At 41.6% G+C, this 111,246-nt stretch overlaps 2 protein-coding genes across 2 annotated transcripts in view; both read right to left on the reverse strand.

Annotated features, from left to right (window-relative positions):
* Window positions 1-1,930: 1,930 nt before the first annotated feature.
* Window positions 1,931-60,288, reverse strand: RAPGEFL1 (Rap guanine nucleotide exchange factor like 1). The gene is made up of 16 exons (XM_063459078.1): window positions 59,540-60,288; window positions 58,634-59,153; window positions 43,545-43,623; window positions 26,779-26,929; window positions 26,262-26,359; window positions 25,821-25,936; window positions 24,643-24,810; window positions 23,966-24,063; window positions 23,259-23,381; window positions 12,664-12,842; window positions 11,939-12,029; window positions 9,932-9,982; window positions 6,463-6,550; window positions 5,708-5,772; window positions 5,073-5,127; window positions 1,931-3,305 (listed from the first exon to the last, which is right to left on the reverse strand). Exons 2-16 carry the CDS (start codon window positions 59,025-59,027, stop codon window positions 3,181-3,183), a joined length of 1,881 nt encoding a protein of 626 aa, XP_063315148.1. The 5' UTR covers window positions 59,028-59,153; window positions 59,540-60,288; the 3' UTR covers window positions 1,931-3,180.
* A 41,852-nt stretch (window positions 60,289-102,140) lies between these two features.
* Window positions 102,141-111,246, reverse strand: part of CASC3 (CASC3 exon junction complex subunit) — a 29,034-nt gene continuing 19,928 nt past the window's right edge. Inside the window, exons 7-13 of the mRNA XM_063459079.1 lie at window positions 109,983-110,647; window positions 107,259-107,320; window positions 105,945-106,053; window positions 105,701-105,799; window positions 104,325-104,542; window positions 103,926-104,048; window positions 102,141-102,738 (exon numbers count right to left, since the gene is read on the reverse strand). Of these exons, the coding sequence (XP_063315149.1) occupies window positions 102,697-102,738; window positions 103,926-104,048; window positions 104,325-104,542; window positions 105,701-105,799; window positions 105,945-106,053; window positions 107,259-107,320; window positions 109,983-110,647 (1,318 nt within the window). The 3' untranslated portion in view covers window positions 102,141-102,696. The remainder of the gene's footprint in view (window positions 102,739-103,925; window positions 104,049-104,324; window positions 104,543-105,700; window positions 105,800-105,944; window positions 106,054-107,258; window positions 107,321-109,982; window positions 110,648-111,246) is intronic.

Genomic DNA, 111,246 nt, shown 5'->3' on the forward strand with positions numbered 1-111,246 from the left:
TTACTTTTTCAGTGCGTTACATACCCACGTTGGGGTTATGTGTGTTTGCGGGTGGAGTACCTATGTATGTCCCGGGTCTGTCCCCCTCTTGAGGGACTGCAGTGAACTTATCAGCAATGTGACCCTGCCCTATCACCGCAAGCCGTGGAGCTATATGTTTCCAGCCAACCTGCCCCCAATAGTTGTGAACCAACTACTAAGTGAACTAAGAATTGAAGATGCAGGTGGTGGTCATAAAATATAAATAGATGCTGTAGGCTCTTGTGGAATGAATAGTTTCCTGGACAGATACCCAAATTGCCCGTGTCAAAGTCGGCCATGATCAGTTAGAAAAATAACAATTTTTACTATAGCTTTTTATGTAGATCTGTACAGAACTCCAGGTGGCTACATTACGTTTTCTTGATGTGCGGGTTGTGCTTATGTGTGCAATGATGGTGAATGCTACCTCATGATGATGATGTCATGGCTCATCAAGTACCTTTATCTTGAATTCCGAGACTTAATGACTGCCTTGTAAGAAGACTACATCATAGGCCATTGAGTGCCAGTGGTGGGACCAAAAGCATAGCATTGCCATCACTGACATCGTATTATAATCTAGAAGCTGAACCTATCTATAATGTGCATTTAACTAAATGAGGCCGCACTCAATGAGCCGGATGGCTGAGAGCTTAATTAACAGGAAGATTGCCTGATGCGTTGACTATATTCAGGGTACACTAGTTGCTATGTTAATGCACCCTTATCAGTTTCCATTGGTTTAGTAAACAACTGATTTCTATTTTGTAATGTAATAAAACCTGATAGGATCTCACAATTGATGAGTTTGTACCTCACACATGTCTAGAGCTTAATAAGTTCATAATTCAATTTTAAATTTGGGACTCTGTGTTGAATATCTTTCTTCTTTGAAACACAGGCAAAAAAAAAAAATCAAGAAGAATTGCCTAATCAGTGTCTGGTATTCAGTGTTATCACAGGTGACAACGCCAGGTAGACTGATGCAATCTGTCAAGAGGCCACAGGCCCTAGAATTCTGTGCCAATTATTACGAAAGGTAGGGAAGTCCATCTGAGTTCTTAAAGAGTTTTACTATACTAAGTTTCCACTATACCCAGTGGAGAATGAATAGGATACGACTCATAGCTTGGCCTACAAAATGTGTTTTTTTAACGTGGATATCTGAGCTACAATCACAGAACCAGCTTTAAAAAAAATTCACTGCCCTAGATGTATGAATCCATGTACATTTGTGAATTAGAACTTAAAAATGTTGGTGCTTTATGAATAAACTCTAAGAATGAAACACATCATAGTTTGTAAACGCTTTTTAATGGCTGAGTGCATCTCCTATTATTGCCTCTCCATATTATGTCCCCAGGCCTGGCTGCCTACTTAAGTGCTGAAAGTCCCCCCCCCTGCCATATAAACCCCAAAATATTCACAGATATAAAACATTTACACAGTTCCTCATAGTACAAAACCTTTGCACACACTCAGACTTATTTATCTTCTTTATACCCGTCCAGACGGGCAGAGTCCTTGCCACAGACCACAAGTTAGCAACCTTGTAGCTATATACATATGCAAACACACATAGAACTAAATATAAATGTGTATGTTTGTACACATATATACATAGACCTATACAAAAATGTGTCATGTGCCTGTATGGGCATATGTGTGTATACAAATAGAGGCACACACACATATACACACACCACACATTACTTTGTTCACAGGGCAGTAAAAGCAGAAGCATTTTTGTACTATTATTTAAATATTTAGACAATACACACACATGTTTATGTACATCACATATCTTGTACAGCAAAAAAAAAAATCTATTGTATAGAAATATTTTATATATATATATATATATATATATATATATATATATATATATATATATATCTCAAGAAAGTTATGGTGGGATAAAATTGTGATTGAAAACCCCTTCCACCTGAAGTCAGTGGATAATCAATACAATGTTAAACATATATTTGCACATAATCAAGCCATAAGACTTGCTTTTCCCACAGAAATCACACATTTGCAATGGTGTTACTACTGCAAAGGATTCTGGGTGGGCATATGCAAATTAGTTCAACAAAGAATCACATTTTTGCCTCATTATTCCATTTATAACATGGATTCCTTGGAGTTTGTGTTTGCTGTACACAACAGCTTTGAAACACAACTCAGGAAGAGATGTAAAGCAAGTGAAATATATATATATATATATATAAAATGTTATGTTTGCACGTGAACGGGTGTGTTTGTGTGTGTGTGTAGAAAATCATGTAAATATTCACCAATGAGGGAGAACATTGCAAAGAAGAAAAAAAAGATACAAGTAAAAAAAAAGTTATAGATATTGAAAACCCGCATTTCTTACAAGGCCATTTATTTTAAAAACTAGTTGTAGGGCTGTGGACACACGTTGGGTATTTTAAAAGTCCATACTCTATGATAAACATTTAGAAATCTGTTTTATTTTTAAAAAAATAATAACAATTAAAAAAAAAATGTTTGATTTTGAGAATGGACTTTTGAAAAACCCTGTACGTGTGGGAATGTGTGTATGTATATAGTTTTACGTCTGATGTAGCCATATATATATGTACATTTATTCCAGTCTGTATCACGACAATATAGTTATGCAAGCTAATATATATATATATCTATATATATATATATATATATATATATACTTATTTTCTGCCCAAATTTCCCCTTAATAAGAAATCAAACTGTACAGGTAATCTACTTACAAAAATACCACACTACCTGACCCCTTTTAATGTCACCCAGCCTTTTCCCTTTAACTACGTAAGTCCCAGCTGACGTGACATGTGCATGGGTTGGCAGTGTGAGATAATTAGCTTTTGAGGCCAGCCCCACCCCCTTCTTCTTAAAATTCCTTTAACAGAGGCTTAAATCCATCATTGAGTGTATGAATTCCTCACTGACGCCACACCACACTACACAAACAACAATCTCTACTGTATTGCTGGAGTAATTTCTCCACACCATATTCAATGTATCCTGCTTTCTGCTGGTACGGAGGTTTCCAGTTCAGCTTGCAGAACCTTGTTGGCTGTACAGTTTGTTCTGTACTGTGCACACTGTCTGCTATTCCTCTGCTCCTGTCATTGTGAGCACTCTAGGCTCCTGTCACTGTGCATTGGGCTCCAGTTTGTAGGACAGCTCAAAGAGCAGATTCTGGTTGTCTATGACCTGGAACTGCCGCACGTAGGCCTTATTTTGCAGGTGGTTGGGGGATACATCTGTTTCAAGTCCTGCCGGAAGGTGGAGAATTGGGAAAGATAGTTAAATGATGAACAACCAGAGCACAACATAAAAGAGAGAACTACAAGAGTAATACAGTCAAAATGACAATAATTTAATTTCGCAATTAAACGCGAGCTTTGAATCCTGCCATCTTTAAAAAAAAAAAAAAAAAAGATTTTGTATAGAGTTGAGCGGTCACCTGGATGTTCGGGTTCATCGGGTTCGGCAGAACTTCGGCAAAAGGTTCGAGTTCGGGACTCGAACTTGACCCGAACTTGACCCCGAACCACATTGAAGTCAATGGGGACCCGAACTTTTGGGCACTTAAATGGCTCTAAAAAAGTCCTGGAAAGGGCTAGAGGGCTGCAAAAGGAAGTAAAATGTATTGCCTAAGTACTAATATACTTACCCAGTGGAAGAAGAAGAATGTTACACTGTATACAATTTTAAATAAAAAGTACAACCATAGCCAGGATTCCGCTGTAAGCATTTGCAAAACTTACAACAATCAAGTAACACACATTCATATAAAATGTAAGTTACTTGGCCAGTCAATGTAATGACAGGAATGAATAAGTAGATAACTCTCTAATTCCCACGGTATTAGAGAACTATCTACTAAAAGGCTGAAAGACCAAATTTACTAATACTAAGTAAAGATTACTTAGTATTAGTAAATTATTTCCCTACTCGCTATACCGCGAGTAGAGGCATGTCTATTAAACAGTGAGCCTCCTGAACGGCGTGTGGTTCAGGGGTGGAGGCCAGGGGGGAGGACATTAGGTCCTCCCCCTTATTCTAATTTGTTAGGACGCAATTCGGCAGTTTTGTCAAACGCTTGTTGATTGGCTGCCCTGCAGCTTTTCAAACGCGCCATTAAATCGCCGAACACCGAACTCGAACTGTTACTGAAATGTCTGGGTTCGGGGTCAAAAAATCGTAATGTTTGGTACGTGTTCGGGTTTGCTCAACTCTAATTTTGTATTGTACTCTAAGGCTTCGGAGCAAAGCTAGAGAAAGGATACAGGTACAACCCACCTATGCTTTGTAGATCAGGACTGAACATTTAAAGGGTAACTCCAAGGACTGTGACCACAAAGTGGTTTGAAGTGGTTGTGGTGCTTGATGTCTGCATGTACAACGTTTTATTGAGAAGCGCTACACCTACAGAGTTAAAGCACCACGCTGCTGGAGATGTAACTTTACCTCCAGCAGGGTCATTAGCCAGCGGAATTAGAGGCTGTCTAATGTTAATTTTGTGCTTGCATATTGTGTTTCTGAGGTCAACACACACAGCATGCACCTCTCCGTGCTAGAAAAGTCCTCTTCTCTGCCCATCCTCCGGGAAGAGCCCTACCCTTGGAGTGAAGGGCTAGAATGTCACCGAAGGAAGCCCAGTACGCAGGAAGAACTTAGCCTTGGCTATAATTTCGAAGGTGGGCTTATCCTTTATTTCTTTACTAATTTTGTTTAATGTTACAAGAGGGACCATGCCAGCTGGGGTTGCCACAACAAAAAAACAATGTTATAGTAAAACAAGGCTTTTGGTTGGAGAAAATATTTTTTTCCCCATTGAAATGGAAAAATTGAATAAATCAAATTATGCAGTACGCTTAGAATTTATTCTACAGGACTGTGAATAATCTGTTAATAGGGAAGCCACTATTCTTCACACAATCAAGACTGCATGACTTTAAACCACTATCCGACTACCTACAGATTAAATGACCTACAAACATGTGCACGCATACACACGGTGAACATTTATCACTCACGTAACTGGCTGCTTCGGTACTTCCGAACAGTCCTCACTTTCTCTGCGATGGCATGCTGTAAAAACAGGGGAGAGTGTTGGTCACAACATGTTATTGAGATACTCGGGGTAGATCATAATATAACTCCTGAACTGAATACAAGTAAGGGATCTTAAATTTTTTTTGTTTTTGTTTTTTAACCAGAGAGTGCTCTCCTTCAAATTCACAACTGAATTGCAAAATTGCGAAAACAGAATTCCACTGTTAAACCATATTTAATGCATAGGAAATGAGAGGTACACGGCAAGATGTCAAAAGTGAGGGCCGAAATGATGGCATTCCAAAACAGCAACCATGCCTGGTACCGCCCTGACATGGTATGTTGAATCCCCTTTCTATTACAATTTATGGAGCAAGGTAATGTTTTTTTTTTTTTTTCTTGCACTAAAGGCCTGGGAGAACAGTGTAGGTGATGACAATCAGGTGAGTTTGAAAACCTAAAGGAGAACTTGAAGAACTTTTGGTCACATTAAGGAGCTAAATGGAGAAACAAGACTCGGGATGTATTATTATTTTGTATTATGTTATTTTTGGTTTTCTGTTGGAGAGTAAAATGTTAGTATATAATGAATTGGCTTACTCTATCCAAAACTTACCATTTTCTCCACGTTCACAAGACCATCGAGGAACGTTTTACTGCCCTCATGTAAGAACGTGAGATCTGGGAGAAGAAAAGAAAGAGGTGGATTGAGACGGGGAAAGTAAAGGATGGATAAGTGAAAAATAAATTCAGATGAAAAGAGAAGAGAACCAGGTAGAGATCAGAGTAAGCTAACCTCTAGCAATCCAACACCAATGGGCTATGAGGGGGATTTATACATTTTCAGCAATCTACTTTTCTACCCATACTTTTGTTCCACTTTACCCCACTCCCTCTAGAATGTAAGCTCATTGAGCAGGGCCCTCAACCCCTCTGTTACTGTGCGTCCAATTTGTCTGGTTACAATTACGTGTCTGTTAGTCCACCAACTGTACAGCGCTAAGGAATTTGCCAGCGCTTTATAAATAATAAAATAATAACCAATATGTTGTGTTCTCTAAAATGATGCAAGGTACTAAAAATGGGGCACTCACCATGAAAATGAGTGGAACCAGTAGGCATAATATTCCCACTTTTACATATTTATAACTGTTAACAACACTAGGCTTTGCTAAATCTACCCCAATGAATCGCCATGATGGTCCGTCAACCCTCTGACCATTGTTCACGCACCAAAGTAGTTTGGGTGCCAAATAATTAGAGAGAGGGAAAACTAAATAACTGTAGAAGGATAATGCAAAAGTAATGAAAGAGTTTTTAGATGGGCGGGACCAATGAAAAAGCTCAAGACTACATCTTGCTTGTGTTCACCTTTCAGAATGAGCGGAATAAATGGGATCACTGGGGGACGCATTCGTGTCACCATTTCACGATATGACTTGTGATTCCTGCATGGGTCCTGTGAACGGTTAAAAAGATGTGAGAAGACTTTCATATTAATAAAATATCTCCAAATAAACAAGTGAACAGATTCTTACAACAGGAATGTTTACTGATTACATTTATGATAATGCTTATCCTTTTCGAAAATATGCACAGAAAAAAATGGAAAATATGAGCAACCAAGAATGGACAAATGTAACAGGTCAAGTAAGAAGATACCTTTCCATAGGGCAAATTATGAAGCTGTGTCTGTTCATTTTAAACCTCTTAGGACTCTAAATGAAAGCATCGAGCCTTTAAAGGGACACTATAGACATTCAGACTACTTCAGCTCATTGAAGATGTCTGGGTGCAGTGTTCCTGCTCCCCATAGCCCTTCAATGTAAACATTGCCGTTTTAGAGCCGCACTTCCTTTTATTTCATAGAATTTTACTCTGTGAAACAATGCTGGATGTCTTTACGCGTTACATGAGAACATCCAGTATCCTCAAAATCTCCATAGGAAAGCATTGATTCAATGCTTTCGTATGAGGAAGGCCTAATGCGCGTACATGCGCACTATGTCCCCACTCAGTGCAGACGTCGGAGGAAGAGGAGCCAGAGCCAGCGCAGAGTGACATCGGCACTGGAACAGGTTATTTAACCCTTTCAGTTCATGGGGGTGGGGGGAAGAAGCCCAAGGGGGAGCAGCAGAACTCATTAGTGTTAAGAATACCATTTTTTATTACTGACACTATTGTGCTCCTTTAAATTATTTCAGAATAACCTCAAAATCTCCCAGCAAAGCTATGATTCAGCATCCATATCCACATCACAGCCACAGCTTGTTCTGCCAAACATATAAATTGCTGACAGCAACAAAGGCCTTCTCCTCATTCATTGCCGCAACCACCACACGTCTTTTAATTGGATAAAAGTGGAGCCAAGTAAGCAACATTTTATGGTGGAATACTTTGGGCTCATTTCCATACTATTTAAAGCATAAGTAAGTACCAATAGCTGGTAGATCATTGCAGCTAAATAAACACAGCAACAGGTTTCATGGTCCACTCCTGATAACACCCGTACACTACCCCCATCCGCCTACACGCATCACGCAGTTAATACATATAATTTTTCAAACTGGACAAAATGATGCGTTTTCTAATTAAAGAGACACTCCAGATTAATGGAAATCCTCCTATGTCCCAAGTGTCAATTTCATAATTCTGCACTTTTACGAATTAATATGGGAACACTGTCCTGGCCGTCTAGCTTAGTGGACTTCCTAGTCCATTCTGCTTGAATGATTGTAAAACTGGGAGCTTTCACGGAGAAGCATGAGACAATGCTTCCCTATTAGAAGTATCCTATTGGGCGATTGCCACACTTGATTAACGCATTTCCTGCAATGGCCACACATGCTCCAATTCCATCAGGACAGGAATGCGAGAGGAAACTACTTTCACTGACTCACCACTGGATAAAAAAAGGTAATACAGGGGGCGGAGCCAAGCAACCAAGCAGCCCAGACGTGTTGGGCAAGAGCTCCCACGCCTGGGAACAAAAAACGGGGCATCTCGCCCAGCCATCGAGACCCACGAGCCGCAGACCACGAGAATCGGAACCGGGTTGGGCTACCGCATCAAACGGTGCCTCTCTCGAGCTTCAAATCAGCCTGACAGATAAGCCGAGGTTTGCGGCCTACCAGACTCTGAGCCGCGGAGAGACGGACGCTCTCCGGGCACGAAAGCAACAAGTGGGACCCCAGTAAATCACCTTCCCCCGCCCCCAGGACCGGTGGGGGTTATCCCGGTCCGTAAAACCAGACTGAGACCAACCAGCTATAAGGTACCCCAGGGAGCACAGCAGGCAAGCGGAGACCACGAGGCCTACTCAAAATGGCCGACGGTGGCTTTACTCACCCAGGCCGGCGAAATCCCAGTGACTGGGAAGCAGACTTCAACGCCAGGTTCGAGGCCGTCTGCAGACAGTTCTGGACACGCCTGGAAAAGAGACACAGACCCATTCTACCAATCAGGGTATGTGTGGAACCCAGGCCGCACAAGGAACGACGCCTTAACAGAGGGGAGGGCTCCAAACAGCGCAAATCCGAAGTGCTGCATACGGGGACCCACTCAGGTACAACTCCCGAAATGGGCCCACCCAATATCAGAGCTGCAAGGGGTGCAACATACCCACATCGACAAGGACACCAACGCCAGCGGAGGTGCCCGTGGAGGGTCGGGAATGCGGCCCGACGCAACTACACGCCAAGATACCAGCCACAGACACGACAAGCCAGGGGCAAGCGGGAGAACCGGTGTAGCAACAGCCCAGACACGTCACTGGTGAGTCCCCTGGGAATGGAGCTCCACTCCAAACGCGCAGTCCCGGCCTCCAGAGTAGGCTGTGTGGCCCTCAGTACTGTGTGGGTTAAAGATCGGAGTAACGCCCGGCGGCGCAGATCGCAACAGCATAACACTGGAGCAGCTGCACAAGGGCCTACGCTGACATATACCGCAGTGAGACCCGAATTTCATGACCAAGAAGCTGAGGGACAAGATGAACATGGACTTCTGCATCAACCTATGGGCCTCATACAGGGCTACACCGCCATGGGGAACAACAATGTGCCAGCTGCAGGCGTGGGCTAAGTGACTTTTGACATCCCTACTAGGCACCCAGCTTGCTGGAATAGTTAAAAGACTAACTGTTGTACGTTTTTGGCTTAACTTAGCGAACACCACGCATCCACACATGTACTGACACCTTGTCACCCGCGAACTCTGTGCCGCCATACATGTTTACCTAGCATTGTATGAGCCTACTCCCACATATATCTTACCCTCCCACTCAAGCACCTAGCACGCTTGTCTCAAGCTTTAATCTCATGTAGCTACTCGCATGTCCAAAAAATACATACCGACCACATAGTTTACACTACTTCATATAAGGACATGTATGATAACACTATGACCCAAATACTCAACTTAAGTTTCAGCATGTTCAAATCTAAGTATAATCTTGAATTGTCTAAGCCTGTTTAAATTCTACCAAGTTGTTGACCCTGATTGTCAAACCTCTTACTAATTTAACATACAAAACTGTGCAAGTACTAACACATACCCTATTGTTACAACTACTATTTGAAAAGCATGAGGAATGCGGTCGGGGTACCACATGCTCATTTGTTATGTCTCACTGCACTACAAAATTAAAGAATTAAAAAAAAAAAAAAAAAAGGTAATACAGGTATTTTTTCTCATTTGGGGGAGAGCCTGACAGATCAATTAGTTTGGATGTAGATTAAAAAGTATTTGATTTGTTTGAACCAGCTGAAACACATCTATAATAAGTATTTGAATAGGCAGGTGCCTAGTTTAGCAATCATTGATTTGTTAAAATCCTTCTTACCGTTAAATTCTCAAACTTTCGAAACAAGTTCTTGAACTTTCCTGGTAATTTCTAGGGAAAGAAAGAAAAATATATTCAACTTAGAGTTTATGGATAAATCTGCTTTTTTTTTTCTTTTAACCCCTTAAGAACCAAACATCTGGAATAAAAGGGAATCATGACATGTCACACATGTCATGTGTCCTTAAGGGGTTAAAAACTATTACCAATAAATCCTGGTAAACCATTTTCAAGTCTTCCAAAGCCCCAATTCACATCAGCAATGGTAGGCAGCAATAGTCTGAAAGCAGTTAGTGCAGCATAGACGGGATGGACTGCTGGGGACTCTTGTTTAACATTAAACCATTAGTATAACACTGTACATAAAGAAGGCACCAGAAGACTCCAAACAGTGTAAACAACAGCCAACAGTGGCCCTTTAATGATTAACTACATACAGTTGCAAGAAAAAGTATGTAAACCCTTTGGCATGATATGGATTTCTGCACAAATTGGTCATAAAATGTGATCTGTGAATGTTTACATGGTGTGTTCAATAAAAACATGGCAACATTTCATTCTTTGTGTGTTATTAGTTTAAGCAGACTGTGATTGTCTATTGTTGTGACTTAGATGATGATCAGATCACATTTTATGACCAATTTGTGCAGAAATACATATCATTCCAAAGGGTTCACATACTTTTTCTTGCAACTGTATATCATGTGCTTGTCTCTGGTTCCAGGTACCGTCGCACCCTCAAAGTTCTAAAATATGCTCTCATCTTGGTTATCTTTTTTTTTTAATTCTTATTTTTGTTATACTGAAAATTACAAGTTGCCTGCAAAGCCACGACAGCATATGCATGCACAAACATTGCAATACAGAGTCATGACAGTGGAAAATCAGCACATTTTTAAAATATAGTATTAAGGAGATAAGAAACACAGTGAATGAGAGGTTGAACGTTAGGTACTTGAAAGGTAAACTCTATGCACTAAGAGAGATCAACAGTGAAAAAACCCTCCAGGAGGCCCCAGGTAAGCTAGCCGTAAGTCCCACATAAGAACGAAAACTAGAAGGCATAGACAAGCTACACTTGTAGTGTTAATAAAATGTGGGAAGAAAGTAGAGGCATCATGCCAGAGATAAAGAGCCCCCAAGTCCATCTTTGTGTACACCCTATGCCCCGTTGGGGACGCACAATGTCCCGCCTAGAGAAGCCTGGTATCCCAAATGAGGTAAAATAGGTGGTCACAGTGTGGTGTTCGGTCAGGCATATCATGGCTTGCGAGGATCTTCCTGATTGCTTAGTGACCCTGTGAGCAACCCCACTTGTGCAAAGGTAAGTAGCACTGTTGATGGGGTTTAATTACCCGATTATTTACCTGAATATTGCTTAATTTAGGGGGTCAAGTGACAGAGCTCCCTCGAGAGCGTCCGCCCGGCTCAACAGTTAGCCCCCCCCCCCTCCATCTTAGTTATCGTGATGCTCTGCCATACAATAAACCTTTTCAAGTAAAGCTTATACATTGGAAAGTTGCAATATATTTATGATACACATACTGGCAGAATATTATTATAAAGGACCTTTGCCTTTTTAGGACCCTCCACAAACGTGGGAATTACTAGTGTTAAGGAATAAGGTATATTATTAAAACATACTTTTAGTCAAGGTTTACAGAATTCCCTGCAACATCTGTATTGGTATTACTGCATCCTGGAAACTTAATGAAATTGATGAATTGGGCATAGCTGTGCCTGTCGAGTTTTAATTAACCCTCTCTAAAAGTGAGGGTACAGCAAGGGCAACTTATCAAGCACTCTTTTGCATAACAGAATGGAGAGGGGTAGTACTGGAGAGTAGAAAACATTGAAGGTATGAATTGAAGGTATGAAGTGAACTGTTTGAGAAAGGGAAGAAAAATTTGGGAAAACGAGCTGAAATAATTGACAGGAAATAGTAATGAGAGAATAACGGCACTGTATGAGTGTAAAGGTAAATTAATGATAATAGATGACACTTACCTCCCAGGTGACCCGCAAACGGCTCACAGCCCCATTATCCAAACCCATCACTATTGCAAAAAATGACAGGAGGTCTTGATTCTGTTTACAACTATAAAGAAATGAAAGACAGACACCGATGTGAGTAAATGGGGACCAGGAAGAATAAAATGAAAATAATTTAAAGGGTTACACTAAGCGTCATGATCTCTTCAGTGATTTGAAGTGGTCATGGTGTCTGGAGTCTGTATATGCAATGTTTCACTTTTAAACTGCACATACGGAGATAAACCTGTCCCTTCTGCTGGAGGTGTAACTTCACAATGGGGTGTCATTAGCCAGCCCGAAAGTAGAGATATTCCTGGGCACAGAAATGCATTCATTGGCTGAAAGTGGTCATGTGTTGATCCTGGCCAATGAATGGCTGTCAGGATTCACACGCGGCACTGCAGGTCTGCAGAAGCCATATGTACATTACAGCTAGCCTTAAATGAGACCAGATTCTTGGTAGGATCAGGTAAGAGGGCAAACCATTTCAAAATGGTTTGCTCCATTACTGGGAAACGGGGCTAGGGAAATCCTGGAGGCCTGCAGTGGTTATGGTGCTTTGAGTTACTCTTTAGGACTGAAAAGGGGGGACTTCTATCAATGTAATTCATAGTTTACTAAATACCTGAATGTGTTGTTTTTTTGTTGTTTTTTAGGAGTAAACATGATATAAAATACATATTGCGTTAAACACTCACATGGCAGCCGTCTTAATGAACTTTTTGAGGAGTTGTGTCCTTCTCGCTGGACCTTCACAGAGCAGAGTTTGTGTACTGACCCAGTGTTGCACCTCACTGCATCGCTGCAAAAGTAGCTCGAGATTTGCCGTCTCTCTGCGTCCTCTCTCTGCATGGAATACGTAATCTACAAACTCCAACTTTGGGAAAAGAAGGATATGAGTACAGTATATGCAAATGGTGTTACAAATGTTTGCATTGGTCCTAAAAAAATTACCTAAACACATGTACATGTGAATTATATATTAAAATAGCATTATGCACTTTGGAATATACCCGATTCACTTAACTCCACATTATAGTGGATTGAAATCTGATATGCAAAACTGGGGCTAAAATAGCAGCTTTTGAAAAATTCTCCAACTCAGCTATAGCCACACATTGGCTATTTTGGCCTTAATTTTGCCAATCCGAGTTTACAGAATAATCATGCAAGACTCCTAGAATAACATTGACACCAGAAAACATTTCCTCATTACAGTAATTGCTTGTTAACACAGTGCACAAAAACGTGGGCGGCATTCCATGCTTGTCGTTATCGGCGCATTCCCTCTTACTCGGTACACAGTGCATATCTCGATTTGTCCCCACCATCCTTCCATATGCTGCTAGTGCCACTATACTTCCAAATGATCTTAGTCATCAATGCTTCTATTTTGACTAATTTGTCATAAAATTTTAAATTTATTTTGAATTCACTTTGTCCACACCATATAAATCCCACCATATTTAAACATCATACCAAACCCAAACAAGCTTCATCATGTTAATGTTAATATAATTCCACATCATGCCAATACCACTGTATGTCCATATAATGCCAATACCACCTCACTGCAACACTGTGCAAATTCCACTAATCCTCCACATTATACAAATTCCACTACACTATACTCTCACTACATGTCCACATAATGACAATCCCAACAAAAGTATCCACATGATGAAAATCCCATTATACATCCACCTTATGACAATCCAACTACAATGTCCACATCGTGCCAACTCAATTATGTTTATACATCGTGCCAGTCGTACTATACTTCCACCTTATGCCAGTCCCAACCAGTGTACTTCCACTATAGGCCTATAATATCTCAGGATAACACGCAAACAACTGCCCCATTCAATATCACAAGAAGTACCCAAGAAGTATATTGGGGGTATAGCTCAGTTGGAGAGCATTTGACTGCAGATCAAGAGGTCTCAGGTTCAAATCCTGGTGCCACCTTTAAGAATCATGAATGTTAACTTATTTTCAGAATCCTGACTTGACTCCTCAATTAGAACATTTTTATTGATACCTTAGAGAGAGTTCAGAGAAGGGCTACTAAACTGGTTCATGGATTGCAGGATGAAACTTACAAGGAAAGGTTAAAGGAACTTAACATGTGATGTGGAATTATTAAAAATTATTATTGTACTTGTATTGAATTATTGTACTAACTCCATTTTAACCTTATATTGTGACAATCCTCCATTTTGTCCTCCTAACCTGACTTCTTCAAATCCTCCATTTTGTCCTCATGACTTAACTTGTTCATTTTAAAACTACCTTACGTGACTGAACTTCTCAACCCAATTAATACAGTAGACAAAGACCGTGTTTCCTACAAGGACAAGTACCAGGAGGTGCTGGCTACTCCTTAAGACTTGCCGGCTACTCCTTAGGACTTGTAAGATAGTATAGTTTGAAGGCCACGAGAACACAGTAGTAATGAAATGTTCTATTCATAAGAGACCTTGCACCTGGACATGAGGCCTGATATCACTGACTGTGTAAAATGACGCTCAAGCCCCCCTTTCCACCGAGTAAACCTCATGCTGGGAAAGATGGCGCCTGAGCCTTCTGTCCACACCCTTGTCCAGAACAATACCACCTCCCGGTGGGAGGACACCTAGCTGGTCACTCAAACCCCTGAGCCAATTAATAATATTGGTGGGTGGACACGAAGTTAGTCACATAATGTTTAATCCAATCAATGATGTTTATTTGTTATTATCTGATATTCAATGATGATGTCATTTTGCTTTTAAAAAGATCTGCACAACTGTTTTCCAACCAGATTGTATTAAATTTTCTGAAGTGCTTTTAACCTGAACTCCATGTGTCAGTGTGAGCTTACTTCTGCGTATACGCAATTTAATCATCTCAGATTTGGACAGGAACAGATAGACTGTGAACATTTTGGTTTACTTTCAAAAAGTACCATAACACATGTATAGCTTGGAGGAAAGACAAGACAGGGGGGATATGATAGAAACATCTAAATACATAAAGGGAATCAACACAGTAAAGGAGGAGATTATATTTAAAAGAAGAAAAACTACCACAACAAGAGGACATAGTCTTAAATTAGAGGGACAAAGGTTTAAAAATAATATCAGGAAGTATTACTTTACTGAGAGGGTAGTGGATGCATGGAATAGCCTTCCAGCTGAAGTGGTAGAGGTTAACACAGTAAAAGAGTTTAAGCATGCATGGGATAGAGTTAAGACTATCCTAACTAAGATAAGGCCAGCGACTAAGGAAAGTATTTAGAAAATTGGGCAGACTAGATGGGCCAAATGGTTCTTATCTGGCATCACATTCTATGTTTCTATGTTTCCAAGCACATGTTTGTTGCTAAAAAAAATAGCATATAAAGCAACATATAGCAGAAACAATCATCTCACAGACCCTACATTGTACAGGTAACTTAGGTAAATCCAATAACATAAAAATTCCATAAAATGCAAATAGAAAAATAGCCACCAGTACCTGTATCTGTGAGAGAGAGAGAGAAGGGAAAAGATCAAACAAAATGCTGATACGCTGGATGGAAAGACCCCCTACGGGGATGAACGCGTTTCACGTCTGTGACGACACTTTATCAACATAACATTAACTAGGGAAAGGGAGGTAATTTTGTGACTGCCTCTTTCCTTTATATTCCCATAATTTCCCTAGTTAATGTTATGTTGATAATACGTTGTTACAGACGTGAAACGTGTTCATCCCCTTAGGGGGTCTTTCCATTCAGCTTATCAAAATTTTGTTTGGTCTTCCCCCTCACAGATACAGGTACTGGTGGCATTTTTTTTGTTTTTGCATTGTATGCCACTTGTATGTTATTGGATATACCAAAGTTACCTGTACAATGTGGGGTCTGTTATGTGTTGCTTTATATACTATTTTTGAGTAATAAACTCGTACTTTTATGGGTACTTCTTGTGATATTGAATGGGACAGTTGTTTGTGCGGCACCTTCTCCTAATGGAAACACAGAGAGTAACTAGGGCCATTGGCTCATTATTTTCTACAAGTTATCCCCTGTTTTGTTGGAATTACGGCAATCAGGTTACACAAGGGGTTTAACTATTCCTTGCACTCTGGACATTTTACTCCCACTATACTATAAAATCTAGCCAGCTCTAATATGTTTCCAAAGCCTCTTAGTGCTAATGCTGAATGCCCTACTACATATCCAAATCTTGCCAGCCCCGCAGTTTTTCCACATGCTGCCTCTTCCAATGTGGTGGATATCATGTTTGTCTTATTCGTGGTTTGTCTTTTTTCTTTTTGAGAAATCCCAGCCTCTGATTTTGTCACTCTTCACTGGTTCGGCTTTTTTCTTAGTTTAAATTGTTATTTTTTTTTCGAGGACAAATCTTCAGCGCATCCAGGAATAAATTAGCAAATGGCCGTGATTAATTATTAATGCCATCTCTCCACTTCCTGTAACAGTTTCAAGCAGCGACGTGGTGTTTTGTTTTTAGATCCCATCTTCTTTCTGTTGTAATACGAGTTACTCGTTCCTTGTAATTACTGTAATCAAACGCCCACCCGAGAATATAAAACATTTTCCCATAAGTATTGATTTTACTTTGTGGCTTCAAAGTAATCTGTCTCCAATGATTTTCCTTCTAAGTGGCGGACCAGCACACTTGCTCCCATTGGATATCTAATAGAATGCTACACTTAATCTGCATCTATCGGTTTGTACTTAACATCTTTACATGTCTGCCTGCATCATGTAGACCAGTGATTCGCAAACCAGGACTGCTCTTACCTAGTGCCAGAAAACGATGCCCTATTTAAGTCTTCTTTTACCCTTTGCGTGATTCCCAACTCTCTCCCATATTTAGACCTCTTTCTCCCAGTCATCAGTTTCTCTTCTCCTTAGTCTCATAGCCAACCTCAATATTATCAATAAACCCTTATAAGCATCACCTATACATCTCATCTCCATGTGCCAGTCAAGGGAGTTTAAGTTCCTTTTTCCACTCATGGTCCATCTCCCATGACCCTCTTCCACCCATTGAGCCAATCTTGCAGTTGTGCAGTCCTTGATAAGCATGTCAACAAGCCAGAGGACTCATCCGAAGGTCCATGCAGAAATTTGCAGAACAGTAAATGCATAGTTTACTGCTGCTTGACCTGTCATGAACACATAAATAAGGGGTCTTGCTGCTGACAATATGCCACTAATGCAGACCACTTAACTCTGGGATTGGGATAGAGACCATTAATTATTGGTGGCACAGAAGTCCACCTAGTATAATAATAAGGAAGCAGAGACTGGTGGATTGGTGCATCCCAAACACTCACACCAGTTATATGTAACAGGTGTGAGTGTTTGGGATGGGTAAGGTCCTAAAAAGCATCACTGATAGCAATGGCGGAAAATTAGCCAAATGTATATATTTTTTGTATTATAAAAACATAGAAACATAGAATGTGACGGCAGATAAGAACCATTCGGCCCATCTAGTCTGCCCAGTTTTCTAAATACTTTCATTAGTCCCTGGCATTATTTTATAGTTAGGATAGCCTTATGCCTATCCCACTCATGCTTAATCTCCTTTACTGTGTTAACCTCTCATTCATTAAACATTAAATGGTAGATAGTGTGACCAAGTACCACGCTGACTTTTCATTCCAGAGAACATTTGCTCATTTATTGATATAGCTACCACTCTAGTGATATTACATGTCCCCTAGGTTTTGTGGTGAATAACATGTGACGTTCAATAGTAAAAGGAATATTGAAAAATAATACAGATTTCACAGTGACTATCTGGGTCCCTAACTCCTGGGGTCCAGCAAACGTCGCCTTCTTCCATCCCTTGCTCTGTAGGGTGAAGGATAATCTTACATATGGTGAGCTAGGAGGTAATACAATCTAGCACCGACTGAGGCACCAATGAGGATACCTGAGCCAACATCACTGGTGACATCATCTGGCAAGTCTCATTATAGCTAGCAGTAAATAACTCAGGATTATTTTAATTTAGATAATTTTTTTTAAAATTATGTTTGTGTGCGTGCGTGCGTGTGTCTACATGTTGCTTATTTTAACGCTTACAAGAAATGGAAAATACGGTTACATTTTTTGTTTTTGTTTTTTTAAACTAGGACATAAATCGTAATAGATTTACGGGTTCACGTAGAATCGGACATAGATTTATGTATAAAAGGACACAGATCCGAAGTTTGTTTGAGCAGGGCCTTCTTCAACTCCTTGTCTCTGCTAATATATTTTATATGTCAATTGCTTGCTGTCAATTATCCCATCCCATAATTATAAAGTGATTTTGGTACTATATAAATAGTAATAATAAGGAAGCAGAGACTAGTGAATGGATGCATGCCACACAAGTACTCATTTGCTCAAACAGTTTCCTCCTCTACTAAGAAAATGTCTCCAAAATAAAACAAAATAAGCAAACGGAGCAGAACTCCACATGCCAACCGGAGCTCCATGATTAGAGTAGCCTACTGCATATGCAGATAAGATAGAATGTGATTGGGCACTCAGGAGGTAGAGGGCATGGAAAAACTTATTCTAACAAGCTTACATTATTCACAGGAGATGGTGCTCTGCTCATAGAGCAGATTAGAAACATTTGTTTACATTGCACAATTATTGCAATGTAATTAAATAATATAATCATGCAACACTGTAAAACAACACTGTAGGCACTGTTACAATTTCATCTCATTGAATTCATTATAATGCCTGGAGTCCCCTGGCAGTGTTGCTCCATTCAGTGTTAAATCATTGTCAAGCAGTTTAACACTAGATCGGGGTCTCTGGCCATACACAGCCCGGCCCTACTGGAGGCGTGGCTAAGCCAGAGACTATACACTTCCTTCAAGTCATACTGAATCATACCAGCAATGATAACTGAATTAAAGTAATTAAACTATGTATTTCATCGTTATTATCGCCCTATTTTGGTGAATATGCTCTAGACCAGTGATGGCGAACGTTTTTGAGAGTGCCCAAACCGCAATACATACACAACTTTTTTTTCCTCAAAGTGCCAACACAGCAATTAAACCTGAATACTGAGGTTTAAGTTTAGAAAAAACAACTCGTACAGTTGTCCGAACTAATTAACAACTTTGGTTTTAAAAGAAGAACACAACAGACTTCAATGATGCAGATTTTAAATAATGAAATAAATAGATAAAATTAAGCTTATATTTATTAGTACCTCCAACAAATGCAATACATACACGCAGGCTGCTGACACATTCACACACCGACTGCTTCATAGATACACACACTGACACGCACACAGACTGCTAAATACACACACACACAAACACACAAAGATACACACAGTCTGCTGAATATACACACACACAGTCCGCTGAATACACACACAGACTGACTGCTGAATACATACAAACTGCAGAATACATAAAGAGTGCTGAGTGTGTGGGAGGGTTGCTGTGCGGGGGGTTGCAGGTGCTGTGAGGGGGGGTAGGGGTGCTGTGTGTGGTGGGGTAGGTGAGCTGTGTGGGGGGGCGTGCTGTGTGTGTGAGGGTAGGGTTGCTGTGTGGGGGGGTAGGAGTGCTGTGTGGGGGTAAAGGTGCTGTGTGTGGGGGGGGGGGGGGTAGGGGTGCTGTGTGTGTGTGGGAGTGGTGCTGTGCTGTGTGGGGGAGCTGCTGTGTGGGGGGGCTGCTGTGTGTGGGGGTAGGAGTGCTGTGTTGTGTGTGTGTGTGTGTGGTGGGGGGTAGTAAAGGTACATAAAACAAAAAAAACAAAAAGCATATTAAATCTGTATCCCCCCTTGTGGTCCAGTGGTAGTAAGTATATGTCTTGGAAGCAGCTCTTCTCCTGCGCAATGCTGTGTGGAGCGTTGCCATGGTAATGCGCGGCAACGCTACACACAGATTGCTCGCGGGAGTACAGGAGAGCTGCTTCCTAGATCCCTCCCCCTGCTTCCAGGTCCTCCCGGAAAGCAGAGTAGGCCCCTGCCGTTTTGGGCGGGCAGGTGCCCTCTCTGCATTGCTGCAGACAGCCAGCGGCCCCCTCCCCCTCCCCGGCGACCTATGGCCACGTGCCCACAGAGAGGGCCCGGCGTGCCACCTGTGGCACGCGTACCATAGGTTAACCATCACTGCTCTAGACAGTAAACAAATAACTGAACACATTTACAGCGGTCTGAAAATCAGATTAGAAATATATTTCCCACACCCTAGCCTTGTTTAACAAAGCTTGTATTTGCAAGTGATAGTATGACTAGGTGAGAGAGAAAGGCTTGCTTTGCTGAGATTGGATTTGTGGCTGCTCTGTTGCAATCAATACAGGTGCTGAAGTGTAAAAAGAGGACGCGGGAGCACATCATGTTTCCAGACACTATTCTGCATGGATGGTGATGTCATATGTGCAGTTATTCACCATAAAGAATGGGATAACTGCAGAGATCACCAACATGCAGTCTGCGGGCCTTAATGTTGGGCAGTACTGGTACATACATCTCGCTCTGCCTGAGATCATTCGGAGCTAAACTCTCCAGTGGCACCTGTCACCATTTTAATGACATCAACTGAAATAGCTGTTGCTCAGTACTGTAACCCCCAGTACTACCCATACAGTAGTACTTGCCCTCTTCTATACCCTAACACACCATTCTACACATTCACCACTACACTACATTTTAATATCACTAAGCAATAGCCCCCACTCTACACTCCACGAAACGTTAACCACTGTTACACTACAATATCATTAAACTTGAACCCCGACACTATACATACATACATAACATTAACTCTTACACCACAAAAAATCTACACATTAACTCCTACATTACCATAACACTTGCACTAACCCTAATTAAAAATATTATGCAATATAAGTAATACATAGCAAAGTATGTATTATGGTAAGGTAAGGCCATCTCTTAGCTCTGGTGACCCTTGAAGCTAATTCTTGTTTATTATGCTGTCTGCATAAACCCCCAAAAGCAAAATATCACCCAACAGGGTCACAAGTGAGCATTCAAAGTGAAAAATGTAAAATGAAAGGTCAATCTAGACATCTAAAATTTTAAAATCACCATGAATTCCCACTTTTGTAAATAACCCTGTTAGGCTGCCAGGAGCCGACATCACTGCTGCACTCTCGCGCATGCACGAGAGTACAGCATTGAGGTCTACGGTTGATCCTGTGAGACCACAGGATTCTTCATAAACAGAGCCAATTCCCTGCAGCCGTCACTGGTGACGGTTGTCTGGATTGACTCTGAAGCTCTGCCGAGAGTCTTAGAAAGTCTGACGGGGGGGCGGGGCCGGACCGCCGAGCTGGACGGTCGCAAGTGAGATCAGCTCCTGCAACTCACCAACTTTAAAAGCATATAAACATGAAAAACAAACTAACCATAGACCGACAGCAAAGGGCCTCAGTGCCAAGGGGACGCTGGATCCAGGGCGAGGCCGGCTCCACGAGTTTCAGTCCCCTGGAGGTGAGGTCGTCGACAACCCGGTTGAGGCCTTCACAGGCGGTGAGAGGGGCGGACGGCCGCTGCCCCACTATCCTGCCTGACAGCACTCAGCCAGAGGTCCAACACCGGACTGAACCGGCCCTGTTCCCCCCCCTATGGACCGATGGGGGTGATCCCGGTCCTCACCCAGTGGCTAAGCAATCCAGGCTCAGCGACACCACCACTGCGTTTCGAGACCCGGGCGCAGCACACAAGATGGCGGACGCCACGTAGGCCGAGCCAAAAGAGAAAGGTTGCTCTCTCAACGCGCCCTCAGCAACCGGTTGGGCCTCTGGACAGAGTCTCAGGGGGTCAGAGAAGCCCGCGACCTCCATACCCTACACCACAAACCATAATGAGAGCGCTCAATTGCCCCATCAACGAGCAACACCAACGGCAAGCAGAGAGGGGAACATGGAAGAGCCACTGGCAGCGGCGGCGATGGAGGGCTGCGACGCCGTAAAGCGACTACCCACAACAGGGAACAGGGACTTTGCCTCCAAACAAAATGCACCCACAGTGAGTCTGCCCACATACCACCGTACTCACAACCTGCAAAGCGGCAGCTCCAGAGAGGGGACACACGTGGCACCCAGCGACAGGCTTTCCTGGACTCTCTACTAACTACCCCGGCAGATTCTGCCCTCCTGTTGCCCAGACTAGGTGTTCTTGGTCCGACACGGCTATGGCCCACAGGACACCAGCTAACAAACTCTGCCCGGATCCCTACCCTGGTGGACAATCATACCCAGCCACACCGACATGACAAACGGGGCATCGGCTAACCGCAAGTCAGCTCATACAGGCGAGGCACCATGCCCATCACACAGACGACTCCCAGAGCCTGTACCAGATCATGCAAGTTAGACCAGCCAGGGTGAAATAATACAAGTAGCTATTTGAATTTGTCTAAATTGTGGAAATGTATGCTTCTAAATGTCTCTAAGCAGCTTACACTAGCAACTGTTGATTACTATTGTCATCAATGTATGCGAGACTTAATGTTTGACTAGCTTGTTTACCCATATCAGCTTAGCATTTTTCATTGAGGTCACATACCTGAATAGACTCACATTAAGAAATAAGATTGTTATTAAACGTTAGGTCATAAGCGTCTGACTTACCTAGGAGAGAGGTCTCTATGCCTCACCTAAACACTACTGCTACAAAGCTTAACCGCACTAGCCAGAATTCTTACCTAGCATTGTATATCTATATTACTCATGTTGACACTAGACTAACATACGAACTGACCAAGCCTGTTTGCAACATAACTCACACTCCAAGCCGATGTTTTCGAACGTTATAACTAATTAAGCCAGACTATATTACAAAATTGTGCCTACTAAGCAAATGCCCCGCATGTTACGCAAGGGAAATGCCTGAGGACTGCTATTGGGGCACCTCACGCCTGCTTGTACTGTTTATATGCACTGCAAAAAAAAAAAAATATAGAAAGTCAGACGGAGGAGAAATACAGAGAGAAAGTAGTCCCTACTTCGTCTCATTATATCTCTTGTCTGGGTTGGAATGTCAGTGAAATTCCAATACAGTTAAAATTAGTATTTCATAAAGATTCTATCTTTATAAAATACTAATTTTTCAGCGGAGGGGTGACCGTGCCCCTTTAAGTCCAAATAATACTGAATAACGTTCTGTAAGTCATATTGAGTCACCATGAAGCTGATAAAAGACACGAAAATATGTTTTTAAATAGCTAATGCCATGCAGGGGATGTGACTGGCTGTTCAGCTTTGCTACTTGTTGGGCACAAAAATGTGACCATATTTGCTCACCTCATGTATACAGCTGAAAAGTTCCCAATGGAAAGCGCTAAGGTGATTGGCCAAATCCTCAGCCTCGATCCGGTGGATATGAGAGTCCTCCGGCGGTAACTGGACCTCCTCTGGAAGTGGTACCTGTTCAGGCATCGGTGAGGTATGAATGAAAGGTTACACACATGTATTTATATCATAAGACATCTTCTACTACAACCGGCATCTTAAACACAGGACCCTAGATGTTGCTGGACTACAACTCCCATGATTATCCGGTCATCTGCTGCCTTCTTGGAATTCTGGTTGTAGGCCATGAACACATGGAGAGCCAGAGTTTGAGATCCCTGGCAATAATCTTCAACTATATAGTCAACTATTGTTTCCTAATTTTTAAGAGTTGGGTATTAATTCTGTGCCATTTTGAGTCTAGTGAACAAATACTACAATGTGTCTCATAATACTCCACGATACAAAACTCCAGCAACATGCCCTCTTAACTAAACAAAAGAAAACAAAAACCTAACCCTGCACACAAAATAAAAAATGTAAACAACAATGTCCAGAGCCAAGGATTCTTCAGCATCTCTTCTACAACCATCATAAAATGAGCCTGCAAAACCTCCCTGACACCTCATTTGAGTCAAATCTACTTATATATGTATATATATCTATTTGTATCATTCCTATAAAAAAATTAACTTTCAGCAGTGCTGGTTGGTTCTTACCAAAGAGCGCAGTTCCTCTCGGTTGCAGGCAAAAAGATGACTGTTTATCCCCAGGGTAGTGAAGATACAGCCATCATCTGGCTTTAACAGGACCTTGTCTGAGGAGAGAGGGGGTTAAATTAGAACTATGCCTTTTGTTCTTTTCTCCAACCAAGCAACTTTAAGGTTTTTGGGCTGGTGTCCTTTTTTTGGGTACCTCAAAGAAAAGTCCCAAAAAAAGAACTAGGCTCCATCTCCGCCTCCTCCAACGTCAGCGCCGAGGAATTATGTAAGTGGGAAAAAAAGGGATATTTATCACTTTTAGTGCCACCAGTGGGAGGAGGTGCAGAGGAACACTTTAGCGTTAAGAATACAGTTTTGTATTCCTAACATTCTAGTGTTCTTTTAAGTGTGCAATATCTCTCGACCAAAAATGATGCAAAAGTAGAAATAAATACTACATATTCCTAACCTTAAAACAAAATAGTGGAGATTTTGTCATCTGAATATTATTGAAAAGCACTGTATTAGCAAAACGCGTCATTGTGCAGGTATTCTGAATGCCACATACGAAGACTCTACGACTTTCACAAATGGTTGCTGGTAGCTTCTCTTGAAGGCTTAGCTGTAAATCTGTTCTCAATTTTCGTACTATCAATAATAATATTGACACAAGGTATAAGGCCAATGATTCTCACCCCCAGCACTGGTAACAGCCACCAAGACGAGTGGTTCCTCTCTCTGTACTTGCTCTTCAGAATACTGCAGTTTTTCAGACACGGATGTGAGAATGTCAGACACAGAAGCAGAGAGGCGGCTCCGGATCGTAACATAGGAATGATCAGGCATGTATACCCTGCAGAAAACTGCCACAAAGCAAGTTAGGTGACACAATGAAAGGAGAAGGTCTCTACCGAGAGACAGCAACACAGGTAAAATGATGCAACACCAGGGATTTTTAATTGTTGGCACAGCAGTAGTTGTTTACAATGTGTCACTAATTGACAGACTACAACTGGTGGGGAGTTCAAAGTTGCTATCACTGTTCTACGGAGACTGAGAGATAAAATAATGCTGTATGATATTACCCTGGTTATTCACAAAACTACTAAATGTAGTGAATTGAAATCCGACTCGCAAAATCAAGGCTAAATCAGCCAAGCTCTGACTATACCTGGGTTGGAGAAAGTGTTTAGATTTTTGCAATTTGAAATTTTATTTGCTAAAAACAAAGGTAAGAATGTGTTACTGGCGTAGAAAACAAACTAATGTACCAGGACACAAAACACATAAAGGAATTTGTCATATCAAACATGCTAATATATATATATATATATATATATATATATATATATTTTATTTTTTTTTGTTAAATCAGGTTTCTATGGTAAAAACTAATTAAAATTACACATACATTAGTTATATAAATTTGAAGAACCACCCCATTCCATTAAGTGAATATTGCACTCTAAGAGAAGCCCTGAAATTTAATCTCACAAGAAACGGCATTTTTTTTTGTTTTTGTTTTTAAATATAAAATATTGAAGGTTTAATTTTAAGGCATTGATCCTGCAAACCTTTCACCCATCGGTTAGTGAGTAGAACACGAATTTCACAACTCAGGGGTTTATTCATGAAGCAGTGAATTGAAAACGGAATTGCAACATTCAGGATAAAATAGCAAATACGGAAATATTTTTCAGCTCATTTGCAGTAACAGCTTCACTAGTTTAGCTTAAATTTAGCAATTTGGTTTCCAATTCACTAAAATACAGAAAGGTATTTCCATTGTTTTTAATTCACAACAGGTCACTGTTTAACAATGTGGTGCAATACAAAGAAAAAGGCGATGTTTAGAGAGACTGGAGGTACTTACTCTCATCCGATCCCCTGAATGCTACCCGAGGCTGGAGGCAGGAGTCAATCCTTCGGAAATGGCGGAATAGAGGCTTGACTTGCTTTGAGCAAGGAGCAGCGGTGCCATCGGTGAGTCTGGAAATAGGAAAGACATAGCAATACATGGGTTGTGATATTAGTTTCCCATCTGGATGCCCGTAAATGATGTACTGTGTGTGTAGGTGCAGGACCATCATGCTGTGTACTTAAACCACCGGTGTCCAAGTGGTAGAACCCCAGCTGTTGTGGAAGTACGCCTCCACCGAGGTTGGCAAAGAATTATGGTACTTGTAGTTCTACAACAGCTGGAAAGCTCCCTTTTGACCATACATAGCTTACACTGTGACCCATTGCATGCATGTGTGACAATGAGTGCATGTGATATACCCCCGTCAGCATATGCAATCATGTGACATGTCACCTGAGCTCGGCCGTCTCCACCAGTCGATGCAGGCGGATGACATTCCCCTCCAGTTGTGGGAAATTAGGAGCATCACGCATCACCAGGACATAGAAATCCTAAGGGGGACAAAAGGTGTATGTGACAACCAGACGTCTCCTATGGAGGCATCGAACAGTGAATCTGATTCGGCAACATGCAATGTTGTGCAGGGCAAGGCAAAACATGCAGCAACTGTGGACAAACAGCCTGTTGCCTTCTCCTCTTCTTGGTCTACAACACGGATAGGCAACCTTCAGCACTCCAGATGTTGTGGACTACATTTTCACAATGAGACATTATGCTGGCAAAGCACCAAGGGAGATGTGGTCCAAAACATCTGGAGTGTCGAGGGCTGCCTACCCCTGGCCTACAGAATCCATCATCCAACAAGAGCCAGCGCTTAGGATGATAGGAGCTGTAGGACAACCACAGCTGGAAAGCCACAGGCTGCCTGGTCGTTTTAAGTTAGCTTTCTCATAACGCAGAGCTTTCTAACCTTGATTAACTGGAACGTTCTCTCCTCCTCTTGCAGCGAGTCCTTGTAGGTGTCCAGAAGATGCAGAAGAGCGCAGAGGACAGCCTGCTTCTTCTGCACAGTATCGCTACCCTCCCAGGCTGGAGAGGATTGACGACTACAGTCACAGAAAGTGCCCACGTTAAGGAGAGTAACACAAAGTCGGGGAAAGATTAACCTCGTTCATGGAGTTACTAAAGATGGATTTATTATTCGTATCAATATTGCATGTAAACCAGAAACCTAGGAGAATGTAACCTCACAGTGACGCTCAGAATTCTGATTATCGGATGGTATACATAGAATTCTGGATAAAGTAAAAAATAAAAACAGCAAATAAAATTAATTTGTACTTCAAGAGTTGCCATGAATCGTATTTGCTGATTTATTTTAATTTTATTATTATTTTATCTTTTATTCTTCATTATTAATGATTTATAACAGATTCGTTTTACTTGTTGTACTACAATTTATGGCACCTTATTTCTCATGTCGACATTTTTGTTTTTAATAAAATGGTATAATTACTTTATATACACTTTACATCTCTGCTATTTGTTCTTTTTTTTTTTTTTTTTTTCCTGCTGAGGATCTCAATATACAAATCTAAAATTCTTCATAAAATTCACAGAACAGCTTCTAATTCATTATGCAGTTGAGATCCGCTGGTTAAAAAAAACGTAGTAACAGTTCTCAGAATCTCTTTACCTATATTTTTAACGCCTGATCTTTCCAATGAAGCGGGGGTCGACAAACCCCAGGTTGCCATAGTGACTAGCAATTATGTCCTGGAGCACGGTTATTGACCTTCCTAAATGGTGTGTAGCCGCAACATGAGTGGGCTGATTTCTTAAATAAAAAATTTAAAAAATGCTGCACACAGCAGAGTATCATCATCCATGGGGGATGCCATATTATATGATGTTCCAAAACACCTCCACACATGCACACGCAACTACTGGGATAATTATTTGGCTGTCAGTATCACACAGGCAAAAGAAGTATACAAACTGCACCGCCACTACAGGGTCTCATTTAATAAATGCATGGGGGGAAAAAAAAATGTTTACTATTTTATAAGTCTGCAGCAAATAAAAAATAAAAAACAAATAATAATAATTAGAAAAAGTAATAATTTATATTTATCACCCATTGTACAGTACTACGTAATTTGCTTGCTATAAAAATAATAAAATAATAATATAATAAATATATATATATATTTGTACGTATATCTTCGGCTCAAAAGAAATGTGTCATGCTCTGATTTGTACAGCATTAATTGCCTGGAACTCCCTTTATCAACCCACACAGTAATTTTCTTTTCATTTAAAAAAAAAAAGACAAAAATAAGAAATCTGGGTTATTCACTAAATTCAGAATTGTATTAAGGGAATCCAAATATTTTTTTTTTGTAACAGATTCTCCAACTCGGTTCTAGTCGTGGCTATTTTATGCTTGGCTGTTTTTGCAATTTGATGTTTTTGTAATCTCTACAGTTAAGCAAATAACAGAGCAACTACAATAAAGTACTGTGTGGAAGGAGCCAGGAACACAAACATGTATTTATAAAATAATTGTTTAGGTGACCGGCCCCCCTTCCCCTTTCTTTGAAAAGGTAACTTTATTTTACTCACATTTTTCCTGTGCTGGTCTTGTCAGGGCGGGCTCCACCTCGCTCCGTCTCCATCAAATTTGACAATCTCAGTCAATCTAATGCTTTCCCATAAGAAAGCATAGGGAGGCTATTGTGCATGCGCAGCAAAACCCTGCACTGCGCTTATCAGCATCTCTTCAAAGAGATGCAGTGAATCAATGCATCCCTATAAGGAACGTTCAGCCCTACATGCAGAACTGACACAGGAATCACCTCTAGTGGCTGTCTGAGTGACTGCCTGTAGAGGTGTTCCTAGGCAGCAATGTAAAACACTTCCCTTTCTCTAAAAAGGCAGTGTTTACATTAAAAAGCCTGAATGCTGTGTTCTGGAGACTATAATGTCCCTTGACTGAAAGATTACCAGGTTCAGCAGGACTGTCCCAAATTTAATAAATTGAGAATTGTCAGGAATTCAAACGGAATTTCAAAATTTATATTCTTTATTTTTGTTGTGCATAAGATTGACATACATGCGTTTACGTTGCCACAGTATAAGACATAAGCAATTCAAGTTGTAAAGCATTATGGCACATGAGGGTACTGCACAGGTATTTTATATTAAACATGCTTAAGTTGATCTTGCCCGTGGTTGTGTTAACAAGGGTAGAAAAGCATATTATATACACACTGATTGAGATATAGCAAGGTAGATTAAAGTAGACTATGAGTGTAAATCAAGATGTGGAACTATAAGCTTAGGATAACTAATAGGTAGCATTTATATATGTTTGGTTTGCAGCAAGCCTTTTTCAATAACCAGTAGTCCGCAGGTAAGATTTAAAAGATGCCCAAAGGTAGAGAGACCCAGCTTTCCCTGCAATTAGTTTCTTCGATTAGGCATATGAGACGGGGACTGCGTGTAAGCTGCTGCGGCAGCCTCCAAGGCTGCATTGCCTTATCTGTCCCTGATGGGCCTGGGTAGGCGCCCGCCTGTGTTGTAACCCGCTTCATCCTTTGAGGTCGCGATCCCCCTCCATGCTGCTATGCCATGCGGTGGTCGGGATCTCTCCCAGTGCATGAGTTGCGTCGACGTTGGAGGCTTACAGCTGGACCATGATGGCAGTCTCTGGCCTCCCCCCTCTGTTTCTTAACTATCTGTGGTGTGGTAAGGTTCCGCCTAGCAGGCTGTGACTTGGCCTTACTCCGCTTCGTGTGAGCTTGGGTACTAAGGCTCTGTGGCCTGCGGGGGGCCTTCCGGCTGCTGGAGTGGCCTCTCCCCGCTGTCCATGGCACTCTCGGGGGCCATGCTGGCGCTGAGGGCTTCTGTGCGGAGCTCAATGGGATTGTCGTCGGTCGGGTCCCCTCCGGAGTGCCCCTGCGTTGGAGGATCTTTGCCCAGAAGTCCGCGAATAGGCGGTCCAGCCGCTCTGAGAGTGGGGGCAGACAGGGCTGGGGTGCCTTGGTCCACGTGGGGGGGGGGGGGGGAGGATGATCTGGGGAAATCCGTAGCAGAGTAGGCTGCAGTCGGCTGAGGGATCGGCCGCCTCCCCCTGCCTCTGAGTATGCCGCAAGTAGGCCTCCGGTCCATCTCCTGGATGCGGTCGCCTGTTTTGGTCGTGGACTCTGTTTTGCATCTTCTCCCAGTCGAGCCCCTGTCTCTGGGGCTAAAATGCTGGCAGAATGCAATTTGTTGCTGTTAATTTGGCTGATTTTGGACTGTTTTGCCCGGAGCTCTTCTGCAGTGCGACCGCTCCGCTCGGCAAAATAGCTGAATTACAAACTTTCTATTTTCATTTTGGCCTTAAACTTGAAATTCACTTTGAATACTTACCTTAGTAAATAACCCAGCTTAATAAATAATAATAATAATAAATAAAATAAACGTACTGCATTAATAATAAATGCGCAGGATCTGCAGTTTCTACAGTAAGCTCTCACCAAAGCATAAGATGACAGAATCCTCTCCAGCCAATCCTGGTGCTTCCATAGCTATCGATGGGACCATTTGTGCATAGCATGTATGTCTGCAAGCAGGAGCTTATGAGAAATACAGTTTATAAAAACGGTATATCCGTATACATAAACAACACGTATTAAAGGGACACTAAAGCGTAGCCACCAGAACAACTACAGCGTAATGTATTTGTTCTGGTGAGTATAATTATTCCCTTCAGGCATTTTCATGCAAACACTGCCTTTTCAGAGAAAATGCAGTGTTTACATTGCCCTCTAGGGACACCTCCTTGGCCACTCCTCAGATGGCCAGTGGAGGTGCTTCCTGGGGCAGTGCTGCACAGTAGGCAGCACTGTTGTTCAGCTGAATCTTTCCTCATACAGATGCATTGATTCAATCCATCTCTATCCGGAGGTACTGATTGGCCAAAACAGCGTTTGGCCCTGCCCCATCCTGATTTAACCCTATGGAACAGCAGTGGATTGGCTAAAAAGCGTAAATCCTGATGATGTCACCAAGGAGGCGGGTTGAGAGCGGACATGCACTGCGCTGGAAATAAAGTGAATTTTAACCCCTTCTACGGGGGGAGGCAAGCCACCTAAATGGTGGTTTTAACACTATTGGATCAGGAATACATGTTTGTGTTCCTTACCCTATAGTGTTCCTTTAAGCTATTAGCAGGAGGTAATATTAGCTGCTCACAGATATCTATCATCAAATTATCTCTTAACGATACATTTCAAGATAATTCATTTTGTAACTTCTTCCCTTGTGATGTATATTTTATGAAAGAAACTGCGAGCTTGCTTTTTAGAATGTTCAACGATTCACTCATTTTTTTTTATTTCCTGAATAAAATAATTGTGGCAAAATTTTAACTTTTGAATATGGTTATAATAACCGAATGGCGTCTTCTTTCAATTTGTCATTTAACTTCAGTCAATTTTTCTTAATTAATTAAGTAACTGCAGTCACACATGCATGTGGCAGATGTATCCACTCACGGCAAGCTACGAGACAATTAACCCATACGGCCTCTTAAAATACTATACCCATGAGTATAACATTATTATTCTATCAGAGTTTTTTTTACTAAAGTGAGAATTCAAAGTGAATTTCAAATTTAAGGTGAAAATAGCTGAACAGGAAAAAATCTCTAATTCAGTTGTGCTTTCAGTGCGACTACTCACGCCTTCAATTTGAAATCCAATTTGAATTAATTTAGAATTTTCACTTTAGTGTATAAAAACATATATATTTATTAATTGTCCATGTCCAGTGTAAGAACCTACGATATCCCTTAAAAAAAGACAATGCATCTAAAAATTGCCCTACGTTAAATATATTTATAAAATACATTAAATGTATATGAATATTTACTATTTACTAAATAAAAATAAAAATATAAATAAAAAGGAGCATTTTAAACATGCTAATTACAAATAACAGTATTTAGCATCATAAAATCTCTTCCTCGGAGACTCTACTGTAACAGGGAATATAAGCAGAGCGTACGCTGCTTTCATTGGGTGTTTAAAGCAAAGGCTGTTATGACAACAAAGATGGCGGCCTTATTGAGAGGCCAGTAAACATGCACGCAGTGTGAATCTGGTTGGTACAGTGACAATTATAGTTACAGCACTGCCTCATTTCTGAGCAAATCACATGATGTGTCATTGAACTAGACTGTCATACTGTCATTTATTGCAATTGATTATTAACCCTCATCAAATAATTTCTCTTGGTAAGAGACATGGTGCTGTTAATTTCTTTACTATGATTTAAACAGGAAATGGGTCTTGTATTTAAAGTATGCAGTAGCCAAGTTTATTTGTTTTTCATTATACTTTTTTGCATGGAAAAATCTCTAATTAACATTAAAAAAAACAATAATATCACTGGGCTTTGTATTAATTCCTTTAACCCCTTAAGGACCAAACTTCTGGAATAAAATGGAATCATAACGTGTCACACACGTCATGTGTCCTTAAGGGGTTAAATATGCATTTTTTCCATTGGGGGTATATTGTAAAAACAGCTTACAAAAGATGCAAATCTCTTGTCTGCTGCCTTTGCAAACCCTACCCTGCTAACCCCGCCCAGACTTTCTGTGGCTGTCCAATCACAGACTTTCCAATGCAGCTCAATGAGACGTCTTTGCAAGGCAGGTGTACTGAGCCCTTGCTGCCTCCTTAGTTTAGCTCTACTGAGCTAACCAAACCAGGAAGTAACAAGACCTGCTGTCTGATAGACAGTCAGGGGGGTGTAACAAGGATAATTTATAAAAGTTCCAAATTTTATTGAAATTTACACTTTTGTAATAGTGCTTCAGGGGTCTGGAGTGTCCCTTTAATGCAGTCTGCTCTCTCCTCAGAATATGCTTCTGTAGAGCATGGGTGTCTATGGTTTTGGCACTCCAGCATGCTACCTTATTTACTCAAGTAAAATAACATTCTCGTGTATGTCTCCCTCAAATCTGCACAATTTCTACAAATTTGGTCTGCTTTCTACTTCATACAACCAATCCTTACCCATCATCTATTAGACAGTAACTCAGTCTCCACCCTAATAAGTCACAAATCCCCTGGGGCCCAGCTTTTCTAAAAATCTCTCCAAATTAAAACGGTAGATGACTTCTGGTGGAAAACAAACATTGCTCTGAATTATTCCACCTCACATCTACTAGCCAACACATGTTGCAACACAAGAGATGTTTTTCAAAAAAACATTTCTCCAAATAAATATAAAGAGAAGGGCGGGAAATCTTACAACTAAGCATTACGAGGGTGTTGTAATTCCTTCAATAAGGCTATTCATGCTTAATTGTATGTGAAAGAAATGATGCCTAAAGAACACAAGATGTGTGGGAGTAGACAAACAACAGTGAATTGATGACTATATGTAATCAATGTGTAATTATGTTGCCGGTGACATTATTTAGGGTTTTCCTACAGCTAGCCACTTAGGAAGATAAACTGCTAAGCAGCAATTTTTTTGCAAAATGAAATAAATAAAAATCAAGGGGATGGGGGGTGGGGGGCGGAGCTTGCAAGCCTGACAAGCGGACGCCATCTCTGCGAGCTCCCAATCAACCGACTGAATCCGACCAAATATCAAAGCAACTAAAGCCCATCCGACCCTCTTACCGCCACAGCTGGGTCCCCAGAGCCATAACGCATCGATAGATGCCTTTCTTTCTCACGACAAGGCACTCCAAACCATGACGCAAATCTGCGGCCTACAACACACCCCTGAGCCTGGGACTGGAAGCACTCCTCCGCGGCAGCACCATACAACCCCCGCAGGGAAGGGAGCCCATGACCTACCTGCCGCAACCGGAACACCGGACCGCAATGGGGAGACGCTCCCAAAAGCCAAACACAGTGGCTGACGGCAGAGACATTGGGGACATGCTGAGACAGCCCATGCAGCCTAAGCTGACCCCTGCTGGAGACCGGAATGAGGAGAACCGGGCGCAGGACAGACAAGAGGCTACACCGACCACCCAGGCAAGTCTCCTACACATAATTGACAACCCGGACGGGTCTGCACCCTCAACAAAGCAGGATTTGAAACTTCTGCTTAATGACATCCAACAAGTGTGGGCTGCTGACCTCAGGGCTCTGAGAACTGACATACAGGCCATAACTGACAGAGTACCAACCTCTGAAAAGGACATATGACTGCCAGAACTGACATCGTTGCCCTTAAAGAGACAGTACAACAATTGCAAACCACTCAAGTCACACTGTCACACCAAATCTCAGCCCTGGAGGACAAACAGCGCAGGAACCACATAAAAATCCGTGGCTTCTCTGCTGCGGTGAAGCAGAGGAACTCCCTCATTACGTACGTAGATTAATCACGTCCATACTGCCCCACACAACAGCCAAAAAGATGGTTATGGCCGGAGTATATCGCATATCGGGCACACCTAAAACACCAACTGGAACAGCACGAGACGTTATCCTCCGCTGCTTATCCTCACAAGATAGGAACCAGATCATGATGGCACTGAAGATTAGAGAAACAACAAAGGCATGTGACCACGCCGAAACGCGCGTCGAGCGTTTGCCGAACTTAGTTTTAATACTGGGGGATGCAGTTGACTGACTTTCAATAACGTGGGGAATTTGTATCTTATATAGACTAGTACCTTGTGCTTCGATCAGTAACTACTAGACTGTCTCTCTAGCAGTAGTAACAGTATTTATTCCTGGTATTACTAGGGAATAGGGACTCAGCAGTTAAGGAGTACACTTTAAACTCTGCTTAGACATATAGACTGTGTAACTGTTTCCTCAGTAGTAGCAGTAGTCTCTGGCGATTATAGTGGACATATCTACATATTCTTCTAGCCAGCTTAACAGTTTACGTGTCATATATAGAGATAGGCTACCTTGAGGCAGCTATTTATTTTTATATATATATTTTTTCTAGTCAGCTGGACAGTTTGTTTGGAATATACAACGTTAGGCTGCCTCGAAGCAGCAGTATATTTAAACATATCTACGAGTCAGATCGGGTGGGAAATCACTCTTTCTAGTCAGCTGGACTATTTGTTTGTACTACACAGCGTTAGGCTGCCTCGAAGCAGCAGTGTAATTAAGTGTACATAGGAGCTAGACTTGATGGAAAACATACTCTCATCTGATTTAAGTTTGCCCTAGTGGCTGATATTCTTGGGAGATTTTTTGGCTTATGGGCGGGTATTTACCTGTACATGAGGTCTGTGCCGTTACCCACTTATTTTTGGGATATTTATGGACTGACCCGCATGTATACCCTGCGCAATCAGTCGTCTAGCCACATCTACAAAATTGCACTCTTACTAATCTATTAAGACTGTTTTATCGCTACCTCTAAATACTGACTATATAAGTACAAAGTTTGTCTCTAAGGCACTTTAACCCTGTAAGGCGATATCTGGATAATTGAAATCAACTCTATACACTATCCATTATGATGTATATAGATACACGGATGCTGATATCTGTTCTCTATTAACTGAGCAGCTCCCTATGTATCACCATTCTGTTTTAAACACAGAGTGGCATCATAAATACACACTCTCCTCTAGCTCATTCTAGACTCTGTATGACTTATAACAATTTGGACGAACACCATATGACTACACATGGATAACTTGTATTTGTTCCAAATTGTCTAATTCTACCAAAAATATACCAGAGTCTGTAGAAAGGAGCTGTAGATCCACGTCTAAAGCCGGGATATCTACAAAGCCCTCCATTCTTGTAGGGTTAGGGTGTATAAGATATCTGACTGAACATAGATTGTACTATATATTGTACTCTTTACTTTATACTTCATTTCAGATATTTTTTGCCACCCTCATTACCTGTGTAGAATATCCATACTGCATCCACCCAGTTTTTAATTCACCTGTATTTTCACGAGTGTTTCACTATTATTACACTTTGTCTGTAAGCGGCTTAATAAAGGGTATACCCCATAATTATTCTAAACATTTTAGAGATATCATCTTGTGGAATGGATGCCCAATTTTTTCATCTCTAGTGGAGCAACCATTTCACTTTAGTCTTTTTCCGGCACTGAAGAATAAAGCACCTCTGCCCTTTGAAGGCTCCTCGTTAACATTTTATCAAGACCTCACCAAAAATACCCTAGTCTGGAGGAAGTCATTGGGTACAGTTACCTCTCAACTACGATCTGCAGCCATACCCTACCGCTGGGGAGCCCCAGGAACGCTTGTGGTAACCCACAATGGAAATACTCACACACTCACGTCAATAGAAGGGGCATCGGCCTTCTTCCAAGCACTGGGACTAACGGACAGCCATCAGGACCCACTGGCGACCACCCCTGGGGGCACATGGGACCCTGCCCACATCACCCCCTTCGTCCCAAGAGCCGGAAGCTCACAGGAAACCGACGGTTGACAGCTAATGGGGACTGGGCCAATGATTATGGCTATGGCACCTGCACAAAAAACATCTGGGGCAAAATCGGCACAAGCCGTTATACCTGTTTGATTTAAGTTGCATATGTATATTTGGGTTTTTTTTTTATTACTGTTTCTCTCTCATACACACGTTCCAGACCACTGCTCTACCAGAGCTCTAGAACCTGCAGAGACAAGCACCTTGAGGCACACTGATGCTACAACCTCCTCCCCCCCCCCCCTGGGTTAGGGGCAACACATAAAGAGGAGGTCCCACATCTCCCCTCAGGCACCTTGGCAGTGCGCCTAGCGACACCCAGCCACATACCTTAATATGACAGCCACTAGGCAAAAGACACCCCACACCTGGGGACCTCCCGCAGAATACCACGGACATACGCATGGGAGGCCACTACGAGCCTCCACATAGAATCCCATACGACTATCTCACACATCACAAGGGCACACCTAAGAGCCCCCCTTTTTCTCGAGATACCCAACACCCATCACACCTCTCAGATGCGCTCACAAGAAAGCCATCTCCTGTTATAACGCACACAAAAGAAAATGTTGACAAGCATGTTTTATATCTTGTTATTAACCCTGTTAAAAAAGAAAAAAAGTGCAGCACACCATGACTATGCTATACGGAACACTGTTAATATCTCTCTAAAGCCCTGTAATATTGCTGAATCGTATATTTACCTCTGCACACAAAAATAAAGAATTTAAAAAAAAATAAATCAAGGGGATATCTTTGAAAAGTAAATGGAATGGATTGTGTAAATATCAAGTACGGGCCTGGTTAAAAAAAAATGTAATAAAAATGTCTAAAAAAAAAATAAAAAAATTCAAAACAAACAAAAACGTACAGAATACGTTTCAGTGGTTCCTTTCATCTCCAGCAACTGTGTCTTAAATTATTAGTCTTAAACATATTACTAAGAAATACTTTTTAGAATTTGTGAACCTTAAAAAACGCTATAGGGCTATTCATTGAAGTCTAAATTTCAAGTGGATTTCAAATTTAAGGCATTCTCCAAGTCAGTTGTGCTTCTGTATAAGCTATTCTGGCCTCAAACTTGAAATTCATTATGGTTTTTCTTGGATTTCCCAGCTATTGTCATTTTGATGAATAACCCTCTATGGGCGCTCTGTTACATTTAATTATTTAACAGTAAACACTCTGAATTTTACATATTTTGTTTTTGTTGGTTTCTATTGCCAATTTTTGCTTTGCGAATGCAATTACTACATTGCGATATTGACCTCTCTTCCTCATAGCAATCAGTGGTAACATCAAATTGGTAATTAGTTTTTAGTGATTCAAGTGTTACTGTCACTTTCCATGATTTGTAATATCATGTTTACGTATCCTTTGTATTCAAAATGTTGGTGTTTTGTGGGATCGAAAGAAAATTAAAATTAAAAGGTAAACTCTAAACAACCTAAACTCTACAGTTTGCTGTTGCCTCCAACACCCCTGTATCACCCCCGCACTTTAATATTAAACCTTAGAACAGTTTGATATAAACTGGGAATTTTATCTGAGTGCAGAGATTGAATCCAGCTGGATCCATCCAATAAGACAGAACTAATAATTTGATATTATCACTTTTAATTTTGTCCAACCTGAATTACATTGATTGGCTGAGAGTGCAGGGGGAAGTATAGCTCAGACAATCAATGTCATCCAGGTTGGATGGCACTTATTAGTATAATGAGGAAGTATGTATTTGGCATAATGAATGGGCAGCTCCTCTACAACAAGCTTTGGTTCATATTAAACCTCTCTTAGAAGGTTTGACGGTAAACTTGAGGTTGGCGCCAGGCTATTTTAGGCAATCTAAGCACAACAACAAGCAGTAGTGGATATATTGCTTAAAGCAGGGATAGGCAACCTTTGGCATTCCAAATGTTGTGGACTACATCCCCCATAATACTTTTACAGCCCTAATGTTAGGAAAGCATCAAGGAAGATGTGGAGTACCGAAGGTTGCCTACCCCTGGCTTAAAGTCTGCCTTTAATATAGAAATCCAAAAATATATCTAGGAACCGAGCGCCTCCATCCTAGCTCCTTGTCCATCTTTGTAATAACGCCTTCACTTTTTTGCCTTTTCTTGAAACTCCCACTGTGTGTGTTGGCATCTGTAATGGAGCTCCTGTACCACGAAGAGACTGGAGCTCCGTTACATTTGGTGGCAGCAGTGGGATGGCTTCCTAGTGAGAGGAACAGCATCCTGGAGACCACGGAATCGTTATGGATTGATATGGAGGGATAGAGCCAGGTATCGTGCAGCGTCCCTGTCTACAGCGATATGGAGCCAGCTAGTCCCTGGACAGCGCTCGAAGTGGAGGAGGAGTTTCATTGGAGGTTGCAGAACCTTTTGACCCTAGGATGGGCCGGTATCAGAAGCGGCCATGTTGGACTGCAGAGAGTTCCTGCTTAACCCTCAACACGTAGCCTCATCTCGTGCTTGTAGGGAACCTGCTTCACAGCTATATCACTAGCTCTTGTAAGAGCTTCACAGCTATACTCTCTGGAGGAGAGGCCTTCCCACTGAGTCTCTGAATTCAGGAGTTTGGTCCAGGACGGGAAGGGACAGCGAGACCCCAACCAAGCTGTGGCGGTTCGTGGGGTCTACGGTGCTTATGGTGTCTGGTGCGGTGCTTATGGTTCTCAGCATCAGCTAGGAAGCATCGATTGGCGGAGGTACACAGTCGGGGTGCCAGGCGGTCCGTCACAGCATCTTAAAAATTCTATAAAGTAATCTGCATATGTACAAATAATAACAAAATACAATAAAAACTGGTACAAAATTACATATAGACAGAATATAGATAAGTTATTTTACCAAGACTTAAAAAAAAATATTTCATATTGTGTTTTGTTTTTATATTGACATTGAATCTACATTTTATTGATTTTTATCCAGGTGATAGATTATTTCTAAGATAAATATGTAACCTACACTCATTAAAAAGCACTATATCAATGGGCTTTATCCAGAACATACCGGGGTCTGGAAAACATCCAATCTGGCGTTCAAAATATGATACTGAACACGCTGTTTAGCAAACTCAAAGCAGATGGATCTTTCCTCTAAATAATAATAACTGTTACAAAGGCTTATTAAAATGTTAATTAAACAGTCATCTATAATCAATTTAAATCGTTGCCTGGCTGGCCTTCAGGACCAGGATGCCTTGGAGATGTGGAACACCATGGAACTAGAGTGGGAGAAGACCCCGAAATCCATGTTCCACCGAAAGTGGGACAATTGTGACTAGAGCAGTGGTTTCTAAACCAGTACGTCAGGCACACCCACAGACCATGGTTGAGGATTTTTTAACAATTTTATTCTAATGGTGGTGCAGCCAAAATCTAGATCGTTGGTATGCCAAGTATGCTGTAAGAACTGGCATCCTTGATGGGAACCAGTGGTCTAGAGCAGTGATACTGTTCCTAAGTAAAGGGTGCCACACATGGCACTAAGGGGTCACCTACAGGGCGGTTATCTATTTTGAGTAAATATTGAGCTTGATGTGTTGTGACATAGCCAAGTGACTTGTCGCAGTAAGAAGTGATAACGGCAAAGATTACTTTAGTGGAGCAGAGAACCTGGTAAATGAAAGATAGGGGGGTCCTTCTTGGGAAGGATTTTAAAGGAAGAGTAGGTGAGAGACAGCACAAGAAGTCTCTGTTTGATTAGGTACACAATTTCTAAAGATGAGTGGGTACTCAGGCTCATCAGTGTTCACCATCGCTGCTCTACAGCAAGAATGCCAAACAAAGACTCTCTAGGTGTTATAAAACTATCATTTTCATAATTTCTACTTGCCAACAGGATTTGTGGTCCCAAACAAGAGCTTAAGAGCCACGTTTGGACACACGTACTCCAGGCATTTAAATACTTCGGAGCCTGGTAAACATGGTGCCAAGCATCACAAAGACTGGAAATGATTTGCAGCTATGTGGCATTTGCTCCTTCCCAGACTCATCTCCAAGACATCTCTTGTGCTGCATCTGTTTAGAATGCAATGCCTTCTCCCGTTTGACTCCCTGCCAACTTTCATAGCCTCAAATGCTCCTCGAAGCCCATCTATTTAAAGAGTTCTGCAAGTCCCTTTCTTGCAACCTTCAGAATCATCTACATAAATGATCCCTAACCAACGGTGTGTGCCACCTGTGCCCTAACGTTCCTTTGGACTGAAAACTCACTGGTAGAATTCTCAAGACCTTTTACATAACATTCAATGAGTGGCGGCTGAGTTGTAGCTGTTATATTATACAGCATATTGCTGTTGAATTTGTTAAAGTTGAAAGAAAATTTTCATCATAACCCCTGTGACATTCTCAAGCTGCCCTGTAGGGTCAACTGTGCTCAAGCAGGGCATTCCCCTGATAAAAAAAATAACATACGGAAACAGCAATTGTGAGGTGCTAGCATTATAAAAAAAGAGCAACCAAGTGCAATATTTAAAGAGAAATGTCACTCTCTGGAATTTACACTGACGAGTAAAACATTTAAAATCAGCTATAACTCGTGTTAACCGCTTTTACGAAATGCTCCGTTTTATTTGGAATTTGTATTAAAGATTTAGCAAATTACATCATAATCCAGTTCAGATACGGTAAAACCAGGACAAACATTGCAAAATAAAGAGGAGAAATAGAAACGTGGTTTTAGGTCTGATCTTCCCTGTTGGCTTTCTCTATGCTGAATCAGGTGCGCAAGATAGAGAATATAAAAATGATTGACAGGGAGATAAAATGGCGGTACCCAGATGCAGGATAGAAAGGTATGGATTTGGACATTTACTGATATTTTTCAAACCCCACATATAACATATTTGTCAAAAAGGGATACGTAAACATATTATGGTAAAGCATGAGAAAGGACGCTTTCCCTTTAATTCCTGTGATCAGCAAAGATGGACCCAAGCAAAATTATACTGAATTCTGTGCAGTTACATAAACTAATCCCACATGGCATAAAAAACTTGCTAAAATAACGAACAATGAAGGAGTGGAAGCCTATGATTATTTGGAATTCATCTCAGTAAGACCACAAAGCACACTGGAATAGGAAGTATTATTAGATTATTTTTTTAATTTATATACCCATGAATAAAATGGGTATATTAATACCTGATACACTATTCATTTATAGATTTCGTTTTCTCCTAGACTTTAAACCTATAAAACGTTTACTGAAATGTAAAATGACTATTGACATCCAAATGTAAATGTATAGGGAGCTATTTCTGACAACACTGATTTAGAGGCCCTGAAACAATTCAACAGAAACCGCCACTGTCAGTTATTTATAATATTTTGCTATATTATGTACGGTATATTAAACAATCATCTAACTTACCTAATTCATTTTAAACGCTAGGAAACTGTTTTAATTATTGTGTTGCTAAGGACTCTCTAGCAACAAACTCATGATTAATCATAGCTTGCCAAATGTACTGATAAAGTGCCAGTGTATTGTACAGAGATGTATAGTGAATTTATTTCCGTGTTGCATTCAAATTCACTTTCATTGCATGAGAACATAAAGCTCAACTCTGGCCTTCCTTTTTTTTTGTTTTTGTTTAAATAAAGCAGCGGCCTTTGTATGCAATCCAGTGTGTGCACACCCCTATGTTCCATGGATTTATAAAGCCTAAGATAGAAGCTGGGCTGTCGCCTATGGTATTGCCATTTAACGCAAGGTTTTTGGTTTATATACTGTTAATACGGTGATTATTAACTATAATGCTAATATAAACCTTAACTCAAGGTCACCAGGGATCTGATATTACTAAAGATACATTAAAAGGCACACTATAGTGTTAGGAATACGAACATAAATTGTTAACACTATAGTCCTGGAGTGGGTATTTAGATGACCCCGCTCCCCCCCTTAGATTGCAATGAAAAGGTGATTAAACTTACCTTTTCTCCCTCGCGGCGCCTGTCTTGCTGTGGCAAGTCCTGCCTCCATGGCTGAGATCATCAATTTTGATGATCTCAGTCAATCCAATCCTGTCCTATAGGAAAGCACTGGGGAGGCTATTGCACATGCGCCAATCAGCACCTGCTCATAGAGATGCATTTAGTGTCTCCGTGCGGAGGGAGACTGCAGTGATTCTGGTTATTATAGTGTCTCTTTAATGCTACAGTCACAAGTGATCTAATATCACAGAATAAAAATTATTGCTACAGTCAAATAATGAATAAATGCTTTCCAGCAAGCTGCAACATCATGTAACCAAGTGTTACTTGGCCAGTATAGCGGAAGTGCCTCTGGTGGCTATCAGTTCAGCAAAATGACAATTTTTTACCTTGAAGGGTTAAACATACAGGACCACTGTACCCAAACCATGTCATTGAAATAAAGTCTTCTGGGAGACTTTAGTGGTCCTTTAACCCCTTAAGGACACATGACATGTGTGACATGTCATGATTCCCTTTTATTCCAAAAGTTTGGTCCTTAAGGGGTTAATACAATGGGGAGATTTATCAGGGCAAAAGACATACAATGTTGGTTGCAAACAGTGTTAATTTTGTCGACTAACAATTTTAATAAAATTTTAGTCAACTAAAATTTTGGAGATTAAGTCGACTAAAACTAGATTAAATCTAAAACAGTTCAGATGACTAAAATACGACTAAAACTAAAATGGCTTTTTAGTCAAATGACTATGACTAAACCTAAATTGAAATTTGCCGCCAAAATTAACACTGGTTGCAAATTGCTAAACGTGGAGAAACGTTCTATTTGTTCCCACGGTGATTGCTCCATACTTAATAATTTGCCATACAGTAGGACCTGTTTTTCCTTGATAAAGCTAGAATATATCTCAAAAAACATCTCTTTAACGTAAATTCATAAAAACGGTTAAAACATGTTGCAGGAGCATGACCACCTGAATTAGTGGAATGTGAGTAGAGCTTTATCACCGAAGCTTCCATTATAGGTTATAAAACAATATGAGGATGATCCAACTAATATTACCGATATGATAAACTTAAGAGGATGTTATAGGAACAGCAATAATTTTACAAATACATTAGCTTGCAGTGACAAGGACATGGCAGACCTGTGCTCCCAAATTAACTATTTTTAGGAAAACCCCAAATATACCCCTTATTTAGCCCTCTCCATGAGAAATACTGCACATCAACCTACCCCCAGGTACTAGCCTTTTCTACTAGTCCATTTTTATGTCCACTCGGGTGACGTGCCACAAACAAACCTTCAATTTTGTAAAAGGATATTATTGCTGTAATTGACGAAGAAGCTCTTCCGTTGGCATAAACAGGGTGTGCGTGAGGATAAAATCGTCCAAGGCTAACTCTGGGAAAAACAAGACAAAAAGAGCAGGTGAGGGGCAAAACAGGGAAGAAGATAGGAGAACAGGGGAAATTGGGGGCAAAGAAAGAAAACACCAGGTGAGGAGAAAACAATGACGGAGATATAAATGCTGAGGAGATGGAATATGCAGGAAAATGAAAGGAGACAGCAGGTGGGGGGGGGGGGAAGGTGGGTCCAACAGAGAGAGATTATGGGTGAGGGGGCAGCAGTAGAGAGCAGATATGGGGGAAATGGAGGCAAATTAGTCTTGGAGGGGGTAAACATAAAAGCAAGCAAACAGGTAAGTGAGAGTAAATAGGGAAAAGGTGAAGGGGTAAAACCAGTAGAAAGAGAGAGGATGGGGGAACCAATAGGAATAGAGAGTTGTTAGGTTAACCAATAGAAAGAAAGAGTTGATGAGAGGGATAACCAATAGAAAAAGCGAGAAAATGGGTGAGGGGGGAACCAATGGAAAGAGAGAGAAAGTGGATGAGGGGAGAACCAATGGAAATAGAGAGAAAGTGTAAGGGGAGTGGAACCAATGGAAAGAGAAAGACAGTGGATGAGGGGGGAACCAATGGAAAGAGAGAGAAAGTGGATGAGGAGTGGAACCAATGGAAAGAGAAAGACAGTGGATGAGGGGGGAACCAATGGAAAGAGAAAGACAGTGGATGAGGGGGGAACCAATGGAAAGAGAGAGAAAGTGGATGAGGGGGGAACCAATGGAAAGAGAAAGACAGTGGATGAGGGGAGAACCAATGGAAAGAGAGAGAAAGTGGATGAGGGGGGAACCAATGGAAAGAGAAAGACAGTGGATGAGGGGGGAACCAATGGAAAGAGAGAGAAAGTGGATGAGGGGGGGAATCAAAAAAGATAGAGATAGTGGATGAGGGGGGAAAACCAGTAGAGAGCTGATAAAAGGAACAACGAGAAAGAGAGAGGGCCCGTTAAGGAGGAAAAACAGGAAAATTTGGTTACAAATGAAGAGAGAAGAGGGAGAGAAATAGGGAGTTATTCGGGGTGAAGACTTGGACGGGAAAAAATGTCCGAGATGCAGGGAAAATGTTCGAGAGAAAGAGTAAATAAGGGTGGAAAGCTGTAGAGAGCCAGCAAAGAAAAAATCCTTTTGTGTGGTATTATATGAAAATTGAGGAGCGAAGGTTATAGAAACACGAGGGAAGTATAAACACCACTAACTATTCTGTACTTTGTATTCATTTTGTAAGGGAAACAAACAGAGAGAGAGAGAGAGAGTCTGTGGGGAAAACAAAACGGATTAGATTGGGCGGATGAGTGTAAAAAAATTGTGGAATAAAAATTAAGCAGGTGAAGGGGAAAAGAGAGAGCAGGGTGTGATGGAAATTCGGATAAAGAGAGTTGGAAAACTAAGTAGCCACATAAAAGTAAATGAGAGGGAAAATCAGGAAGAGACGGTGTGAGGGGAAAACAGGGAATATAAAATGGAAACAGAGGGTGCACGTGAAAAGAAAACAGAGACATGTAAAAAAGACAGCAGGTGAGGGGAAATCTTGGATAGTAAAAAATAGGGAAAAATTATAGAGGAAAGGGAGGAAGGAAGGAAATGAAGAAAGAGAGAGAGAGAGCATTCTGGCAAGAGAGAGAGAGAGCTGACAAAGCATAAAAACAAGGAAAGAAATGAGGAAATGAGCTTGAGAGAGGAAAAAAGATAGAGATAGAAAGATCATGTTGAGGGCTGAGGGGGTAAAAGATAAGAGAACGAAAATCAGCAAGTTAGGGCAAAATCAGAAGACAGAGAGATATAGTAGCAGCATTTCATGGAAAGATTAGAGAGAAAAGTTGAGAGAAGAACATGAAAGAAGTTTAAAATTGACAACGTGGAAGAAAACAAATCGAAAAATTAATGCATTTCTGAGTTTTTAAATTTTTTGGTGTTTTCACTTCATCTTTAATTACATGCTCTTTTTCACGTGAATACACTACACCCATCGTCTTCTGCTTTCATTAGTGTCATTGTGACTGCTCCTTGTCTCTGTGAGCTCTGATAGAAGACCGAGCATGTTTCTCCGCACATTGGAGGAGCCTACACACTGATTATCACGTTATGCAACATTAATGTGCGTGTAACCGGAGTGTGCCCCAGCATGCCCCTGTGTGTACAGAACTGGGCACACCCTACTATCATCTCTACAGCAAAAACCTGTATACCCACAGCTGTTTACATCGGCCAAGATCAGCCTTCATTAGCTGCACTGAAGTGTTCAGTGTGAATTAAATGCAGAATGACCTGATACCTAATAATTCCTGATAGAAAACTACATAAAAAATACTCCCACCATTGCCTGAGCTTGTCATTATAATCTGCAGCCGGTAGGATACGCTGCATTAGATATAAACCCAGCAATGTCTAAGCCTGTCCTGATAATCTGCAGCCAGTAGGATACACTACATTAGATATAAACCCAGCACTGTCTGAGCCTGTCCTGATAATCTGCAGACAGTAGGATACACTATATTTAATATAAACCCAGCACTGTCTGAACCTGTCCTGATAATATGCAGTCAGTAGGATACACTATATTAGATATAAACCCAGCACTGTCTGAGCCTGTCCTGATAATCTGCAGTCAGTAGGACACACTACATTATATATAAATCCAGTACTGTCTGAACCTGTCCTGATAATCTGCAGACAGTAGGATACACTATATTTAATATAAACCCAGCACTGTCTGAACCTGTCCTGATAATATGCAGTCAGTAGGATACACTATATTAGATATAAACCCAGCACTGTCTGAGCCTGTCCTGATAATCTGCAGTCAGTAGGACACACTACATTATATATAAATCCAGTACTGTCTGAACCTGTCCTGATAATCTGCAGTCAGTAAGATACACTATATTAGACATACACCCAGCACTGTCTGAGCCTGTCCTGATAATATGCAGTCAGTAGGATACACTATATTTAATATAAACCCATCACCGCCTGAGCCTGTCCTGATAATCTGCAGCCAGTAGGATACACTACATTATATATAAATCCAGTACTGTCTGAACCTGTCCTGATAATCTGCAGTCAGTAAGATACACTATATTAGATATAAACCCCGCACTGTCTGAACCTGTTCTGATAATCTGCAGCCAGGAGTTTACCATGAATTCATTGCACAATAAAGCAATTTGTAGTGAAAGGGTTAGGAGCCACCATCTTTCCCAAGTGTTTATGGGAGAATAAGCAGTGACAAGGCTGCCCACGCACGCTGTTAGCAAGGAGATAATACAGGACTACAGGACTGCACCTCAAATCTCCTCTCCGGGCTATTGCACAACCATATTAATGTAGCATTTTATATACCTGCATTCACAATGGAGGGAGGCGGGCAATAACTAGGCTCTTAGAGGTTAACAGACAGTCAAATATTTTTTATTCTCAATCAAACCAGTCTATTAGAGGAGAAGTGTAAATTAGAAGGGGGAGAGACACGGTTTCTTGACTGATAGAGGAGGGGGATCAGCAGAACGCTCAGGCTTGTTACAACCTGTCACGCAATCTGTTCTCTCAAATACTATGTATTCCTAGAGGTGTCAGGATCTGCTCATCTGCTACATCTAGTCCTAGAGGCACCCGGATTCACATCCTTCACCATTTTCCCTAGTTTGGAGAAGCCATATTAGTCCAGTGATGCAGATACAAAATAATGACGTTTTGCTGTAATATCCTTTTAGAATAAGGCCTATAACAGTATTTTGAATTGACGAGCATTCTGGAGCTGGTTCCTTTTCAAATTCTAAGCTTTTCCATTACATTTACTGTAGCATTCAAATATTCAGATATTAGATATTCAAATATTGTGACAAAGAGGGTGCAGGTTCCAGGTTCAGAATTCCCAAAGCCTAACGAATCCGAGATGGGTGAGACTAAGGATTCCCAATTTAAAGAGACACTATTAGCAGGAGAACCGCTACATGGAAATAGACTGTCCCCGTAGACCAGGGGTGTTGAACCTTCGCCCCTCCAGATGTTTTGGACTACCTCTCCCTTAATGCTGGCAAAGCATCAAGGGAGATGTAGTCCAAAACATCTGGAGGGCCAAAGGCCCCCCACCCCTGCTGTAGACTAAGAACTGTAGACTAAGAACTGTAAACACTGTCTTTACTGCTCCCTAAGGATATCTCTAGTGGCTGTCACTCAAACAGTCAGTAGAGGTGCTTCCTGTTACGGTCCTGCAGTCTTTGCATACTGTGTATGAGGACTCCAAGTGCTTCTCATAGCACTACATTGAAATATTGCACCTCAATGAGGAGATACTGATTGGTGCAGTAAGGTAGACTCCCAAAGCTTATCTCTGGTGCAGCTTCTGCAGCGAGATCAGAATGGCAAGGTACTGAAGGCAAAATAAATGAATTTATTTTACTATCACAGGGGGATGGGGCTGTTAATCTAAATAGCAAGGAGTACATCTGCATGGTTTTATTTTTAATGTTAATGTTAATTTTAATGTTCCTTTAAAGGAACACTCAAAAAAATTCCGCTGCAGTGGTTTTCGTGTCAGGAGTGTCCTGGCGCTGTCCTACGATAAGATGCCAAACATTTTAACACGGTTTAACAACTCACTTGGAACCCAATGGGTGCCTGGACCACATCCACTGCTACCGGTGTTCAACAGCTCTATAGAACAAAGCGGTGCCATGCAAGACTGCAATCATTGGCTGACAGCACCAACTGCATGCCCAATGAGCCAATTTCTACATCAGTTGTGTTTTGCATTACAGAGACATCTGGCTTATGAAGCGAGGGCGCCCAGTGGAATCCAAGTAAATTGTCAAAACATTCTGAAATGGCTTTACATTTAACATGAAACAGCACCAGGACACTCCTAGCACCATAACCAGTACAGTGTGATGCAGTGGTTATGGTGCATGGAGTGTTTCTTTAATACCGCTCAAAGTTTCCTCACTTAAAATATCTGACTTTTATCCTAGAGGTGCCAAAACTATTTAATCCTCGAGAACTAACAGTGACAAGTGCATCTCTTCGATATAAGGATATACATTTTTTTTTTTATATTCCTGGCCGAGCTTATCTCAGAACCAACATCATCTCTTACCTAATTAATCCCTAAACTAGGCTCAACGTTTCCTAAACAGGACGAAAGTTTCAAGACCCAGCCGTCATGGTCCCTATGCCATGCCAGTGTCGCACAATACTGCATTGTGTGTTATTACAGTGACCATACTGACGTTGTGAGTCACTCTTGGCTTGAAGTCTATAACGCTGACCTTTGGGCTTGATCCTTGCTATAGTGTCTCCCTGTGCTCCTTTTGACCTTAACCTGTCTTAAGGTTATTCCTATTCTGCTTGCAGACATTCACCAACTCCTTTTAGTTTGTGCCAGCACGGCCATTCTAAGGGCCGATATGTGCTTCTGTCCGGTCTAGCTTGGTTTGTGTGTTAGACTAGCCTTGACACCAACATTATGTATTTAGTTTTCAATATTCTAAACTCAACATATCATACCTTAATAATCCTGTGAATTAAATTTTACTAAAAACATTTTGCATTAAACTTCCCACAGGGGTACCAGCATCCAAAATCTGTCTACGGACAATAGAATCATCTCCTCTGCCAAAATGCTTTTCTGAATCCCACTGATACACAAAGGGTTAAACGAAGGTGCCATTGTCACTATTTTTTTTTTTTTTTTTTAATAAGCCTTGGGGTACCAAGGCGAATATCAGCAAATTAACTACTCCTAGAGATGCAGGAATTAGCATACTCAACCAGACAAATTTCAGTGGTGTCAGACTGAATCGCAAAAGGTGTCAGATTCAATGTAGCCTCATCAAAAGCTATACATACAGGCAGGGAGCAATGCTGAATTCACAGGCACTCACACTACAGCTCCTGAAGGTTGACTTGCATAGTGTGAGCAGGCAACGTTTACTCATGTTGTGCAAATACTTGAAAGGATGCAAATAAAACACAGCTAAGAATTTCCTTGCACAGTACGTTGTAGTGGTTATGGTGTCTGAAGTGTCTGAAGCCTAGTTCAAAGCTGAGCAATATAACTCTGCTTGCTCCTTATGGTAGTAGATTTGGTACCAAGGTAGCAATACTAATATTACCAGTCTAATGGTACCAGACTAGCAGTACTAATATTACCAGTCTAATGGTACCAGGCTCAGCAATACTAATATTACCAGTCTAATGGTGCCAGGCTCAGCAATACTAATATTACCAGTCTAATGATAGCAGGCTAGCAATACTAATATTACCAGTCTAATGGTAGCAGGCTAGCAATACTAATATTACCAGTCTAATGGTACTAGGCTCAGCAATACTAATATTACCAGTCTAATGGTACTAGGCTCAGCAATACTAATATTACCAGTCTAATGGTACCAGGCTCAGCAATACTAATATTACCAGTCTAATGGCACCAGGCTCAGCAATACTAATATTACCAGTCTAATGGCACCAGGCTCAGCAATATTAATATTACCAGTCTAATGGTAGCAGGCTAGCAATACTAATATTACCAGTCTAATGGTACCAGGCTCAGCAATACTAATATTACCAGTCTAATGGTACCAGGCTCAGCAATACTAATATTACCAGTCTAATGGCACCAGGCTCAGTAATACTAATATTACCAGTCTAATGGTACCAGGCTCAGCAATACTAATATTACCAGTCTAATGGTACCAGGCTCAGCAATACTAATATTACCAGTCTAATGGCACCAGGCTCAGTAATACTAATATTGCCAGTCTAATGGTACCAGCCTTACCAATACCAATATTACCAGTCTAATGTTACCAGGCTCAGTAATACAAATTTTACCAGTCTAATGTTACCAGGCTCAGTAATACTAATATTACCAGTCTAATGGTACCAGACTAGCAGTACTAATATTACCAGTCTAATGGTGCCAGGCTCAGCAATACTAATATTACCAGTCTAATGGTACCAGGCTCAGTAATACTAATATTACCAGTCTAATGGTACCAGACTAGCAGTACTAATATTACCAGGCTTAGAAATACTAATATTACCAGTCTAATGATGCCAGGCTTACCAATACCAATATTACCAGTCTAATGGTTCCAGGCTCAGCAATACTAACATTACCAGTCTAATGGTACCAGGCTCAGCAATACTAATATTACCAGTCTAATAGTACCAGGCTTAGAAATACTTATATTACCAGTCTAATGATACCAGGCTTACCAATACCAATATTACCAGTCTAATGGTGCCAGGCTCAGCAATACTAACATTACCAGTCTAATGGTAACAGGCTCAGCAATACTAATATTACCAGTCTAATAGTACCAGGCTTAGAAATACTAATATTACCAGTCTAATGATACCAGGCTTACCAATACCAATATTACCAGTCTAATGGTACCAGGCTCAGCAATACTAATATTACCAGTCTAATAGTACCAGGCTTAGAAATACTAATATTACCAGTCTAATGATACCAGGCTTACCAATACCAATATTACCAGTCTAATGGTGCCAGGCTTACCAATACCAATATTACCAGTCTAATGGTTCCAGGCTCAGCAATACTAACATTACCAGTCTAATGGTACCAGGCTCAGCAATACTAATATTACCAGTCTAATAGTACCAGGCTTAGAAATACTAATATTACCAGTCTAATGATACCAGGCTTACCAATACCAATATTACCAGTCTAATGGTGCCAGGCTCAGCAATACTAACATTACCAGTCTAATGGTAACAGGCTCAGCAATACTAATATTACCAGTCTTAATGGTACCAGGCTTAGAAATACTAATATGGGGGCGGGGCCTGACAGCCAAGATGGCCGGCTGTGTTTTCTGAGGGCTCCAGCACCTGAGAGCAAAACACACAAATTTTACCGATACCAAGCGACGCAAATGGCTCGAGGTGCTCGGAATGGGACTCAGGAGGATCTGAGGAATAGGGTGATACCTGCCCGGACCCGATACGCAACACAACGGCAAGAGCCAGCCATGCGGCCTAACCTGGAGCGAAGCCTGCTGCTCTCCCTGCAAGGAACAAGCTCACAAGCGTGAAACAACAACAGCCCTGCTGCCCCCCCCCCCCTCCCCCTGGGCCGGTGGGGGATATCCCGGTCCTCACGGGGGACAAAGAACCCCGTGAAACAGACTGAAATTCTGCAGACACGTAGTGCCCCTGGGACTACCGCTACAACGGTACTTGTCTGCCCCATGGAGAGCACGACAACATCAACAGTCCACAGCACAGCACAAGCCGACTACGCGGCAAGGCTGGATGCACACTTTGAAGCATTTTGGCTTAAACTGGAAAGGCGCTTGCAACCACGCACCGAAGGTCAATATGGCGACCGACCAGCTACACCACCCCGAGGGGGACATAAAATGGCCGCTGCACGATACTCTTCGTGCATGCGAGGGCGACGATACCACGCCACCAGACACAGAGTACCGCGGACCCAAACAACTGCCCGGAGTAAAAAAGCTCCTTCTGGGCTGGGAGCCATGCAGGATAGATATCCGACCCAACGTCCACACACCCGGGGGGGCCTCGGGAAAGCGGAGCTCCAGAGGGCCCACAGTCCCACCGTGTTTGGTACAGGGACCCGAGGACACAGGGAAGTGACCCCCGCAGTAGCCCGGGCTGGAGGCTCTGAGCAGACCCGCCACAGCAACCTCTCAATGTACCCACCGGGACAGAATCAGCCACGGAACCACGACCCGGAAGACGGAACCCGAACGGAGATACCAGCAACCTGGCACGCAAGTGGGGTGGGCTGAGCGACACTGGATGCACCCACATGCCACGGAGGCAGAGCACGGAGAAAGCCCGTGCAATCACAGACCCGGACTCTTGAACACCTAATGGCAAGATATGCACAAACCCTTATACCATGCCTCCATCTATTGTGTGCCTCTTGCTGGTGGCTATACCACTGCAGTATATGAGTACGCCCATCTACCATGCTGGCATTCAGACTCCGAGAACTCTCTCTGATTCATGCTAGCCGGGACTCAGAGGCTTATGCTGTTCACCTCAGAAAACTACCACACTAGATAGTCTGTGCCTTATGAATGCTATTCTGGAAAATGCACGGGTCCAGTATGCCATATAAATCGCTTTCTTACACTGAATATCTTGCTCTATGTTTAACCTGTTTAGCCTGTTTAACCTGCTTACCTGTTTAACATGTGTAACCTATATCTCTTGCTAGCAACTCACAACTATTAGAAACGTACTAGTAATGTTGAGCGAGCCCATAATTCCAGGCAAATGTTGTATGCACATATTAGATGCAAATGTTATATGCCTCTGTACTGTGCCCCAGATTACAGCGCAATGCAAGCTCCAAACTTGCCTAATGTGCAAATATTACGAAACGTGCCCTAGCTCTACTGATTACCCACAGGCTTAAACGTCCCAGCCACTTACGCAGCCCCATGGCAAAATTGCCTGTGTTCATAGTTGCCTACCTATATATTCGGAACAGCCTGTGTTAAACGCTGCCCAACATATAACATGTAAAATAGATAACTCTCACTAGCATGTGTGGTTGCATACAGCCATTATGGTGAGGCAAACCTCAATGTTACTCACATCACACCGACACTAACATAGCTAATCTAAACCTGTTAAGCATCGGTTTTGCTCACTTGTTTTACTCACTATTACGCTGAAAGTATAACTGTTTAATTAAGCTTGTTAAAACTATAAAAATGTGCGAATTCTCATGCCACTACCTAATGTATGTTACTCTTGCAATGCGCTGTTGGGGCGCCTGATTATATGCTGTACCTACCCGCACAACAAAAAAAAAGAATAAAAAAAAAAAGAAATACGGTACTAATATTACCAGTCTAATGGTACCAGGCTTAATAATACTAATGTTACCAGTCTAATGGTACTAGGCTCAGCAATACTAATATTCCCAGTCTAATGGTGCCAGGCCCACCAATACTAATATTACCAGTCTAATGGCACCAGGCTCAGCTATACTAATATTACCAGTCTAATGGTAGCAGGCTAGCAATACTGATATTACCAGTCTAATGGTGCCAGGCTCAGCAATACTAATATTACCAGTCTAATGGTGCCAGGCCCACCAATACTAATATTACCAGTCTAATGGTAGCAGGCTAGCAATAATGATATTACCAGTCTAATGGTACTAGGCTCAGCTATACTAATATTACCAGTCTAATGGTAGCAGGCTAGCAATACTGATATTACCAGTCTAATGGTGCCAGGCTCAGCAATACTAATATTACCAGTCTAATGGTGCCAGGCTTAATAATACTAATGTTACCAGTATAATAGTACCATGCTAGCAATACTAATATTCCCAGTCTAATGGTGCCAGGCCCACCAATACTAATATTACCAGTTTAATGGTGCCAGGCTCAGCAATACTAATATTACCAGTCTAATGGCACCAGGCTCAGCTATACTAATATTACCAGTCTAATGGTACCAGGCTAGCAATACTGATATTACCAGTCTAATGATGCCAGGCTCAGTAATACTAATATTACCAGTCTAATGGCACCAGGCTCAGCTATACTAATATTACCAGTCTAATGGTACCAGGCTAGCAGTACTAATATTACCAGTCTAATGGCACCAGGCTCAGCTATACTAATATTACCAGTCTAATGGTACCAGGCTAGCAATACTGATATTACCAGTCTAATGATGCCAGGCTCAGTAATACTAATATTACCAGTCTAATGGTGCCAGGCTTAATAATACTAATATTACCAGTCTAATCGTATCAGGCTCAGCAATACTAATATTACCAGTCTAATGGTACCAGGCTAATACTAATATTACCAGTCTAATTGTACCAGGCTAGGAATACTAATATTGCCAGTCTAATGGTACCAGGCTCAGCTATACTAATATTACCAGTCTAATGGTACCAGTCTAATACTAACATTACCAGTCCAATTGCACCAGGTAACAGTATTAATGTTAGAAGACTAATGGTGCCAGGCTCATAAGTACTAATATTACTAGCCTACTAATCTATCATCAATATTACCAGTCTAATGGTACCAGGCTTACCAATACCAATATTACCAGTCTAATGGTGCTAGGCTCAGCAATACTAACATTACCAGTCTAATGGTACCAGGCTCAGCAATACTAATATTAGCAGTCTAATGGTACCAGGCTTAGAAATACTAACATTACCAGTCTAATGGCGCCAGGCTAGGAATACTAATATTACCAGCCTAATGGTGCCAGGCTTAATAATACTAATGTTACCAGTATAATGGTACCAGGTTAGCAATACTAATATTCCCAGTCTCATGGTGCCAGGCCCACCAATACTAATATTACCAGTCTAATGGTGCATGGCTCAGTAATACTTATATTGCCAGTCTAATGGCACCAGGCTAGCAATACTCATATTACCAGTCTCATGGTGCCAGGCTCAGCTATACAATTATTACCAGTCTAATGGTGCCAGGCTTAGTAATACAAACATTACCAGTCTCATGGTGCCAGGCTAATACTAATATTAGCAGCCTAATGGTGCCAGGCCCACCAATACGAATATTACCAGTACAATAGTAACAGGCTCAGCTATACTAATATTACCAGTCTTATGGCGCCAGGCTAATACTAATATTACCAGCATAATGGTAACAGTACGTTGTAGTGGTTATGGTGTCTGAAGTGTCTGAAGCCTAGTTCAAAGCTGAGCAATATAACTCTGCTTGCTCCTTATGGTAGTAGATTTGGTACCAAGCTAGCAATACTAATATTACCAGTCTAATGGTACCAGGCTCAGCAATACTAATATTACCAGTCTAATGGTACCAGGCTCAGCAATACTAATATTACCAGTCTAATGGTACCAGACTAGCAGTACTAATATTACCAGTCTAATGGTACCAGGCTCAGCAATACTAATATTACCAGTATAATGGTGCCAGGCTCAGCAATACTAATATTACCAGTCTAATGGTAGCAGGCTAGCAATACTAATATTACCAGTCTAATGGTAGCAGGCTAGCAATACTAATATTACCAGTCTGATGGTACCAGGCTAGCAATACTAATATTACCAGTCACATGGTGCCAGGCTAATACTAATATTACCAATCTAATGGTGCCAGGCTAATACTAATATTCAGCCTAATGGTGCCAGGCTCAGTAATACTAATATTACCAGTCTAATGGTACCAGGCTTAGCAATACTAATATTACCAGTTTAATGGTGCCAGACTAGCAGTACTAATATTACCAGTCTAATGGTACCAGGCTCAGCAATACTGACATTACCAGTCTAATGGTACCAGGCTCAGCTATACTAATATTACCTGTCTGATGGTACCAGGCTCAGTAATACTAATAATACCAGTCTAATGGTACCAGGCTAGCAATACTAATATTACCAGTATAATGGTGCCAGGCCCACCAATACAAATATTACCAGCATAATGGTACCAGGCTAGCAATACTAATATTACCAGTCACATGGTGCCAGGCTAATACTACTATTACCAGTCTAATGGTGCCAGGCTAATACTAATATTCAGCCTAATGGTGCCAGGCTCAGTAATACTAATATTACCAGTCTAATGGTACCAGGCTCAGCAATACTAATATTACCAGTTTAATGGTGCCAGACTAGCAGTACTAATATTACCAGTCTTATGGTACCAGGCTCAGCTATACTAATATTACCATTTTAATGGTGCCAGGCTAAATAATACTAATATTACCAGTCTAATGGTGCCAGGCTCAGCAATACTAATATTACCAGTCTAATGGTGCCAGGCTAATACTAATATTACCAGTCTAATGGTACCAGACTAGCAGTACTAATATTAGAAGCCGAATGGTGCCAGGCTCAGCTATACTAATATTGCCAGTCTAATGGTGCCAGGCCTTCTAATACTAATATTACCAGTCTAATGGTACAGGCTCAGCAATACTAATATTACCAGTCTGATGGTGCCAGTCTAACACTAGTATTACCAGTCTAATCGCACCAGGTAACAGTACTAATATTAGAAGACTAATGGTGCCTGGTTCATAAGTACTAATATTACTAGCCTACTAATCTATCATGTCCTAATGGTGCGAGGCTTAACACTACTAACTATTCCAGTTCTCATGGTGTAAAGTGTATCACTGCTAATTTATCCTGTCCTTTTAGCGCAGGGTGTAACACTACTAATCTATGCTGTATTTATGGTGCCAAGTGTTAACACTAATAACCTCTTTAATTCTAATGGTGTATGGTGGTCCACTACTACTTTTTTCTAATGGTACAAGGTGTAACACTGCTAATCTATCCAGTGCCAATGTTACAAGGCATACAACTATTAATTGATCCAAATCTAATGGTGCAAACTGTAACAACAATAACCTAGCCAGATCTCATAGTGTAAAGTGTGATACTACTAATCTACCAGGTCCTAATAGTCCAGGGCTTAACAATATTAACTGAGCGAGTCCTTGGGATGACACAAAAAGCCAATCAGACATTGCTCGTGCCACACAGTAAAATGCCAATTCTAACACTCATTATACATCAATAGAGACCTTACCAGTCAGGCTAACAAGGTCAAATATAGTAAGGACCTGCAATTTCTTAAATGCTTTGTAGTACTGTACCAATAATAACAAGTTCTGATTGTGTAAATCAGGGGTAGGCAACCTTCCTCACTATAGATGTTATGGACTACAACTCCCATGATGCTGGTACAGGCATAAAGCAGGCAAACCATCAGGGGCGATGTAGTACGTCCATAAGATCTGGAGTGATGAAGGTTGCCTACCCCTGATGTGAATGTTTCTAATCTAAACATTTCTACCGGGGCCAGGCCAATCAGTATTAATATTTCTGGTAATCATCGTAAAATCATCCCCAATATTGCTTATTGATAGGCCAGCATCAGCAACAGTAAGTCAGGGTCTCCTAATGATGCCAGGCTCAAAAGTATTGTCACCAATGCGGACACGCTTGACTAATTTAACCGACCTTATTTTAGCAAGTCAGCAAAGCTGTGATAAACCTCCACTAGCTGAGCCAGCTGCAACAACGTGAATCTAACCAGTTCCAACAACCTGATTCAGTGCTATTGCAATTAATCATAGCAACACAAATTCATCAAGTGTCAATTCTTCCAGGTTCAGCCACGATTAACAGGTTATAATGAAGCAACGATACTAGCGTATTCAATTTTAAAGGTGCTAGATTTAAAAAAAAGAATGGCTAGCCTTAAAGGAACACTCCAGGAACCATACCAACTTCATTCCAATAAAGTTATTATGGTGCCACGAGTGTTCTACTAATGGTTTTAGAAATATTAATCGGTTGTAATGGTGTCATTCTCAGCAATGCTAATTTTGCCTGCTCTAATGTTGCCATGTTCATAATTACTGAATTAAACAGTAATAAGCTTTTACTGTGTTACCCACACCAAGATTACTGGCCTCAACAGTCACAAAGATTTCCTGGCCAATACCCATTGCATCTGTAGTACATGGACTAGAGGTATCTCTTTCCTCACCAGTTTATGAGGAACTCTAAAAGAACTGGTCTACCATGGTCAATGTCAACCACTACAGTTAATACTAACTACTTGGATATAGAGAATTATGAGGTTTTTAGTTGTGTATTATTGCTACTTATCTTGACCACCTAACGAGGAACTTAGGGAACATTTTATGATGGGCTGTTGTGTTCAAACCTATAAAGCAGCAAGAAATTCCCTTCCTCAATATCTTGCGTCATAACGAAGGGATAGTACATAGGGACATCCAACAGATCTTAGTGGCACCTTCCTTGAATGCCATCTCATCATCCAACACATCACCAGTGTCATATGTGCATGGTGCGGACGTGTGACCCATGGCTATGAGATGGTTCCCCTCTAGTAGAAGCTGTCGAAAATTTGGGATTATAGAAGTCTACCAAACCCTTGCTATTTACTACTACTACTGGTTCTGGGTTGTCTTTAGGCCCCCCTCCCCCTCCATACCCTTTCTTACCAGCAGCATCACTCAGTCTGGGGGCAGTCAGTAGCTGGTCCAGTATCCTCCCCAAGAGAGCTTCTGGGGTATCTGGGGCAAGTAGGATTCCAGGTGGAGTAATAGACCAGCCACCAGATCCTGGAGGTGGAGTGAGTGGTTCCGAGGGGGACAATTCATCAGATGAAAAGGAAAGAGGGGAGCGCAATCCATCTGGTAACTCCAGGCAGTCTTGGGAAGGAGGAGGAGGGGCTCCGCTGGGGTCTTCTTCACACCTTTCTCCTCCAGGGGAATCACTTGGGGAATCCCTTAAGAAAGAGGGCAAGATTTTGGAAACACTTTGCCTCCTGTGCAAATGTCTAGGACCAGAGAGATGAGAGCTTTGCTTCTTTAAGAATTTTTCCAAAGGCTTCATGGTGTGAGGGGGGAGGGGGGGGGAATCAGGTGCAATGGGGGCAAAGCCCCCCAAAAGTACAAAAGCAGTAGTAAATAGTGGAAATGTTCAGAATCCTCCCAAAAATTAAGCACTGGAACAGGAGAGCTGAAATGGGGGCAATACAGAGAGAGGGTAAATTGAGTAGAATATTATTACATTGAGTAGAAAATATTTTAAATTAAAATGTGGTGTTTCAGGAAGATGTTGCACATACTTAAAATACTCAAGCCTGGGGCTCTAATCTACAAGAAAAAAAATATATATATTATTTTTTTTAGTAGGGTGGAGAATTGAGAATTAAAAATAAAAAAAATAATAAATGTAGATATAAAAAAAGAAGTACTGGCTCAATGTCACAGTTCCCATGGATTGGCAATGGGAAAGGTTACTGCAAAAAGGAGGGCATGCTTCCTTGGGGTGGGCAAATTCTCTAATAAAAGGGGGTTCTGGTGGTGCTGCCAATTTTAAAAAATATGTATATAAAGGCTTACTTTAGGGTCTGTCTTCCTTAATATCCAGGCAGGGACATGTGTCTTCTTATCCTAAACTCTCCATGTCTGCAATGAGCAGGTGCCTGCAGCTCTCAGACCACTAGATGGACAGCAGTCACAGCACATGTCCTCTCTCCGCACAGTCAGCAGCAGAGTCCCAGGCACTCTCCCCGCAGCGGTCTCTCCTTGACGTCTAGTCGACTGTCTGCTTTTCACCTGCCGTGATCGCAGTCTCCTTTCTCTCCCCTGGCACCCCTCTTCTCCCCTCTGCCTCCCTCTCCTCTTCTTCTTCTGTCCCCCCTCCTCCTTTGTCCCCCACCCTCTCCCTTTCTTTCCTTGCTTCCCAGAGGAGGGGGTGTAAGAGAGGGATGGTTGGGGGTTGTATTAAGGGGAGCAGGAGAGATGCTAAATTAGAAGCAGTGAGAGAAGACAGTGTGTGTGTGAAAATCAATGTGCCCACCCCTTGTGTTTCCAATGATCCCCCTGTAATCCCCTTTCCCTGGGTAATGATGGGGGGTGTGAGCTGCCCCCACCACAGGTTTTAAGGAGGGTCTCCCTTCTGTGTGCAGTGCTGGGGGAGGAGGGTCCCAGTGTGTGTGATGAGAGGTCCCTAGCAAGCAGTGTGAAGGAGGCAGGGGCAGTCACTGTGTGCATGCGTCTGTCCCTCCCCCTCTCTGGATGGGTCCCCTCCCTTAATATTTACCTGTCCCTCTCCTGTTCTATAGCAGGGTGCTTCCCCTCTTCCTCCTGGTAACTTGCCCCTTCCTCACCCTCTGCCCCCCTACCGACAGCCAGTTCTCATTCAGACACACTCTGCTCCCCCCCCACTTTAATTATTCCTGATTTTGTGTCTTTTCTGATGACCCTCCCCCTTCTCACCCTATACTACCAGCATCAAGATTTTCTCAAGAAAATCTAGTGTGTGCCTCCTTCCTTTCTGTCTCACACCCCCATTTCTGCTAGATCCAGGTATGAATCACCTCTGGGGAAGGGATTACACTCCTCCCTGTGTCTGCTGTGTGCTATGTGGATTTGGGGTTCATAGTCCAGCTGGGGTGTGGAGTGACACTATCTGCATGCTGGAGATATATAGTGGGTTTATATGGGCAATATGACTTCCTGGGACATCTGGTAAAAATAATAGTACAGGGTATATGTGGAGTAATAGGAGGAGTTATAGGGAGAGGTTATATGGAGTAATAGGAGGAGTTATAGAGAGAGGTTATATGGAGTAATAGGAGGAGTTATAGAGAGGTTATATGCAGTAATAGGAGGAGTTATAGGGAGAGGTTATATGGAGTAATAGGAGGAGTTATAGGGAGAGGTTACATGGAGTAATAGGAGGAGTTATAGAGAGAGGTTATATGGAGTAATAGGAGGAGTTATATGGAGTAATAGGACGAGTTATAGGGAGAGGTTATATGGCGTAATAGGAGGAGTTATAGGGAGAGGTTATATGGAGTAATAGGAGGAGTTATATGGAGTAATAGGACGAGTTATAGGGAGAGGTTATATGGCGTAATAGGACGAGTTATAGATAGAGGTTATATGGAATAATAGGAGGAGTTACAGAGAGGTTATATGGAGTAATAGGAGGAGTTATAGAGAGGTTACATGGAGTAATAGGAGGAGTTATAGGGAGAGGTTATATAGAGTTATAGGAGGAGTTATAGAGAGAGGTTATATGGAGTAATAGGAGGAGTTATAGAGAGAGGTTATATGGAGTAATAGGAGGAGTTATGGTGAGAGGTTATATGGAGTAATAGGAGGAGTTATAGGGAGAGGTTATATGGAGTAATAGGAGGAGTTATGGTGAGAGGTTATATGGCGTAATAGGAGTTATAGGGAGAGGTTATATGGAGTAATAGGAGGAGTTATAGGGAGAGCTTATATGGAGTAATAGGAGGAGTTATAGAGAGAGAGGTTATATGGAGTAATAGGAGGAGTTATAGGGAGAGGTTATATGGAGTAATAGGAGGAGTTATAGAGAGAGGTTATATGGAGTAATAGGAGGAGTTATGGTGAGAGGTTATATGGAGTAATAGGAGGAGTTATAGGGAGAGGTTATATGGAGTAATAGGAGGAGTTATAGGGAGAGGTTATATGGAGTAATAGGAGGAGTTATGGTGAGAGGTTATATGGAGTAATAGGAGGAGTTATAGGGAGAGGTTATATGGTGTAATATGAGGAGTTATAGAGAGAGGTTATATGGCGTAATAGGAGGAGTTATAGGGAGAGGTTATATGGAGTAATAGAGAGAGGTTAAATGGAGTAAAAGGAGGAGCTTTTCTGAGCTAAGCCCTGCTACTCCAGGTTAGCTCACAGCAGACAGTTGACTGCTCTCTATGGGGGAGGTCACAGGATGGACCCCAAGCGGTTAGCAAGCAAGCGGTTTGACTGCTTAATTGGGGACTCCAGGGTACTCCTTGGAGTGTCACTTTCTAAAGAATCTACCTTTGCAAAATTGAGCTACCAATATTTACTCAACAGTGATTGATCTGTGCTTGTCAAAATTTGGGAAGTGACCAGAGGGGTTAAACTTTGACCTCTCTGCTACCTTTTTTACACATTTAAATAAGTGTAGACATGCCCTTTGTCTAAACAGGCATATGGAAACGTCATATGGAGAAATCCAATATTTTTTAATGTTCACATGGAAGGAACAGCAAATGTAGGCAGCAATTACATATAACAGTGGGAGGTAATACTGACAGCAGTAATAATGGGGGACAGGAGATGCTTCAAGCTTGAGGGAATTTTTAGCAATAAATACTATCTCATCCCCTTAGATGGAGGCGATAGGTAAACATTCTCTGGGAATGCAGTTGGGTTATATAGATTTTTTTTTTTATAAGTGTACTGCATTGAAGGGGTGGTCTGGTGACCTTATGCACAGCGACTACAGACTCTGCATACACACGTTAGCAGACTTTGCAAAGACGCGCACAAGCTGTGACAGGCAGCCTGGTCCCCCTGGCTGGGAGGAAGGATTAACCCTTGCAGGATATAGGCTGCCAGCGAAACAATCAGAAAAGAGGAAATGCTTTAGTATGGAAAGGGTTAACATAGCCCCTGCACTTTGATGTCAGGCTCCCCATACATACCATAACCACCCCCCCTCCTCCCTTCCTCTCCGCCATCACTATAATAAGTGCTCCTAGGGACAACGCCCACGCAAGGTGAGGTTCAAACTCCAGGTAAACATGTAGTGTGTCGTAACAACACGTCAAGCAGGGCAGGACTCAGCATGTCACTGCTCTGATCAACACCGTGCTCCCGCCAATGTATTTCAACACTACAACAGTGATCTGTGTATTTATTGCCCTCCTCAGTCTCAACCAATCGGAAAGAATAAAACATTAATTACTTGGAGACAAAAAAAATCACCCATTATCTAAATTAGGCATTAACCCCTTAAGGACCAAACTTCTGGAATAAAAGGGAATCATGACATGCCACACATGTCATGTGTCCTTAAGAGGTTAAAGGGGAGCTGCCATGTTGCAGAATTTTTAAGCATTTTGTTTTCGTATCCCCTATTTTTTAAAGGATTTGTGTTGGTGAAATGTGAAAAAAATAAAATTAAATGTAGTAACCCACACCTTTTTATACTGCATCTGGGTGCCTCCCTCTTAGCTCCATGTCAATCATTGTTATAAGCGCTCTACGCCTGGCAGTCATCACAGTAAAGCATACAGAGAAGGGGAGTAATTAAACAATGAGGGTTATGTATAAAAAAGTATTGTGTTGTGAAAAAAAAAGTGGGGCAGTCGCCATGGAAACCAGTGGAATCAGCAAGCATAAAGCATTGTTGACTCCACCCCTTTTTCATGTGCGCCCCACTTTTAAAAAAATACTCTTTTTTTTTTTTTTCTTAAAATATATATTTATTCTGGCAAAACAAAGTTGCAAATATCTGGAAGATAATTAAAATTAGGCAATTAGTAAATTATCCTGGGGCAAAGATTACATATTGGACACAACCAAACTCAGACACTGGGCTAATCTCTGGTGGGTCAATGGCCTGTAAGTAAGTGTGGCTTCAAGCCGTCGCCAGGGCACAGCAAGGTGCTAGGTAGAAGGCCATGGCCTCTTTTCTCCCTGCCTCCATTGCCAGGAGAAGGCTGCAGGGCTAACGACTCGCTGCCCTGTTATCTCTCCCACTGCGTTGGTAATACAGGGAGAGGCTTTCCACAGTTAAAGGACCACTCTAGTGCCAGGAAAACATACTATTTTTCCTGGCACTATAGTGCCCTGAGGGTGCCCCCACCCCCAGGGACCCCCTCCCGCCGGGCTCTGGGGAGAGGAAAGGGTTAAAACTTACCTTTCTGCAGCGCCGGGCGGGGAGCTCTTCTCCTCCGATCCTCCTCCTCTCCTCCCATTCGGCTGAATGCGCACGCGCGGCAAGAGCTGCGCGCGCATTCAACCGGTCACATAGGAAAGCATTATCAATGCTTTCCTATGGACGCTTGCGTGCTCTCACTGTGATTTTCACAGTGAGAATCACGCAAGCGCCTCTAGCGGCTGTCAATGAGACAGCCACTAGAGGCTTTGAGGGCTGGATTAACCCATTTATACACATAGCAGTTTCTTTGAAACTGCTATGTTTACAAAAAAAATGGGTTAACCCTAGCTGGACCTGGCACCCAGACCACTTCATTAAGCTGAAGTGGTATGGGTGCCTAGAGTGGTCCTTTAATGGACTGGCTTATAGCTTGTGTAAGTAGTCCTTCCACTTGTGACACAACATGGGTACGTCACAAGGACCATGCGGAGACAGACTCCAAAGATACAGCTTAAGGTAGTGAACTAGTGGAATTGATTATAGTGGGATAACATGAGGCAAATTAATCTGAATAGCATTGTAAGCAGCCTGGTACTATTTTGGGCATTTGGGGTGGGGGGAGGGGGGGAGTTGCTATTGGAGAATACGATTTAGGAGCTAATATTCTTAACTATTGTTAACTAAATATGAAAGTACAACTTCCCTCTCAGTTCTACCTATGTGTCTGTAAGTGTCTGAATGTGTGACTGTCTGTGAATTAGGATCTGTGACTGTGTGCCACTATGTATCTATCTATTAATGTGTATCTGTGAGTGGGTATCTACGAGTGTGTGTCTTTATGTATATATCTGTGATTATGTGGCTGTGTATGCCCCATGTGTGCATTTTCTTGTGTCTTTATCAGTGTGTATCTGAGTGAATCCATCTGTATGTGTAAATTTATGAATGTGTGACTGTGAGGGTGTAATATATACCTGTATGTCTGTATATGTGTGTGTGTCTGTTTGCATCTGCTATTGAATGCCTGAGTGTCACTGCTTAATTGTAAACTCTACATGTGTGCATTTGTGTGTGTTGCTGAGGTCTTTTTCTTTCGGATCCAGAAAACATTAAATAAAAAGTTGAACTTGCAAAACTTAAAAGTGAGCTATTATGCCATGAAATGCGCTGGCCTATTGTCTGTCCCAGTCCGGCTGGGCAGACAGATTGAGGAGTCACGTCAACACAACGTATATTGTAACTGGACATAGAAGCATAAGAATAAAGGCCCTCTCTCGTCCAGAGGGAACACAAATTATTCAGATTTTCACAAAAAAAAAAAATCAACTTAGGAACTAACCTTCAAAGAAACTCGGTGGTCTGAACAGAACCCATTTTATAAATAGCCCACTATTTCTATTTTTCCACCTCCAATGCAATGCATGCACTGACATTTGCTAAAATTTCAACAAATTCAATGTAATTTTCAATTTTTTATTTAATGGTGTCAAATTTCAGAGAAACAAACATTGCTTTAACATATCTGTTTGCCAAAGGCCTTCACTCAAGGTTTGTATTCTGCTGATTAGATTAGATTGTTTTTTTGAAAGCAGAATCCTAATTTTTTTCTACAATACTACCAATCAAAACTCATTAAAGCTACTCCAAAATTTCTCACCAACCAGCGACTGTGCAGAGCATTTGCTAGCTCACTTCTATGTAGGTTAGTGGTCTCATTGCTCCCCATAGAATGTGGTGTCTGAGGCTGATTAGAATGTCAGGCTACGATGAATAAGACATCACACTGTTCAAGCTTCCATCTGTCAAACCCCTATATTGCATATAGCACCATCCACATAAGAGATGTGTGTTTAACCCTTTTCGTACTTGTTTCTCCAGCAATAGATTCTACTGAAAAAGTTAACGAATCTCACTTGCAGATTTGAGTTCCTCTAAGATCCAGAATCCAATGTTTTTATAAATATTTGAATTCCATACTTATTCACTAAAGGGATATTTCCTAACGAAAAAGCTGAAATAGAAAGGTTCACTAAGGCAGCTATGCTTCTAATTCGGCTACTTTGACCTTAAAGGAACACTGTAGCGTTTGGAATACATACATGCAACGCGACAGTCCTGACGATCATAAATAGTTTAGCTCCCCACTATCTCTATAAAAAAAAAAGAAAACTATAAACAAATATAAAGGAATAACTCACCTTTTCTTCAGCACCAATTCACTAGACAATACTCTATGGTCAACAGTGTCCCTTTAAAGAGTTACTCCATTAAAGGGACACTATAGGCACCCAGACCACTTCATCTCAATGAAGTAATCTGGGTGCAGTGTCCCAAATCCCCTTAACCCAGCAAGTGAAAACATTGCAGATTTAGAAAAAAAAATTGAAATGTTGACATTGCTGGTTAAGACAGCCACTATAGGCCCTTTCTGCAGTTTTATGGAGTTTGTGAAACGACGCTGGGCCTCCTCACACTGTGTATGAGGATGTCTAGCGTCTTGCAAAACTCCATAGGAAAGCACTGAGTCAATGCTTTCCTATGTGGAAGGCCTAATGCTTGCACGGCGCTCACTGAGCATAGGTTCTCGGATCACGCTGATGTTGCTGGAGAAGGAGAGTGGATCCATTTCTCAGGTAAGTGCAAAAAGAGTTGTTTCTAACAATTTCATGGCCGGTGGGAAGACTGGGTGGAGACGCGGAGACAGAAGAAAACTGTAGTGTTAGGAATACAATTTTGTATTGATTCATTGCTTTCCTACGGGGAAGGCATAATGCCGAGTATGTGCATTAGGCTCCCCTCCATTGCTGACGTCGGAGGAGGTGGAGCCAGGACTGAGGGACCTCAGCGGTGGAAAGGGTTGTAAAAAATATTTTTGGAAATACATTATTTTTGGGGCAAAACAACTGACCAGTCTCCTATCAGAGCCCAACTGGGAATAAAAATCTTGTGCAATTTTTTAATACCAGTCCTATCTTGCATCTTGTCATATAGTGTGTAGATATACAGGTGTAAAAAAAAGGACAACTGAAACTTATAACAAGCACTCAAGGACTTAAAATAAACCAAACAACTGATTTATTTTATAATTTATTATAATTATATATTGCTATTGTTAACTGCTCTGGCTTACTTAGGGGTACTGAAACTACAAAAAGGCACTGAGCTAATAATGAAAAGAGTTTATATAGGCTGCAGCATCATATTTGTGTCGAAATTGCCACGTGCGCAAGGTGCAAAGGTCAAGACTTACGTCATTTAGTTCTGTTTCGATTCAGAATGACGCGACTCCCGTTCTAATACTGTGTTGCTGTGTTCAACTTGTCGTGATTGATGTTGGACTCTGTGACGGACCGCCTGGCCCCCCCCCCGACCGGGTGCCTCCGCCAATCTTCAGTTCGTCACAGACTCCACCTCAATTTTGGAATTATTTACCCATGACCTCGGCTGGATTGACTCTGGTGCAAAATTTTCTGTGAGGAACTTTACATGTCTATGGTCCCTTTTTTTGTTTTTTGTTTTTTTTTCTTGTTTGCTTTTTTAGCTATTTGGTACATATACCTTTTTCACACACACACACATATATACATGTGTTAGGTATGTGTCAATCACAATGTGTCTTTATCACGTCATTTAAGAGCTTCTCAGCAGGGAAGACAGAAACTAATACATTAGAGGGATTTAACGTTGATTACGAGAGACTTAGCATGGGCTCCAAGATACCTAATAGGGATCTAATAAAGTCTGAGCCTCTGCGGTAAATAGGAAATAGCAGCCTGAATGGGATAAACTGATCTTATCCACTGACATGTTCCATGATTCCGTCAAAGACTAAATACAATCATGTATAAATACGTTACATGGTGTGAAAAAGCAAGATGGATCGTATCCAAGGGTACATTTATTATTTGCATTATTATTTATTTATAAATGGCTGTACAATGGGGCATACATTCATCAATATAAGAGGATTCCTTCCTCCAAAAGGTCCTATAAAACAAGCAGCTCCCATATTTCACATTGTCAGGGTTATTCACTAAAAATATCACTCAAGGAGAATTCAGAGCGAATTTCAAATTTGCGGCCAGAATATTAAACTGGGAGCATCACTGACAATTTTTCCTATTTAACTAGTTTAACCCTAAATTTGCAATTCACTTTTAATTAATTTTTGTTGTGAAAAACCTTGTGTGTGTGTCTTTGCATTTGTCTAAAACAGAGGTTACTTACAGATAACCTATAGTGCTTTGCTTGTTTTAGATTAGATGGCTGGGCATATTTGATTTGCATGGTTTGTTACTAAGGTGAAAATGGTCAGGATGTGAAAATTAAATTTCAAATCTAAGGCCAAATATAGGTGAATTGGAAATATTCACCAAGACGGCTATGCTTCCAGTTCTGCTTTGGTCTCAAACTTTTTAATTCTCTTTGAATTCTGGACAATTCTTATTTCAGTGAATAATCCTGTTATTTCTTCAATAACTGGGTTATTAACTAATGTGAGAATTGCTGTGAATTCAGAGTGGATTTAAATTGAATTTCAAATGTAAGATCACAATAGCCAAACTGGGATAGAAATGACTTGAAAAATGTTCCCAATTAAACTATTTTTTAGCCTAAACTGTGAAATTCACATTTAAACCCTGGCAATTCTCACATTAGTGAATAACCCTATTAGGGGCGCATCCAGAACCTAATCTTGGTAGAATATTTAATGAAACAATCAAGGCACAATAACCACTACAGCCCTCTGTGTGATGTGTGTATGGGGTGTAGTCTGTGTGAGGTGTGCAGTGTTTGTGGGTTGTAATGTGTGTGCGAGGGGTGCAGTGTGTGTGTGAGGTGTAGTCTGTGTGTGTGTGGGATTCAGTGTGTGTTGGGTGTAGTGTGTGTGTGTGTGTGTGTGTGTGTGTGTGTGAGGGGTTCAGTGTGTGTTGGGTGGAGAGTGTGTGTGGGGTTCAGTGTGTGTGGGGTGTAGTGTGTGTCTGTGAGGGGTTCAGTGTGTGGGGTGTTGTTTGTGTGTGTGAGTGGTGCAGTGTGTGTGGGGGGTGCAGCGTGTGTGAGGTGTAGTGTGTGTGTGTGAGAAGTGCAGTGTGTGTGAACAGTGTGTGTGTGTGTGTGAGGGGTGCAGTGTGTGGGGTGTAGTGTGTGTGTGTGATGGATGCAGTGTGTGTGTTTGGTGTAGTGTGTTTTTTTTTTTAAATGGGTGCAGTGTGTGTTTGAGGGTGGCAGTGTGTGTCGGCTGTAGTGTGTGTGTGGGGTTCACTGTGAGGGGTTCAGTGTGTGGGGGGTGCAGTGTGTGTGTGTGTGTGTGTGTGTGCGTGTGAGGGGTTCAGTGTGTGGGGTGTAGTGTGTGTGTGATGAATGCAGTGTGTGGGCCTTCAAGACTTCTCCAGGGCTGCACCTTTTCGGTGGAACTCCCTTCCCTGTTAGAATTTCACCCAGTCTCCACTCCTTTAAAAAAATCTTTGAAAACACACTTCTTCAGGAGAGCATATCATTTAAACTGTTAGCGGGTTTTCATTCCCCCCCCCTCCCACCCCATGACTCCTTTCCTGCAACTGTAAAAAATAACCCAAGTTCGTAATGAATACTTTTCTAGCAACCTATTTCATTATCCCTACTTTTACCCTTTGTGTCACTATACCCCACTCCCTCTGGAATGTACGCTCATTGAACTGGACCCTCTACCCCTCTGTTCCTGTACGTCCATTTGTTTGATTACAATTACATGTCTGTTAGTCCACCCATTGTACAGCGCTACGGAATTTGCTGGCGCTATATAAATAAAAATAATATGTGATTTACACTGTATGACAGCACCAGCAATTCTACTATCAATCATAAGAGAGTGAGCACTTTGCAAACAATTCTTCAAACTCCACATGCCTTGACCCCAAAAACCTCTTTTTCACTAACCCAAAATCTAAAGCAGCTCTGTTACCTCCTTGAAGATCCTTGTATAATTTGCAAAGACCCTTTGACAGTGACATTGCTGCTAGGGGTCCAGTGACAATGGGGGGGCAGGTAAAAGTGAGATTTACTTACCAGAACCTGTCTATTGTGGGCACCGCCATCTTGGTATGCCGCATCCTGTTAAGCACCAAGTGCTTCAGCTGCCGGGAGCTGACGTCAGCACTGTACGTACAGCATTGAGGTCTATGGGGGATTCAGCAAGACGACGGGACCCTCCATCAAAAGATCTTTATTCCCATACAGCTGTCACTGGTGATGGCTGGAGGAAATGACAATCTTGTGTCAAACTTTGTCAGGTTTATCAAGTAGTCCCTATTTTGCCTCAGTATTTATTTTGACTGGGTTGAAAATTCAGTGAAATTCCAAAACAGGGGGGCGGAGCCAAGCAGTGCTCCGAAGCAGACGCACTTACCCGCAGCTCTGTGGCACGCCACGACAAAATCGTTGATACCGCGAAAATAAGTGCAGTGACCGGGATACAAACACCTCCAACAAGTAGAGGAGGTGTACACGAACAAGCGGATGCCCTTCGTTTTTCCCGCGACCGCCAAAACCCGGCGCCGAGGCTCTCGGGCCTACCAAGTGGGTAGTCTGCGTCTGCAAAGCGACCAGTACTGGCTCGGAGTGGGCCTGGAGAGGGAAGCAACCCTAGAGTGCCACAGCCAAACCTCCCTGAGAGGAGATATGGTGCGCAAATCCCAGAAAACTAACCAGCCCTCAACCAGGGACGGCCAGGACATCAGCCAGATGCTGACCTCCAGGACCAGGGAAGCAACACAGGCCCTTCAGAAGCGCCCGACCACCCTGCTGCAAAGCTCTTCATGCCGGAGGCCCCGGGGATTGCTGATGGACATGCACCGTCCACTAAACAGGACATTTACAACCTTCTAGTGCACATCCAGCAAACGTTCTCAGCAGAGCTCAAATCAGTGCAGACGGAGGTTCAAGCAGTGACAACCAGGGTCATACAGACTGAAGGGGAAATTACTGGCCTGAAACAGGGCATGGACACCATCAATGAAACTGTACAACTCCTCCAAACAGCGCAAGTACATCAAGGCATCAGGCTGGCCCAGCTGGAGGATAGAGAGCGGAACAGAAATATCAAAATCCGCGGAGTGGCGGACACACTCCTGAGGAACTCCCCCACTTTGTTAGGCGCCTAGTCTCCTCCATCATGCCCGCAAAAAACGCGAAACTAATAGCCTTTGATGGTATGTACCGCATAGCGAAATCTTCACAAGCCCCAGCTAAAGCCCCGCGAGACATTATTCTTTGTTGCCAAACCCTTGCCGACAAGAACAGGCTCGTCAATGCAGTAAAGGGCAAGACCCCATTACAATTTGAAAAGCACACCCTCACGTTTTTCCAGGACCTCAGCAGAGCCACCCTGCTTTGGCGAAAATCGATGCAGCCAATCACAAAAACCTTACAAGGGGCTGGGCTCCCTTACAGATGGTCTTTCCCCAGAGCTCTCACAGTCACCAACAATGGACAGACTTTCAAGGCAACGGAACCCTCAGAGGAAGCTGTGTTTCTCCAGGCGCTTGGACTACAGGCCCAGACTAGCACGGCGGGTGCAAGCCACTCCTGGGATGCCTCCAGAATCAACCCTTTCGTACCCAGCGGCACCGGCGAATCGGTGACCTGAATCGTATCGGGACTTAAACCTGTGTTATATTTATTTTGTGTTTCCTTATCATTTACCGTTTTACACTGTTAACTGTTATCACGCCGACCGTTTAACTTTCATGTCTCTGAAAAAATGTAATGTCTTGCCTTATTGCAGAATGTCATGATTAGCATACTAGAGCCAATGTCCCCCGGCTATATGTCATCGAGACCCCCACCTATGTCACTAGTCGACAAATGGGCTCAGACGCACAAAGTGACAATCACTCCCCCCCATGGCCCCATAGGTTAGGGGGCAACAATACCACTAACAGGAGTTACACCCCATACCTCTAGACACTCACGGTTCGACCAAGCCACCTAGTAGACCGAGATATTTGATGTTCACAACCTACTAATTGAAACTCCTATATGACTCTAGCCATCACCTAGATGTATAAAATTAAAAAAGGGCTACCTCTTAAAGGACACCACCACATATGTATAACCACATTGTTTAACTACCAATTGTCTTTTACATTGCTCAACTGTATTGTATCACCCGAACAAAATAAAGAATTTAAAATTTATTTTTTTTTAAATTCCAAAACAGTTCATTTGCATATTTCATGAAGATTTTATCTTTATGAAATACTCATTTTTTTATATGGGGGTGATAGAGCCGCTTTAATCCCTCCGAAAACCTAAACTAACCTATATTTAACTGCTCAAAGCCTAAAAAAAAACCAAAACCTTTATTTTAGGTTTAACTCCTCTTACAAATTAAAAATTCCATGTACCCCCGTAAACAAAATGAATTCCACTCTAACCCTAAACACTCTAATTCTTATCATTCCTTACACAAAAACTATAACCCCTCTTAAGCTTTTAATCATCTTAACACTAAACACCCTATGTAATCTAACTCTGACATAAACCCCTCTCTAATCTTCACTCCCTCCGTTACCCTAACCACTTCTAACATAATTTTTAACCATGCATCCATTCACTATACCCATAAATTCAAACACAATGCATCACAAGTAGAGGACAAATATACCTATATACATATACAGTTATCAAATTTTAATATGTTTTTGAAAAATATTTTTTATGCCTGCAAACTCATTTTATCCACCTTCTCTCACGGGGAAGTAGGGGGTTCCTTAGAATTCTGTGACCACAGGTATCTAACGGTAAATCTAGCCATGCTTTTCTATCCAGGTATAAAATGGTTGCCAACAGGGTCTATAAGGGTATAAAATGGTTGCCAACAGGGTTCTAAAACTAGTCATACTCAGCAGAGTTGTTTCTTTGTTCATTGCCCATTGGTAGTTGAAGATGGTGTTTGTGCCATATATACTATGTGTTTTATTCCCAATTGCATCCATGTATATAGGACAAACCAGGTATCTAGATCTGCCCAATTTGAACTGCTTTTGTGAAGGTGGGGTGTCCCCTTAATGTATTAACTGGGAGAAAGTGAAAAAGTAAAATGCAATATGATAGACCAAAAAATATATCTATGGATGTCGAAATGAGAATGTTGAATTGGAAGGAAGGCAAGTGGCAGATGAAATTTATTACAGATAAATTTAAAGTTATGCATTTTAGAAGAAGGAATGATACATGAATTGGAGTTGAGCTAGTTATAACATCAAATGAGAAGGACTTGGGAACCATTAAAGATAATATGCAATAATAGGCAATGCTGGTCTGCCATTGCAGTAACTAGTAAGGTGCTGTCACAACAAGAGGACATAGTCTTAAATTAGAGAGGCAAAGGTTTAAAAATAATATCAGGAAGTATTACTTTACTGAGAGGGTAGTGGATGCATGGAATAGCCTTCCAGCTGAATTGGTAGAGGTTAACAGAGTAAAGAAGTTTAAGCATGCGTGGGATAGGCATAATGCTACCTAGCTATAAGATAAGGCCAGGGACTAATGAAAGTATTTTGAAAATTGGGCAGACTAGATGGGCAGAATGGTTCTTATCTGCCGTCACATTCTGTGTTTCTATGTTTCTATGTCATGTATAGAGTGTTGATTCACGCGATCAAAACATAATTTTGCCTAATTATAAATCAATGTTAAGACCCCACTTTAAATATGCAATTTTGGGTACCAGTTTTAAAGAAGAAAACGTGTAGAGGTTTGCTGCAAAATTAATAAGGATGATGGAAACGTTAGTTTTGTAGGAAGGGTAGAAAAACGATATGCTCTTCAAACCATTCCTGAACAGTTTTTGCAGGGTGCTGAAAGAGGCCGCTGCCATTGCCATGAAAGGATGTCCGTGGTCTACACACGAATGCCAGGACCCAAGGTTTCTCAGCAGAACATTGCCCAGAGCATAACATTGATGCTTATATCCCTATTGGTGGTCGACGGGGATCACCATGTACACTATGACCCGTCTGTGGCTACGGCACCCCATAAACACCAAATTGCGATGCATTGTGTGTTCTGACAACTATCTATCATGGCCAGCATTATGTTTTTCAGCCATTTTAGCTATAGTAGCTCTTCTGTGTGATTGGACCAGACGGGCCAGCCTTCACTCCCCACGTGTATCAATGAACCTCGGGCGCCCATGACCCTGGCGCTAGTTGACATCCTTGCACCACTTTTGGTAGTTACTAACCCCTGGATAACGGGAACATCATACAAAACTTGCTGTTTTTTAAATGATGCTCTGACCTAGTCATCTAGCATCATTCAATACAGCTGAGAAGGGGTCAACCTTCAGATGCTGGGGAGAGCCTTTTGTGCTTAGGTCATCTTAGAGCACCCTTTAAATATTCGGGGCGAAGAGTCTTTCTTTTTTCAATAAAACTTTATTAACTTTTTAGATTATAACAGTCAACTTTATAAAAAACACGACAATCAGTTTTAATAGGTGAGCTTAGCCTTAGGCAAACAAACAGCAGCAATCAAGGATGTGTTTTTCATTTTATGTCTAGTCAATATATTGACCAATTACACCTAGACTTTAATCCCATGTGTCTGTTTACATGGACCGAATCTCATGTAAGGCTTAATAACGCACGTGGAAGACTGTAGTCAGACCGTAAGGCAATGATGACAGATGGTCAAAATACTATATTTTATATAATTATCTGCCAACGTAAAGATGAATTAGCTAATGTTAATAGGAATTGTACTTCACGTTCGAGTTAGTTTTGAAAATTGAAAAAACAAATATTGAGATTCTGATCGTTATTTAACCCCTTAAGGACCAAACTTCTGAAATAAAAGGGAATCATGACATGTCACACATGTCATGTGTCCTTAAGGGGTTAATCCTTCAAAGTATAAGAAATTTACCAAAGATAAACATTGTCGAAGAGGCCAATTAGTGATACTTAATACAATTAATTCTAAAACATAATGTGAAAAACTTAAATCCTCTTTTTAAAGAGTGAAGGAGAGACCCTCTCTATATGCAAAATTACTAAACAAGGCACCACTTTAACCATTTTATGTCATTTAAGTGGTTATGGTGCCTGGAGTCTGCTGGCACTGTCTCTACATTCAGTGTTAAACCATTTCTAAGCACTGAATAGGGGTCCCTGGTTTCCCAGAGCCCCATCACTCCTGGAGGTGTAGCTAAGGCAGAGATTACACACTTCCTTTAAACCATGCCAATTCATACCGGCAATGATGCTGTGATAGACTGGAATCCCTCAGACCAATGCTACCTCAATAGCCCAAGCAGCTTAGGGGGATGGGTTGCTAAGGTCTCTTATAAAAGGGACACTGTGTGGGGGGCAGGGCCAAGCAGCCGAGCTGAATGGTCGCACATTCTCTGAGCTCCTACCACGGAACCCACAAATAAACCACAAAAGACCCTAAAATCGAGCTATCCGCAACTGGGGAACCCCCCACAAGACATAGAACTTAATATGGGTCGCAAATCTAAAAAGATTAAGCCTGATAAGCCTCGGATGGGCTTGGATATAGGAGACATGCTGCGGCAGGCGAGTGGAACGACAAGGCTGAAGATGGCCGACCACCCGGTACTGTACTCTGACCTCTCAGATGATCTGTCCCCTGACGAGGAGAACGAGTATCCCCCTACGAACCCAAGGGCAGTACAAAGGCACAGCGAACAAGACGGGACACCAGTAACGGCGGCAGTGCTGAAGGCTCTCCTGGCGGATGTCCAGAAGAGCATCCAAGCAGACGTCGCCTTGCTCCGCACGGACCTGCAAGGCCTTACGGGCAGGCTAGCAGTAGTGGAGGCCTCGTCCGACAGCCAAGCCCAACAGATAACCGCACTACAGGAGGCGGTCAGGGGACTCCAGCGACACAGCGAGCAGTCGGAGCGCCGCTTCTCCGCCTTCGAGGCCTGGAGGAGGAAAAATAATATTAAAATTAGGGGCATCTTGGACGAAGTACCGACAGCGGAACTGCCGCACCTCTTAAGGCGCCTATTGGGCACTATCCTCAACCCACGACAAGGTAAACTAGTGGGTATAGAAGGATTCTTCCGGGTGCCAAAATCCCCAGGAGCACCAGAAAAAGTGCCAAGAGACCTGGTCCTCCAACTGATGAGCGGGAAAGACAAAGCAGCGGTGATGGCAGCAGTCAGAAACCACGCGCCATACAAATTCGAAGACATGTCTCTTACCTTCTTCCCGGACCTGTCGGGGAGCACGTTGGCTTGGAGGAGATCACTCCGACCGTTCACGTCACTCCTCCAGCAGAAACAGATCTTATACCAGTGGCGGCAATTCCGTACCCTACAGTTCCAACACGGAGGAATCAAGTTCCAGATAAGGGACCTCGAGGAGGCAAAGGCCACATTGCCCACCCTTAACTTGCCCCCTGACGCTCTGATACCGGCCGGGGCAGGAGCGGCGACCCGCACTCCACACCAGTGGAATCCGGAAACGGTGATCCCCTTCTCCCCCAGACGCCTAAACAAGGGAGGATACACAGCAGTCACCACCTGAAGACACAGCTGTCCGATGCCAGGTCCACAAACACTGCCTAGGGCAGCAGCGAACTTTTCTGACTCCTCTGAACTTTACTGACTTCTCTGTTCATCCATTATATCTATCTAACTTTTTACAAGTTTTGGTTTTAGCATAGATAGAGCATACACCTGTGGGAGCTCACTCACATACACATATATAGCGTACCCAAAGCTCGACAGACTACTTTGAGCCGCACATATCCCCCCCCACAAGCCTCTGGCAACCGGTAAACGCAAAATACCTACCTGATTAGCGCTAGGGGCACACAACAGTGAACCATACAACATCTCTGCACCCGAGTTAGAACCAGGGCACAGCACTCCAGAGATAAATACTAGGGTATGGAGATCGACAGCCAGCAAGGAATCATTACACATAGCCCGCTACACATATTACTCTACCACAGCGATAATAACAAAAAATGTAAAATGTGCTATAAATATGCAATTTATGCCAATGTTGTTCTTTGAATGTTCCTCAAACGTTTGGTATAGCTATTGTGGCATTCCGAATTTATCTGTTACCATGCGCACAACATAAATAAAGAATTAAAAAAAAAAAAAAAAGGGACACTGTAGTCACCCAGACCTCTTCATCTCATTGAAGTGGTCTGGGTGCAGGGTCCCAGTCCCACTTAGTCCTGCAATGTAGGCTAGTTTTTTCGCCTAACTGAACTGACGCTGGACGTTCTCAAGCTCTGAATGAGGACATCCAGCATCAGTAAAATCCCCAGAGGAAAGCATTGAAGTACCCTAAACAGGGCTGTCTTTAACACGGGGCAAACGGGGCAGCTGTCCCAGGCCCAGTTTCTCCTGGGGCGCCCAAGGCACCTGCCCCATGGGCCCCGCTGCCCTCATCAATTTCTTTTTCTTTAGTCCTCTGAGTCCCACTGGGTGGCCCATGCATTTAGGGTCACCCGGTGGGCTTGTATCAGCAGGAGCCCGTTCAGGCACTGTTGCCCTTTAACACCGCGACTGGGCCCCTTGCTTTCTGGCAGCCGACTGGGAGGAAGTGACATCCGCGAGTCACTTCCTCCCATAAAGAGAGGAGCTGCACGGAAGCTGGCAGGAGGAGTTGCGAGGGAGGGATTACACAGGAGGAGTTGCGAGGGGGGTGTAATATAACGCCTAGGGCATGTGCCATGCCTTAGGTACTTGTCAGTTGCCCATACCCATAATGCTAACTCAATCTTATGGAATTTCACTCAGGAAGTTCCATGACTGCTTACCAGATAACCTACCCGTTATCCTCCAATAATGACATGACGCCTGAGTGTTGGATGAGGGCAACGGCCACAGATTTATTGATTCAACTTTTAAACACCGCCAGCACTATCACCACCTGTTGACTGTTAGGGTGACTACCCAACAGACAGATAAAACCGTGTATTTCCAGAGTCCGTACAGCCTGCCTTCCACCATCAGCCCTAGCAGGCTGCGACTCCCCAAAGCCTTGTCTCGTGAATTACTTGCGCTGTCCAGGAACTCCGCCTTAGCTGTGACAAAAACAGAACAAAAAACAAAGAACACCCCAGAAAAACACCAACACTCATAACCATAGGTTAGGCAGGGAGGAAGGGAAAAAACTGTTCCAGCCTTTCCTTCTGCAAATGGGGAGTACCCTCCCCTCTACACCCCTTCTTATACCATCCCATCTCTGAAACATTGTATCTCTCTCTATCCCAACCCTTACTGTAGGGCATCAGTCATGCCTCCCCTTCCTTACAGTACAGGGGATTCCTTTCTGGAACAACCTGCCATCTCCCATCAGACTCTCCTAGTCTTCAACCCTTTAAGAAGTTCCTTAAAACCCTCTTCTTCTGAATAGCCTATGACAACCTTCAGCAGTTGTAGATATTTTGGACTACAGCCCCTAATAATCCTTTTACACCAATTATGCTGGCAAAGAATCCTGGAAGATAAAGTCCAAAACATCTGGACTTCCAAAGGTTGCCTTCCCCTGGCCTTTGGCCTCCCAGGGTAGTTGTCACTTCTCAAACTACCTCTTACTCTCTCGTTTTCACTCTCACCAGTTCTACCATGTTCCCATTGTGTTACTTGGTTTCTATCCTCCACACTACCCTTCCTATTGTGTTTTTATACACCATCATACTCTGGATTGTAAACTTCTTCAAGCTGGGTCCTCATCATTTGCTTTGCTGCAGCAAGTGATCTACAGCCGTTCTGGCCATTTCAGCAGCACCAAATCTCTGTTACCGTAATGTGGGATGGGCGATGGGATGTGGGATAGCTCACAGGTATTTTTTTGGGGGGGTGGGGGGAAAAGGGGGTTTAAGTTTGGCTGATCAATACTATAGCATTAACTGTCAGGCTTTGATTTACTCCATTCCATTACTCCGTTATCATGTCTTGAGCGCACATATTAGTTTTTCTTAATCTGGCACATTTTGTTTGAAACCAGTGTGAATCTGTGATTTGTTGGCAGCCATTGACAGCCCTCTCCATCCATCTTACCACCACCTTCCTCTGAATGGACAATCTTTATGTCAATTTATGAACTAACATACAGATTGGCTGGCTTCACTGTGCTAGGCTTACCAACTAAAAACTGAAGAGCGCTATTTAAATGATAGTTAAAATGATTTAATAATAATATTTATTATAATAACAATATAATGATATATTGTATCCTCTGTTTTTGGACAAGGGCAGCAAGGCGTAGCGAACATATTATGGGATATACAATTTTTAATTAGACGACCGATACATACTGATTGGGGGCAGTGTGAGTGTTCTTATATCTGTATCTCTCCTCTTTTATCACTCCTAGAATATTCTTACAATCAGAGGATTATAGCGACACCTAGTGGTTACATGATATTTTATGTGGATCTATTTTCTTGCTTTTATCTTTCCAAATTATACTAGTGGTATCAAACGAATAATATAGACTAAGATTAGATCTAATGTTCCAAGTAAGTTTTTAGGTGGATTTGAGATTTTTTTATTTTTTTATTTCTTACATTCTCCGTTTTAGCTTTTACTGTTTTTCAAGTTACATAGTTACATAGCTGAAAAGAGACTTGCGGCCATCAAGTTCAGCCTTCCTCACATATGTTGTTGCTGATGATCCAAAAGAAGACAAAAAACAAACCAGTCTGAAGCGCTTCCAATTTTGCAACAAACTTGGAAAAAATTCCTTCTTGACCCCAAAATAGCAGTCAGATGTCTCCTTGGATCAAGCAGCTATTACCCCACTAATTAGAAATGATATCCCTGTATGTTATGTTTTTGCAAGTATTTATCCAATTGCAGTTTAAATATCTGTATAGACTCTGATAAAACCACCTCTTCAGGCAGAGAATTACACATCCTTATTGCTCTTACTGTCAAAAAACCTTTTCTTTGCCTTAGCTGGGGGAGCATTCCAATATATTTAGGGAGAACCTGGGTGGGCGGGAGGAGGGAAGGGTTGGTGGGTAGTGCTGAGGGAAAATGCAGAGTTCCTGTATTGTTGGTTCTGGGAGTGTTAGGTGAGGCCTGAAGAACAGAGATGGAGATGGAACAGTTATATGAAGGTATTTACAACCGGGAGGAGCGTAGGAAAAAGGGTGAGGGGGCGAGGGTAGAGTACCCTTTGTGTTGTATACAATTAAAAATTTAGAAACTAAATTCTAATACCCAAAATATTAATAACTGTGTGCATGAAATATTGGTCAGAAACATTAAAGGACAATAATAAATACTGCATGCACAGAAAATTACAGTTGCAAGCTACAGGTATAATTGGAAACAATTATATAGGTAAACATGATAATATGGTAGCAATGCAAGAATAAATGAGGTGAAGTATCTTCCAAGCTTTAGTTAGTACTTCGGAGTTATGGCAGTTCGTGCAGGATGTTAAATGCAGAGCTCCTGTATTGTTGGTTCTCGGGAGTGTAAGGTGAGGCCTCGGAGTTGTGGGAGTTCGTGCAGGATGTTAAATGCAGAGCTCCTACTTCTACTTACTACTTCGTAGAATGCAATTAAGTTAGTTTGACATGACCTATGTTTCATAAAACCATGCTGATTATTGATTATTAATAAAGTTCTTCCCAATTAATTCCTGAATATTATCCCTTAACCCCTTAAGGACAGAGCTTCAGAAGCTTGACTTACGCTTAATGACACAAGCAATTTTTGCATTTTCTTGCTGTTTGCGTTCAACTGCAATTTGCATCTCTCTCATTTATTGCACCGACACATATTATATACTGTTTTTTAAAGGACAGAAAGGGCTTTAATTTGATATAACATATATATATATAAATGCTTACTTATTATAAAAAAAATACAGAAAAATGCAAAAAAAAGAAAAATATTGTTTTTTTTTTACAGTTTTTGCAATCATAATGTGTGCATAATTAGTGCAGGTTAAGGAAAGTAATTAAAAATAAATTCATTTATTTGTTCTGATTTACAGAATATATAATGTGTCTGGGATTTTAAGTTTTTTTTGGTAGTTACAGGTCACAAAGCACAAGGAGTAAAATAAAATTTTAATGTGGAGCGATTTTAGAATTTGGTATGTTTGTCTTGTAAGCCTAATAGCCATAAAATAAAACAAAATTGCCACACAAAAGTATATATTTATATAAAGTAGACATCACAGGCTATTTACCTAAGGTTGTTTTGACACTTTCTACGTAGCCATTTTACCGCCAACCTCTGCTAAATATTGGAGTAAAATTGTGTTTTTTGGGGGTTTTCGCACACAAACGTATAACAAAGAACTTCTCATGTGTATTTTGTAAAGTTGGTGTGTGCTATTCCTGTACAAAGTTTTATTATGTGTTCAGTTACTTCTGCTGAGTACAACGGTACCCCCATTGTATGTCTTTGGCACTATTTCGTGAAGCTACAGTGCCATATAGGAGACCTGTCCTTTTCAGTATTCACAGTAGAATTTTGAGAGACGGATTTAATGAGCCTATGCTTCCATTTGGGGTATTATAACAGTTTGACTGTTCAAAAACCCCCACAAAGGCCTACCATTTGTAAAAGTAGACACTCCACGGTATCTCATAAGGTGCATATTGTGCCTTAACATGCCCCCATTTTTTTACCATTACATGCCAAAGTATGTGGTAAAAAATTATTTTGTGCATTTTTTACATACGGATTGCATTTTTGCTGGGCATTTTGTATATTTCATATGTGCCACTAAGTTCAAACCCCCCAAATTATGCTCAGCTAAGTCTTCTGAGTAAAAGGACACCCCCATTGTATGTCTATGGCACTATTTCGTGAAGCTACAGTGCCATACAGGAGACCTGTCCTTTTCAGTATTCACAGTAGAATTTTGAGAGACGGATTTAATGAGCCTATGCTTCCATTTGGGGTATTATAACAGTTTGACTGTTCAAAACCCCCCACAAAGTCCTACCATTTGTAAAAGTAGACACTCCAGGGTATCTCATAAGGTGCATATTGTGCCTTAACATGCCCCCATTTTTTTACCATTACATGCCAAAGTATGTGGTAAAAAATAATTTTGTGCATTTTTTACATACGGATTGCATTTTTGCTGGGCATTTTGTATATTTCATATGTGCCACTAAGTTCAACCCCCCAAATTATGCTCAGCTAAGTCTTCTGAGTAAAAGGACACCCCCATTGTATGTCTATGGCACTATTTCGTGAAGCTACAGTGCCATACAGGAGACCTGTCCTTTTCAGTATTCACAGTAGAATTTTGAGAGACGGATTTAATGAGCCTATGCTTCCATTTGGGGTATTATAACAGTTTGAATGTTCAAAAAAAAACCACAAAGGCCTACCATTTGTAAAAGTAGACACTCCAGGGTATATCATAAGGTGCATATTGTGCCTTAGCATGCCCCCATTTTTTCACCAATATATGCCAAAGTATGTGGTAAAAAATAATTTTGTGCATTTTTTGACATACGGATTGCATTTTTTCTGGGCATTTTGTATATTTCATATGTGCCACTAAGTTCAAAACCTCCAAATTATGCTCAGCTAAGTCTTCTGAGTAAAAAGACATCCCCAATGAATGTCTTTGGCACTATTTTGTGAAGCTACAGTGCAGAACTTTGAATTTTGACGCTGGGCCTATGTGCAATTTCCAAGCATCTTCGTAAGTTTTGAATTCAAACTACCCCACAAAGGCCTACCATTTCTTAAAGTAGACACCCCAGGGTATTTCAAAAGGCATATTTTGAACCTTAGCGTGGGATAATTTTTCCGCTAGCTTGTACCAGGTGTAGTGGTAATGAGCGTTTTTTCTGCCTTTTTGACACACAAAGTGAGTTTGCACAGTATATTTTGCAAACCTTATGTGTGCTACGACTGTATAATACTTCATATGTTGCTCAGCTATGTCAGCTGAGTATAAAAATACCCCCGTATGTACCTTTGCCAGGTATATGTGGACATCGGAGGGGCACATTTGGGACACAGCCATTCCATTTTTTTTCAAACTTTAAATTTTTACGCTGTGCCCATGTCCCATTTTAGAGTATTTTACCAGGCTATATAATCCAAATACCCCATAAAGCCATACCATTTCTTAAAGAAGACATCCCAGGGTATTTCAAAAGGCATATTTTGAACCTTAGTGTGGGATCATTTTTCCGCTAGCTTGTACCAGGTGTAGTGGTAATAAGCGTTTTTTCTGCCTTTTTGACACACAAAGTGAGTTTGCACAGTATATTTTGCAAACCTTATGTGTACCACCACTCTATAATACTTTATATGTTGCTCAGCTATGTCGGCTGAGTACAAAAATACCCCCGTATGTACCTTTGCCAGGTATATGTGGACATCGGAGGGGCACATTTGGGACACAGCCATTCCATTTTTTTTCAAACTTTAAATTTTTACGCTGTGCCCATGTCCCATTTTAGAGTATTTTACCAGGCTATATAATCCAAATACCCCATAAAGCCATACCATTTCTTAAAGAAGACATCCCAGGGTATTTCAAAAGGCATATTTTGAACCTTAGTGTGGGATCATTTTTCCGCTAGCTTGTACCAGGTGTAGTGGTAATAAGCGTTTTTTCTGCCTTTTTGACACACAAAGTGAGTTTGCACAGTATATTTTGCAAACCTTATGTGTACCACCACTCTATAATACTTTATATGTTGCTCAGTTATGTCGGCTGAGTACAAAAATACCCCCGTATGTACCTTTGCCAGGTATATGTGGACATCGGAGGGGCACATTTGGGACACAGCCATTCCATTATTTTTCAAACTTTAAATTTTTACGCTGTGCCCATGTCCCATTTTAGAGTATTTTACCAGGCTATATAATCCAAATACCCCATAAAGCCATACCATTTCTTAAAGAAGACATCCCAGGGTATTTCAAAAGGCATATTTTGAACCTTAGCGTGGGATCATTTTTCCGCTAGCTTGTACCAGGTGTAGTGGTAATGAGCGTTATTAAATTAATTTTTTAACTTTTTCAAACTTTTTTACTTTTTAAAACTATTTTTTCAACTTTTGTTTTGCTTATTCATTTTTTTAAAGTTTCCTAAACTTTCGTAAAACTTTTTTTTACAGATTTAACATTTTTCTAAGCTTTTTCTTTTACCGTTAACCCCTAACTAGCAGTAAGCAGCACTAACAGTAAATTCCCCATTTTCCCATAACTCCCACCCACCCCAGCTAGCAAAATATTTAATTATACAATATTTAAATTAGTTAATTAAATTAATTTAACCCCTGAGGGTTAAAAAATAAATAAAAGTTAATCGTCAGGGGTTAAAAAAAAATTAGATCACAGTATAATACTGTGATCTGTATTTTGATCACTGTAGGTAGTGATAGACTGGCAGGGAATGGGTTAATTTTTATTTGGACTGGGTAAAGGGTTTTTTTTTTTTTAATTTTTTACTTAAACGTTATTAAAACTTTTTTTTAACTTAATTTTTTAACTTTTTAAAGCTTATTTTAAAACTTTTTTTAACGTTAACCCCTAGTTAGCCTAACACTAAATCCCCCAATTCCCCACTAACTTCCACCCTCCCCAGCTAGCTAAATTTATAATTTTAAAATATTTAAATTAATTAATAAAATAAATTTAACCCCTGAGGGTTAAAAAAAAAAAGAATTAACCCTCAGGGGTTAAAAAAAAATCAGATCATATTAAAATGTAATCCCTGCCAATTGATCACTGTAGTCAGTGATCAATTGGCAGGGAAGGGGTTATTTTTTTATTAAAATGGTAAAGGGGGGGTAAAGGGGGGTGGGATTTTAAATAAACTTTATTTTTTGAACACCAGGGGGCAGGATCAGCACTGATCCGTCTCCCTGCACTTCACACTGAACCCGGAAGTGCAGGGAGGCGGAGGTGAGTATGCAGAGCACATGTGCCCGCTCAGACATGCTGTCAGAGCGGGCACATGTACTGGGACAGCCCGATCCGGTGCTCCCGGTCTGCCTCTAATGCAGAGGCAGACCGGAGCACCATTAACCCCACGATCGCCGCGATTGCGGCGATCTGGGGTTAATTTTACCGCGTGACGGACGAGGTCCGTCACCCGTCGTTAAGGGTATCCCCTGGATGACGGACCTCGTCCGTCACCCGTCGTGAAGGGGTTAATAGCCCTTCAAATATTTTCCCAGTCACAGAAGTTAAGCTCACAGGTCTATAATTTCCAGGCAAGGATTTTGAACCCTTTTTAAACATAGGAACAACATATGCCTTTCTCCAATCCGCCGGTACAATACCTAAAACAAAAGAATCTTGAAAGATTAAATACAGAGGTTCACTTATTTCCCCACTTAGCTCCTGAAATACTCGTGGGTGAATACCGTCAGGCCCTGGAGCTTTCTTTACATTATTTTTTTTTGAACTTTTTATTTTTGCAGTGCATATAGTGATTACAACTGGCTCTAGGTACCCCAACGGCATTCCTTGAGCTGCTTGGCATAGATAACAAGTAGGGTAATTGTTAGACAGTGCACATTTTTTAGTATAATAGGTACAGGATAAGGTTACATGCGGATAACACACTCTATTTAAGTGGGTAAGCTTTGTATAAAATAAAGAAGCAGGTTCAAGATTTCCCTGTCGCATAGGTTTAACTCAAACAGTAGGAACATGCTAACACAATAAACGATGTAGGGTAAAAAATTACAGGCTACGAATTAAACAAGGCTGAGCTAGTGTGTCCCCCTCAGGAAGTGGGGAGTCTCTAACAAGCTGTGCACACATTATTAATTGTAGGCTACACCTCAAAGATCGCGCAGTTGCTATCTAGTTAATTAAGGCATATTCAGACAATATTGAAATAGCTAGCAATATGCTTTTGACAATGCATGAGAGGTGAAGTAAATTAATGGCATGCGGATAACGCAAGGTAGACAATCTGGGGAGAGACTAGCTAACATGTTTAAAACACAATATTTTATCAAGAAGCTAGTTAGCCTTGGATGAGCCACATAATAAGTATTCACTGTTGTCTGGGGTTCGCTCAAGTGTCTCTCGAGTATCCTGCTGCCCGGTACAGTCCATATGTTTGGTAAGTGGCGTGGCAAAGTCGATGCTGTGTAATGCCCGGTTCTCGGCACAGCCAGAATGTGTCGGTTAGCGTTTCCATCATCCGACGCCTTCTCTCAGGAGGCAGCTTGGGTTCGCCATTGGGATTCTGCAGGTTGCCGCCATACAATTGGATCAACAGGTTCAGTGCTTCATAGGTAAGATTGTCAGTCCTGGACACTTGGTTTACCAGGCTTAAGCTAAGGGAGTATGGGCCTGGCGCTGTCGTGTCTTGGGACTTTACGCAGAGAGTCTCTATCAGCCGATGCCTTCTCTTGTGGGACATTGAGCATTAGTCGGGGTGGTGTTGAAGGCTGCGGTAGCAGTGAGCAGTGTGAAGGCAACCTTCCAGCCCCAGGCTGTTTTGTAGGCCTGCATCTCGGTGCCACGAACTCTAAGACTACTGGAGCTTGAGTTGCTTCCCCTCTCGGGGGCAATGGAGGGCCTGCTGGACTTTGGCCGCTTGTGGCGATAAAGCCTCCTTGCGTGTGGACGATGCGTCCGGGTCTTCGCCCTTTTGGCCTTCAGCCCGGGTGGGCTCTGTGGTTTGGGGGTGTGTGGGTTGCCTGTCGCTGTGCCCGAGGGTACCCTTCCCTGCCCCTGCCGCCAGCTGCCTCTCTTACCCGCCGTCTGTGCAGGTTCCTGGGTGCTTTGTGCTGCTCTTATGCGGTCATTGAGTTGTGCCCAGAAGCGGCTGAATATCGCGTTCAGGCGCCGAGCGGTGTCTCGTCGGATCATCTTTAGCTGTAGTTGATTGTTTGCAAACAGCGTATCGGCTGCCGCCATCTTGGGGGAGCCGTGTGGGTGCCGGCGCTGCTTTATCTCCTCTTTGCATCCCCGTATAGCTGGTGGTTCCGGACACATTACATTATTTTGTAGCACCTTGTCTTGAGTCATCCAATTACAAGTTATCTGCAAGTTTTTGCAGCAATCATTTGCATATCTCTTGCATTACGATCCTCATTAAAATATACTAAAGTAAAATAGTTATTTAATATGTCTGCCTTTTCCTGGTCTTTATTATCTTACAGACCCATATCTGTTTCCAGTGTACCTATACTTTCATTTTTTGTTTTTTTTAGAATTGAAGTACCTGAAAAAAAATTGGGGGTTGGTTTTGCATCAATGTCCCACTTTTTTTTAGTTTAGCCACTTTAATTGCCTTTTTGCAAGTATTATTGACTTCCTTATATCTTGCCTCTGATTTGTCCGATTTAAATGCTTTAAATGCCCTTTTCTTATTTTTAATCTCTTGTTTTACTTCTCCACTAAGCCACATTGGTTTTAATTTGTTTATTTTATATGTATTACCCAATGGTACATACTGAGAAATGTACCTTTCTAATATGTGTTTGAAGAGCTTCCATTTATCCCCAGTGTTTTTATCACTAAGGAGTTCATGCTAGTCGATATGTTGTAAAGAGTCCCTAACCTTTTGAAATTGGCTTTTTAAAAATGATATGTTTCAGTATACCCCACGTGCTTTTGCTTGTTTGAGTTTATTTTAAAAATTACCATATTGTGATCACTATTTCCCAAATGTTCCCCTACTTGAATGTTGGTCAAAAGATCAACATTGTATAACGAGATCCAGACAAGCATCCTTTCTAGTTGGTGTTTGTACCAGTTGTGACATAAAGGTGTCATTTAACCTGATTCCCCTTGCTGAAGTACTAGTCCCTCTATCCCAATTCATGTCCGGGTAATTAAAATCTCCAATAATTAACGTGTTACCCAGATTTGCAGCTTTCCCAATTTGCTCTAACAGCTGTTCTTCCTCATTAATATTTACATAAGTTGGTTGATAGCATATCCCAACCAATAATTGATTTCCTTTTGTTTGCCCCAAGCAGATCTCTACCCATAAAGCTTTCACATTTTAGTTGGGCATTTTAAACTTTTCTTTGATATGTTTATTAATAAAGACTACATTTGTGACTACGTAGTCTCTCCCTGTAAATGATCCCTTTGTCCATTTCAATTCTATGGTTAAATAATGGAAAAAAGTAGCCCTAAAAAAACCCCCAAATAACCAGGAGGAATATGGTGATTAGTGATGTACCGAACTGTTCGCCTGCGAATAGTTCCTGGCGAACATAGCCGGGAACTATAACATGCGCGGTTCGATCCGCCCCCTATTTGTCATCATTGAGCAAACTTTGACCCTGTGCCTCACGGTCAGCAGACACATTCCAGCAAATTAGCAGCAGACCCTCCCTTCCAGACCCTCCCACCTCCCTCCCAGCATCCATTTTCGATTCATTCTGAAGCTGCATGCTTAGTGAGAGGAGGGAAAGTGTAGCTGCTGCTCATTAGATAGGGAAGTTGATAGCTAGGCTAGGGTATTCAGTGTCCACTACAGTCCTGAAGGACTCATCTGATCTCTGCTGTAAGGACAGCACCCCAAAAAGCCATTTTTAGGGCTTGAACATCAGTCTGCTTTTTCTTTTTTCTTTCTGTGTAATGTAATTGCAGTTGCCTGCCTGCCAGCTTCTGTGTCAGGCTCAGTGGATACTGTGCCCATTTGCCCAGTGCCACCACTCATATCTGGTGTCACAATAGCTTAAGCTTGACATTTAAAAAGAAAACATTTTTTTTCACTGTAATAGATTGAAGAGCAGTTAGTTGCCTGCCAGCTTCTGTGTCAGGCTCACAGTGGATACTGTGCCCATTTGCCCAGTGCCACGACTCATATCTGGTGTCACAATAGCTTAAGCTTGACATTTAAAAAGAAAAACATTTTTTCACTGTAATAGATTGAAGAGCAGTTACTTGTCTGCCAGCTTCTGTGTCAGGCTCACAGTGGATACTGTGCCCATTTGCCCAGTGCCACGACTCATATCTGGTGTCACAATAGCTTAAGCTTGACATTTAAAAAGAAAAAAAAATGTTTTCACTGTAATAGATTGAATAGCAGTTAGTTGTCTCCAAGCGTCTGTGTGTCAGGCCTACAGCGTGTGCTCTGCAGACCTTTGCCAGTGTACTTTGCCACTCATATCTGGTGTCTCTATAGCGTGCTTTTACAAAGAAAAAACTTTTTCAGTGTAAGCTAATAGCAGTCAGTGTCCTTAAAGCGGGTGTGTCAGGCCTTCAGCGTGTGCTCTGCAGACCTCTGCCAGTGTACTTTGCCAGTTGCCACTCATATCTGGTGTCTCTATAGCGTGCTTTTACAAAGAAAAAAAGTTTTTTAGTGTAAGCTAATAGCAGTCAGTGTCCTTAAAGCGGGTGTGTCAGGCCTTCAGCGTGTGCTCTGCAGACCTCTGCCAGTGTACGTTGCCAGTTGCCACTCATATCTGGTGTCTCTATAGCGTGCTTTTACAAAGAAAAAAAGTTTTTCAGTGTAAGCTAATAGCAGTCAGTGTCCTTAAAGCGGGTGTGTCAGGCCTTCAGCGTGTGCTCTGCAGACCTCTGCCAGTGTACTTTGCCAGTTGCCACTCATATCTGGTGTCTCTATAGCGTGCTTTTACAAAGAAAAAAAGTTTTTCAGTGTAAGCTAATAGCAGTCAGTGTCCTTAAAGCGGGTGTGTCAGGCCTTCAGCGTGTGCTCTGCAGACCTCTGCCAGTGTACTTTGCCAGTTGCCACTCATATCTGGTGTCTCTATAGCGTGCTTTTACAAAGAAAAAAAGTTTTTCAGTGTAAGCTAATAGCAGTCAGTGTCCTTAAAGCGGGTGTGTCAGGCCTTCAGCGTGTGCTCTGCAGACCTCTGCCAGTGTACTTTGCCAGTTGCCACTCATATCTGGTGTCTCTATAGCGTGCTTTTACAAAGAAAAAAAGTTTTTCAGTGTAAGCTAATCGCAGTCAGTGTCCTTAAAGCGGGTGTGTCAGGCCTTCAGCGTGTGCTCTGCAGACCTCTGCCAGTGTACTTTGCCACTCATATCTGGTGTCACAATAGCGTGCATTTAAAACCAAAAAACTTTTTTCGCTGTTATAGATTGAATAGCAGTTAGTTGTCTCCAAGTGTCTGTGTGTCAGGCCTACAACGTGTACTCTGCCAACCTTTGCCAGTTCACAGTGCCACTCATATCTGGTGTCCCAATAGCTTGCATTTAATAAGCAAAAATTGTTTTCACTGTTATAGATTGAATAGCAGTTAGTTGTCTCCAAGCGTCTGTGTGTCAGGCCTGCTCATCTGCCCACAGTCAGGTGTCTGTCAAGGACATGTTTGAGCGTAAGAAGCCAATGTCAGAAAGTCACCCCCTTGCCCGGCGTCTGACAGCTGACTTGTCTGTACTATTAGCCCGCCAGCTTTTACCATACAAGCTGGTGGAGTCTGAGGTGTTCAAAAAATTTGTAGCTATTGGGACACCGCAGTGGAAGGTACCCGGCCGAAATTTCTTTTCACAAAAGGCAATCACCAACCTGTACTCGATTGTGCAAAAGGAAGTAATGGCATGTCTGGCACATGGTGTTGGGGCAAGGGTCCATCTGACCACTGATACCTGGTCTGCAAAGCATGGTCAGGGCAGGTATATCACCTACACTGCGCATTGGGTAAACCTGCTGATGGCTGCCAAGCATGGAATGCGTGGCTCTGCAGAGGAGTTGGTGACACCGCCACGACTTGCAGGCAGGCCTGCTGCCTCCTCCTCTACTCCTCCTGCTCCATCCTCTTCCAAAACCTCCTCGGCTGAGTGCTCTTCTGCTGCTGCGTCTTGCTCCACATCAACGGCACCCCCCCAGCTCCCCAGGTACTATTCCACATCCCGGATACGGCAGTGTCACGCCGTCTTGTGTTTGACTTGCTTGAAAGCAGAGAGTCACACTGGACGCACAGGTGGAAAAGTGGCTGACTCCGCAGCAACTGGAGATCGGCAAAGTGGTTTGTGACAACGGAACAAATTTGTTGGCGGCATTGAAGTTGGGCAAGTTGACACATGTGCCGTGCATGGCACATGTGTGTAATCTGATCGTACAAAGCTTTGTGCATATGTACACAGGCTTACAGGACGTCCTTCTTGTCTCTGTACTTAACTGCCAACAGCTCCTCTTGGCGCAGAGCTGAGGTCTCCCCCCTTCGTAGCCGGGTGCGTGCAAGTTGTCCTGGGAAACCTGTGCTGTTCTTTTTAATTGTGCCGCAAGCTACTGTATCAAAACAGTACAGTAGCTTGAACAAAGAGACACTTGTATAAAAATGACCCTATGTAGGGGGGACAGTCTCTATTCTGCTCTGTGTCAGTGTGTATCATGGTCTCTGAGGACAGGTGTCAATCCATATCTGCCAAGTGACCCTATGTATGGGGAACAGTCTCTATTCTGCTCTGTGTCAGTGTGTATCATGGTCTCTGAGGACAGGTGTCAATCCATATCTGCCAAGTGACCCTATGTAGGGGGAACAGTCTCTATTCTGCTCTGTGTCAGTGTGAATCATGGTCTCTGAGGACAGGTGTCAATCCATACCTGCCAAGTGACCCTATGTAGGGGGAACAGTCTCTATTCTGCTCTGTGTCAGTGTGTATCAGGGATCCTTAGGATATGTGTCAATCCATATCTGCCAAGTGACCCTATGTAGGGGGAACAGTCCCGATTCTGCTCTGTGTGAGGAGGAGGAGGAACGGGAAATGAGTAGCTCTGCATCCAACCTTGTGCAAATGGGGTCTTTCATGCTTTCGTGCCTTTTGAGGGACCCGCGTATAAAAAGGCTGAAGGAGAACGACCTGTGCTGGGTGTCCACGCTACTAGACCCCTGGTATATGCAGACAGTGGCAGAAATGTTACAGAATTACAAGTCGGAAAGGATGCAGCATTTGCAAAATAAATTAAAAAGTATGCTTTACACAGCGTATAAGGGTGATGTCACAGCACAACGGGAATCTAACAGGGGAAGAGGTGAAAGTGATCCTCCTCCTCCTCCCACGACCACGCCATATCTGCCAAGTGACCCTATGTAGGGGGAACAGTCTCTATTCTGCTCTGTGTCAGTGTGTATCATGGTCTCTGAGGACAGGTGTCAATCCATACCTGCCAAGTGACCCTATGTAGGGGGAACAGTCTCTATGCTGCTCTTTGTCAGTGTGTATCAGGGACTTTGAGGACAGGTGTCAATCCATATCTGCCAAGTGACCCTATGTAGGGGGAACAGTCTCTATTCTGCTCTGTGTCAGTGTGTATCATGGTCTCTGAGGACAGGTGTCAATCCATATCTGCCAAGTGACCCTATGTAGGGGGAACAGTCTCTATTCTGCTCTGTGTCAGTGTGTATCATGGTCTCTGAGGACAGGTGTCAATCCATACCTGCCAAGTGACCCTATGTAGGGAGAACAGTCTCTATTCTGCTCTGTGTCAGTGTGTATCATGGTCTCTGGGGACAGGTGTCAATCCATATCTGCCAAGTGACCCTATGTAGGGGGAACAGTCTCTCTTCTGCTCTGTGTCAGTGTGTATCAGGGGCTTTGAGGACAGGTGTCAATCCATATCTGCCAAGTGACCCTATGTAGGGGGAACAGTCCCTATTCTGCTCTGTGTCAGTGTGTATCATGGTCTCTGAGTACAGGTGTCAATCCATACCTGCCAAGTGAACCTATGTAGGAGGAACAGTCTCTATTCTGCTCTGTGTCAGTGTGTATCAGGGATCCTTAGGACAGGTGTCAATCCATATCTGCCAAGTGACCCTATGTAGGGGTAACAGTCCCTATTCTGCTCTGTGTGAGGAGGAGGAGGAACGGGAAATGAGTAGCTCGGCATCCAACCTTGTGCAAATGGGGTCTTTCACGCTGTCGTGCCTGTTGAGGGACCCTCGTATAAAAAGGCAGAAGGAGAACGACCTGTGCTGGGTGTCGACGCTACTAGACCCCCGGTATAAGCAGACAGTGGCGGAAATGTTACCGAATTACAAGTCGGAAAGGATGCAGCATTTGCAAAATAAATTAAAAAGTATGCTTTACACAGCGTATAAGGGTGATGTCACAGCACAACGGGAATCTAACAGGGGAAGAGGTGAAAGTGATCCTCCTCCTCCCACGACCACGCCATATCTGCCAAGTGACCCTATGTAGGGGGAACAGTCTCTATTCTGCTCTGTGTCAGTGTGTATCATGGTCTCTGAGGACAGGTGTCAATCCATACCTGCCAAGTGACCCTATGTAGGGGGAACAGTCCCTATTCTGCTCTGTGTCAGTGTGTATCATGGTCTCTGAGGACAGGTGTCAATCCATACCTGCCAAGTGACCCTATGTAGGGGGAACAGTCTCTATTCTGCTCTGTGTCAGTGTGTATCATGGTCTCTGAGGACAGGTGTCAATCCATACCTGCCAAGTGACCCTATGTAGGGGGAACAGTCTCTATTCTGCTCTGTGTCAGTGTGTATCATGATCTCTGAGGACAGGTGTCAATCCATATCTGCCAAGTGACCCTATGTAGGGGGAACAGTCCCGATTCTGCTCTGTGTGAGGAGGAGGAGGAACGGGAAATGAGTAGCTCGGCATCCAACCTTGTGCAAATGGGGTCTTTCATGCTTTCGTGCCTTTTGAGGGACCCTCGTATAAAAAGGCTGAAGGAGTGCTGGGTGTCCACGCTACTAGACCCCTGGTATATGCAGACAGTGGCAGAAATGTTACCGAATTACAAGTCGGAAAGGATGCAGCATTTGCAAAATAAATTAAAAAGTATGCTTTACACAGCGTATAAGGGTGATGTCACAGCACAACGGGAATCTAACAGGGGAAGAGGTGAAAGTGATCCTCCTCCTCCTCCCACGACCACGCCATATCTGCCAAGTGACCCTATGTAGGGGGAACAGTCTCTATTCTGCTCTGTGTCAGTGTGTATCATGGTCTCTGAGGACAGGTGTCAATCCATACCTGCCAAGTGACCCTATGTAGGGGGAACAGTCTCTATTCTGCTCTTTGTCAGTGTGTATCAGGGACTTTGAGGACAGGTGTCAATCCATATCTGCCAAGTGACCCTATGTAGGGGGAACAGTCTCTATTCTGCTGTGTCAGTGTGTATCATGGTCTCTGAGGACAGGTGTCAATCCATACCTGCCAAGTGACCCTATGTAGGGGGAACAGTCTCTATTCTGCTCTGTGTCAGTGTGTATCAGGGATCCTTAGGACAGGTGTCAATCCATATCTGCCAAGTGACCCTATGTAGGGGGAACAGACCCTATTCTGCTCTGTGTGAGGAGGAACGGGAAATGAGTAGCTCGGCATCCAACCTTGTGCAAATGGGGTCTTTCATGCTGTCGTGCCTGTTGAGGGACCCTCGTATAAAAATGCTTAAGGAGAACGACCTGTTCTGGGTGTCCACGCTACTAGACCCCCAGTATAAGCAGACAGTGGCGGAAATGTTACCGAATTACAAGTCGGAAAGGATGCAGCATTTGCAAAATAAATTAAATAGTATGCTTTACACAGCGTATAAGGGTGATGTCACAGCACAACGGGAATCTAAGAGGGGAAGAGGTGAAAGTCATCCTCCTCCTCCCACGACCACGCCATATCTGCCAAGTGACCCTATGTAGGGGGAACAGTCTCTATTCTGCTCTGTGTCAGTGTGTATCATGGTCTCTGAGGACAGGTGTCAATCCATACCTGCCAAGTGACCCTATGTAGGGGGAACAGTCTCTATTCTGCTCTTTGTCAGTGTGTATCAGGGACTTTGAGGACAGGTGTCAATCCATATCTGCCAAGTAACCCTATGTAGGGGGAACAGTCTCTATTCTGCTGTGTCAGTGTGTATCATCGGAAAGGATGCAGCATTTGCAAAATAAATTAAAAAGTATGCTTTACACAGCGTATAAGGGTGATGTCACAGCACAACGGGAATCTAACAGGGGAAGAGGTGAAAGTCATCCTCCTCCTGTCACGACCACTCCATATCCGCCAAGTGACCCTATGTAGGGGGAACAGTCCCTATTCCGCTCTGTGTCAGTGTGTATCAGGGATCCTTAGGATAGGTGTCAATCCATATCTGCCAAGTGACCCTATGTAGGGGAAACAGTCTCTATTCTGCTCTGTGTCAGTGTGTATCATGGTCTCTGAGGACAGGTGTCAATCGATACCTGCCAAGTTACCCTATGTAGGGGGAACAGTCCCTATTCTGCTCTGTGTCAGTGTGTATCAGGGTCTCTGAGGACAGGTGTCAATCCATATTTCAAGGTGTCAATATGTCATACGTCAGGTGTCAATCCATATCCATTGTGATTTAGGAATGTTAGGTGATTTCTGCCCTTTATGTATTAAAACCAGACTCTGCATCAACTGTGTAATTTTCCATGGGAGTTTTGCCATGGATCCCCCTCCGGCATGCCACAGTCCAGGTGTTAGTCCCCTTGAAACAACTTTTCCATCACTTTTGTGGCCAGAAAGAGTCCCTGTGGGTTTGAAAATTCGCCTGCCCATTGAAGTCAATGGCGGTTCGCCGGTTCGCGATCGTTTGCGGAAGTTCCCGTTCGCCGTTCGCGAACCGAAAATTTTGTGTTCGCGACATCACTAATGGTGATATGGTCGCTCATATTCTCTTTTAGCATAGACAGTAATGTGATGGTTGATCTATATACACTTTGAATCTTTATATGAAATGGTATGTAAGAAGAAGTGCTAGAAGCCGTTGTGAACTGTTATAAAATACTTTAATCATAGCAATATTTCTTAATGTTATCACGTGTTATAATTATGCAAAGATAATTGATATTGTCTAAATAGAAGCATTAATTCTCAGGATGATAATTTAATTTTGCCTCTTTATAAATCACTGGTAAAACCACACCTTGAATTTGTTGTTAAATTTTGGGCACCTGCTCTAAAGAAGGATATTATGGCACTAGAAAAGTGCAGTTAAAAGGAGTGCAGTTATCCCTGTTAAAAGGAATGATGCATTTTAGGTACGAAGAAAAGTTAACAAATTTAAATCACTTTAGTTTAGAAAAATAGCACTTTAGAGGGGATATGATAGCATTATACAAATATGTTCTGGGCCAATACAAACTTTTTTCTGGAAATCTATTCACAAATCGGACTATACATAGCACACAAGGTCACGCATTTAGACTGGAAGAAAGGAGATTTAGTCCAAGGAAAAGGAAAGGTTTTTACATAGTCAGAACAATAAGGATGTGTAATTCTCTGCCTGAATAGGTGGTTTTATCAGAGTCTGTACACAGCAATCGGGTAAATAATTGCAAAAACATAATATTGAGGGATATCATTTTTAATTAGAGGGGTAATATTTTCTTGATCCAATGAGATATCCAACTGCCATTCTGGTGTCAAGAAGGAATTTTTTCCTAGTTTGTTGCACAATTGGATACACATTAGACTGTTTTGTTTTTTTTTTACTTCTTTTATTTCAACAAAAAACAAATGTGAGAAAGGCTGAACTTGATGGACGCATGTGTCTTTTCAGCCTATGTAACTATAGCTGGAATCAAAATTATAAGTTGCATTTCCAGTTGAATTTTGGGAAACCCCTTGAAGCAGTTATTGTGTTTGATTTGGTCATTGGAAACAGCTGTAAAATTTAAAAATAAACCTGCCCTACGACTCAGACTCCTGTCTGACTGCACACTGCAGTACTATGCTCACCATATCTAAACGTCTGCCTCCGACCTCCTTAAGACTAACTATACACAAACTAACGCATAGCTGATCTCGCAAAACAAACTAATGTTCATAGCTTGGGACTTAATCCCATAACACGTGGAAACTCCACATAGCGCACTAATCACCACCTCATGCAGGTTAAGCCTCTAACTTTGCTTGTTTATATTGTTGGAACCTACAATTCGTCATGTATATACAGCCTGACTATAACTACACCTAAATAATGTGCCATGACATTAATGCCACATAAATGTACAACTGTATTATGATAAGTGAAGTATTAAGCGTGTGTCTACAGCTCACAAAAATGTGAGAGTGGGACACACAAAGGTCAGCATGGTGGTTCCAGATCCACCAATAGAGGGCTTGTACCCGAAATAAAGTATTGGAAAGTAAAAAGTAATAGAGACTCAATAGAATGAGACTCAGGACTGGTTTTAAATACAATATATAGGAAATATTTAATACATATTATGACTAAACAATCAGCACTAAGCACTTATACAAAGAAGAGTTGTCCATTGATATAGTATATTGTATATATTCCAAGAAGGGCCACAAAATAAAAGATACTTTATTATGATTCTGCTCAGAGGAAAAGGGCACTTTAAATGGAATCTCAAAAATAAGGAAATAATGATACAATATATAAAAAAAAAAACTATGGAGGAAGAGACCAAAGCCTTAAAGTTATAATATAATGGCTAGCCTCAAAACTATGAGGTAAAATAAATAGCCAGAGGGCAGGTAGTCAAGGGATAACAAAAGGGATATATGTATATGAATACAAAATGATTACCCTATTACTCCTAAATGGAACACCTTCACGGGTGTTGTTCTATGCTGTCCCTAATATATAACGAGGGGGAAAAAAAACAGTAAAAGGGTATTTGACAAAGCAGCATTTTTTTTACTGGGGTTTGTTTTTTCCTCGTTATATATTATTAGGGACAGCATAGAACAACACCCGTGAAGGTGTTCCATTTAGGAGTAATAGGGTAATCATTTTGTATTCATATACATATATCCCTTTTGTTATCCCTTGACTACCTGCCCTCTGGCTATTTATTTTACCTCATAGTTTTGAGGCTAGCCATTATATTATAACTTTGGTCTCTTCCTCCATAGTTTTTTTTTATATATTGTATCATTATTTCCTTATTTTTGAGATTCCATTTATAGTGCCCTTTTCCTCTGAGCAGAATCATAATAAAGTATCTTTTATTTTGTGGCACTTCTTGGAATATATACAATATACTATATATCAATGGACAACTCTTCTTTTTACAAGTGCTTAGTGCTGATTGTTTAGTCATAATATGTATTAAATATTTCCTATTTATTGTATTTAAAAACCAGTCCTGAGTCTCATTATATTGAGTCTCTATTACTTTTTACTTTCCTACAACTATATTATCACTGTGCTTACGTACGCCGTTGTGGCATAGTAAGCGGTCTTGTTAACTCTTGCACAACGAAAAATAAAGAATTTAAAACGAAAAAAAAACCTGCCTCTGTTATGGGCAAATGCAAATATTACAAGTTTTAGAATGAAATGTTGTATTTCTTAAACTGTGTACTTTGTCTTTAAGAGATATTGCAATTGACAAGGTGTTAGAAATGTAACATATTGTTTTTCATAACTGTTTCTTTAAGCAATAACCTCAGTGCATATTATGTTTGCGCCATTTTGTCCCAGACGAATTACAATAACAATAATGCATAAACAAGCTTCAAGGCTATTCTACGACTCTTTCAGTACACAATATACTGTGGTAACCCCAAGTTAATGGAACTTCCCCAAATCCGGGAATCTCCCACGACTGTGCACTTACGTCTTAGTATAAACAACAGATAAGCTATTCAGACTTTAAGATGCCATCTTGAACTAAGTCAGGAAAATTTCCATGACGTATACACCCTTTAGTTATTGCCTTGTATCTTTGCCAAATTAAGGGAGGTCCTAAATTGATTTAAAGTAGACAAGTTACTTTTTCATATATGAACTATGGTGACTCTAAAATGACGACACTTAAGGTATAAATAGGTGTACTTTTAAAATGTTAAGAAACAGAGGAGAGACTTGGAGACAGATGCTGCTCCATCTTAAAATGACTGAGAGGCTGACATGATGACATGTTCAGAAGGGTATGTTAACCTATTAATGATATTTGCAAGCATTTAATTTCATCTTATAAACTCTGCTATAATGGATGTTATATGTCTATATTTATATTTTTATATAATAAATATCTAAAAGACAAAACTATTGCTTCCAAGACAATCCTTATTTTATATTGTATTCTCAATTATTTACATATGTTAAATAGAGGATCTCTTACTAACTATATAACATTATGGCTAAGATATCTGTATGGTTAGCCCTGCTAAGTTCTATGCTTTAAGACATTATAGAGGTAAATAAGGGAACCGCCCACGGTTACACCTCTACAGCCGCTGTATCAATGCCCTTGAATACCAGCCCAGTACATGTTTCTTTGTCTAGGCCTAGGCAGTAGTGGAGTTGCTAATACAAACAAAAAAAAACAGGATCCCTTTTACTGGCCAAGAGTCCTTTAGCCTCTCCATCCTACGGGTATGCTCATTTTCTTACTTATCCTCTGTAAACCTGTACGGCAACATTGACAAAGGTGATAAGGTGGTGACTGTCTCTGAGGGGGGCGGGAAATAAATATATATATATTTTTTTTCTTTCTTTTTTTTTTTAAGAAGGTCATTTTAGTGTATAACGTTTGTAACTGTGAGCATTTATTTCTGTTATAACTAAGTCCGAAGACAACCAAGTAAACTATTCCAACTCATTTCCCTGGAGATTCCAAACTAATGTATATATGTTAGCCTCTAGGTAAAACAGTCCATTCTCAATATTCTGTAACAGGGCATAGACTTGTACTTTTCAGAGTTTGAAATCTTATAATAAACCTACACAGGGAGCTACATGTCCATGAACTCTCTCAGGGTTATTCAGTAAAGTGTATTTAAAATCTAACTCCTAAGTAGCTGAACTAAAAACATAGTTGAATTCGAGAATTTTTGGCTGTGTGTTATGCATACGGTCCCACATCCAGTTCAATGTGTAATAGTAAAACAATACCCAACTGTACTTTAGTAATTTTATAAACTACACTCCTCTAAACTTCTAGCTCAGCATTCTCCCTAATTAACCTTTATTTTTAATTTATTTTTTTAAATCAATTCCTTATTGCCACTCGCTACAATGATCCGAGGGCATGTTCCAATCACTTTATCCCATTGTTGCCTCCCCTCGCACCAACGTCTCTTTTCATTACCTCTCCTATTATACTGAAAAGATAAGAAGTATCAGACTGCCCTTTCAAATAATCAACCTATGCTGCTTCATCTCTCTAGCTATCCTAACATCATTATTGCCAACTATTGGTGTGATTTCTACTCTTCTTCAGTCGTGCTGCTTTGACCCAATCCCCTTGAATCTTGATTAATCTTTGTTCTCCACTATTAAAAATCATAAGTCTCTCTTGAGGATCCTCACTCTCTCTTCTGATATCTTTCCCACAAAATCTAAACAGTCATTCCAATTTTAAAATAGCCTAAACTCAATACATATTTACCATCCAACTACTGTCCTATTTCCCTTCCCATTTGCATCTACCAGACCCGTATACACCAGGCTTATCAATTTCATTGAACCCAATGCCTATCTGACAATCTCCAATTTAATTTCCAGCTTCAGTTTCACAGAATCTACTCTAAACAAGGCGATCAGTTATTTGATTGATTCTTAATCACTGTTGACCATTACTGTTTCTTTGCAACTTTATACACCGTGGGCCATTGCCAAATTATTGTTCTCGCCCTCCTTGGCCTTAATGTGACCATTTGGTTTCATAGTTTCATTCTAGTCTTTCACAGAGCTTTTCAAGTGTCTCCTTGTCTTGCACAGCCTTCCGGTTGCTACCTGTCATTTCTCAAGGAACTGTTCTGGGTCCTCCCCGTTCTCATTCTACAATGCCTCACTGACCTGATCATTTATTTTTCATCTTAATATCACTTTTCCCCTTGAGATCTTGCATTCCAGCTGTCTCTCCTCCATATTCAATTGAGAGACTGCTTTCTAACTAAAATGCAGACAATCAGTATCCATTCAGGTCAATAAGGCCACCATTAAGTCCACTCTGTGCACTAGGGCCTGACTGTGCTAAAATTTGGCCTGGGAATTTTCTAATCAGAGAGGCCATGTGCCACCAGAGAAGGGTGTGTTGTCTCATCTCAATGACAAGCAGTTCCCCCCCTCCCCCAAGTTATGTTGGTTTAATGCTCTTCCAGGGCAGCCCATGCACAGAGCTCTGCTGAGGAGCTCTCACATGGGAAAAAGGCCCTGTATTTGTTCTGTGCAGCACAAGCAAAGTGTGTTAGAGGCAACAGAGACAAGTCACAAAGTGAGACGCCAGAGGACAAAATGGCCATGAAGAGTATTGTGCATGCGTTTTAAAAGAGGGGGTGGCTTGTTGCGTGGTGTTTTGTGTAAATAGGTCAGTTTCAGTTGTGTTAATGTTTGTGTTATTACATAATGTAAGTTTCAAGAAAGTTGTGTGTGTAGGTGGTGCAGTGTGTTTCTATAGGAGAACTAGTGTATGTAAGGGACCCAGTGTTTGTGCTGGGTGCAATAAGGCCTGTATTGGGAGGAGGGCGAGATAGGAGCAATTATATATATTTATATATATATATAAAAACCTAAAATGTATGTTTCCCCATTTTATTCTGATATATTATTTCATGCACTACCTACATAAACTTATTACAAAATTTGAGTAATCCCACATACATCGTGTCCTCTTCAAGTAAAACTGTCACAACAGATATAGGTTTGCCGTTTTCTAACCATCTGGCTTGAATTATGTTATACAATAAGTGTTTCTTCCCTAAATACTATTAAAAGCTCAACTTTATTTTCATCTCTTGAAAAAGCATCAATCATGTTTTCAGTCTGTTACACTTGGTATGTGCATAGCCGTGCTTGGGAAGCACATATCTGTTTCACACAAAATTTTGAAAGTCCCCAATATAGATAATGCAAGAAATTATTCTGCCGGTTTCTTTCCATGCTGCTGCTGCTGCTCACACAGAGCCTGCCCCTCATCCTTCCTCCCCCTTGCAAGAAATGCTTTCTCTTAAGCCAAGTGCAAACCGGAAAGATGCCCAGATGAGGGTTTCTCTGATTACAAACATGCAGAACATAGCCTTCTTATCTCATAGACTAAACGGACAGGGAAAGGAGTGGTTTTAAACCGCTTCTTTTATAGAGATCTTTTAGCACAATATATAGACAAAATTTGAGTCTCTATAATTTAGGATTAAGTTGTAAATTGTGATTAAGGTACCCTTTAACCCCTTAAGGACACATGACGTGTCTGACACGTCATGATTCCCTTTTATTCCAGAAGTTTGGTCCTTAAGGGGTTAAGGTGATTCAGCTGTCTCAGAAAAGACATTGAGATTCCACCTGTGGTTTATTTGAAGTTGATCTGAAACGCCTTATGATATGAGAGGAATGATGTATGAATGAAAGGTTTCAGCTCATAATTAAAAATAAAGAGAATAAAAAACAAAACCAAAAAAAAAAAAAACATGTATTCATCACTTTGTTTCATTGTGTAAGGTACTAGCAAATATAAATTATACATGTAACAGATTGGTGATGGAGAAAACCTCACTAAGTTTTTATTAACATATTTTAGTTGTTCACAAAAATACATATTTTAAGAAGGAAAAACCAAAATAAAAAACACACAGAACAAAAAAAAAAAAAAGCCATCACAGTGTGTTTAGGTCAAGAAAATGTAAAGAACAAGACTGGGTGACAAAAAAAAAAAACCCTTTCTCAGCTAGACAGGCATGTAACACTTTGTGCTGTTATACAAGTCAAACAATAGGTTACTGGTTATTCTAGTTGTGAAAGGGTTAACACTTGTTAGGAGGCACCTCCATCTCTGAAGGAGTTAAACCAAACAGTAGTCTTTCAAACCGTCTATTCAAGGTCCCAGGTAATATTTCGGTTAATGTTACTCAAAACACAAAACAATGGATTTGGTGAATGTTAGCCCCTTCTGGTCAATAGATTTTCCAGGAAGAAAAATCTGTTAGATTGGTCTGTACACGGCACTAAAGATGGAATCTGTTCTTCATTCACAAAGAAATAGGGGAGACGAGGGTCTTCTTGGTCCAGAGTGATCCCTCTGGCTGAACAGTCTATATTTATGAATTGTTTTTCTCTATTGTTTTCATATGTCTGTTTTCCTGTAAGAAAAATTGGGTTGGATAGATTAAAATTGGCACGGAGAACTCTACAGTTGTTAAGATTGTAACATTACTTAGTAAGAAGTGCAATATTAAACAGATCAATATTAATCCGTAAGAAAATATGCTATACCAATACATAGGGACCCAATAAAATTGTAAATGAAAAATGTAGGGAATCACCAATGCTCTTACGCATGTGCAAAAAAAACACAATGGCAATCTATTGGTGATTAATTTCCATACAAGAAAATAGAACAAAAAGGGTCGTAAATAGCCAAGACGGAATAAAATCATCCTTTATCTCCTTTATTACAGTATTGTAAGGAAAAAACTATGGTATTCAGCCTTCCAGCTGCCCCCACCCTGGCAAGCACCAATCAAAATTTGGATTTTATTGCTCTGACTATGTAGCCCACTCTATTATTTTGATGTTTGGTGAACAACGCCTCTCACGGTCTCTGAGAATATTGCAATTTATTAACACTTCCACACTTGCTATGACAATTTTACACAGCACTACTTTGCCGTTTGTCAACCAGTACGCTCGGACAATAAATGCCATCAACATAAGGACACAATTGGCATGGCTAGTGTGCAAGCAAAACTTATGCTTAAGTGAGGGGACAGGGCGCTGGCAACCCATGTTTTGTGTCAGAGCACTTGAAAATGGTTTGACAGGACCAGGGCCATGTGGGCACCATATCCACTTCATAAGGCGTTAGTAATTATGGTGCTAAAATGCTCCTATGTCAGGTACTGTATCTAATATTTATGATTTGTTTATACTCCTTTAAACTAATCGTTTATTTAATCACTGACCTAAAGAACCTTGATTTCCATGCAGACTAGTTACAACCCATAGCGTCGTCACAATCTGTTCATGAAGTACGTTTCTTGCTGGCATGGAGTCTAATTATCCAACACTTACTGGAACCAGAGCCCAGATGAAATAAAGGGAGTAGAATAAGTTTGATATAAAAATGCCAGACACAAACTCTAACATATACAATGGCGCCATCTAATGTCAGGTGGAATTAAACATGGGAAGCAACAATCAGGTGGAAGTTAACTGCGTATTACCAAATTCTGAGCAGTAAACTCTATGGCCAATTATGATGTAGCCTTAATTAAAAAAAAAACAAACAAAAAAAAACTTTACAATGCTCCCCATATGGCAGCCTTACCTCTGGAGGGGGTGGCTTTATAGTTACTGGCTGTGAAGTACGCCTGGGAGGTGAAGGCTTCTGTTGTACTTGCTGCTGTACAGGGTTATAGTAGGTGACTCCCCCATATACCTGGGACTGGGCCTGTAAATGGTAAATGAGAAAATAAAACAATCTTATCAGGACTGCTAAGCAAAGAAAGTACAAAGGTTACACACATCCAGCAGCTTCCTCCCACACACAAATATTTAATAAGAAGGCTTGTAGGAAAAGGGCAGAAAGTGCCACTAACATATTTCCATTCCCCCTGCTCTAGATTCTACGAGAGATTATCACGAAAGATCACTAGTAAAAGAGAATATTTCCTTGTCCCTTCTTAGCACTGCAACCACTACAGTTATGGCATCAGAGTGTACTTACCTGTGCATTGGGGTATATATGAGGTGGTGGTGGAGGGGGAAGGGCACCAGGGTTGTAAGGATAGCCTGGATTTCCAAAATTCATCACTCCAGTAGGTGTAGTGAAGTATGGAGGAGGCAGCAGCTGCTGAGGGGGTGGTTGATTTGGAGGGAGGGAAACTGGTGAAGGGTAAAGGTTTGGGGTGGTCATGGGAGCAGGTGATTGGTGTGGGTGCATTCCTGAAATAAACAAATAGACTGAATTAAAGACAATGAAAACCAAAATCGCAGTTTATAGACATGAGAAAACACAGATTGGTTATGGAAATTTGAAAGATCACTTAAAGTGCTACTCTATCCAAAAAACAAACAGAAAATACAGGAACATTGGTTTTTAGTTTGAGTGACCGTTCCTTACCATGGTCCGTCATCACATTCTCGCTACTCGCAACAACAACAAAAACAAACACACACAAAAAGCGGAGGACATGGTTGCTATGAAAGAGGGGACTTGCATGCTGATGCCCAATATGAAGAGAATTGAGGTTAGCCAGCAGGACCTCTTGTCTCTAGCTGACTAACGACACTCCAATGATGCTGCTGGAGGTGCATCAGTTCAGTATGTGCATAGCAAAACAATTCGTAAAGTGATACGCTGCACAAACTCCAGGCAAGTAACTCTTTTAATGGAAAATGCCTTCTTTTAGCACCAAAAATGGCAGCTGCATTTTTTGTTCAATAGATTATCTATAACAGAAAACACGTGGCAAATCCACCCTAGGGTGTTCCTTTTATTGCAGTGGCATCAGCAAACACTCAATTTGAATATTGGACATTTAGGGGAGCAGAACAGAAAAGGGTGAAATTCCCTTTAGAACCTATTAAAGAATGTTGCATTAACCCACCGCACAATGTTTAGGACTTGGATGACAACACTCAAGAAGGGTCTAAGCGGTCTAGAAGGCAAACGGTGGCTCTCAATTTTAATGCTTTTTTTATATTAAGCATTTATTTTTTTCAACCCTCACCAAAACAGACATTCAATAATCATTTGCCATTTTCATTCCTCCACCAACCAATCCTAAAATGTAGACATACATCAACTGTTCTACAAACCTGCAAGTTTTATCTAGCATACCAACATAAACTGGAGCTCATGAAGCTAGTCAACAGCAGACAAATACCATTCATTATAAAATAAGTATCCGGTACAACTTCCATTGTAAACACCAAAGTATTTAGAGAACAGCAGAAAATGAAAGGGTATTCACTAATCCATGCTTGGAGCTCTACTGTTTGTTCCTAACTTGTTTTCATCAACATGGCAATTCAATCTCAAAAGGCAGCAAAGCAATCAACGGATTAGTATTAAAGGTATTTCCATTAAAACACACATACCTGGGTGGGGCAGATGCATTTCTGGCTGTACAATCATACCCTGAGGGGGCAAGGAAGATGGGTTGTCACCGTGAGCATATATTGGTCCCTGGTACTGAACTGCAATAAATAAGATGTATGCACATTAAAGAAAAGAAGAGGAAAAAAACCGAGAAGATAAAATACAAATCATCCTATTGACAGGCTTATGGGTATGCTGCACCCATACATCCTATGCACTGTACAATTTTAAGGTTGTTCTTACTTGGGTCATAGTAATGCCCCTCCATGATTCCAAGGTGAATGGGTGCCGGTTCTGGTACAGACCTCTGCCGTTGAGAAGAATACCTCTTAACACGTCCGCTCTGGACCGTCTGTAATAGAAATGCATTATTAGAAACGAAAATTGCAATATACCCATTGGTATTGATATATAGGTTCTCATTTTTTTTTAGAGAAATCATGCAAGCACTGGCGTGCACTCTGCTTCTAACTGAAGACATTGGAGAACATAAGGTTATGTATTCTGGGGCTGGGTTAAAAAAAACGGAGAAGCCATAAGGAACATTCCATGGATTTTCATAGTGACTGCACTACTTTCACAGAATATTTTTCCCTGGAAATGTTCTTTATATATATAACCCTCTATGTTTTGCTTTTGGAAAAAAGTTTTCCATATTTTGTATATTTTAAAAACAGACAAAAAAAAAATAATTAGTTGGAAGCACAGCAGTTAAAAGTTGAATGACTAAAGCCCTACATGGTTTTTCACTCAATGAGAATTGTTGGGAATTCAATGTGCAACATTAGGCCATGTTCAATTAATTTTCAAGTCAAAAATCTGAACTGGAATAATGTTCCAAATCCGCAAAGATTCCAGTTAAGCTAATTTGGCCTTAAATTAGAATTTTACTTTACATTCATGACAAATCTCGCTTTAGTGAACAACAGAGACATTAAAGAATCACTATAGTGTCAGAAAAACAAAGCAGTGTTCCCGACACTATAGTGCCCTGAGGGTGCCCCCACCCTCAGGGTCCTCCTCCCGTGGCACGTTAAAACCCCTTCAGCAGCTTACCTTATTCCAGCGCTGGGCTCCCTCAGCGCTGGTTACCTCTCCTCCCCGACCGACGTCCGCGGAGCAGAATGCGCGGCAAGTGCCGCGGGCGCATTCAAGCTGTCAATAAGAAAGCATTTTCCAATGCTTTCCTATGGACGCTCTGAGCGATGGAGGCATAATATGCCTCCAGCGTCGCAGGTGCGCCTCTAGTGGCTGTCCGGAAGACAGCCACTAGAGCCTGGCTTAACCCCAAATGTAAACATAGCAGATTCTCTGAATCTGAAGGGTTAAAACCTGAGGGACATTGCACCCAGACCACTTCATTGAGCTGAAGTGGTCTGGGTGACTATAGCGTCCCTTTAATTCATGGTGCATATCACGTGTAAGTGCTGGAATACAGAAGAAACATTACAGTGTTAACGGAAACGCAGGTCAACCCACTAACGTTGGCACCATACATCATTCCGCAGGATGGGTGACCGTGCTCCACTTCCCCTCACATTGCCAACCCAAACTCACCATGCCTTCCATGCGGCTATACTGCGGTGGGCCTCCAGCCATGTGCATATGGTTAGGAATACCTAAAAGAAAGAACATTGTATTTTTTTTAAAACACGTTTTAAAGATGTAGGCATTGCAGTGCTAATATTTCTCACCCAACACTGGGAGCTAACAAAACAGTTTTGTTCCATTTGTGATTATCTACAGACCACATGCACATTAGATTGTGGAAAAGGACACAGCACCCACAGGGTGAATGCCATTACAGAGATTGTTACTAGTGGCATTATTAACTACACAATGAAAAGTTAAAGAAAATAATAGCATGCTTTAATCTACAGCGGCTGACCTGGTGAATGTGTTTAAAATTACAGATCTTCTAACATTGAACATGCTGAAACAAAATCAGTTTGTTTTGGTTTTGTTTTTTTAAACATTGGTAGGCCAATGCCTGTCATGACAGGTTCACCTAAATGGATACACATTCCTAATGCAATATATCATTTATCATAAAGATACAATTATTTAAATGCTTTAGGACCAATTTATCTCATTTTCAATGTACCAGTATGACAAAAGGTCCATGGTGTTACACACCAACGTAACCCTGACACTCAGGTCCTGCCCCCCTGCAGCGTGAAAGGCCAATTTGAAACCATTTCTCCAGGTAAACCAAAAATCTTTCAAAACACCAATACAGTGGCATCATCAGCACACCGATGTCAGAATGGATAATAATGGGGGCTTGGAGCTGGGCTATGGATGACCCACTGAAGCACCTGTATATGGGCTGAAATGCCCTGAAATTCTTGCCTATTGTTGAATGAACATGTCTAAGCACGTGTACCAATTTTACACTTATCTAGTGTCTCGCATGTGGATCAGAAGGACACGGGCCTAAAATCAGAATTTTTTAGGCAAAAAAAAAAAAAAGTTATAATGCACACACACACACACAGATCAGGCTCAAAATGTTTGGGCTATGCTACTAGATAGGCCTAACATTAAGGACATACAGAGATACAGAAGGCCCGGTTGTAACGAGGTGACAATGTTAACAGTACACAAGAGGTTCTGTTACATTATTAATGCATTAGAGGATAGATATCATGGAGGACTTCTATATAGGAATAAAAAATAATTAAGATGCCCACATGTGTTGGCTTTGCTTTAGTAAATTAAAGAAGAGCCAACTCTACAGTACCCCAGCAGGGATTTTACAGTAGCACCATTTATGCAGTGTAGCTTTAGCAAGAGACGCCTAGAAATCTCTGTTGGTTCCATAAAAACGGATATCTATTAACGTGGTAGTAAATAGGTCAAAAGGTAAGAATTATTCACCAACACCGAGCATAAAGTAATCGATGCCTCCGAGATGGACACAGTCTTGTCCACTGTGAGTCTCCGTCAACAACCTCAACCCACTCCCAGCGTCTGGGAACAAGCTAAAAAGATTCCATTTACTTCTGAGACCGGTGGTGCAACAAGTGTGGTAAAAATACAGTAAGTATAGGGATTAGTGAAGGAAAATGCGATTGGTGCTACTATTACCTGATGTGTTCACTCCAAATACACACAGAAATGTGTTAAATGTACAATAAAAAAAAAAAAAAAAAACAAGTGTGGTGGTCACCTGAGTTTAGCTAATAATATGAGCAGGATCCGTTTTCCGGTTTATTTTTACTTATGTTACTTCAATGCCATAGAAACATAGAATGTGACGGCAGATAAGAACCAGTCGGCCCATCTAGCCATGATTCTACAGCCTGTACAGGTTAAACCAGGTACGTCCCAGCCAAGCCAGCTCCCAAGCTTATATCACCCCACCCCAGGTCCGATTCCTCTATTTCACCCATGAATGCATTCATGGAGCTGTCTCCCCCTAATACACTACGATAAGTCGTTCTGGGCTATGCAAATTATATTTTTGCATTTTGTAGTTGTCACCTTCAGGAACCCCAATTAAATGTGTTTTATGTTTAGACAGAGCCAGTATTTACTATATTAAAAACACAATTAATGCATAATATCAAAATAAGGGTATTTTGTTTGTCTGATCTTTCATGTTTATCTGCATATAGATGATTTAGGTTTTGCATATCTGACTATGAACTAAGTAAAGAATTTAAAAAAAATTTATTCACAGCGTGAGTGAAAACCCTTATATTAGTATATACAGATTGCTGTAGTACCAGCATAATGTAACAAAGGATTCCCTCTTCACCAGGATTTACACTTCCTGTTAAAGAAAACTATAGTGTCCCAGTCAACTTTTAGATGTCCATGCCACTCTTCAAGGGTTACAAAGGTAGATTACTTTTTATCCCATGTTGAGGTGCTCTCTCTGCAGCTGGCTCAGCTTCATTGGCTAAAATCAACAATCTTGATTATCTCAGCCAAAAGCGAAGGCTACTGCTCACGTGTGTCAAAACGCTATGCCAATCAGATGATCTGATTAATATAAACAAGTGAAGGCACAGATTCTTCAGCAGGACAGCCACTAGAGGCATTTAAACCCTGTAATATAAACATTGCCATTTTACATTGCGGGGTTAAAACGAGAAACACATGGCACCCAGACCACTTCACTAGGATGAAGTGGTCTGGCTGCCTATAGTGTCCCTTTAGTAAATGGAAGGTTAGGTGCTAAGTGTACATAATGACACATTAAGAAAACGTAGAAGCAGTGAGGATACATGCAAAAGAGTCCATTAAAGATATGCAGGAAGGAGTTAAACATACCGCGGTTTGAAATATATGGAGATTGTCCTTGGCTCCAGTTCTGATCGGATAGATTCATCTGTGACATTTCTTGATCCAGTCCAGGCACCCCTCCCTCTACAGGATGCTCCCAGCCAGCAGTTTTTACAGCAGGGGCAGGAGGGGAGATCTCTGTAGCCATCACAGGGAGCATTGGTGGTGGAGGAGGAGGTAGTTCAGGGAGTGTTTCTTCCATACTTTTTCCTGTTTCCCCCCCTTTAATACGACTTCTCCGTGCCCTAGAGTAGGACTTTTTCTCTACTGGTCGATCCACAGGAGGTGGTGATGGTTCTGCCAACTGTTTCTCCACTACTGGTTCAGCTTTTGTGGGAGCTGGTGCTTCAGGAGAAGCCTCTCTAGGCTGCGGTGGGACATGCTCTGTATGTCGTGTTCTGTAACCACCATAATCTTGTCTACGCTCTGAAGGTGTGTGTGAAGCATTTTCCTCTTCATGCTGGTAGTTGGGACGGCTCTCTTTGTATCCACCTTGCCTGGGGTTGGTCCTTGAAGAGGGAGCTCTACCAGAGCCAGGTGTACTTCGATTGCTGTAAGATCGAGGTGGAGGATTAGAGTCTGTTTCCTGGTAACGGTTTGAAGGCCGGTTGGGTTTCTCATCTGCCTCCTCTCTCCTGGTAGGGCTACTAAATCTGCAAATAAAAAAAAATAAAAAAAAAAATCACACATTACAAATCCTATTAATCCAGATTACACATTTCCCTCATACTTTCTATTTGTGTTTATTTCTTTGAGATACAGATTATGCACAATATATATATATATATATCTATATAGAATCTATATAAATCTATTGAAAAAAGGCTTGCACTCACGGTCTTTCTTTCTTTAAAAAGGTTCCTTTTATTTAATTCCTTTAAAATATGATCGACGTTTCAGCCAACGTCCGTGGCTTTCATCAGGATCTTTACATATTTTAAAGGAATGAAATAAAAGGAACCTTTTTAAAGAAAGAAAGACCGTGAGTGCAAGCCTTTTTTCAATACCTATATATCAATTTATGGCATTGGCTAAAGTGCACGAGACATCACTGCAAATTAAAGTGTGTGTGCAAGGACACAAAGGGATATATAATATATATATATAAATTTTGCTGACCAGCACCGGGCTTTTTCCTATTATAAAACTGGAGTGCAAGCATTGGATATATATATATATATATATATATATATATATATATATATATATATATATATATATATATAAATATATATATATATATATATATATA

Source organism: Pelobates fuscus, chromosome 6, assembly GCF_036172605.1.
Source record: "Pelobates fuscus isolate aPelFus1 chromosome 6, aPelFus1.pri, whole genome shotgun sequence".
NCBI classification, from domain to species: domain Eukaryota; kingdom Metazoa; phylum Chordata; class Amphibia; order Anura; family Pelobatidae; genus Pelobates; species Pelobates fuscus.

Coding starts and splice junctions, on each gene's coding strand:
- RAPGEFL1 (XM_063459078.1), bottom strand. CDS start 59,027: ATGAAGCCTTTGGAAAAATTCTTAAAGAAGCAAAGCTCTCATCTCTCT. Junction 12,030..12,663: donor TTCATTAAGACGGCTGCCAT/GTGAGTGTTTAA, acceptor ATTTCTTTATAG/TTGTAAACAGAATCAAGACC. Junction 9,983..11,938: donor GTTTGCGGGTCACCTGGGAG/GTAAGTGTCATC, acceptor TTCTTTCCCTAG/AAATTACCAGGAAAGTTCAA.